Here is a 144,179-nt window from a genome sequence, read left to right as displayed (position 1 = left end):
CATCTGTGCAAACATACAATTACAAATATGTAAATCTGCAAGCAACAGTCACTGCAGTTCGTTTTGCAAAACGGACCCTAGTGTCTCCCTGAAGCTCCCTGCTTACTGCATTAGGTGACTCACAATTAAACATAATCATTCACAGAGTGTGCAAACACAGCCCATGCCATGCAAAATATCTGAAGTATTTACTTTCTCACTTATTGCTGACAGTACTAGTGAGGCAGGGCACACAAACCAATATTCCTAGTGTGACTTAGTGACACTTGCTGAGCCTGTGGCAGTGGGTTTGCTCCTGTACTGTAAATGCTAAAAATTTAGTAAATGGCTTTGATGCTGCACGTGACACGACATAACTCAAGTCCTTCTTTCACAGTAATGTTATCTCTAAACAATAACAGAAGAAAAAGGCAGTAAAAGGTTATTTTTTTCCACTATGCCTTTGATAAACACAAGCTAAAGCTCTGTTGAATAAAATGGAGCTAATGTTTTTGCGTTTCAAAGTGGAATCACAATTGAAAAGGTTTCTAAGGAAATGAAGGAAAGAGGCCAGAAGAAAATTGTGTTTTCTTTTTTCCTTCAAATGGACAAGTTTTGAAGTGGTTATATAATATTTAAGTTACTGAATACTGAATGTTACTCTGTTCAAAAATAAATGATTCACATATGCAGAATGATTCAGCCAAATTTACATTCTGTGAATAAATGTTTATTTATGAAATTACACATGCAGCACAACCAAAATGAAGCAGGGACAGGCTATGACAGCTCTCCTAGGATATGTATGATACCACATCTTTCATGGAGCTACTAAGCTGGCATATACATATTCAACCCGTAGCTAAATTCACAAGAAGCAGACTGACAGACCAGAAAGAAGTTTCTCACTGCAGTGTTCCTGCTTTGTCTTTTGCAGGACATGGACAAACTAGGTAGACCTGCAGAGAAGGTATACTAAAAAAATTTTTTGAGACTCTTCAGAGACAGCAGAAGGAAAATAAAGAAACAGGATAAATGTTCAAGAGAGTCACCTTCTAGCTCAGCAGTTAGTAATCTGTAACATCTGAGAGGGCAGTGTTCTGATTCAGACCAGAAGGAAAAACAATGATTAACAACTTAAATAATGTCAATACAAGTGGAATCTACATTAAAACTTTCAAGAGCGTGGCTTTCTAAGCGTGGCTGGAAAGGTTAAATAAGTTTTTCAGTGCGAAAGCTCAAAAAAAAAATTATCCAAATTTGGCTTGCATGTGTATTTCTTTAAAACTTGAGGACAGAGCCACATATGAAAAATCCATGCACTGTACTGAAACTTACTGCACTTGAACTTTGTGTTATATAATGCATTAACTTACAATTTACCACAGTGTCTTCCTTAAGCATCTTTGTATAGTCAACGAAGGGCTAATAAGCAAAGGAAGAATTTTATATTAAACAACTGAGTGCTGTTACCTTTCAATCACTTATTTTTTTCTTTCCATTTTCAGGTAAGAAAGCAGAGACTGATGAAGTAATTTGCCTGGAGGTAAAGAAACGCCCAACATAGGGGGGTTAAAGCTTTGTTTATGGTGGAGCCACATCCTGTTACAGATACCAATTCCTTTCCTACCCATACCCCTGTGAACCATGTATCCTTTCCTGAACTTCAGTTCTCCCACCTGTGAAATGCTTTCAACAACCAGCCCCAAAGGATGCCTATTTATTTGTGTTACGGAAATATTTGTATGGCCAGGTGGTAACCAAGCAGGAAACAGAACCTGGGAGCCTTCACCCTAACCCTTGTTCTTCTAATTGAGTACATACAGCAGCAGCACCAAAACTCATAGCTTTCCTAAAGTGCTTGTGAAAACATGTCAGAGTTTTAAAGAACGTGTAACCTTTAAATTGCACAAAAGCATTTCTCTGCACTCTGAAGATCTGAGCTAAATATTACAGAAGAAAGGCCAACATTAAAACAAATGAGAGATGCAGAATGTATCTTAGAAGAACTGTATTTGTTCCTCCCTTTTTGCAATTGCCAACCATGCCTAGGTAAAAGAATTACAGACACACAGCTAAAGCACAGTATTTCCTGTGTCCTTGACACTACTTACAAATTACAGGATACTGAAAAATCTAGGCAAGTGGTCATAAGTTTAAAACTAATTTGTCAAAGTTTTGGGACTCAGTGACAGCCACAGAAAAAGGCAAGCTATAGTACATGCAGCTAAATTACTGTTACAATAGGCATGTGCGTGTTTATGTTTTGGTAGGAGCAGTGCAAATGTTCTTCATTGCGGCTGCAGCTTCTAATACTTGGCACCAGTGTGACTTAAAAAGGGTGAATACATTCTGTTGAAGTTTCCTGATAGATATTTCACTTGTCTATAAGCAATAAAGTGACACCTCTGCCAAAAGCTGTGAAAGTTACCCGTACCTGAAAGAAGAACCTTCCCAAGCTACAAAAATAATTATATATTTAACTGTAAATCATCATCCCCATACTTGTTCTAACGAAAATCCTGTGGAAACAGAAGTCTATTTAATCTACCACTATAGAAATTACTCTTAGCCAAATAATTTGATCATGATCACATCTGCTCTTACGTGGTATTTCAATTAGAGGATGTTCATAGCACGTAAGCTGAATGCTTCAATGGTAAAAATCAGCGTGTGTAGATAATCTTCCTTTCTGAAGTAGTGAGAGAAAAGAAATCATTTTTATAAATGTCATACAGTAATAATTTTGTGCATGATAAACTCTTTTTATGTAGGAATACAGAAATTTCAGTGTTGTTGGTGGAAAAAAAATAAGAATTTTCCAAAGTGCTTTTGGAATCTTGCACATATTTAGTGAGCTTGGCCCATCTGACACTTTACAAGCTTGGATAGCCTTTGTATAGATTTCTGCACATGTGAAATACTTCAGTTCTATTCCAAAAGGCTTCAGAGAAAGGGAATCAGTCACCACAAAAGGGTGGGGTTTTCGTTTGGTTTCATCTATTCCTAAAGGTTTGAATTTACAGTCCCATTTTTCACCTACAAATCTTGATCACTCTCATCGATAAATATCATGATTCCTACTTTACAGCTGAGCCCAGTATAAGGCACAGAGAAGAAACGTCCTCACAGTCCTACAGGGAGTCATTGTGATGGGTGCCTAGAAATTTGTTCAAGCCTCTAGTCTTGGAAGAAATGAACAAGAACATGTATCAATAGTGCAAACTGCTAACAAATCTCCTGCCTATGAATGGTTACAGGAAAGATAGCCCCAGGGCATTTTGCAAAAACACACCAGAGGAATCAAATTAACTAGAGAGAGTCTATATTAGACATCACATTACACATTTGCATCTGTGTTTATCATAAAATTCAAAATCATCAAATGTCTGCAAAACTGAGTTGTTTTGCCACTGTAATACCTCAGACATTTCTGGGAAGTTCAGATTTTTCTCAGAAATACAACAGAGTGCTTATCAGTCACTGTAAAATCAGTGCAAACTGAGACAAGAGCCTGCAGCATTCAGCAATGCTTGGATCTCTCAGTGCCTTAGACCCAAACAGCAAAGTGAAACTTACATGCTTTCTACATATATTACAATATTTGTTAAAAATTATGAAAGACATATCCTATCTGCATGTAAGCAACTGTCAAGCAAGCAAGCTTTATTTACTTTAGCTTTTATGATAACCAGCAACTAATAAAACAGATATAGAACATACATAAATATAACAGCCTGATAAGAAAACACAGCCCTCTCACTGTGATTAGGGAAAAATGTAATCAACTGCCATGAGAACTGACAGAAGAACAATGATTCCATTTCATGGCAGCCCTCTAGATGACCAAAATAAAATTTGCTTCAGATATAATTAAAGCCACCTGATGTTTCATAAAAACAGAAGCCATCAAAATGTCCCACTGAAACTTTAAGAGGGTTTGAAATGTTACTGTATTTTTTTTATTTAATTTGGCATTTAGTTTTCTGTTTCTGCCCTAATCCTGAGCAGAGACTTAATTCAGGCAGAATGAGGATCTGAACCTGGTCCCCCATCCTTACGTCCTTATATAAAATCACTCTTCCTGTCTTCAAAGCTTTCCCAGGAAAAAGCTTTGTAGAAATATTCACATTATCTGCGGTGCATCTCATCCTGAACGACAGGGCCGCATTTTGTTGAGCTGAACATTTTCTTTCTCCAGCTCTAGTCAGCAGCTCTTATGACACAGCCGGAGCGGGGCACATGCAGCCCCGTCCGTCTGTCGCTCCGCAAGCCCCTCCGACGGTCCCGCAGGACTTTAAATGCGTCAGGGTGCGTGGAGCTCAGACGTCACCATGGTGAACGGCTACTTCAGCAATATTCTCCGTCTCCCCCTGTATTATGAATCTGTCTAGACACGGAACAATTTTCCCCGGGGCAGATAATCCTCCTCGGCCGTTCCTCCCACAGGCCTGGGCTCACCGGCCGGGGGAAGGCGACGCGGGAGGCAGAGCCCGCGGCTCCCCCGCCACCCGCCTCTACCCCAGGGCATGCCCGGGCACACCGCGGGCGCTCTTGGAAGGGCTTGTGCCAGCGTCCCAGCACACGAACCCGCTTCGAACCCCCAGTGCGCTGGCTCCAGCAGAGTGACGGAGGCCGGGGGGGCCGAGACCCCCCCACTCTGCCCCCTCCCTCGGCTTCCCCCGCCGCGCCGCCGCTTGCGGGAAGGGGAGGGCGCCACCTGGCGGGGCGGCGCTACCACCTGAGCGCGGAGCGGGGGGGGTGGTTCGCCGCGGGAGGCCGGCACGTGCTACGCGGCGGCTGCACGTGCGCGGGGCCGGCGGCATCACGCGCCGCCTCCGGCACGTCCCCGACCGTGTTCACCCCACCCCCCCACCCCCGCCCGCCTCGAGCGGTGGAGCTTTCGGAATGTCACCCGTGTTCCCTGGCCCCATTTCCCCGCCTTGTGCATGAGAAGGGACTTCCAGCCTCCGCCTTCGGGCCGCTTGCTCCGCACCGGCCTCTTGCAGCAGCAGGCGGAGCTGTTTACGTAAACGCCTCCCACGTGTACCGGAGGCAGCTTCTCCCGCGTGACCTGATATTCGTATAAGAATAAGGAACAAATTAAACCCGCCTCATTTACATATACCCACGCTATCTCCACTCTACCCCGTGTCTGTGCAGGGCTAATGGACAGGCACGAACCTGCGTGGAAACTCTCTCTTGTCTCTTGTGCTGGACCACGCCAGTGATGTCTAGACCAGCCAGGCCTTGCTCTGCGCCCAAGTGGTGCTTCGGTGCAGCATAACAAATGATGTACCACTGCATCTACAGACGTGAAAGGTTTCCATTCAAAGGCAACAGCTGACAGCACTGCGCCTCGGCGCTCCACAGCCTCCTTTTTACAGCCCTCCGAGGCCAAGTGCTGTTAATAAGCTGCCAAGGCTGCCTGCAGTTGGTGTTCAGTGAAAATGAAGTCATTGTGCTTTGATTGCCTTAAAAGCAGAAAAATACTTCACGGAGAGGGTTGTCAGGCATTGGAACGGGCTGCCCAGGGAAGTGGTTTGAGTCAACATTCCTGGAGGTGTTTGAAAGATGTGTAGATGTGGTGTTTAAGGACATGGTTTAGTGGTGGCCTTGGCAATGTTAAGTTAACGGTTGGAATTGATCATCTTAATGGTCTTTTCCAACCTAAGCAGCAATTCTATGACTGCTATGCTCCACTGAAACCAGAACATTTTGAGGTTACTAAAACATCAGCGGGGCTGTTTAATGCACTTGGTTGCGGAGAAATGTGGATTTGCTCTGCCTGCGTTCCCTGATGCTGGGAAGTGCACGCTGCTCTAGAAGCTGCTCAGAGGTGGCACTGGTGCCCAAGATATCAGACCACAGCCATGCATCAGAATGGCTTCCAGTCTGAGCTGTCACCAGCCCTTGAAGCTTGGAGTTTGGGTGGAACTACCATCACTATGCAGGTACGCCTCAAAAACATTTTAACTCCATTGTGGTTTTTAAACCTATTGGGCAGAAAGGACACATCTGGGTTAAAAACCAGAACATTTTTATTTTGGTCACTGAAACTGCTACTAACACTTGGGTGGAAGGAGGATGAGGAACAGCACTTGACCAAGTAACTACACTAGTTTACACCACGAGAACTCTACAGACTTCATTTGATCTATTCAGTTTGCACTTGTAACAAAAGGACCAGTTCTGATTTTACAGAAACTTTCAGGTATGTTTGCATGGATTACTGCTTTATCTCCTCTCTGTTTCCCCATGTTCAGCTTTGTTTAGAATGAGTAACGTTTTAATCTTTTCAACATCACTTTCGTCTGTCATGAAGCAAAAATTGTGGTTTACCATGCAACACAGTCGTATTAAGAACACCTAAACTGTCAGGAGAGGTAAACTTCAATATTGAATTCATTTATTGGGATCAATTAAGGAAAGCCTTTCAGCTTACTTCAATGGGTCTGAGAATCAGGCCAAAAACCTTTAATCCCACCAGAAATAAGTAATTTTTAAGGTTAATTCTTGTCTTGGTCAGGCCTTTGAGGTGTGGGTAAGGAAAGGTTAGACATGGTCAGTACAAAATAGACCCCTTCAACACCTCCTTTAAGTTGTGGTTTGTTTGGTTTTTTTTCCCCCTTTTGAAAAGCTCTCAGAGAGCACAGTTCTAAAGGAGAGGAAGACTAGAAAAGGACTCAACTTTGCTTATGCAATCCTGATGTCGGCATAAGTCCATGTGTGAAGGATAAGGGTAGAGGTTTTCTTTTCTCAAGGTTCAGCCTTTGCTGCTCTTTCCAAGGACAATGCATTCTCTTGTTTTACATGAGAGCTTCTACATTTGCAGGCTAAAGGAGCTGTATGTGCCAGAAGACAGCATTCTTTGGGAAATATGGTGCACAGGACAGCATGGGAACCAGGCTTTGCTTTCTCTGAGGATTCAGGACAATTCCAGCTTTGTTGCTGATGGAAGAATGAAATAATTTATCTCTTTTTAATGCATACAGGGTAACCTACGCTTCATCCCAAATGGCATCTGTAAACTGTAATTAGACAATAATCTGTTTGTCTAAGTGGGGCCATCACTTTAAAATAAAACCAATTAAAGTAGTTTTAAAATGTACAGTAGCCGTTAGGTCTACAAAACCTAAGGCCATCTGGACCATAAGATTTCACAGAATACATTTTTAAAAGCACATCTTAAAAAACATAAGATATAAGAATTAAGAGGAAGAGAAATTAATTAAGAAGCACAGGATATTCACTATTTGCTTGCAGTTGTACATTTGCTTCAAGGTTATGGCTTCAGTCAATTCACTACCTAGTAAGTATCAAATTTTCCCACTGTAGTGTCAGCTTTGGAGAAAGGAGCTTTCTGCCTGCCTGCCTTGCCATTCCCAGTGACACAGCAGCTTATAACATTCCAGGAACTTCTCACTTGCCCTCTATGCTTGTATTTTTTTTTTTTTGGTCTCCCAGTCTGAATGTGCTCACCAGATGCAGTGACAGTTAAACAAAACATGACCAAAAAAAAAAAAAGACCAAAGAAAGGTCTAGTTAGATGCAGTATTTCCCTGTGGCTTATTTTCTAGTGGGTTATCCTTGCTGAAATGCGTATGTAACAAACTCTGCTAGCCAGTGGAAATTCCAGAGATAAATTCATACCAGAGATACTCAGCTCCATGTAGTTCTGGGCAACTGTTGTGCAACAGTGGATCTAAACATTCGTTTGAATAAAGAACTATTAAATTTACTTAGTGGCTTTTTTGTGTGGGCCTCATTTTGCTTGTAATTCATGAAAGTTCATAGGAACAAGTGCGTGTGCAAGAGATGGTTTGTGATGGCAAAGTTTTCTAGATGTTTCTGAGAAGGTCTCTCTGCAATGAAAACATTTGCCTACTCACACTGAAAATTCTTTTCAAGCTTGAGACTTATCCAGTCAAGACCAAGAACCCATACTGTCTGGCAATGAACCTTATGGCAGACTCAAGAAACAAACTTTCACAGCTCTCTGAGGAAATGCTTTAGAAGCAACTCATAGGCTGGAAGGTGTGTACCCATCTGAACCATTCACATCAAACCCTTCAGGATAACCAATTCATTCTAAACTGTATTTCTGTATTGCAAAGTTTGGGTGATGCTGGGATTGAGTTGTAAAGGGTATCTGCCTGGAGGACTGCTAGCAGCAGATCATGTATGTGAAGGGAGGATGCAGCTGAAGGATGCCCCTGACCTCCCCATTCACTGAAAAATCTGAGTAGGGGCACTGTCACCAGCCACGCCACTCTAAAGGAAACCCCTGAAGGTGTGGGCAGGTCCCTTACATGACTGCAGAAACAAACTGGAGATCACAACAGAAAGAAAAGCTGGACTGCAAAAGTGGAACAGGTAAGAACTGTCAAGTAACTACTTTTCTGTGAGGTCTTTCACTCATTCAAGGCTCAGAAGAATCTCTGTCACACTCCTGTGTGATGTATTTAACACCAGCTCTGCAGAATTGCCAAATCGTATGATGAAACTACGGAAAACACGAGCTAAGGGAATAAATCTCACATCACTCCAAGCTGCATTTCAGGCTGCTTCCCTGCTCCCCTCCCCTTCTAGCATGGTTCTTTTTGAACAATTGTTTCACACTCTAAACCACAAGGAGCTTGATGTGCTGGGCAGGAACTGATATGCTGTGCATCAATAAGACACGTGCCTTGTAGCCCCTTATTCAAAGGGTGGTGTTTCATTAGCAACGGCTTAAAAACTGATTTAAACATTATGTTCATTGCACACAAACACTTCTCACAAAGCCTTCTGTTCCCATTGAGGCTAAAAAATTCCATTGTATGCGTAATCTTTTATGAGTGCATTCTTTGAATACTTTATTTCTTAGAACTGTAACAGTTCTGTTTATAAAAAGGAATGATACTGATAGCAATGTTAGGAACTTTCAGAAGGGACCACTTAGGTCTTTAAATTTCCATATTAGTCCCGTTTCAAGAAAAATACAAAACAAAACAAAGAGCCTCAATTACATAGTTTAAATTCTTTAAGAAACAGCTTCACATGCCAAGCTAAGAGGACAGAAAAACCAATCTTTACCCCCTTCATCTGATCTTGCAGCCTTCTGAGGAAAGCTTCACATTGGAGCTTTTAATTTGGCACAGCTGCAACCTGGTTTATAACCACCAAATTAGATGCCCCAGGTTATCATGTTGGACTGGGATATTTAGAGAGCAAGCTGAGGGGTGAGAGGCCTGAGAAAGCACAGGGCTGAGTGCATTTTGAGTTGCACAGGGACTGGGGGAAAAACCCCAGGGATCTTCTGTACGGCAGCCAGGATCTGTGTCCAAGGAGACACAGATGAATGGTGTGCATGCTGTCCTCCTCTTAATATGCCAACACCTTTTAACATGAGTTGCTGCTACTGAAACAGCTGCAGTGCAGTACTTCAGGACAGGACTTTTCAAACTATTATGACCCCCTGAGTGCTGTTCGAAAACTCTTCCCACTGAGACCCTGCACTTCCAGCACAGCAGCTGTAGGAGTCCAGCAGGTGAGCAGTTGGTCTGACTTACAATTTGTTTCAATTTAGAAGAAACATTGTTCTTTTTAATGAACATCCCATATCTCAGTGTAATAAAGAACAATGCTAAATGCATATTGGTTCAACAGTTACAGTTACCAATTAATGAATCTCACCTAAATATACCCTTGGGGAACTTTCCACACTGCCACAACATCAGATGTTGGAAACAGGGCAGCCAGCACTGCGGGGGGTGACCCATTTTAGTGGGTCCCGCTGTACTCCTGGTAATGGCTTTAGTCTCCTACAAATCTGCTGAGAAATGAGGACACACGGGAACACAGGGATGATGTTCTGCTCTGCTCTTTCTGCAGAGGTAATTATCCAGTGACTGAAAAGTATCATATCACTGGACACGTAGACAACTAATTTCTGAACTCAGTAACTCAATAGCCAGGGTGAAGAAACAGATGTGTCTGACACCCTTCTTCACAAAAATCTCCTTAATGCCTCAGTACAACTTGTCAGAATTAAGTGCAGATTTAAGAGTTCACTTCCCAAAGAGGCATTGCCCTAGATTAGAAGTAAGGACATTAAAAGTTTTCAGTGCTCAAAGCGTAAGTTGTTACAGATCAGCACTTCATGGCCATATTAAGAGATTTCTCTGCTCTTCCTGAGCTCCTTCTATAGCTTTTATTTTTTAATACATTCTTCATATTTGCTGAGACAGTGTTTTGAAGGAAAGCAGCAAAATATGCTGCCACAGTAAACCCTTGGAAAGAGCGTGCTGGACAAAAGTACCCACAGTGACCCTGCAGCATAACACTTAAAGAGTTTGCTAAAGTTGCAGCAGAGATAATGCAGGTGGTCCTTTTCAGCTAAAATGGTAACCTATAAGTCATGGGAAAGTGAAATATACCTTCCATAACAGAAAAGAAAAATAAGTTATTTTGACCACTTAGTTCCCTTCAGCTCCCTCTTTTAATTCTCACTCCACTTGCTGCTTCTTTCCACATCAAGCCAGCCAAAAGAGGTTAATAATCATCACACAGTTAAATGGTGATATTTCAGAGAGATTGCCTCCAGTTAGCCTGATCTCAATATGAGCAGTCACAGTACAGTCACTTTCTAGATACAGATGGGGACTGCACGACTCTACTACCTCCTAATCCAAGTTAGAAACACCCTGTCTGAATTAACAGTTGTGATGCATATCACTCTCATGTTAGAGGAAACAACTGAATTGTAGCTCTAACAGCAAGGCACAACCTTTTTAATCTGAAGCTATTCGATCTTTCTATTGCCTGTAGCTGAAAGAATCTCACTTCTACTTTTTCTGCTTTTTCTTTTGTAATTTTCCTGGTTCCCCTTTTACATTGCTTCTGTAGAAAGAAATAATTTCTTATTCCCAGCCTCTGTTAAGCCCATTAGCAGCCCAGGTGTAGCCCATTTCTCCACTTTCACTTTAAGTCTTAGCCTGAATTTGAATGAACAAATTTAGTTTATTTGCAAAAGCACTCACTCTTTCCTCACACTAAAACTAGTGCAAATAGAAACCATACCAGAATACATAAAGCTCTTGGAATACATGAAGTAGCCCTTCAGCCACTAGGTGAGGTACAGGTAAAGCCTCAAGTCAAGTGCATGAATGAGATATGAACTTGCTGGAAACAGTCTGTAAGAGAGCAACAAGAACAAGTGGAGGTCTACACAGCAAGACCTATGAGCAAAAACTCGGTAAACTGAAAATGTTTTCTCCAGTGAAGAGAAAACCAAAGGGAGAAGGAACAACAATATTTCAATATGTAAAGAACTGTTGCAGAGTGGAGAGGATTCCATTGATTTTTCCATTCATTTGAAATAGCACAGGTAGAGGGACAGGCTGTTTGTTGAGAGAACAGAACAGAAAGGAACCATCTGGTTTAGCTGTTTTTCCATGATACCGCGAGAACTCCATTCACTCTTGGCGTGTTCTGTCCTTTTCACTACAGACTCTCTCTCGCTAGATTTAGTGCAGGTTATTCCATTCCATTCCATTCCATTCCATTCCATTCCATTCCATTCCATTCCATTCCATTCCATTCCATTCCATTCCATTCCATTCCATTCTTCTATTCATCATCACTATTTTGAAACAGCCATCTTGCTATACTGAGAACAGTGAGCCACTTGGCCTCATTTTACTGGGTTAACTTCAACGCTAACTGCACTTAACTTTTTTTTTCACTTTCAGGCCTCTTCTCCACTTGCACATTCCTTCCCAATACACTGGCTAGGAGTACTCTTCTGCAAGTCAGAAACCCAACTAAAAGGTTCAGTCAGGGTGACTATTTCAAATCTCTCACAACCCTCACGCAGGAACCTTTGTATTTAATGACTACACTGTATATTCTGTCTGACTGCAAGCCTGCTGTGTCAGCACTCCTAGAGGTAGCCAGGCCACTCTGTGCCATGAGTGACTATATTGGGACAGTGCTACATCTTGAAAAATGAGGCATACTAACTCAGATTCATCTCTGTGGCACTGCAACCACCTAACTCTGAACTGGCTTGAAGAACTGGAAGAATATGCTCATTACTGCCCACAACATATCCCAGAGAGGTTATGAGAGTTTCAGCATCTTTGCTCCCATTCTTAAGCTACTTTCCTGAATGATTGCTTTAAGAACTTGCAAGCATAGGAATAAAAAGTAATGTTTCACACTTGCAGTGGCATGGCACCTGTTACCCGATGGTTCCAACTGTAAGACAGGCCTTATAGCATGTCTATAGCATGTCCAGGTAGAGTGCAAATGGTGACACACAGGAGATTCCACTTAGGCCGCATATCAATTCTTTAGCAGAGCATACAGCTCCCACCTCTACAGAACAGCTGAGAGAAGTTACAATTTTACTTTTATTTAGCCTCTCTGGTTTGTTTGTTTGGTTGGTTTTGTTTTGTGGTTTCCCCTTCCCCTTCTCCCCCCACCAGCCATATGAAATTCAGGCAGCTATTAGCAATATCTGAAACATATTTTAGAAAACAGAGATAATGTGGTATCAAGCAAACAGCTTTTTGCCCTTACAGGGTAAAAAACCCAACCAAAACAAAACAAAACAGCACAAAAACAGACATCCTGCTACCCTTTTAGAGGTAAAGTGGTAAAAGCTGACCATATGGTGACCAGGGTGAACAGATCTTTCAAGAATGTATTCTTTAACTCAGAGGTAATGAGAGGCATGAAGGGTCAGTGAACTGACAAATACCAGCAGGTCAGGGAACACAGTAGAGAAAAAATAAAAAGCTTTTTTTTCACCCACGAATTGTATGTTCAAAAGTAAATTTGATTTAGAAAGTGAAAAGAAATGGGGAGGGGAGGAGGGGACAAAGTTGTATTTCATATAAAATTTATTGAGTTATTTGGAGAATACTCTCAGAGCAAAATTTCTGCAGTTTCCCAGAGCACTGTGGAAACTACAAATCTTTGTATAAGAGAAACAGCTAACACTAGCAACCCAGATTGGTGATGAGAACAGAGCTGACTGTAACTACTGTATTTTTACCCTTGTAAATCTTGTGCCATCCTTGCACAAGGCATCCCTACTCAGTGCATTTAATCAGCTGAGCTGTGATTATTCTGTTACAGCTATTTCTGCATAACTCCCTCCTGTGGACACTCTATTCTGCAACAATTAGTGAGAGTAATTATTTCAAAATGAAGTCAGTTTTATTCCAGAGCACAACGTCCACATGGGGGAGTTACACTGAAGTAAAGCTAATCTGCTGTAGCAATGCTGGTCCATTTCCCCAAGTAAACAAGCCCTATGACTCTGATATTAAATTACTTTCATACAGATGTCTCTTGAGATTAAAGTTCTGGAGTCCGAGAGAATCAATCTTCCAAACATAAGTGTATGGCTTCAAAAACCTGACCCTAGAAGGACCCAGAAACACATTAAATCACCGGCTTATGTGTCATAACTCAAATTCTAAGTTGCATGAAATGTAATAGAAATAACTCTGATATTAAGCAGCCATCCCCCACACTTTAGACTGTCTTTGCTATCCCAAGTTACTAGAAAGCTCAGAGGACCATCACTATAGAAGTTCATCTAGAAGATTTAATGTCACTCTCAATGGATGACAGGAGGCAAGGCCAACAGAGGATAGGTAAATGCTACATGAAGATGTATTAAAGGTTCAATAGCTGGTATGCTGTGCTGTAGAGGTGCAGAGGCAAAAATCTAATGCCATAACATGTTGTAGTCACTCATGATTGTCATAAAATCCTAAGGATCTTGAAAGGAAGTATTAATCCTTGTTTCTATATTTCTGCTACTTCTGTAGGATGAGGATGGGGAGGAAGTAAGACAACCTGTCTTTCCTGAGGCCCAGCCAAGTGTAAAGGCATTTTTCTCTCCAAATTCAGGAGAGTACAACAACAGTTTCCTAATTCTCTTCATGGAAGCTTGCCCTACTATAAAAAGGGCAGTGAACAGGCTCTTGGACTGTGTGCAAATCTCATGTGCAACAATGGGGTGAAGGAGAGTTTCTGTGGAGCTCGCTCTCTCTCTGTCAGGCTCCCCTTAAAGGAATTATGAATCCAGAAAGAGAACAGCCTGTTTTTCCCTCAAAGGCACATGTTAGCTTTGCACTGTTCACAGACCTGAATCATGCCAAAGTGACAGCATTTAACTTATGAGGAAAATAACCTATTCAGAACATTCTTCTTTAACCGCCATGCCACCTAACCACCCCTCCTGCCCCCCGAAAAAGAAAAAATCCATAGCTATTTTTTTCTAAGCACATTCAAATGCACAAAGCCCTTTCTGGCAACTTTCCCACCAGTATTCAACATACTACCCACACCCAACTCGGCAGTACAGCTGTTCAAAAAGACTGCAAACTTTTTATTTAATAAGGGAAAAATTATTTTCTTTCATTCTCAGAAATGATTTGGTTACTTGAGCTGAACCTTATCAAATGGATTCATAGCTAAACAGAGGAAAGAAATTGTTTTCCTTCTCCACCTAGCCACAAACAACAGAATTTTGGGAAAAACTGAGGCCCTATGAGACAATACTATAGCAGAGATGCTTTATCCAAGGTACATACAGCTGTCTGTGGTTTCGATCTACAAAAGAATTTTAAATGACAGCTGCAACAAACTCACACATGCAAGAAAATGGCATTCAGTTTAAAATCACATACAGTAAACCATCTGATGTAATGATATATCATATGGAGATTTCCTTTGTATGGATTCACTTCTAATTCACATCTAATTACTTCAGTTTTTCTCCGGCTTGAAGAAAAGCTGCACCCTTTTCCTTTGTATGATAACAAACAGTGTGATGGTATACTTCATTTGTATTTGTATACTTCATTTGAACTTGATGGATACTTCATTTGTAGAAGCTGCAATAGTGCTGCTGATGTTACTGCTGTTCTCTAATACTGAAGGGCTACATTACATCTACAGACACTGAGTGAAGCTTTCATTAGAGCCAAATGGCTTCATAAGAGATCATTGTAAACAGGTTGTGAAATAGGACAGATTTATATGAAAACATTTGAAAAGTGTTCAAGGTCTGTATATACGAAGTCAATCCTGATTTATTCAACAAAGCCGTCAAAATTATTTATGCAGTGGAAGATGCGTACAAGAACATTTGCCAAGACTTTCATCCTTACATAACACAAACATATACACGCTTAAAACCACCATGCAGAATATGTCTGCCCCAGTGCGTGCAGACTGACCCAGTGTCATTTTGCTTGTGCTCTGAACAGGCTGTACAGAAGCCAGTCCCAGTCTGAAATCCAATCACCTTTCTAAAATGGTGCTGTGTCTACCATAATTTGTCTTTTTGCCTGTAAGAGACTAGTCACAAGGACACGTCACAAAGATATGTCTCAAAGCTTGCTGTAAAAAGACAAATGTTGCAGAAAGACTAACAGCGAGGGTATGTAATGTCTCATCCAAGCTTGCCTAACCCTGCTAAATGGAACGAAGGCAGAACCTTGCAACTGTACCAAGATCTTGTACCACTGTGAGCTGTGGCCTGCAGGATGTGAGTTGCTCCAGACTCAGCAAAGCCCACCCACCAGTGCTGCTAAACATTGCCTGTCAGCAGAGGCAGAAAAAGAAAAGAGGAACTCAGAACCGAACTTGGGACTGGTTATGTTATCCAGCTGTGTCTGCAAAAACACGCCTGGTACGTGACAACCAGCTCTCCTGAACTGCTATAAAAGAAGGAGCAGCCCTGTGGACGGTGTGGCTTCACCACCAGCAACATCTGGACACCTAGAAGACCATGCTCCAGCTGATGGGATGCTGTTGTACCTGCTGTGATCATCATGGTGGTGACAATACCTTGCCTATTCTTCCAAACGCTTGCTTAAACTTTCCTACTAATACTTCCCACTTGCACTTGACCTCTATCCAAGTCAATAAAAGGCAGTCTGATTGATGGCATCTAACCTCATCTGTGTCTTAATCTCACTCTTGGGATCAAAATGATCACCTATCCCAAATCTGGCATCAGATTGGGACCCCACATTGCCTCTCAAGATAAAAACAGAAAATAGTACAAAGCAAGTAATTATAAATAAAAAAATAAATAGTAAATACATAAATAAACAAATATATATATATATGAAAAATATTTCTTTTTTTTCCTCCCATCAATTCCTACATAAGCCTGTCACTCCAAACCCACAATTCTTGCATATGAATGCTTTTATCAGTAATTCTTATAAATCTCCGAACACCTCTGTGACTTCTTCTGGCACTACTATTTGACAGACCATTTCCTACCTTGTCTCCCAGTAGGGATGGCATAATGGATCAAAGCAAAATAGATCAACAGATGAAAGTCTATTTTTACATGGGATCCTTGGTTTCTTTTTATTTAAGTACAGAATTCTGGTTTTGGTCAGCATCATTATTTGTTTTGACATATCTAACATGAAGAATATTGCCAGTATGATTTTGGATCATACAGAGAAAGCGCATCATTCTATGATCACATAACACATTTCAGGCATGCTTTGAACACATGCCATCAGCCTCAGACACAAAATGTGTACCCATGAAGGCCTTTGCTGGCAGAGATTCTATTTGATTTCATGTGGGGAAAGGAATTAAGGCAATCACAATATAAGGAATGACAATTTCCTGATTTGCTATCTTAATTCTAACCATAATTACAGTGAACCCTGACAGAAGTCATTTCATGTCTTTCCTTTTCCAAAAATGTATTCATTCATTTTGGTGGTCCCTCTTTAAGACATCTTAGTCTGTCTGTTCAGTACCATCAAAAGGAGCAAGGATCCTCAAAGGGCAGATACTCAGCTCTTTGGATTACAAGGCAATGTAAAATGGCTTGCCTTGAGACCCAAACATAGGGATAGCCAGAATGTAAGTAATTCTGAAATTTGGGATGGATAAGCACAAGGTGTTCAACACTGTTAGTACTAACTTTAACTGGAGATGTTACTCCTCAGTGCTTCCGAATATTGGTCTGAAAAGTTTGGAATTGAACAGATTGAACAGGTAGTGGTACAGTCTCTTTAGTGTGGTTTTCCATACTAGTGAAATATGGGTACCTAATGAGCTTACCAGTTTAAATTGGAATTAAAATTTTGTGACATTCTTAGAAGATTATGCCTCCTGTTCAAATCATAGGAAATAATTTTAAATTCCTCAGCCTTTATTTTGTACTGTTCATAAAATCAAAGTATGTTCATTGGCAAAGAAATTCAGTCTCAGCTCAAAAAAAAGCCAGTAGCAGTTGAAGATCTTCAGGAATTATTAATATGTTTGCAAGCTGCTTGAATAACTCACAGATTAAATTAATATGCCTTTTCCCCAAAAGGGAATAATAAAGGCAGAGAACATCCCTGATTGTCTCTTTTTACCTTCAACTTGAGGCTCAAGATGGTTCGACATGGATATTCAGTCTTTTTAACTCTATAGCATAAGAATGTAAGGATGCTGAGTAAAGTTAACTTCTTGCTTACTGAGGACTTTAGAATCAAACTTACTAACCTCATATTTTTCAAATCAAAATCAAAATACCTCAGAATCACCCAGTTCCATGAAATAATAAAGCTTTGTAACCTCTGTGTGAAGCAAACTCTAAGGCCAAATGAAGTAAATTCAAAGGGTCTTCCAAGACAACAAATTTGATTTCTTTGACAAATGGTTATGCTTTATATGTTTCCATTATGGCTTTGCGTGCATTTCCTTATATAGGCAGATTTGAATTCCTCTGAAACTTCATTTCAATGAATATATCCTGCAAGTCAAGGGGAAGAGGAAAAAAGGCAGCGAATTTTGGAATCCAGGACTTGCACAGACACAAAACACTTGCTGCCTTAAACGTGAAGAAACAAAGCAGAAAATTGTTCAGTGAAGCTCAAAATGACTTGCATTAGCAAAGGGACCAAGGCACAGCTAGTATATATCTATAAAGACAAAATGAAAGAAAACCAAATTGCCCAAAATATCCACTAAAATATCCTCCAGACTGTATGACAGTATTTAATGCATATCCTGTATTTTCCATTTCCCCATGCTATTAAAAAAGATTAACTACTTAAACCTCCCCACAGTCCCATGAAGAAATGGCAGTACAGACTATAGAGTGTTTTTAAATGGCAAATAAGAGCATAAACAACATAAAGCAAGGACGCTGTCCTGACACATCTTACAAGTAGACAGTCTTGCCTTTGCCAGTGTTCTGTGCATAAACAAAGGTGATCTGATATTTATGAGTTCAGTTCTTCTACTTAATAGAAAATGAACACAGTTTGCATTTCTTAAACATCCAACTGCCTAAATTTACATCACTCCCAATTGCTACTGCTCAAAATGTAGTGAGAAATTGCAGGTTGTCACCTATACAAACAACATTGAGAGTAAGGCTAAGTAGAAGAGCAGCATGCCAGGTGCTGCATGATAATGAAAGACACTTCATCTTCCACTTTATGGCCAAAATGCAGCAGGAGTTCCAGGCTCTGCCACTTTGGATAAAATTTCTCACTTTCTTTTCCCTTCACAGGCTACAAGGTTCTGCGTAGAGAGGTGTTTGCAGTGGTTTGCAAACCTGTGGCCACAGAACCCTCTCAGCCTGTGCTTGATGAGAGCTGCAGCTTTTTTCTTGCAAGCTTGTTCTTGGTTTAGGTGTGTTGCAGATTAGTGGTTGTGCCTTAGACCCCCAGAGACAAGCCCTGCAGTGCAGAGTGGAATGGTGGTATAATGGATTTTTCATTGGTTTAATAATCAGGATTGAATTTAACAACCTTTTAACAATGGCACAAACTATGTGAAAGGCAGAGGTTTTCTTCAATAATTAGTTGCTTTAAATGAAATAAAATTCTTATCGTATTGATTAGAGTGTCAAGAAAAACAAACAAACAAACAAACAAACAAACAAACCACTATTTTCAGTACAAAGTCAAACACTGCTGCAGGAAAATGCCAGAACTAGATGATCTTTTGACGTCCCTTCCAATTCCTAACATTCTGTGATTCTGTGATTCCTCTCAGGATGGAGAGGGAAGAAGATTTCAGTCAACTTTATTCAGCATTTGATACTGACCTGTGTTCCTTTCAGGCCCTGAAACTGTGCTTCCCTCTTGCAGCGGGTACCTAGCAGTTGGATCTGGCATGGCTAGTGGTATGAGCAAATGGTCTTGGAATTGCTTCAGAAGTTTTGGAGGTCATGGCTTTCATAAAGCAAACCAGTAAACAGTAAGAACTGCTGGGTTTATTGTCACTGGTGAACTTCCCTGGGAAAACATCATGTTAAAGGATCACTGAACAACTGAAAGCAATAATTCAAGTTGTCAGGCTTTGTTACCGGCCATCGCAAATAGCCGGTATCATTCCATTCCCGTCTGTCATCATAGCAAGCAAGAACTTCCAACATAATCTTTAATTTTTAGGAAAGATCTTTATCATAATAATTTACAAGTAAGACTTTCTATCAGAGGCTCCAGAGATCCCCTGCAAATCTGTTCAGTCCTCAGCACACTGCACTAATTTATAGGTGAAGAAATAGAGGCAGAAATGGCCAGATTACCCTGTATGAAGACATAACGAGGTGGATAGATGATGGCAAAGCAGTGGATGTGGTCTACCTTGACTTCGGTAAAGCATTTGACACAGTCTCCCACAGCATCCTTGCTGCTAAACTGAGGAAGTGTGGTCTGGACGATCAGGTAGTGAGGTGGACTCTGAACTGGCTGAAGGAAAGAAGCCAGACAGTTGTGGTCAATGAGGCAGAGTCTAGTTGGAGGCCTGTATCTAGTGGAGTGCCTCAGGGGTCAGTACTGGGGCCTGTACTAATCAATATATTCATCAATGACTTGCATGAGGGAACAGAGTGCCCTGTCAGCAAGTTGGCTGATGACACCAAGCTAGGAGGAGTGGCTGACATGCCAGAAGGCTGTGCTGCCATCCAGCGGGACCTGAACAGGCTGGAGAGTTGGGCAGGGAAAAATTTAATGAAATATAACAAGGGAAAGTGTAGAGTCTTGCATCTGGGTAGGAACAACCCCAGGTTCCAGTATAGGTTGGGCAATGACCTATTAGAGAGCAGCATAGGGAAAGGGACCTGGGGTTCCTGGTGGACAGCAGGATGATCATGAGCCAGAACTGTGCCCTTGTGGCCAGGAAGGCCAATGGCATCCTGGAGTGTATTAGAAGGCGGGTGGTTAGTAGGTCCAGAGAGGTTCTCCTTCCCGGCTACTCTGCCCTGGTGAGATCACATCTGGAATATTGTGTCCAGTTCTGGGCCCCTCAGTTCAAGGACAGGGAACTGCTGGAGAGAGTCCAGCGCAGGGCAACAAAGATGATTAAGGGAGTGGAGCATCTCCCTTATGAGGAAAGGCTGAGGGAGCTGGGTCTCTTTAGCTTGGAGAAGAGGAGACTGAGGGGTGACCTTATTAATGTTTACAAATATATAAAGGGTGAGTGTCATGAGGATGGAGCCAGGCTCTTCTCGGTGACAACCAACGGTAGGACAATGGGTAATGGGTGTAAATTGGAACACAAGAGGTTCCACTTAAATTTGAGAGGAAGCTTCTTCACAGTAAGGTTGACAGAGCACTGGAACAGGCTGCCCAGGGGGATTGTGGAATCTCCTTCTCTGGAGACATTCAAAAACCCACCTGGATGTCTTCCTGTGTAACCTCATCTAGGTGTTCCTGCTCCGGCAGGGGGATTGGACTAGATGACCTTTCGAGGTCCCTTCCAATCCCCAACATTCTGTGATTCCGTGTGATTCTGTGATTCTGTAAAGGAAAGACTTTGGTATTTTGAATGATCACAAGTGGTAAGATAAGAATCCAGTCTCAAAAATTACTGCATTATGAAGCACTATGAAGGGCATGAAAAATCCATGTCATTTTCTATGATGCTACCAGATCAAGAATTTTTTTTTCAGAGGGTCCCACTACATTTGCTTTCCCACAGATATTGGAAGCTTGAGCTACCTTAACATTTACCCGCTGATCCTATGAGAAGTATGTGTTTAAAGTTTCATGGCATAAGACCTGAGCTGTGGTGATGAAAGATATAATGTTGGTTCAAGGAACAGGAAAACCACTGAATGTTCCACTTGCACCAGTTTCATTGACAAGGGCACTGAGGCTTTGGCAACAGGTATTCTGCACGTAAAAGTATTTCCAGCCATATAGATTTTAATTATAAATGTATGATTTATTAGCATTTAAATCATTCTTCAAGGAGAAAAGTTGTCTTCACAAGGAAAATGAAACAATGAAGAGAAGGCAGTTTCAAGAATTGAAACAAAAGCTGCATGCAAAACCAAGAAGAAAAACAGAAGCCAGATATAGAATTTTCTTCTGGGATCATGAACCCTCCATGGAATTTGATCCAAGAATCTATATCACCTACATGTCAGTAGGGATCTGCAGATTTGCAGGGATTTCAGTGGGAAGTTACATAAATAAAAGGATCCTCTTGCAGGAACAGGCTAGAGGCTAGAAGAGCTCCCATGATACTCATATGTCTAATTAAGAACAGCAGATTGGAAAGGACTCTTGGGTCATTGAGTTCAGTCCCTTGTTTTTGCAGGCAACCATGCCATATAATCTTTTTCATATGCCACTCAGGGTCTGCTTATAATCAATTAGAGTTTTTTGTTTGGGGGCTGGGTTTTTTTGGTGTTTTTTGCTCCTGGTACTCTTAGTGGAAAGTTGTCATAGATTCTCATTTCTTTTAGAGTTAGAAACATTCTTAAATCTGGAATAACTGTACACAGATTATACCCATCTGTTCTTGTGTGAACATTTCCTTTAGCTATATATTTGTAGACTACAATCATGTCCATCTTTTTGTTTTGCCCAACCTTGCTGGTTAAGGTTTCTTACTCTCCCTTATAGGACCCTTCCAATCCCAGAAAATCTGAGCAATTTTTTTACACCTGCTTCTTATGATGCATCTAAGCCCATTTCTGTCAGAAACACTAAATGGAAATTTCAGGAGGAGTCCCACTTAGTTCAGTGCGTGAACCCTATGTGTTTTCCGTCTTCCAGTAACAAGATGTCGGTTTCCAGTAAAAAAAACATCATTTTCCCAAAAATGTATAATAACAAAAGCTAGAAATATGTATTTGCAAATAATTATGAAATGAAAAGCTGTAGTACTTTAGTACTTGTAACCAGTATTGGTAAGAGAGTTTTCTGAGAATGCATGTTAAGTAGTTGAATTAAAAAGCAGCAACAGTATTTTCAATTTATTTGAGGAATAAATTATTTGACCAGCTTTGATAACAATATATGCAGAAAATTTATCACAGATAAGAATTAAAAAAAAACACTGTAGCTCACATGAAAGAATTCAGATTTATCTCACTGCTGGATGCTATATTTGGCCCAAATTCCAAATTTGCAACAGGGTGGAGAATTTGATCAAAAGATCCAGAAAATTTATGTGGGTAGCCAAAGCCAATCTGTTTGGCAAAACATACAGATGATGTTTCTCTCACATCACTTCGGTATTTTGGAAAACTTGCAATATCAAAGAAAAAGTTTCAAAAGAGACAGCTGATACTTCTTACCAACTTGATACACCCCAAAGTGATATGATACCTTTCTGATTCCTCTGAAAACTTTGCTCTTTGAAGCAGTAGTAACACCACAAAAAACTGGTAAGCATGCTTAATAGCCTAATATAGAAGCAAATACCTTCATATATTAATCAAACATAATTTCCTAGTCAAGAACAACGAAAGCATAATTCAGCTGCAGAATGCTGGTAACTACAAATTCTCATTTATTAGTATTTTGTAATGCCACCAATCATACTATAAATCAGAACTGGTCCTTATTTACTCGGTCCTGTATTTAGCTTGCAATAAGCTTTGAATACTTTTTCAAGACAGATTCTTAAGCTGGAAGTCTCTCCACATTTCCTTCTTTGACAGTCACCTTATCTAATCAATAGGCAGGATTAAAAGCTTTATTCTTAAATCAAACTGGTATTTGCTATTAGTGCAATTATCCATGCTAAACAACATCTCTGTCAACTGGGGGAAGTCTCCATTTAACTGGAGTGACACTTTCTTGATCCTGGAAAAGTGGCTGTCAAGTTAAAACAGACATACTTTCAACAAAGAGGGATTCACAGTTTCTGAACTTATAATATGCTTTCACTGCAATTACTGATATTGTGAGATAACCATTTTGTATTTTGTTTTCCAACATGAAGAAGGAAGATTATGTAGACATATGACCACTGTCAAATATCAGACAATTAAGAAATAATACCAAGAAACCCATTTAAATGCAATTACTGAAGGTCATATGAAATTCCCAACATCATCTGCAACTAAGTCTTCTCCTTCTGTGAAGCATGGCTGAACTGGGGGGCTGGGAAAGAGGCAGCCTACTGCCTTTGTCCTGGCTGTCAGCATATCTCAGCACAGCTTTGATTAAAAGCAAACCAGCTCTAACCCCAGCCTTCAGGCACTGGGCAGTAAAAGCAGAACAGTTTCAGCTATGGCTTGTCCAGGAACTCAAGATGAATGAGTTATGCTGTCAGTGAAAACTGTACAAGCCAAACATATTTAATTTGTCATCTGTATTTGAATGCAGACATGCACAAACTTGGCACGCACAAGGCACAGGAAGTGTATGTTTTTTCACTAATTTATCATCAGTAGTAGCAGCAAGATACCCCTAAATGTAATTTGTGGATACATTGAATACACTCCAGCAGTTGGTCAGAATTGGAATGGAAGATAAGATGGTAGCCTAAGCTTTCTCTCCCTCCTTGACATCCAGTTTTAGTGGGATCAGGGTTAAGCCAGTGCATGGCATAGCGGAAATCAGTCCTAAGATTCAGATCTGTCTGGTCTACTGCTGCATTAGTCATGGATCTCTCTGGCTCCTTTCTTTCCTCCTCTTTTACGTCCATCCTATCAGAGCTTGTGTTACTGTTCCAAAGGTGCTTCTGCTTTTAAAAATGTCCTCTGAGGTTTGCTTTCCACAGGCATGGTTCTTACTATAATCAAATCCCCCGAATCCAGTAGAACAGAACTGAATCTCTGGGAAGCCAAAGAGCACTCCTGAATTTCCACGGTACTCCGAAGCAAGCACCAGAGCCCGGCAAAGAAACAGTTCTCTTCCCAAAAGAACAGGCCAAGGAAGGGAGACCCAAGTGCCACAACATGGGAGAAGAATCAAGAACCTGTAGCAATTGTACTGTGGGAAGGAAGAAAGAGGGAAAGAGAAACAAACTACTGCCTAGCGTGACAGGATCATGAGAGGTATATGCGGGGCGGGGGGGGGCGGGGCTTATCCTTCACTTATCCTTGGATAAGTGAAAGAGCTCTGATTTAAAAACTTGGATGTACAGTCAGAGTAAGTCTCTGAGTGGGTTCATCTGTTTGTATATAAATCTCTGCATTAAAGTAGCATCACTTAAGCATAGCTACCCAGTGGAAACTGTTGCACTGCAATAATAAACAGACAAAGCCACTTAGCATTATAGTTAACTTGGGCCAACTGTGCCATTTCCTACTCAGAAATAAATAGGCTGATTTTGCATGGGGGGTGTGCGTGGATTTTGCATATTAACAGGTCCTATCTCACACTTCATGTGGTTATAAAATAATGTTATTAATTTCTTCCCTTTAGGGTGCTATGTTATTTGATTAAAGAAAAAATATCATTCCCATTCTCTTTATATAATTTTTGTTTACTGGTATAATAGCATTAAATAAAGAAGTAAATTATTTTCAGACCAAAAATAAGGAAATAGGCTTCCTTTTTGATGAAAATGATCTCTTGGTGCCAAATGCTTCACAACTGAAATAATGGCTTAAATCTTGGCTGCACTTACAAGGTAAGTCTTTTCTCATAACCTCTTCACAAAGTACTTTCAATCAAACCATTTACCCTATTAAAGTTCACACGTAATTGTGAGCCCAGATATTTGATGTTGGGTTATGGGCAATCTGAAGCATAACCAGAGCCACAAAATTCAAGGTTTGGTTCTGAACTCTCTTAAAACCCATTGTGTGGGTGCATTTGAATTCAAGGTTTTGGTTTGGCACCCCTTTCCAACTCTTCCATTTTTTGTTTTTAAATCAGCTGTCTTGCCTGTTTTATTTTAAAGTCACTTTGTTCCTTTTATTTGTGTAGGCACAGGGTAAAGGAAAAAAGGAAATTAAATACTGTCAGAAATAATGAAGGATGCAATCAAACACTGTCATGAGAAAAAAATTAATAAATGGTATTTCAACATAACAAAGCCAGGCTTTCTCTTTCCTTTCATATTTAAACTGAAAATATTTGTTGGTTGGATAATTTTATTGATGTCAGTTACCAGAAACAGCTGAGTACTGCATGCAATAAAATAATTAATGTAGGGTAAAGCTGACTTCCATGCATAACAACCAGCAAAACCCATATTCCACTTAAGCTCTTAAAGCAGAACAACTGTAAAATTCAAAGGGTACATGGGTTTGTGGGAATCTTTCAATACTTGATTAAAAAAACAATAATAATAATCAAAATCCTATTTTATTTCCTTCCCCATTTATAATCTAGCCACCATATTAGCTTAAACTTCAGAGAGAGACATGAACAGCCAAGCTAGAGTCAGCAAGTGTAGGCACCATCATTGCAAGTAATGAAAACATAGCCTATCGTCCAGGGATTAACCTGAAAGAGGGATCATTGTATCCGTGAACTCTCATACTGATATAAGAACCACTGATGAAGGCTGTAGAGATGCCTTTTGCAATTGCTGACAACTGCAAATGTTACGGCATGACAATCTAAAACAACTTATGTCTTCAGTTTTTAGCAAATCAAAACAAATGATGTATTTAATTTTATTTTTGATTTGGTCTAATGCAAGTGGATTTTTGAATGACAATGGTTTTGAAAACAAATGTCCAAATATTTAGTTGAGGTTTTTCTATCTGAAATGCTTTGTTTCAAAGTGTTTCATTTACAAAACTTTGGAAACAAGAGGCTACCATTTTCAGGTCATTTTTTCCTAGGGATTTACTTTGGCCTGTAAACTTTACCCATGCTAGCGTATATCTATGAAAAGTTTTCTTTCACAGTTTTTGTGAGCAAAGTTCTGACCAAGACATTTGTTCGTTTCTGTTTTCATTTTACTTACTCCTTTCTGTAGATGCGCAGTATCAAAGTGCCAACATTTAGATCCAAAAGCTATTCAAGAGTGCTCAGATGAAAGGGCTCCACTCTATAAGTTGGCAAGTCACTTGCCTCTCCCAGCTTCTGTTTAATGGGGCAAATATTTGCTCTCTTGCATCACACCCAGGGTATGAATAGGCACTTCGGGTCTGCAGCACCAGACTGAGAAGTGGGAAGCTGTCAGAGAAGTTAGATGCCTTTGGCAGATTTTAAAGACTGTACTACCAGAGAAAGCATACATGGTGATGGCATACACTGAAGGAGAGAAAGACAGCAAGAATTAGGTTCTTATTTGTCATTTATGTGTTTAAATAAACTACTCCTTTCGCATCATGCCCTGATGCATTTCTAATACTGGGATTAAACAGTTAATTGCATGGTATATTGTAACTGTAACCATCTCACAGCAAAAATGAAATGTAGTTATACTCATTGTTACCACATGCCTTTTACTTTCTTGGACAAAACTGTTTTGTCTAACAAAAGAGACCCATGTGTATTACTTTTTGTTGTTGTTGTTTCAATTAGCTGCTGCTTCTCTCCATGGCTACCAGCATTTAGCTGAATACACACCACCGCTTTATCTTCAGCTTCATTCATTCAACAGACACTGAAGTGAAAAAAAAAACCTATTACTTTTGCTAGATCTTTAAAAACATTTCATCCTCTCCCTGCATTGAAGAGACAATTTATGTGCAGGCTCTGTAAATGTTACCCAGTAAAACTGAGATGATAATTTGTTTTCATTATGTAGGATTTTTTAAAAGAAATTAACTGGGTTTAGAGCACAAACCCCATTGACTTTCACTGGGATTTAGAAAAAAAACCTCATTTGGGGACAATTCTACCTAGAAAGATCTTTCTGCTATGTTATAGAGTAACTATGAATCTTGGGGGGTGGGGTGGGGTGGGGGGTGAGAAAGGGCAGGGGGATGGGGAAATACAGGCACTTAAAAAAACAAATGAACAAAAGTCACAGAAGATTTTTAAAGTTTCTTTTGGAATAGCTGTTCTGAACAGTTAGTTAGTTATTTGAAAGTTTTTGAAAACATGTTCAAAATATATCACTTAACTGTGTCTCCTTTCGGTTCTAAGAGAACAAATACCTGTACCACAAGACCTACCAAAATTACCCACCAGAGATGGCAGGAGTTGCACGAGCTGCAGACATTTTTCCTTCCTGGAAAACCTGTTGCACAATGGGAGGAATGTGTACAGAAGACATTTCTTCCAATGTCTTTTGCCTCTCTGCTGGCAGAAAACCCCCAATACCCTGAAAGCTGCTGCTTTCAGCTGAGGCTGGTTCTCCTGTAGTGCAATGCCATAGGGATGCCTCACAACTGCTGAAAGCTCCCCAGGGAAGATACTCACAAGAAAAATCCCCATTACCACCAAACTTAGAAATTACTCCCACTAGCATTACTTGGCATGCATGTTATGTGAGGTTTTGGTGTATCTTCCAAGTGACCAACATTGTATGGTTGGCCTAGGCAGAGAAAAAAAAAAAAATCCTACCTCTCTCTTCTTTAACAGTTCAATTTCTTTATTAAAAAGGAAAAAGATATTTATGCCCAAATTAGGACATTGCTGAATCTAAAGAAAACATCTCTGGGAAATTTAAGTGGGAAGTAGCATGTGTCTATCAGAAAATGAGTGATTTGTAATAAATTTCATTGGCGGGAGCTCAGACAGACACACACGTTATACATTTGAATAGAACACATTTAAAGATGGAATAAATTACTGTAAACCACAATGTATATACACCCCTTTTAGATAATGGAGCCTCCTTTACAATCAGCAGGTTTCAGTCCACTCTTCCTCATTCACACTATCATTTTCATTATTTGAGTCTACTGATTGCTTACATATGCGAGAAAACGATTGTAAGTATGAGGGCCACATTACTCATTTCCATGTTTTACACTTCACACATGCAACAGTCTGACACTGAAATGTTGCTGCTGAATATTTACTTGTGCAGTTTCTCAAAATAGCATGCTCTGACAGACAGCAATGCTTGTCTATCTTTCCCTCCACAAGTGGGAAAGGGCTACGGATGCCATTCCTGCAAAGCTACAGGTCATAGGAAATCTAACCCTAAAAGGCAAAAAGAATCCAAGCAAAGAAAGTTTGCGTCCACTGCTCACCCTTGGATCTTTCAAAAACAAAACTTCCACATGAGATTCAGTTACTGACCCAAAGGATAGTTTTGTCCTTATTTTTAAGGGTAACATGGCTAGTATGCGGGGACCACATATAGTCCACCAACATGCAACTTCATCACCATCCAGCATTTTGTAATGATAAATCTTTAAATGATGGCACTCTTCTTATTTGAATCAGCAGCTAGCAATGAGTTCCTCTTTCTGTCTCTCTAACAAGATCCTTCCCTTCACCTTTCCCCAACTGCAAGAAAATAGTGGCTATGAGGTAGGCTTTTTATTTCATTCTGTGGCAAATCTCTGAAGGACAAGGGTGTAATTGCTGTGCTCTTAGATATTTAGACTACTAAATCTGTGAAGATTTTGAACTTCCCAGGGGATGGCTTGTTTCACATTAGGTTGTTTTGGGTTTTTTTGTACAAGGCAAAGAACAAAGATGACTTGATCTACCTTAAAGGATCTAGACACTATTGTAAAAACAAACAAACCAAAAAAACCCCAACCAACCAAAAACCCATGTAAATCTCACCTTTGCTACTGGAACATGTCCATTCGGAGGATGCAGCTATTGTGGAAACTTCTGGAATAAGCAACTGCTGCAACCTATGCCCACTGCAGGCTTTGAATTGGATGTTTTTGACAGACAGCTAAGGCAGTGATCAAAACTTTGGAATGAAAGGGTTACACCAGCCTGTGCTGTTTACTGGACCAGTTGCTGTTCTCATGTGAGCAGCAGCAATGAGGGCAGCAGGCCCTGGACAGTGCTGCTTCCTTCCACCAGAGACCTTGGGAAGGAGCTCTGCAAATGGTGAGGGGACAGAGCACTGCCAGAATTTGGTTGGGAAGAAATCCGAGGTATCACTGAGGTCTTCCTCTCTGATGTTCCCTAAGTACTGTCTAAGGACAACCAGACTGAAGAAATTCTACAGCAAAATCTACAAAAATCAGAATTTAGTTTTAACACATAATTACTGGCCCTGAGTGCTAAATGAACATTGTTATATGTCATTCCATTTTTATCATTATAAGACTGAAAACCTTTTCTCTCTTGCAACAGATACCCCTTCAGTCTTTTTTTTTTAAAAGAAATATTTTTTGCCTGAAGTTCTCGTGTTTGGTCTATAGCCAGAAGAAATTATTTTAGGAAAGTGTGAGGCCACTTGGACAAGACATCCCTGGGAAACTGGACTGAAAAAAAGGAGGTGTTGTCACTTGTCACTTCAGAAAAAAGATTGCTTTCCCTCCCCCTTTTCTTGCGCACAGGCAAATCTTCAAAATCTGGGATGGAAGACAAACTCTAATAATTACCTTTTTTATTATATAAAAATGCACAGGATTTTCTCTCATAAGGAACATCTTTTGGAGATAATCACTAAATAATCCAGACTACAATTCACCCATCTTGGAGAGCTTAGCACCTAACATGTCACTCCTGTATACATAAATTGCTATTAGCTTCACAGATATTTTCACTCACAGAGGAATTACTATGCATGGGAACAGACTGCATTAATATCCAGCTATCAAGACAACAGAAACTACCCAAAGACCCCTTCCACATTAATCAATATATTGCAATTCTATCACACAAGAGAAAGAAGTTCCACAATCTGTACAACCCATTTAAAAAAAAAAAAAAAAAAAAAGAGGAGGGCCAGAGGAACCACATATCCCTGAAAAGTATTTGTAATTCCCCAAAGTGAAGACACAGGCCTTATATCACATCTTTGCCTCTAGCACATGCAGCATAGAGTTTCAGCTACAATCACATACAGTGTAATTCAAATTTACCTTGACTGTGCAAGATATCAGCTTTCAAGAGCTGCCTAAAGATTTAAGTGCCACTCAATCCTCTCCAGGGTTTTATAAACACTGTGCCTGGAAAATCTTCCTTTGTGGGCTATTTTAGACCAACAAGGAAAAAAAAGTACAGAATATTTATATTTCTTAACTAAAAGACACAGTGGCTAGTAAGTCTTTCTGCAAGACGGATCATCTTGACACCTTCTGTTGGTGGCACCTCTGGCATTCAAGCACATAGAAAAGGTCATCTTTTCCCTCTAGCCATTTACAGTAATTTGTTGTACTGCGACTAGGAAATTGCAGCTCAGTGTAGATGAGGGAATCAGGCTGGCAGAGATTTAGACAAGAAGAACACATCCAACCTCATAATCTCTGACATGAAAGGGATTTACAGTGCAGGCAAGGAAAGCTGAGGGTGCAAGATAGACATTGGCATACGAGCATCTTAATCTTTCTACCCTTTCTCCTACATGTGTCAAAAGGATAAAACCTACACGTGGCAAAAGGATAAAACAAAGACTATGTCCAAATCCCCTGAGGTGGTTCCCTAGTTACAGGCCTACATCCTCCCACAGTGAAAGGGGCTCACAGGTGCCAAACTGAAGGAGCCAAAACAGCTGGGACAGGAGCAAGGAAGGGCTGTCTTGTTGTCCCCAGTCCCCCAGCAACCAGGACACATGGTTCTGTCCAGAGCAAGGCTCAGTGAGAAGCCAGGGTGCACTCAGAGAAGTGTAAAGCACTGTTTATTTTGTAGCTGTGCCACAATATGACATCATCCTCCTTACTAACAATATTATTTTGTCCCTAAATATCATTTCCTTACATGCTCAATTTTAGACTCAACAGTAAGTATCCTTATCTAGGTGTAACTGCACTACAGCTGTGATAGAAGCTCTGCAAATGTCCAAAATGGAGAGAAGTCCATGTAATTTTCTCTCTCGTAAATACTCATTGGTTTGACTAAATTTTCAGTGACATTTTCATTACTGTAATGATTCAATAAACACATTTTTAAGATTCTTGCCAGGGCTTTTCTTACATTAAGTGCTTGCATGTGTGTATTTTTGTATATGTTCATTTTTACAATAAACTTTCCAATGTACTATTCTTTCTGACTGCATGATGGTCAGGAATGACTGTCTAGCCTAGACTCTAGACTCTGTTGGCCTTTTCAGTAACATACAAAATTATATCTGGATGAATTACCTGACTCACAGAATCACAGAATGGTTGGGGTTGGAAGGTGCATCTGCTGATCATCTAGTCCAAACCACCTGCTAAAGCAGGTTCACCCAAAGCAGATCACACAGGAATGTGTCCAGGCAGGTTTTGAATGTCTCCAGAGAAGGAGACTCCACAATCTCTCTGGGCAGCCTGTTCCAGTGCTCTGGCACCCTCAAAGTAAAGAAGTTTCTTCTCAGATTCAGAAGGAACCTCCCATGCTTCAGTCTGTGCCCATTACCCCTCATCCTATTGTTGAGCACCACTGAAAAGAGTCTGGTCCCATACTCTTGATGCCCACCCTTGAGATATTTGTAAGCATTGATGAGATCCCCTCTCAACCTTCTCTTCACCAGGCTGAACAGACCCGGCTCTCTTGGTCTCTCCTCATAAGAAAGATGCTCCAGGCCCCTACTCATCTTCATAGCCTGCTGTTGCACTCCCTCCAGTAATTCCTTGTCCTTCTTAAACTGGAGACTCCAGAGCTGGATGCAGTACTCCAGATGTAGCCTCACCAGGGCAAAGTAGAGAGGGAGGAAAACCTACCTCTACCTGCTGGTCACAGTCTTCCTAATGCACCCTAGGATACCGTTGGCCTTCTTGGCAACAAGCGCACATTGTTGACTCATGGTCAACCTGTTGTTGTCCAGAACTCCCAGTTCCTTCTCCACAATGCTGCTTTGCAGCAGGTCCACCCCTACCTGTACTGGTGGCTGTGGTTTTTCCTCCCCAGGTGAAGGACCCTACACTTGCCCTTAATGAATTTCATCTGTTGTAGGAAAAGAAGGAATTAGGATTTTAGGCCTTGTATCAGTACCATAAGCTATGCTGCTAAGGCTGAAGTCTCAGCTTGTTCCCTGTATAGCCCTTACCCAGAACCACGAGCGTGGTTACCTTATGCTTGCTTTGTACCTTTAGTTAAGACATTGATAAATGCTATTCTTAGGACTGCTGATTTCCGTGCTAGACTGATGAACTATGGATAATAAATGAGACAGGTAGAACTTCAGACAAAGCTAGCCCTGTGACCCGATGACCTCTCATTCGGTACTTGCCGTAATGGAACATGAAGGAAGAAATGGAACCCGCAGACCACTGAGACGGAAGGAACCTGAGAACATCGTGAATATTTAGAAAATTTCCACTAGACAGTGATAAATTTTGCTTAGTTGCACAATACTTGTTAGAACCCTATATAATGACTAGCTGTATTGCTGTATGATTGTCATTCTCTGAGGAGGTGACCCAACGCTGCTGTTCCTGCAAATCTTCTACAATAAATACTGCTCAGAGTGACCCACGAGAGTTCGAGTCTCTCTCCAGCGCCTCCACCTACTACCCTTTTTCATCATCAGGTTCTTCAGTGCTCAGTCCTCCAGCCTCTCCAGGTCTTACTGAAAGGCAGCATAGTCTTCTAGTGTGTCAGCCCTTCCTCTCAGTGTGGTATCAGCAGCAAACATGCTGAGGGTGCTCTGGGTCTCTTCATCCAGGTCATCGATGAACAGGTTCAACAGGACTGGACCTAATACTGACCCCTGGGGAACCTCACTAACTACAGGCCTCCAACCAGACTCCGCACCATTGATCACAGCCCTCTGAGCTCTGCCATCCAGCTGGTTCATGATCCATCTCACTATGCATTCATCCAGCCCACACTCAGTGGTTGTCTGGTCAGCTAGTGTGCTACCTTAAGTCAGGCTTCTACACACATCACTGCATACAAACGCAAACTTCAGGTTGAAGTCAGAATACATGGCACAGGCCATTTCGCAATACCACAATTGCGGATGAATCAGGTACTCTGCATATTGTTTCATAGACCAGGATATTTCACCCAGACAGCAAGTGGTATTGAGTGAAGCCAACAGATTTTGGCTAGAAAAAAAAAACAGCTGAGAGAGGGTACAGTAGCAGTCCATAAACTCATAACTGATACAGGGAAATTATGACTTCTATTCATTGTCTCTTCCACACAATAACTACAGGGCATAGTTGTTAAAATTCAAATTATTTGTGTGGCTCTGACAGTAATCAAGAAAAGTTAAAAGCATTCAGGGAAATGAAAATCTGTTTCAGGAATACATGCATGATGTGCTAGAAGCTCTCCAGAGAAAACCGATAAAGTTCTGCCAGTCATAACAGTATAAATGCTTTCTTACAGCTTTTTCTTTTACTTATGGGGGATAGGTAGGACTTCAAGCAACAGGTGACATTAGAGAATTAGATTTAAGTCTCTAACAGGCACAAATAGAACTTGACTTTTGAGAAAGAGTTTAAAAATGCCTAATCAGGTAGGAAGGCATGAAAGGTATGAAAATGTTATGAGAGCAAGATGCAGGAACATAGCCATATTGCAACAGCCATATTTGTGATCAGTTAAAAACAAGAATGGCAAAAAAAAAAAATCTTATTGTCTAATTTACATCTTGAAAACGGTAGGACAAAAATCATCAGATTCTGATGAGCAAGCACTGAGTCCACAAAAAAAAGCTAATAAGGCCGCTGATCCCAGATGTTCTGCTCCTAGACTGACTGAGCAGGTAGTCCAGTGAGATATTTGGGAGGTCACCACAGCAATTAGAGCCTTCTGGTACACCTGGGCATGTACAAGCAGATCCAGCCCACATCTCCACAGTGCTTTTTAAAGGGATTTCCTCCCTCCCCACCCCCCAAAACTTCTTATCTAGAAGTCTAGTAGTTTTCTCCCATAACATCTATTCTATTAATTTACTCAGGATACTAATCAGATTTTAGGGGGAGTGGGGTTGAAATTGTTTCAGGAAGAGGAAGGATACTGAATGATAGGGGAGAAAGTAGTTTTAAAATTGCAACAGTATTTTATTTGCTTCCCAGTTTTCTGGGATTTAGCTGTTTTCTGTCACAAAAAGATAATTTTATGTGGGCTAATATTTCTGAAATACCTAAAGATATAATCTGGAAAAGATATTTAGCATATATTTTCATTGTCCAAGGAACATGTAACTCTTTATTAACAGCTCTACAAATAAGGAGTGAGAAATATAAAGGCATGGGAGATGAAACATCAGCTGAAAATAACCATGAATTTCTAAATGAAATTAATGCAAGCTAGTACTAGTAGGGGAAATAATCTGAAATATAAGGATTAAATACAGGGGAAAACCTGGAAATAGTAATCCTGAATGATTCAGAAGTGAAAATACATACTGACATGCAGCTGAACAGTTCATGAGAATAACTTAGTCCCTTTTAGTTCAGAATCAATCACTGAACAGACTTTCAGCTTTGAAAATTAAGTAACTTTTTATATGAACATATTCCACTTTATGGACTGCACACTAATTTTTCGTAGTCACAATGGCATCAAGTACTTGCTATTCAAAGCACGCGGTCAGTCATTTGAAGTGTTTGATACTGATTCTCACACTGTCTGGATAACTCCCAATGCAACACAGAAGTCTTTAAAGTTGGCTGTAAAAATGTTCCAATGCAAACAAACAGACTAGTTGAGATCCTTCTGCAAATAAAAAATTTATATGATTGCAAACTCTGCTCTTTGTTGATCCAAATTTTGACTTTTTGTTCACCTCTTTCTCTTTGCAATGCACTTTTACATACTTCTGAAGGCTGCTAAAGTTCTCCCCAAATATTCTTTTTCAACTAAACAACCCAAGCTCTCCTACATTTCCTTGCAGGTAAGAACGTACAGATCTACAATCATTCTTCTTGCCATGTCCTTAGTGCCCATCTTTTTAGAAGCAGGTGCTTGAAGAGGGCCCTTGTCAGCACTGTACGGAATATGAATATTTGCATATGTAGGAGGACACCTTTTTGCAGAAATTGTCATGCTCTAAAAGTACTACATGTTATGTGGACAAACAGAGGTGAACAGAGAGAAGGTGGTACCCCAAATATTCTGATTGTGAATTGGTATTTTTTCCTCTGTTCAAAGAAAATAATGTTCTGTTATCTGAATATGCATAGTATATGCTTCTGTTTTATTCAGCCTGTACTTTTAAGAACAAATTGAATGGCAATTAATGAAAGATTGATCAAAAGGAATGCACTGAACCCATTTAACTACTGTACAGATATCAGTCAGTACCAGTTTCACTAGAAGTTGTTGAGCAAAAACTCAAATATACGAGCTAAAGAATAGCAGGATGTTTAATACTTGGGGAAGTAAATTATGAGCTATGAGCCACCGCTCTAATGAGTCACTATTAAGCTATTCTGCATCAAACCAATATAGGACAGCTACATATGTATATGCATACATAAAAATACACACAGCCCCCAATGTTAAATCCAATAATCACAAGGAAACAAGACTCAAACCCTCTTGTTGGCTCTTATAAAAAAGTAGCAGATTCTTTCCTCAGACATATTATAATTATAGACATATTATAATTTATTCTCAATTATCCTTAGGAATGTGGAAAATCTTATGCCATGATATGTTATTCAGGAGCATTGAGAGAGTTAAATGTTATTGTTCAGTAAACAACCGTGATCCTCTCTTCTGTACCGAATGAGCACAGTGCATATATTTTGAAATGACAGGTTTAAATATAACTGCATTCCAATTTTATTTACTAGCCAATCTACAGATCATGACTGGTTCCCAACTCTTGTTTTTAAGTAAATAAATTAATATGTATGCTGGAAGTACCTCCATCAGTTAGTCACACTTGGGATACACTGTTTCCTTTCCTAAAGATCCAAAGTTTAGTCAAACAGGGGAAAAAAAATAAAAATTATTTTAAAAAAATCATCAATCTCTTGGGGACCCTCGTATTTCCTGCTTCTCACAAATCTGTGAAAAAATATGCTGAAGTAACATAAGCTTAGATTTGCACATAAGGACTGCTGTTATGACTGACAAGAAACCTTATATAGATATATTGATGTTAGGGTTCTTTGACAGAATAATATAGCAATTCTGACTGGATCGGTTTTACTGGCAGAGAATATATTGGTACTGCATGCTGTCTATCCAAGCTTTGCCCTTTCACTAGGTTGTTTTTTAATGCTTTGTTTGAGTTTTTTTCTTGTTTCTTTGTTTGTTGAATGTGAGAGGGCCATAAATTTCTTAGCAAAGTGCAAAAAAAAAAAAAAGCACAAGGTGCTCTAAAAAAAAATAAAATATCATCCACCTCTGAAGTACAGCCATATTTGAATCCTCAAGTTTTCATCTTGGAAAGCTGTGACCTTTTAAGAAAAGTTATGAAAAAATAATAGGATCAGCAATTTCTGTTGTGCAATCTGACGTTGGCTCTGTCTCGTCTCTCTCTGTAGATTATTACATAGTCAGAAGCTTTGATCAAGTCCACTTCTTCTCTAGTTCTCATGAACTTCACCCTGAAATTTGCTGTTCCAGAATCATAAAGTGGGCCTATAGAGACATGGTTGGAAAGGCCTGATGGAAACTGGTCCTCAGTACAATGAGGCCTTGAACTGAACACCATGAAAAAAACAAAATGAAATCACTTTTCGCTGTTAACATGGTGTGACTGCTGTTACTGTACTACTTCACCACCTACAGTATAGAGAGATGAAAAATTAAAACTTTTTTTTTGGCTGGGCAGAGGAAATGAGCTTGTCAGCAAGAACTGGAATAGAATTGGAATAGAATTGGAATAGAATTGGAATAGAATTGGAATAGAAAATGTAAGACAAAAAACTCTGTAATAAATTTTAAAACAACTTTAAGCAAATTGTGCAAAACCTAAATTGTCTCTAAAAAAAAAAAAAAACAAAAAACAAAACCAAAACCAACAACAACAACAGCAAAAGGCAAAAAAACCCAACAGTCCATCACCAAACCTTCAAGTTGCCTGCAACTTCATTTCATTTCTTTTGTTCACCATAATTACAGAAACACTAAAAAAATTCATTTGCTTCAGGCAACCTGACTATAATCTCAAAATACATCCTAATTCTCCAGCATGGAAAGAGTATGACAATGCCTGTATAGTCTTCCAGCAGCACAGCTTATCTTCTGAGGTGCAAATAAAAGAACATCTCGGCACATGACTACTCTGTTGCGATGTTCTTGCTTCCATAAGACTAAGTGAGAAACTTAGATTAATATGAAAATGCTCTTAAAGAAAAATTGTGGAGAAAACCAGCTGATGGTTCCAAATCATTAACAAAGTACATGTGACAATGTCTTCCTCACCCAAAACCACACATCATAAAAGCCTGAGAAAGGCTGCAGTCATGGTATTTCCTCCATCACCAGAAAAGTACAGAGAATCCTGGGAAAAAGCTATTCCCATTGTTCCTGAATCAGATGGTATAAATAAGTATCTCTGACTTCAGCTGACTATCCAAACCAAAAAATGAACAAGGACTTACCCCCAGAATTTCTCTGGAATGGTTAGACAAGGTTTATCAGGCAAAACTGTGATAAACAATGGCAAGAACATACCAATGCAGGATAGTAGTTTATCAACATTTTGCAACAAATTTATCTTCCCTGAATGGTTCTCTGTGCAGAGTTACATCACCTTTGCTGCATGGTAAGAATATACGGATAGGAGTTGCCAAACAACAGCTGACTTGCTGAACAGTCTATTTCTTCCATGGTCAACTGTGTGCATGTAACAGTTCATTTCTAGAGATCTCTGGGAAGAGTTACTCTAGAATTGTTGCCTAGAAGCCCAATGGAGCTACAGAAAGTTGATTGCAATCCATTTAGAAAACAAACAAATCAAAAACGAAAAACCAACCAACAAAAAAAAAAAACAAAACAAACACAAAAAAAACCCCAAACAACATACACACACAAAAGCTTCTTAAATTGATATAAACTTCATCTGAGGTCTGTGGGACGAAATTATTTTGGCTTAGTGCTTATTCAAATGTTAACAGTAAAATGCAAACATTGAACTGTTTGAGAAAAAGTAACACTTGGACACTCCACCTAATCCAACATAAATAGAAATAAATGCTTTAAGAGATGAATTGCCTTTGCATTTGGATGGAACAGAAAGACTTTCATATAACATGCAATGTTGAGAGTCGAAGCTTCAGTAGTTCAGCCTGCTTTTTCTTGTTGCAGCTGCATGAATGACAGATCCTAGCTAGAAGAGTTCCTGTACTTTTGTAAAATAAACAACTCTGAACCAAGCACTCACAGAAACAGAACAATGTCAAGTTTTCTATAATTTTAAAAATTCATAACACTGAGCTCTGACATGGAAATGAGACTATAAGCAGTTTGATAAACTGTCTAAAAGTAGTCTAGTGCAAGAAAGTTAGATTAGTGGCTTGCAGCAGAAGTCTATACATCTCCTATGGGAGAATGTAGGTTCTGTAGGAGATAGAATCATAGAATTGTTTCGGTTGGAAGAGACCCTCAGGATCATCAAGTCCAACCATAACCCAACTCTAGCACTAAACCATGTCCCTAAGAACCTCATCTAAACGCCTTTTAAACACCTCCAGGGATGGTGACTCCACCACTGCCCTGGACACGCTGCTCTCCTCCCTCTCCGGCAGTGGAAGCTCATGGCTGTTACAAGGATAAGACAGCTCTGGGTGCTTCTTCCCCTCGACACTAATATAACTGGTCTGTACCAGGAGAAGGACTCTCTGATAAATCACATGAAATGTTGTTTTCTTTTACAAAATTTCCTCTCAATATCTAGGGCAATGGGAGAACAGAGAGGAGGAAAACAGGAAAATCCTTTCTGCAGGTTGATTGGTGGGTTGCCTCCCAAGTCTCTTCAAGAGACAAACACAAGTGAAAAACAAGATCACTATTATCATCTTAATTGCAAAAGGTCTTGGTTAAGTAAGCAGCAAACTTACACTCTTGTCATTGGTTTAACTAGTATTACTGAATACATTATAGTGCATTAATGAAGCCTACCTAAAGCTTTGGATAGATTTAAAATAATAATAAAAAAAATAGTTGACATTGATCTAATTCCTCTGGTTTTAACATGAGTAGGGGGACACCCCAAGAACGTATCCATTGTGCAAAATGAGACAAGTTAATAAAACCAAAGAAATTATAATAAACTTCAAAGAGTTGTCTTATCTGAATTTCTACAGTTCGCAAAAGCCCCTCGTCCAGAATAGAATACATAGAAATTATCATTTTGTACTCATTCTTTCAAGCTAGTGCTTTGAATGTTCAAAGGAAAAGAGCTTTTTCCAGATGAAACACCAGGGAAAAAAAATCAAAGTATCTATTTGGGAATACAAGCAGAAAGCTTCTGTGTTGTAAAGCGCTTATTTTGTATTCCTTTTTCTTTTCCGGGTGATCGTGGTGGCAAGCAACGTTCTTACTCCATAATAACCCAAAACTTTGAAAAAGCTTAACACTGCTGAAATTCACTTGAGTGCTATGTCTGTTCACGAGCAATGGCAGGAAAACTTTTCCTCCATTCCAGGACTTCTTTTGGTCTAGCTGCTGCCTAGTAGCAATGATTTCATTGGTTTTCTGTGAAAGATCAGACACACAAGCTGGACAGAGCATTCAAATGTCTTCCCAATCATTATGATAATACAAATTCAGAGGACTTGTTTCCAGAGTTTTTTAGAAGATCATTAAAGTACTTTACAGAAAAGAAAACCAAAGAAAACCAAATAAGTCTATGAAAAAAACGTGGTAGTTCTTAACTTGCTTTAACTTAGCCTATGGTTCTTGGGAACAAGTCAGCATAGTTTAGTGTCTACACTAGAAGAAAGTAACAGAAACATTGAACTGTGAACCAAAATCAGTAAGACTGATTACCACTTAATATATAATGAAGATAATGCAATGAGCCAAACACTTGCAAGCAGCATTGAGCTGATTTTCTTTGCTTAACACTCCACAGGCCATGCTCTGAGCTATTATAGCAAAGTAAGAAGACTGAAAAAGATGGAAGGATTGAAATGCAACTCCACTGAAATCTGTGTGCTAACACTCCTATTTTGCCATGGTACAAGTGAGAGCAGAAGCTGGCCTGCCTCCTTTACACCGTATTCTCAGAAGTTAGGATAAATAACATTGTGTCTCCTTCAACACTAACATTTAATGCAATTTGAAGAAAGTGTGGGTTGTTACTACAAGATGTGTTTTAGACGTTCTCTGCAAAGTTTCCACCTGTCTATTTCCAGAATACTGTATACCCATTTTGAATTAAAAAAAAAAAAAACTGTTATTAGGATTTAAAAATAATTTTGCCAATGACCAAATATGCAGAAGAACTACTTTTTCCCCAGTCCTCGAGATGTTACGATGTTTGGTACCAATTTTCTATAATTTAGTGATTTTCTTATAATACTAGGTAGCTTGAACATTAATGAAGATAAACAATTTAATGCTGTCTCTACACAGCTTTTTTTTGTGCAGAAGGGGAAAGGATTTTTTAATGATGTAAGGCATCATAAGAGTATGTTATTTAAAAACTGATTAACTGTGTAGTTACAAAGTGAGCAATATCTTGGAAATAAGGCATAAGACCTGCATGGTAGAGATGAATTAGAAAACATTAACATCTTTATTCAAATTCTGTTTCACTCCCTTTTTAACTTCTGTGTCACTGGGCCAAATATTTCCTTTGATCAGAAGTATATTTTCCCAAGGATGCTATATTTCATTTGAAACAGAGCAAAAATTATCTTTATAAAATAAAGCAAAATTTAAAATAACACAATATAATCTTTTGGCAGAGAGATTTAAAAGAATATATATTACAGCCAAAGTGTGTGCCACTTGGCTTCATTGAACAAACTTTCAGGAAACTTATTTAAAAGAAAAATACTCAAAACACACACACAGAGAATGCATAATACTGCCACCAAGCACATTCTGGTGGAACTGAAGACCAGTCTTATTTAATCCTCCATCATATGTTAAAAGTTAAGACTTCCGTGTGTTATCTTGGCTATTTTTCAGAAATGTACAAATAGAGATTTAAATACAGGGACACTTCACCAACTTTGATCATCCCCTGGGCCAATGCCCCAATCTTTCAAATGCAGATGAACTGAAACCCAGCTAATCCAAACTCTTGTACAAAAACACCTGAGTAAAAACTTACTCAATATTTTTCTACAATAAACATAGGACCACAGGATAATAACGGACCTCAGAAGATCCCTAATTGAATCAATTCCCTGCTTGAGGGAGAGTCAGCCCGGAGGTCAGACCAGGCTGCTCAGGGCTTTATCCACTTGGTTCTTGAAAGCCTCCAAGGATGGAGCCTGCACAGCCTCAGCAGACAACCAGCCTCACTGCTTGACTTTTCCTTGCAGGGAAAATGTTTTTCCCTATATCCAGACACAACTTCCGTTCTTTCAACTTGGGTCTGCTTGTCCTCCCATCACTGTGAAGAGCCCAGTACCACTTTCTTAATAACCTTCCCATCGGTACTGAAGGCTGCTGTTTGTTAGGTCCCCCAAAACCAACTGGTGTCCAGGCTGAACAAGCCCTGTTGCTTCAGCCTCCCCTCAAAGAGCAAGTGCTACAGCCCCAATGATGATCTCAGTGGCCCTCCACTGAACTCACTCCAGTTCACTGATATCTTTCTTGCACTGGAATGCTCAACAGTGGAGACAGTCTTCTTGATATGGCCCACTAAGTGCCGAGTAGAGGGGGATAATCACTTTTCTCGAGCTACTGGCTGTGCTCCTATTATTACAGGCCAAGATACTGGTGTCCTTCTTCACTGCCACAGCCTCCTACTGACTCACATTCAGTTTGCTGTCTATCAAGATGCTCCCATTGTTTTTAGCAGAACTGCTTCCTCAGCCAGTGAGTTCCCAGCCTTTATATGTTCACTTTGGCTTACAGTATATCATATACCTTCCAGAAAAACAGATAGTAGTTACAAGTTAACACTGCCAAGAGTTGCTCTATTAAAAAAAAAAAAAAAAAAAAAAAGTATCTTTTTTTCTGTTTTGATATTGTAAGCATCAACATCAATGAGTGAATCCCACTTGAAGTTCCAGAGCTGACATATATAGGAATTCAGTAAACATAGGAGATAAATGATGCAATCGTAGGCTGGATTGATTGATCTAATACTAGCAGCTTTGGACTGCATTCCGTTTTCTTTGGTGGACACAACAGCAAACAGAATCAGCACAGCCAAGATGTATGCAAAATGGCATTAGCTATGACTATAATATGTTCTATAGTGATTATTTTCATGTTTGTGTTTGGTTTTTGTTGGGGTTTTTTGTGGTTTTTGTTTGGTTGGTTGGTTTTGGGGTGGTGGGGGTGGGGGGTGTGTGTGGTTTTGTGTTTTGTTTTTTTTGTTGTTTGTTTTTGGCTGGTTTGAGTGTTTGGTTTTGGTTGGGTTTTTTTGTTGGTTGTTGTTGTTGTTTGGTTTTTTGTTTGTTTGTTTGTTTATTTTTTTGTTGGTGGTGTTGTGTTTGTTTGTTTTGGTTTTCCCCAATTCTGCCTCTATAAGGTTATGTGCTAAAGAGTAAACCTTGTCATACAGGAGGAAACATTGTTTGAAGTAGGCATATATCTCTTAAACAGGCTCCCTCCACAAGCACATTCAGGCCTTGGTGTATGCTTATCTAGAATGCAAGATCTGCATTTTCAAAATTTACCCTGATTTCATATTCTACATTGGACTGGCATACGGTGGTTTTGTAGTCAGACCATCTGACTGGCCCTAATCTGTGGATGCAAATCTGAAAGGCAATATCAGACAGATTCTTGCTATCATGCAGAAAAAAAAAAAAAATTAAATTGAGCTGGAATATTGAAAACCACTACATTGTCACATTTAATTCTTTAAAAGCCAAATTTGCTGAAAAGACTTTGGATAAAACTTAAAATGATGGGAAGCATGACAGAAGACAATGTTACCTGAAACCATAGGTTAATAAATATACTACTGATCAAATGGAGAAATGATTCATGTCTGATCCTACTGTCAAATGAGATGAAAAAGAGAATATATTTACATGAGGGTTGTATAGGTTAACAGAAATTTACCTGTAAGCTGTCCAGAATAATTTTCTATCAACAAACATCACAACAAAACTCTGAAATGTCTTACTCTTTCTTTAATCATGGCATTTTTAAAATTATAGCTGAAATTTGGTAGAGTTAACTTTTACCTCATGAGGTTACTACTACTACCTCTATTATCCCAGTTTACATTAGGAGGTCTCCAACTAATTCTGCCCGGCTTGTATTTTTAAAAAATGTTGACGCCTTGATCTTGATAGCTAATCTTCTGCCATCACCATGCTATCTAACTGTTTGGGAATCCTTCTCCTTTGGTAATACTGCTGAACAGCAAGTAGCCACCTGCCTGAGCTGTTGCTGAGATGCTACGTAAATCATCATTTATTTGCAAAGGTTCAACCTCCCCATCTATTCAAGGTGATTCTTTCTGCATTCACCACCAACACATTCAGCAATGCTGTATTAGCTCAGTTACATTCAGGGCAAACTAGGAGTAATCACTTAATTCCTTTATGGAAGAAATTCAGGAATTTTGGCTTATCTCCTTTAAAAAGACCTAAAATGAAAAGCCCATCATTTGTGCAGCTACAGTTTTAACCTGTGTTTTAAGGATGATGCTGCCTCTGTTAGTAGTTATCCTTTACAATACACTTTGCATGCTGGAACAAAGGTAATTTAATGTAAAACTCACTAAAGAGCAAATGGGCATGGTTTCCAAAAATGTGGTAAAATGATCTACCCAAGTCTAAGGTACTTTCATGAGGCTGATTCCCTTACTAACAGTTCTATTCTGAACTACAGGTGTAGCCCTACCATCGAGTAAAGCAAATACCTGATATGGGTTTTGGAAAGCATGGGCTGAAAGCACAGGCTGCCTCAAAAATTCTTGGAAGCTCACGGCAAACAAATATGGACATTTGGGGACAAGAATGGAGCAGGAAGTCTAGATCACTGTAGTGCCTCTTGAAAGAATGACTTTCTTTATAAAAGGCAGATGGAAGCTGAAAGATTGGACATCGCTCCTTGTCATAGGAACATGATGACCCATCGTGCTACGTGTTCACATTGAATTTACTGTCCAGCCTGTGTGCCCTGAAATCCAGTCAAACATGTGATGACCTAAATCAAATTTCCCATGGATATTTTGGTAAAGTTTTCATCTACTAAAAATCTCATTAGGGAAGATAAGTGATGCAGTACACGAAAACCACAGGTCTGTGCCTAGTGTTTTAGTCTTATCAGGTAATCTTACATATAATTGCACCATCAGTGCTTTAATAATCATTAATATAGATCTAATGTTTTTTATCTATTTTATGTGTTGGTAGATCTAACACTTGTAGAGTGACTTAAGTTTCCCTGAAGTAAAGAACGGAGTCAAAACTTCTTTAATTCTTCTCTTCTAGAGGTGCAAAAAGGTAAGGCTGCCCCTGAGTCTGCAGTACAGCAGGACACATGATCAGTGTGCACAACCCATGGAGTATGGAACAGTTACACTGAGCTGGCCTGAGTATTGACTCACTTCTGAGACATGAAGTGGCACTTAGCACCTGAAGTTTAGGGTCAAGAGTCTACAAAAAAACCCTCACCTAACATGCAGCTGGTCCTCTACACTTAAACTTCTGTTCCCAAGAGAAAAAGAGCTTGATCTTTAGAAGGTACTGAGTTTTTAGGAGTATCCACTGATTTTAAAATGGACCTACGGAAAGCTCAACAATTTTGAGACAGTAAAAACAGTTTAATCATCAGATAAGGACATAAGTACCTATTTGCTCTCTAATTTTTGAAAATCTTGACCCAGATTTCTCTAAGTACAAAACCATCTGATTGTTTAGATGTTAGCTGAGTAGAATTCCAGTTTACGTACATCATTGAATCAACTGAACCTTTACAAGGTGCCAAACCTGAACTAATTACATAAACTTGTTGCAGTAACTTGTACCCTTGCTTTCCCTATTCCCATGTCACCATTACTTTGTGTAGCCTTCCTAAAATCACACTGTAATCCTTTCAGAGCAGAAACTCAGTTCTTTATGAGAACTGTAAAAACACATTGAGTGCTGCAGAAATCACATAACATGACATTTTCCTCAATTACTTGCAATAATGTAGAAATTGCCCTGTCCAACAGCAACCTGATACATGTAAGAAATATTAGCAATTTAACCAGTCCTTTTCAGCTTGGCAGTTCTAAACCTCACATAGGCTACATCACCAAGGTTATGCAGCTACTTCTGCCACATAACATTGACATCCAAGTTGATGTGTGCTTGATTTGTAAGCCTTTTTCTAAGAAGACAAAACCAATTAAAGTTGCATGCAACTAAATATGTTCTGATCAACTCAATACTACTTTTTTTTTTTTTTAATGCTCATTATAATCAAGAGAAAAGGAAAAGATAAAGAAGTGAATGTTATTCTGAGTCCATCCTAAGACTTCATATGCATTCCCAACATCTTAGAAGCTGAGACCCATTGGCACCTATCATAGCATACATATTCAGAACTCAAAAGACAGACACAAGAGTCTAACACTGAGAGCTCATTCAGGATATTGATGGAAGTTCCCAAGTTCTATAAGCATCACAGACTTCCTTATCCAGTGACCAGTTTGCCTCTTTAGTGCAAGAAGCAGGATGTATCATATCTCCATCACTTTCACTGCAAATTTGCTTATCTCAATTCTGTAAACTCAGGTTCTCGATCATTTTTTTGCATGGCCCTCCCTAGATTTTAAATTGGGATGCACCCTTGGCCTTTCCCTTGATTTCACATCACTGTCTTCCCATTCTTTTTCTGTCTTTCCAGCTTTCTCCACTCACTGATGCTCCAATACAACACACGCTTTACTTGTGTATTGTGGTAAATATTATAATACAGGCCCAGATGCCTCATGCAAGGGCATGTGCAAATGCAGAATTAGCATGTTCCAGATGGGCACAGTTGCCTGTTTCACGTGCAAGAGCCAGGGTCTGGGCATTGTGTCATCCACTCATCTGTGCCATGAAAGCAATGAATGAGTTAAAACAAACAATGAACAATTTTACAAAGAAACCACCAGGAATGCGTATTCCTACTGGTTTGTCTTTTTGGCTACATTTGCCTTTTGAGAATACCAGTTGGGAAAATTGTTTAGAACTCAGACACAGGGACAATAAAACTTCCCTAAACTGCTAGAAAGTCAGTGTGTAGATGGAACATAATACAGTCGCATCAAGGAGAAGCTGGGTAGCTCAGCACAACAGAAACATAGGAGGATTCTGGAGCTGAGATCCAGTAGACATTTAGAATATAAAGGAAGTTCAATCCCTGACTAAACAGACAGCTTCAAGGATCAAGGGGCTGCTTCTTCATATCTGTTCCTTCTTAGAAGGGGAAATATCAGCCTGTCTGATAACTACTTTGCATTATCTCACTGCTGTAAAAATCCTTCCAAAAGACAAAATGAGCCTTAGTAGCATTGTAACTGTAACTGGAATAATTCAGAGACTCAGAGAAACAAATACAGTAGAAAATCTTTAGTAACTAAATATTTAAAGGAAAACCAACAACAAATAGATCCAACCCTATTTCTCCTGTAAATGCCATCCAGCTTGCTTTTTCTCCCTCTCTCTGTCCCCAAAGAGCAAAAACCTCCTCGACAATGCCTTCTGAAGGCTGTGTCTGCCTGCTATCCTCCCTGCCCACCTACCGTGGGGAGCAGCTCCTCCCACCTGCACATAAAAGCCAAGTGCATGCTACCAGCAGCAGATCAGAGCACTTTCTCAGTCCTCCACTGTTTTGAGCCACTGATCTTCTCTTCCTTGGATCTTGTATACTCAAGGTAAGATTACTGCTACTTCAGGTTTCTGTTCTAACCAGCTATCGTCAGGAAGTCTTAACATGAACTCTAGCACTGCCTTGCTGGGTGGTGCTGGCTTCCCCCCCCCTCCCTTTTTTTTTTTAGATGTAGTGTCATCTGACATTTAAGTTAGTAACAGTCTGTTGTTTTAGCAATGAAATAAAAATGGATCTTGCTGGGAAACACTGTGTGGCTGTGAAGAGGTCTTCTCTCCCTTTCTGATTGATTTTGAAGAGATAAGTATACCCAGACCAATTCTAGCCATTTATTATCTCTCTTAGTAGTCTCTCTCAGTCCAATCAAAACTATAAAAAACCCCTACACTCTAAGGCTTCCTTAAATTGTTTGAGGAAAAGAAAATGCTCAGTGCTAATTTAAGGAAGGAACTGAAGAACTGTTTTCTAATTACTAGTATTATTTACTAGACAGATTGAACCAATATTGGGACTGAAGTGTTTCACTGCTTTAAAAAAAAAAAAAAAAAAGTGTCATGAATCTTAAGCTCTCGCAGAAGCACAGTAGTAAGGCTGATGGAATTCACTATCTGGTATCAAATATGCTCCAATTACACATTTCACAAACAAAGTTCTGCTTCTTGGAACAACAAACCTTGTGTGTCTATGAAATTTCTAGATCAGCTTGAATTGTATTTTATCTACACTTTGCCTACATGGGCATTTCTAATGCTAAAGAAAGGAATAGTTAAGTGCCTCAGAGACAGCTACTGAACAGTTGAAACATTAAAAAGTGTTTCAAAACCATGTTCACACTTCCCTCTATTCGTCTATCCATCCTCACAGAGATGAATCTATTAGTGACTAGTACCAGTTTCTCATGTTGTGACTCAGTGCACTTTTAACTCGCAGTCACCTGTTTAAAGAAATTCCATCACAGAAATCCTAATCCTAGAATGCCTCTCTCCAGTGCTCAGAGAGGAGGAAAAGCATGAACTACCAAAAGCAAGCAGTGAATGCTGTCTGTGAATATTTTTTTGGAGTCTATGTAATACATTCTGCAGATAAAAATTGATATTATCTTCCTGATAGCCTAATTATTTTCTTCTTAAATTGATACTTTTTTTTTGTTCTTTCTCCAACTAAAAAGCCTCTTCTAAAAAAGAATTATGTCCACATATAGCTGTACTCATATTAGCTGCAATGTTTTAAGACATAGCACTGTATAACAGCTGACTGTGCTCGAAGTACCCTTTTCTATGTATTGTGTATAAGATTTTTTCTGTATTTTACATGTTATCTATTGTAACTACTGGGGAAAAGAAAACACTGCCTTCAGCTATTTGCCTGGAAGATTACATAAGTATCTTGAGAAGAGAAAAAAAAAAACAAACAACAACCCACAAAAAGCACTCCAAACAAATGTAACTATCTAAAAACAAAGTACAGTGCTTTCTATAGCAGGCTTACAGTAAAACTAGTTTGCATCCAGGTAATCCATATAAATTGCCCATAGAAGACAGGAATATAGCCCAATAATTTTTCTCATAACTGGCATTCAATCTACAAAGCTACAAAATTGTATTTCTTAGTTAACATCTGATTTTTATAGCAAACCTCCCTTCTCTCTCCAAAACCACTCCTTTTGTAAAACACAGATATGTGATTTTAAGTGTAATGCATACAGAATTTAGGTCTACAGTCTGGCAGTAAAGCCTCATTGTTCACACAAACTTTTACTGTATCAGATAAATCAAAATTTCCAACAGAGCAATCCTCAAGGAAAAAAAAAAGCATTTGCCACAGGAAATGTGTATGAGGCAAAATACCTTTTATTAAAGCCTGCTGTGAAAGGTAATGTTTTGGCATTTGAAAAACAGATTGAAGGACATATTAAGAAAACTCTGTTCAAAGGAATGCATTTAATTTAGATCAGAATCTCCTCTGAGCAATTTCTCTCTTAGGCTGAGTAGATAATTCAGCTTAGCATCACTTTGCAGCAGGGGATGAAGGGAAACTTCACCCAGAAGTTCTCTAGGAGAACTGTAGTGTCTAGAAATGCATTTATTGACTTGCTAGGCTGACCTGAAACTCCTTTTTATATGATCAAAGCATACTGATATTGAGATAAAAAACCTGTCATTTTAAATTAATGCTACGACCACAGTTTAAAAAAGTGAATCAGTGAGAGAAGAAGGAATTCAGATTTTTTGAGTAACAGCCATAGCATTTTAAAATAACAAAATAAAGGTTAAGAGACTATATTAATTTTTCAGCCATACACCAGTTAAGTGTTAAGCAGGCACGCTCAGGCATTTCTTCTCATGGTTGTGTTTAGGTTTTTTAGGTCTTCATTTAGGGCACTAGCGCCCACTTAAGCCACTAGTGTAACTCCCAGTGCTCTCAGCAGTGCTAGACTAGATGCCTTGAAACACAGGATAGGCTTATATCTGTCTGCTTGTCTATACATAGGCCTGCCACTACCACTGATTCTGAGACATTATGAACTTCATTAATGTCTTTTCACCCACCCCTCTGTGAGGCAGAGAAATGTTTTCCTCTGGCCATGCTGATACTAAATACATGCACTGTTTCAGCTGTTGTCACAGCGAAATTTCATGGTAAAGAGTCAGCCGTATTCAGTCTTAGAGTCCATCCCTTTGCAGCTGATCTGTCTTTGTGTGACTCTTCAGGGCCGAACAGCAGGGAGAATTCCAGTGACAAATCTTGAGAGATAATTTGCTTCTAACACTTTTGAACTTCTTGTGAAACCCTTTACAAACCCCTTAACAGGATTTGTGAATCATTCTTGGAGGGGGTAAATAAGTAAATAAATAAATAATCAATTGACCACCTCTTTTTTACTCTCTGTGGTTGAAGGAGATCAACCCACTCATGGCAGGATGAGCCAGCAGAGATCCACTGCCATGGACTAGAAATGGTGGGCAACATCCGACTGTAAGAATTCAGCCTTGGTAACTCAGTAGCAATAAAGAGCTCAAAGAGAAGCACACAGTGCTTAAGCAAAATTATTCACATGGAACTCATGTGGCACATAGAATGCATTCTCCCTTTTCCACATTTGCTGTCATGTGCCACCTGTATAAATGTATAGGATGTGATTTCATACCCACTAAAAGAAAACAGCACCAAAAACCCCAGCAGCTTTGCCCTATGCCTTTAGTTTTTAATCCTAGAGCTAATTTAAGAGGGTACAAACTCCTAATTGCTCCCGTGGCCTTGCAAATACTGCATTCACAAAACAAACAAACAAACAACAACAACAAACCCACAACAACAACACCCAACAAACAAACAAAACCCCCACCAAACACATTCCAGTGCTTGATTTCTAGAGTACTTGCCATAGCAATCGAGGCCTTGTCTCTTATTCTTTTAAACTGAAAATGACCACAGATAAAATAGTGAATGTGTGAGAGGTAACTGGAGGACTAGCAGGAGTGATAAGGACTAGAAAAAGAACCATTCATGGTCGTGCCTCTACCTGCCATAGAAGACAGGACAATTTTGATAAGTCCATGAGCACATCTACAAGGCAGAATTTTCTGCCCAATTATGCTATGTTTTGCTATATATATCTCAGGGGAGGAAAGATTAAGTTTTATCCCTGAGGCTTAAATATATCCCTATATTTTCCCTTAGTTTTTTGGCCTTCCAATTATTCTAAACTGTAGTTTTTTTCCTTCTACAGGGAGATAATTTTAAATTTGCACTAGTGTCATATTTCTAAAAGACCAATGGTTCAATGAAGTTATTGTAGTGAGGAACAAGAAAAGACAAAAACATTAGAGGCGGCTTGTTCTGTCTGCTTGAAAACAACAAATAGCTGTATTTAGCTGTACAAAAGTTTCTTACTTTTGCCCCTTACACTTTCTAGATTTTTGTGTTAGTGATGTCGCCTTTTTGTGGCTTTCCCTCAGAAAGCGAAATCTGTTCTTTGTGCTAACAGAATTATCCTTCAGCAAAAGTTGTGGAGCTCTGTGTGTTTATAAAGATAATGATGAGTCCTGGTTTTGAAGCCTTTTGTGGATCTTGTGCAATAACTGGCTATTTTCCGTACACATCAGTAAACAATTGTGCTTGGTCTCCCTGTACTCCTGAAACGTTGGATGTGTTTCTGTAATTGTCTTGATGTGTAATGAATTTAACGTCTCATAATTGCACTGCAGGGGATTAATACCACTATGCAGTCTAGGGACATCTTTTGATGATTAAAACTCCTTCATGCAAGTCCATGTTTTGTAGCAAAAGCAAGATGAATGTAAGTCTGTTGCTTCTTGAATGGCAGGTGAAACTGTTGAGGGGTGACATGTAATGGGCCTTTTCCATCAAAAGGGAGTGAGAATCGGTGCCCTCTCTTGGTTAGAAAAAAAATATATAAAGCAGCCCTATGAGAGTGTTTGTCAGTTCCCTCTGCTGGCTACAAAGCCCACAGCCAGATGAGCAGCTGTGTTTGCGGAGGCGAAGGTCTTAAGTTCTATTCCCAGTGCTGTGTGCATGCGGTAAACCGATGACTGTGGTGTCTGTGCACGTATGTGGACATCATTCTTTAGAGGGTCTCATCAACAACTACACTGAGTTCAACATGAGGGCACTCAAAAATAATATAGAGTTCTTGGGAGGTAAGAAATTTCCAATTTAGGATTTGAGAAGCAAGCTAGCAGCCACACCATTCGTAATTTTATGCAGCTAGAGCATCTTTCTGTTACACATCATATGTACAACTTGCTTTTTCCACCTCTTCAAGAAAAGTGTGTGTATGTGATTATTGCACTCAGTTTATAGACATCTGGCCAGTTATCACAAATATTTTTGGCAATCCCAAATTGTAACACTTCAGAATGTCAGCCTCTGAGAACTCCACATTTGCAAAAAATGAATAAATTGTATCAACAAGAACACTCAAACCTAAAAGAAATACAAAAAAAACCTCAAAACACAAATCAAAACAAAAGAGAAAAAATAAAAACTAACCTAGCTAGTTATTTTCCATTCTTGTAAGGAAAGGCGTATATAATCTGGTTATGCAACTGGAGAAAAAGGTCATACAATTTATGCAGTCATTCCGAAATAAAGTTGAGATGAAAAAAATATACTGCAAACTTAAGAAAGAGCTTCTATTTTAAATAAATATCCATAGCACTAAAAATCATGAACTCCTGGGTCAGGTACACCAGTTCACTTGAGTTCCTTGGAATCTATCACAGAAACATATAGAATATACATAACCCATGCTATTAAAGGGAGAAAACTAACAGCTTGATGTACTAGATATCAAAGGTATATTAAAAAACAGATTTTTTAAACATCTGCAGCATATGTTTCCTGCTAACTAAAAAAGCAACCACTCTTTCCAGACCAACATAGTGCTGCACTATTTTCTCTGAAGTGCAAGAAAGAAGTGGACAGTAACACACTATAGACTTGAATAGGGAACTTCAAGCAAAGCATTTGACTATTTTTGCAACTGAAAATTCTGGAGAACGAAACAAGTTTCTAACAAAACCCAGTGTTATGAGGTGAAGCAACACCGTGTATATATAATACACTACAGTCCCTAAAATGGAGATGCTTACATTGCCTCTCATTTACTCGAAATCATTTACAAAGACACACAACAGAAGATGGCACAGTCCCAGCGACACTCAAACCAAACACAACCAATTTACCACTGAAGAAATCTATTATAGCATTCAAGTCTGCTGCTGCCAGCACACAACTTACCTCTGTTCTGCCCTTCCATTCTTCCCACCATGTGTGGAGCTCCAGTGAATGCACAGTATCACAACAAGTCTTTTATGTGGCTCAGAGACCAGAATTTTTCTTTCAGCTTGCCTTAAAAAGAAGTGTTCAGATATTTCCCAGTATTTCTTTGTAAATGAATTAGGTGTTCTTAGTCCAACTCTCAGTTGATGGACATTAATATAAAACACACAACTGGGACCCCTTGTTGGCAGTTCTCAGCAAAATGTCAAGAGGTAGTTACTTTAGGTCAAAGTTGAGCAATAAAAGCAGGCTTGTGAGAAAAGTTTAAGTTGCCAGCATTGATGTATCTGTCACCTGCACTATACAAAAAAAGCAAATAAGCAAAGAGTAGTTTAACAAGTACATTCCACAAGCACTAGCATTCACACGAAACATATTTTAGAAAATGAAGAAAAAAAGACAACACTCAGTACTTATTTCCTTTCAGTCAGTGGCTTAAATTGAATTTACCATAGTAGCACATCACATTGTTCGCTGCAGAAAAATGCAAAACTTAGGCCTTTAGGAGTAAGTCTCTTGTGCTTTACTGGTTCCAAAAATGTCAGTGCTTGTCAAAGTGTTTTTGAAATAAAACCAAAACCATGTTAATAAAATGAACTTTCCAAGACAATGCTGGCCAAAACCGATTCTTAGATTTCTTTTCAGCAATAAACTGCCTCCGTGGTTGCTGAGCTGATAGGGAGGAGGACTTAAAGGTCCAAAGCCAAGTTCTGGTTAACTCAAAGAGAGTAAAAAACAGTTCTCAAACAGAGCACAAGCCCTCCAATGAATGGAAAGATTTTTGCTGAGGGTGGGCAGAGCTTAGCAAAATCCAGCTGTGCTTTCAAAAACGGCTGCAATCATTATTAGGCTCTGCTTCAATGTATTCAGGGACTGGAATACTTGTTGTGGTTACAATTTGTGATGTGCTGCTGTAGATCACTAGACAAGACGTAGTACTTGTGTAACGCAGCATTCACGGGCTAAATGCCAGTTCACAAGATCTACCCCGCGTATTTATTAAGTAGCAATTTTCTACATGAATTAATGCAACAACTGGAAGGGTCCTGTCCCATTCTATCCAAGCCTTCCAGATGAATGGCTCCAAAAATATGCTCTAGTGAAGAATTAAGGTGTGCATGACAAACTGAGCTCCTACTGTACACACAAGTTGCATGCAAGTCTGGGCAGTGAGATCTCGGAACTAATTTGCTGTATGGGCATATAGGTGCAGACGCAGCAGCAGTTTCTGTCTTCGCAAAGGAAAGTGGTGCAGTAGTTGGACGCTCTGTGCCTGTTACAGGAATTCCCACCCTCCTCCAGTTCCAACCATCATAGCTCAGTATAGGAGGTCCATGCAGTACAGTCCAAACTGCCATTGCAAGGTTGTTTTCTTAGTTCATATGCTCAGGAACTCCTACAGACTATTATTATCTTTTGGAGTTCTGGGCATAACTTATTACGTCAGGAAACATGCACAACATTTTAGGATTCCCTAAACTTGCATTGCTAGCCTCAGCTAAAAACAAAGAAAAACTGCATGTTTAACATCCAAGGCTCGATTAAAGATTCATTCAAATCAGTAATTTCTGTATTGCTATAAAATGACAAAAAGGCTTTCAAGTTGTAGCTTAAAGAAAATCAACTCTTCTCAGCAATCTTTTGTAATGTCACCTTCACTGCATTTCAGTTTTAGATTGCTCTTAAGCAAGTAGTTGCAAATGCTCAGTAACTAAAATCCAAGCTACTGATGCTGATACTACAAAACTGAGAGGAGTGACTGATACACCAGAAGGCTGTCCTGCTATTCAGCAAGACATGGACAGGCCAGAGACTTGGGCGTAGAGGAACATCATGAAGTTCAACAAAAGCAAGTGTAGGGTCTTGCACCTGGGGAAGGATAACCCCAGGCACCAGTACAGGTCAGTGGTTGGCCCATTGGAAAGCAGTATTGCAGAGAAATACCAGAGAGTCCTGGCAGACAACAGGTTGACCATGAGTCAGCAACATGCCCTTGTGGCCAAGAAGGTCAACAGTATCCTGGGGTGTATTAGGAAGAGTGTGACCTGCAGGTCGAGGGAGGTTTTCCTCCTCCTCTACTTTGCCCTGGTGAGGCCACATCTGGAGCATTGTGTCCAGTTCTGGGCTCCCCAGTTTAAGAAGGACAAGGAACTACTCGAGAGAGTAGAGCAGAGGGCTACAAAGATGATTAAAGGTCTGGAGCACCTTTCTTATGAGGAAAGAGTGAGAGAGCTGCATCTGTTCAGCCTGGAGAAGACTGAGGGGGGATCTCATCAATGCTTATAAATATCTTAAGGGTCAGTGTCAAGAGTTTGTGGCCAGAATCTTCAGTGGTGCCCAATAACAAGATAAAAGGTAACAGACACAAACTCAAACCCAGGAAATTCCATCAGAATATTAGGAGAAACTTCTTTATTTTGAGCATACCAGAGCATTGAAACAGGTTGCTCAGAGAGTTTGTGAAGTCTCCTACTCCGGGGATATTAAAAATCCACCTCAATGCGTTCTTGTGCAACCTGCTCTGGGTGAACCTGCAGGTAGGTTGGACTAGATGATCTTCAGAGGTCCCTTCCAAGCACCACCATTCTGTTATTCTGTGATTAATTTTGGGATGTGATTCCTATGGTCTATCTCTGTTCCACAGTCAGGGCAAGACAGCTCATAGATTCAAATTTCAAACACAAAAATTGCCTTTCACTGAGTTCAGAATTCACTTGCAATGAATATTTTGTATTATTCTTTTGAAACACCCTATTTTCAACATCACATCTGTCACTTGTATGCTGAATGCTCTCTAGAACTCAGTACAAAAGGTCTATGAAACACAAGCAAAACAAATTCAATTTGTGACTGCTCAGAGCCATTTCTTTGCTACCCATGCTTTCAACTTTCTACTAACTGTTCATCTCATGAAAACAAATACTTCACAAATAAGAGAACAGAAACCTATTGTATTTTCAACGCTCCATTCATCAAGCATATTTTGAGAGGTAGAATTTTAGCTTGATAGACACTCACAACATACAGCCTTATCCTTCAAAATAATGACCCTAACCATGAGACAGAACCGCGCACATAACTCCCACCATAGCTGAAGCCAACTGAAGAAGTAACTTGGCACTCAGCACCAGAGACCTCAGCTCAGGGTGCAACAACCCTTCACATCTTCTCCCCTTCTGCCACCAAAAGTGGCTTGTTCAACTACTTACACATCTTTGAAACTTCAGGAAAGCCTAATTTTTTACAATGAGAGTGGTAAAACACCAGAACAGATTGCCCAGAGAGGTGGTAGATGCCCCATCCCTGGAGACATTTAAGGCCAGGCTGGACGGGGCTCTGAGCAACCTGATCTAGGTGAAGATGCTCATTGCAGGGGGGTTGGACTAGATGACCTTCAAAAGTCCCTTCCAACCCAAACTATTCTATGATTCTAAGAAACCATGAAATATACTTGACACCCAGAAGCATTCAAGATAGCAGGGGTTTGTGTCAGCAGATCCAGTCTGGTGACACTGAGTTGTGACAGCTCAACCTTGCTGGGCTGTGGGCAGGGTTGGGGCCAGCCTGGGCATGGAGCAGCCATGGGCCCTTGTCAGTGAGGCCAGGCCCTTCACCTTGGTTTAACCACCTCCTGCCTCGTGTTGTGGCTCTGTGGTTCCGGCCTGCCCTAACGTTAGTGCCATTTCTGCACATAAGCAGTCAGAGAATTGATTTAAAGCCTGCGCCTCCCATTCCCAAAGGAGAGGCAAGGGTTGAGGGGAGCAGAAACTCCCCGCAGCTCAGTCAGCTGAGGAGCATTTATGGAAACACAATGTGTTTGAGGTTTCTTGGGTTTCACAGATAGAGCCTGGGGGCTTCGCTTCTGCGTGCCAGGCCTCAGTGCCCCTTTGAGAAGGATCTGGGTAGCATTAGCTCACACAGATGCGGACAGTGCTGGAAGGCCAAAAATGAGGGGGGCAGAGCGGGGGCTCCACTCTCAGCTGGAAATAAAATGTCACATCCTGTGAGGGGAGGCTGCTCTGAAAAAGAAGGAAGGCTGCTCCAGCACGCACCACAGGAGGCTCAGGACCTTTCAGATTTCCCCATCTGGAGGCAAAATTGAGGCCACTGTAAGTTGAAAATAAAAAAATATATCCATTTTAAAAATAAGATTCTTCGGTCTTAAAACAAAAAATACACCTGCAAAAAAAATATACTGCTGTATATGGGCATCTAGTATAAGGAGAGTAACTGGTCTTGTAAATTTGAAATTCTAAAAACTCGAATCCCAAAAAAAAATACCAAATGCTTTGGTGGGATATGAAGACAGAAATATCATGTGAGAAAAGAAAATGATTAAACTACTGTACTCATCAGGCAGGGAGTTCAGAAGGTGAACAACTAAACAGAACAGCTTTGTCATTTTCTTCCAATGTATTCTCCCTATCCCACTTTCTTTAGCATAAAGGTTTTTCAGGGCGAGTCTTTTTGATCTATTTCTTACACCCCCTAGTATGCTGGAGTCCTGACTTATGATCAAGGATTTGAAACAAAGAACAGCAGCTCCTGAACCTGTCATAGAGCAAAGCTGATTCCTGGGCTCCTGTTCCAATTCCTTTAACACACTCCTATTTACACAGATCATTGGTATGTCTGGAAAGATATTGTACTACAAATGTTTCATCTCCCTTTCCTGGCTGCAGAAGTATCCAAGAACATCACATACAGTAGATTAATGAATTTATCCTTACAAGCACCCTGGCGACATCACTCTAATTTCAGAGGAAATTGAGGCACAGACAAAGTTGGTGGTGTAGCATTTCGAGAGAGTACTCCTGGCCAGATTCTCTAGTGTCTTCTCATGACGATGGGGGCTAGTTGGAGAGCTTGGTTCCCATCCGGGCACCTCAATGAGAACCAGATTTTCATGAGCACTCAGCACCCAGTAGCTCTAGCAGTGACACTCGCAGCCAAAGTTTCTGAAAAGTTCCTTTGATCATCTGGCTGCCGCCTCAGTGGAAGCAGAGAGCTTTTGAAAAATCTGATCCTGTTTGTGGGTGCTGAGCACTTGTCAAAATTCTTGCTTAAGTGACCTGGCCAAGGATGCAGACTAAAATCTGAGCAGAACACACTTTGCCTAATCCCTAGGCCAGTGTTTTAACCACAAGCGTATCCTTCCATCTTCAGCAAAGAAAGGATAGACACTAGTTGGGGCAGGAATCAAAATGCCAAATAACTTCCAGTACCTATGCCTGCCAAGAAAAATGCCCAGATACTTGTGGGCAAACCAGACAGCCACATTTTGGTACTTTACTGAGAAAGGATTATTTGTAGTAGCAGTGCCAGAGTCTGGCAACCTGGATTATGCTCTTTCCAGATGTACCTATTTTTTTTCTGGGCTAAACCTCTTGTGAACATGCCCTCACACAGGCACACCCTCCCCAGTCTTCAGAAAGAAACAGCAGCTATCCAAACACTGTACTGTCTCCATTATCCTTAGAGAGCCAGGCACGCTTGGGCAAGACAACGCTATTTTGTGTAATGATTAAGAAGCAGTGGTCGCGTCAGTGAAAATTCTTGTTTTCATTGAATATTTCATTCATTTCTGAACATAAGCAACCACTTAGCTGCAGTTGTGCTAGATGCAGAGGAGGAAACACATGCTATTCTTGGCTGGACTTTACCTCTGTGGGAAGCAGCAGCCTCCTTACAGCAGCCTCTGTAAGCTGCGTGATTTAGCTACATTAGAGAATGTCCTGAACCTCAAAGAAAGGACCTGTCTCCAGATTTTGAGTACCCCTAGGTGCAAATGCATCTGAAACCCAGCCTGGATCCTGTGTTTTATGCCCTCTTTGTGTGAGGTCCATTTGGCAACAGCAGTTTCCAAAGCCATGAGCTTAGAAATTCCTCTCCAAGCTGACCATATCCACTCAGCTGCCACTTGAGATGCTACTCACTGTGTCACTCATCATCAACTCATTGGACTGTCTATCACAAGACTTGAACTCAGATTCCAGCTTTCATTAAATGCCCTGTCTCACCTCTGTCCCCAGCTTTCAGACCACCTCCCAAGGCACTATCTGACCAGTCTGGTAATAGGAAGATAAGGCACCAACTCACTAGTGTGTTTTAAAGGAGCATCAATATCACATAATAACTATTGAATGAAAACGTTTACAGAAAAATGGTTTTGTAAAACAGCTTAGACTAAGCTGTTGCTGAGGGTTGAGCTCAAGCTATTATATAAAAGCCAAAAAATGCAGCTGTATTTTTTCTAGCTACAGCTAAGTGTACTGGAAAAGCCTTTCGGGGGGGGCAGGAGGAAAATACTCTTCTAACAGAAGATTACACCTAGAAGCAAGTGTGAACATTTGTTTTCTGCTTTGTCAGGTCTATACCTGTAATAATACAAGGAAGGCGGTGGTTGCGGTTTGTGCTTTTACTGTTGAATGACAGCACTTTCACTGACATCTGCTGCAGTAATTAATGTAATAACAACTCCATTCAGAAGCTGGACTTCAGAGCAATACCCCAGTCAAAGAATACAGGCTCAGCTTTACAAACAGAAAAACTGAGACAGAAAGGGATGAGCTCATGCAGCTTGTTTGTGCAGTTAATTGTATGTGTTTTAATATAACTTGTGACCTAAAAGGTTATAAGGAATAGCACTGGAGAAACTTGGGTTATGATTAGTAATTTTGTGGGCCTTCATGTTTTTATCAGCAAATTTGCCACTACAGCTTGTCACTTTTTCCATTTTGCAGATTTTCATTTATTTATTTTTTCTCTTGTCCTATCCTTGGAAGGAGCCAAGGCATTTCTGTGGAAAAGCTGCGGTCTATTAAGAGCCCAGGTCAAGAAGCCTCTCTTAGGTGTCCTCTCCCTGGAACTAACTTTTCAATCTGAGCTTCAGTGTAGTTTGGGATTTGTGCCTATGCAATTAACAAGGTAGCACTGAGACTTCAAGGTGGGATACTCAGCTCCCAGGTAACCGATCTCATTATAAGATACTCTGGGAAGGTTACATTTCTTTCTAGTTTTGTTTGAAAATGCACTCCAGGAAACGAGACAAGTTTCCTTTAATAACCAAAGAGCTGTAGTTTTGAATTGACATATTCTGAAAAAAAAGTTCTGATCAGAAATTCCTGCTTATTTATTTGGGAAATGATTGGAATCACTAAGTATACCCACTTAAAAGTGGAAAAAAAAAAATCCACTTTCAAGAGAGGACAGTCAGCATTTCCCAAATTATTATTCTCTTTGTGCCCATGAAAATGGCCACTTGAAATCAGTGCCTACTGTCTTATAAGAACTTGGGTCTCATCCTTAAACCAGATAAGCAAACCAGAAAACCGTACTTCTGGAAACTGCACAATTCAGCATCCCTAAACAGAGCAGCTTTCCAGCCTTTACAGATTCACCCATGACAAAGCAAAATACCCGCCAAGCCTGACTGAATTTACACGGCTAAATAAATCACTTTTTAAGTGTTTAAATGTCATTGTGAGAGTGAAAAGATGAAATGTGCTGTATATCATCTCTACAAAACCAGAAGTAGTTATATTATAAATAAACAGAGTTTGCTTGGTATTAGGGACATAGGAAATTCCATTCAAGAACAGACAAATGGCACATCTTGTCTGGTATCCTGCATCTGGCACAGGCCTATAACAGATGCTTAAAATACTTGGCTCTCTTGGCCCCACTGTCTCCCCTGTTCCACCTACCACCAATGTTATAAATCACAGTTTTCCTAACCTCTGGTGAGAGTCTCCTTCCTGCTCTCTTGTATAATGTAGGAGGTGGAAGCAGTGGCCAAGGCAATAAATATTTGCCATCCATGACACGTATTACAGTGGCTGGTACTGCATTTGGCTGAACTGTGGTTCTGACTACTTCAGAACCTATATGGTATTACTGCCTTTATTGCTTATGCAGCCAAAGAAAGCAGCACGTAGGTGAGGACTATGCTTGGCTCCAGGGAAAGGGGGAAGCAAACCCCTTCTCACCCTTGTTAACACATAGCAGCAAGTGTGCCTGCCACTAGCCCATTTTAATCAGCTGCCCTCTTTCTATAAAGGCTCTGCCACCTAGTTGCTCCCCACCACTCAACCACATACATATCTTGGTGTAGCTTTTGTAGTAACTTTTATAGTTCAATGCATGATAACTGAAAATGAAATGAGTTTGTTTACCAAGCAGAATTCACCGTTGTCTGTACTCCAGAGGTTACTGAAACATGGCTCATCTGCCCAGGAGTTCACATAAAGCAGGTTCACCTCTTTAGTCGTCTGGTGCTTCTAGCCATTGTCACTAGTATTATACGCCTGCACTCACTAAACATGACTGTGGCACTCTCCCTTAACTAGAAACGTACTTCCCACAGACCACATCCATTTATTTTCTACAATCTCATTCATAGCCAGCATTAACTTCAATGGCACTATCAGTTAAGGGCCTTTAAAACAGAAAAAAAGAAAAATGCAAACCTTTCCTTTTGAAAACCTGAAGTTTCAAAAAGCCTTTATATTAAATAGATTACATCCTCTTTGTGTTCCTTTGTGAAATAAAACGGGATTTTAAATAAGGCTAAAGAGAATTTATTACTATAGTAACTACCATGCAAGGTCTTTTCACATGCCATCTTACAGAAACAACAAAAAGAAAGAGGCCGTGGCAGAAATTATGACACCTCATGTCTAAGCTATACTGTTAAAAACTGAATTTGAAGGAAAAAAGTGTCCCTCAGTTTGAGCATATCATCTCTACAGTTACTGCTCTAAAGGAATGACCTAACAAATATTTACGTATTTATAAAGGAAAACTAAATCCTTATGGTGCGCCTAAGTTGTCAGATACAGTTAGAAATGTGAGCTTTCACTGTGCTCCAGGATTTTCTGGTTTTGGTTCCAGCCTACCAAATATAAAGTTTAGTGTCAAAGTCCCAAATCTAGGGCAGACCTTTGATCTAGCTGCCCCAGTTTGTACCGACAGTATCAATCTGCTTGAAAGAATGTACACACGAAAGCTACTACAGTACCTAGAAGAAGCCTGCATACTTCAACATATTCCAAATAGACCATACATTCAGGGATGGCCAGGCTTAATATCAGCAGGGGCTCTGTGACTTTCTGCACTTCTTTCCTGTTGTACAAGAGGAATGACTTTCAGAATATCCATTTTATTTCAGTCAGGAACAGAAGCAGAGGTTTTCCAAGGCAGACAAATGAGTCAGCCACTTGTTCCAAATAAATGGAAAGGGTGTTCCAAGTTTCCTAGACAGCTTTAAAAACTACATAGTGCAATTCAGCTGCTTAATGTATTGTGTTCTACATCTCACATTTAAGAGGACACAAAGTCACACACTTTTTTTATTCCAGATATAAGTTGTTTTACCAGCAGCAGTCCAACACAATCTCATTTTGTCTCTGTCCTCAACATACATGGCACTCATTTTACTTGTGCCATCTCCCAGAACAAAAGTAGTATCCACCAGAGTAAAGAGCAGCAGCTGAGGTTCCCAGACTGCCATAGGTATCTTAAATAATACTGAACTAAGTGTCTTAATGTCATGATTGCATTTGTCGATTTGTATAATGAGGATATTAATATTTTGCTTTCTAAGGAGGAATGTTGTAAAGCTTCATTAATAAATCAGTGACCAAAAAAAGGCATGAGTTACAAATTTAACTGTACAGTAAATCAGAACATCTACATGGATAATCATAAGCTGATATATAAAACTATAAAAATAATGTCTTTACTGCAAACCTTGCCTTAACAAGAAATGTAACTCCTTCCTCTCTCAAGAACGCTGAATACACTGACTCATGTCTTTGTTTAAGTGTCATGGTAAATTTGTTCTTTTATAACATGTAGTAGTTTAGCTTTGAACTTTTGATTTTTGGAAAAGGCAGAGCGGAAAAATGTTTTCATGGGAGAGGAGTGCACATTCCAGAGCTGTCGACTGTTACTCGTTTATGAGCGGGGGGGGGAAAACAACAAAAAAAACCCCAAAACAACCTACTTAGGTTTTAGGCTTTGGTTGCTGCAATTTGTTCTCTGATATTTTGTGATAAACCAAAAAGTTTACACTGTACAGTGAAATATTCCCACTTTCTCTCTTATTTTTCCAGCTTTTGCTTGTTGAAAACTGAACAAGCTTGAAACTGACTGCCATTGAGGATAAAAAAAATTAGCTTTGTAGGAGCAGAAACAGTAATCCTGTGTAATATACAAAGTAGTCCAAAGAGAAAATAACTCAAGATTACTGTGAATTATAGAGCTACACACAAGCATAATGTGGGAATGCAGACAATATTACTCATAAAAATAAAATAAAATGTGAGCCCCTCATGGTGACTTTGTAACCTGAGCAACAGTTTTAAACATAATTTTCCTGTACTGTTTCATGTTTATTTAATGTATTAACATTTGATTACATCCAAAAAATATTAAAATAGGAATATAAAATAAACTTTATGTACCTTATTTATTTAAGGAAAATGAAAAAAAAATATTTTTCTGCTGTTCTGCATATTTTGAAGAGTATTAACATACATGCTTTCTTCCCTTCTGTTTCCAGAAAGAGAAGAAAATGCAGCTTGTCAGAATCCTTCAAATTTGATTCTCAGCACTGTTATGATCTCTTCATTACTGGATGTTGAGTCTGGATATCAGAATCGGTACAGTGAAGTACTCTCCTATTAAGCTGAGGTAATTTTCTTCCTAACAGTTTAATTGTTTAAAGCAGGAGCGTCAACCTCATTTTCACCAGGGGCCACAACAGCTTCTCAGTTGCCTTCAAAGGGCTGAATGTAATTTATTCCTTATACAGGAATAGTTACATTTATACAGTCCTAAAATGCTTTAAAGCATTACAAAAGATGCCCTTCCACCCCTCCCTATTCCCTGCCAGTAAAAACATTGCTGAGCAGAACATTATATTATACAATATAGAAGCAGTTGATGTGAAAGACATGAGAACAGATGCTTTTGCTAACAGGCAGGGAGATTCAGGCCCCATTTATTGACATAAATTTAGCAAGAACGCATTATTTAAGATGACCACACTGAACTGGGTTTGGAAAACAGCAAGCGTCAAGTCCTTTTTCTTCATCAAGGGACCAGTGACATGATAGATGGAATATCCTGGATTCATGGCCTGTTAAAAGACTAACGTACAACCATTATGGATATGTCAGAGACTTCTTTCTTTGCTGCATTGCATTAAGAGCTAAAGTCATTGAGGACAGAGAGCATAACTACTGGAAGAGTCTAATGTTGAAACAATGCAGTTAACAAGTCTTTCAAAGTTTCATTTCCTGGGGAAAATTATGGCCATTGAAAAGGATATATCTTGTCAAAAAACCTTAACAGACAAAGGCTAGAAACTACAAGAAAATATCAGCCCCAAGACAAGAGATGAGGACAGAACTTCTACATTCACAACGCCAGAAGATGTCGGTGTATTATGCCAATAGAGGCAGGCTCTGCTGAGGACATCAACTGCTTTTCAGACACACATTGAGATAAGTTTCTCCTTAGCGGGATGGGCATCCATACAGTAGGTTCCTTCATAAATATTATTCACTCACCGTGAAAAACTGCATTTATGAAAGCCTATCAGTCACTGGTTAATAGTGCTGTGTTTTCCCTCAAGAAGAGAACTGCACACAGTACAGGCCTGATGTAGTCACAGTATGTTATAGGAATGTGTAACTTAGGATGCAGACAGGGAGGCAGTCAGTTGCAGAACTGTATTTTAAAAACAACAACAACAAACAAACATAAAAAACAGGTGGGTCAAGGCTGGCCACTGGCCCATAAGGCTGCAGAGATGCAACTTCTGAACTAAGGTACAAAGACAACATTTTCAGAAAGTTTTCTGCCCTCACATGGCTTTAATGTATCACATCCTTTCCTGGTATATCAGTAATCAAGATACTGTCAGTTTTCTGTCTACTACCCTAACAGAATTGCACATCCTTCACAGTATATTAACATGAATCTTAAAGAAGCTACAGGTTTACTTTGTAGCTTCCTTTTCTCTCCCATTAAAAAAAAATCTTCTAGAAATGCACACCGATACAGCTGAATGAGAAAAAAACAGCTAGTGTAAATAATTAATTGCTTTAGATAGGATTTATAAGTGGGTTATTATATAATCACCAATGAAGACAAGGGGCTAAGAAAAAAATAGAGAGATAGGTGCACAGGAAGATCAGCTTGAAGATAGATACATTCTTATTGGTAAATGTAACAAAGCTGCCTCAGGCTCCACATTTGCTTTCAAAGTAATTGAATTCTGTTACAAGACAGCAACCAACGTGGCACATAATTCTTTGATGTTATTTAAAGCCTGCCTGTTAAACAAACATTACTCTGATTTTTTTTTTCTTTTTAAGGATTCATCATATTTCCTGTATACTTTCAGCATTTTCTGTCCTGTCTCCTAAACTATCATTTTGAAACACTGAGAAATATTTGCGTAAAACCAGAACTCCATTTTCAAAACCTTTCTGTTATTAATATTCCTTAAGTTACATTTCAGCTTCCAATCAAGGTTTGCTGCAACAATTTCTCTTTTGATGCAAGTCCACTGTATTGTACCTTGGCTCTCAGCTAGAATGCACAGTGTGTCATGTGAACAGCAAAAACCAGTGTAGTTCAACTTTCCCAAAGTAGGTTGAATCAGGAGTTTTAAGGATAATCAAAACCATATTTTTATTCGCAAGCATAGCCAATAAGTCATTGAAGCTATATAAATCTATTCATACCCACATTGCAGTTCATTATAAAAAGAATCTCACACCCAGGAACACAAAAATTCTTACTATGGAATACTGAGTAATTGTGGAACAAATAAATGGAAGAATATACAGATCTTTGCCTGAGAAGGGCACTGTAAAAGGGCTTCAAGTAAAACAAGCTGAATCTTCAGACTTCTATGAACTTATTATATTCTTAGTAGACATTAGAAAGCCTGAAGGACTTTTTACAGAGCAATATTATCTACAAGAGAAGTATTTGTTGCTTATATTCTTTAAGGGAAACTTGTGTATGATTTCATATACAAATACATGGCAAGCATGCAAGTGCAGAAATGCTTTTAACAGTCTGTCACTAAATATTTTAGACCAACTTACAGTTTTCTCTAGTGCCAATAGAAAGTTCCCAGTCAGTTTGGTATTTTATGTCAGCAAGTTATTCGACATGTGAGAATACTTCTGTGTAAATGCAACAGTATATTTCTTATAGATGTTATTCATGTGCATGTGCCTTTACAGAACTTGTATCTAGACCAAATCTGGATTTAGAGTCCTGTCACACATAAACCTTTGTATATTTCCTCTCTTTGAATTTTTTTTTTTAATATTGTCTTTCTTACTGCTTACTACAAAGGTGGATCTATTAAGTGGAAGTTATCTAAACAGCAACTAACACAAAACACAGGGTCAATAGCAATGATTCATGGCTTTTTTTTATGGTTTGTTGTGTTTTTTTAATGCTCAATAGACAAGAAACTATTTCCCCGTACTCTGAGATAGAAACATTGCTCACCCCACCATAGAATATAAAGCTGAGAAATGAAATTGAAGTAATCTAGTCAAAACTAAACTCCTTCCTCATTTCAGAAAGGTAGCACTACACAGTTTGGCTAAATTGTGGCTACCTGAAAAAGGGAAGAATTTGATCACCTATGCCTAGAATCACACATTTTTTAATTTGTTCCAAGTGCAGAGTAAACACAACTAAACTGGATGATTTCACCATGTTCCGTTATTTCCCACGTTCCTTTGTTACTCCATCAACGTAAAAAAATGCAGGAACTGGGAAGTCATATGATCTGTAGGAAAGAGAATATTGTGGTTTCTAAGAAAAATATTTATTACCAAGCAAGCTATTTTGATTTATTAAATGATAGCTTCCCATCACGGTGTTTTTTGATACGGTGCTTGAAACCACAATGGTTGTATAAAGCCAGGACCTTATTTGTTTAAAGGCATCCACTGCTGTTTTTCTTAATAGAAATATCATTTCTTGACAATGCCAGGTTCATAGAAGCTCATCCAGGAATAAACTCTTGAAAAATTATTTTTTTCCTAGAGCGTCCATTAAGCCAGTTCAGGCACCGTGTCTCACTGCTAGTCTCCTAACATTAGATTTATGGGATGTTATAATTAAGAACAGGTGATGGGCAGCACTACATGCACAGCAAGCAGAGTGAAAAGACTGGCAGCTCAAGAGCCACTTGTGAATCATCAAAACTTTTCCCTGGATAAACTCGGTAGTAACCCTGATAGGTTTTCTGGCTTTTTTTTTTTTTTTTTTTTTTTTAATTCCAACACCACCACCCCCTTCCTCCTTTTTCATGTCAAAGATTAGAGACCATCTGTCTGTTTTTCTGTTTTTACAGTTATGTAGCTTTTCCACTTTTATGCTTACCTATCTATAAAATGAGACAAATTACACTTACCTACTCACAGAGGACTTCTGGGAGGATTACAGACAAGTCCATACACAAAATTTAAAAATGAAGCAGATTTTTAAGAGACATTTCTACCTCTGTTATTCCAGCTCTGTCAAACTCACATTCCATACAAATAAGACAGAGGAAAAGAAAAGGTTCAAAACACATACAGCCTCCACATCATTTTTAAGAAAAGCAGTTTTTCAGCTTAGGACTGAAAAGGAGACAGGGAAACACTGAAAAACATGAATCAAGAGAAGAAAAATATGTCCTAAATGAGTTTTCATTGGCATAGTTAAACAAATACCATTCTTTGTTGTGTAGATTTGTTTGGTTTGGTTTTTGTTTTGGGATTTTGGTTTATTTTTTTCCCCCCTTCTGTTGTGAGAATGTGAGGCAAGGTACGCTGGGAAAGGTGATGGTGTGATGGTTTTGTTTAACAAAGTGAAGGACTTGTATCCCAAATCTGACAACAGATCTAACTTTTATGAATCATTTCCAACTTACTAACCTGATGTGTTTGTGATATTAATGAGTTAATTACATGTAACATAATGATTATAAACAAAGGAGTACTTTTTTTTTTTTTAAATAAAAACCACTAATTTTTTAATAATTGGCTACAACAGGGCCCCTCACTACAGGAAAGGCATTGAGGTGCCAGAGAGAGTTCAGAGAAGGGTGATGAAGCAGGTGAGGGGCCTGGAGCACAAGTCTGATGAGGAGCGGCTGAGGGAACTGGGGCTGTTTAGCCTGGAGAAAAGGAGGCTGAGGGGAGACCTTATTGCTGCCTACAACTACCTGACCGGAGGTTGTAGCATGGAGGGTGTTGGTCTCTTCTCCCAAGTAGCAAGTGATAGGACAAGAAATGGCCTCAAAGTTGCACCAAGGGAGGTTCAGATTGGATATTAGAAAAAATTTCTTAATGATAAAGGGTTGGAAGCACTGGAACAGGCTGCCCAGGGAAGTGGTTGAGTCACTATCCCTGGAGGTGCTTAACAGGCATATAGATGAGATTCTTAGGGACATGGTTTAGTGCTAGAGTTAGGTTATGATTGGACTTGATGATCTTCAGAGTGTCTTCCAACCAACCATGATATCCGCATTGATAGTAGTAAATACTTCAAATATATTAACTGGAAAATGTAAATAGGAATGTTTAAAAAACAAAACAAAACAAAAAAAAAAAAAAAAAAAAAAAAAAATCAGTATTTGTACCATAGAAAGGATTGGAGATTTTTTTTTATGGCTACACTCCATACTTTAGTTCCCTGAGTTTCTCTACAGATAATTCTGATACATGGAATTAATTTCTACTAAGGCCATTTTAGGGTGTTTCCGACTTCCTTTTATCCTTCCCACCCCAAAATACTTTTGAAACAGCAATCTTGAAGTTCTAAGCATTTATATAGTAGAGAGCAATGACTTTTATTCTAGCTTTATGTGATCAGGCTGCCAGCAGGAACACATGGTGCTAAAAGTTCTTTACAATGCAGTGAGCTAACAGTAATAACTCTTTTCACATTGACAATGGAAAAATACGTTCATTTTTTCCTGAGCTGATGGGATCACTGTAGGCACAGACTGGATGTGAGTACCTGAGATAACCCAGCTGTGACCACACTATACAGGTTTACACATAGTAACACATACAAGTGCAGTACCATAATGGAAATAAATCAGTTTTAATGCCTTCCCTTTGTCTGTGATTCCACATTTGGACTACTTGTCCAAATACTGGGCAGAGAAGAACCTGATGAAGTTCAACAAGGGCAAGTGTAGGGTCCTGCACCGGGGGAGGAATAACCCCAGGCATCAGTACAAGTTAGGGCTGGGCCTGCTCAAAGGCAGTACTGCAGAGAAAGATCTGGGAGTTCTGGTCAACAACAGGTTGACCATGAGTCAACAATATGCCCTTGGAGCCAAGAAGGTCAACACTATCGTGGGGTGTATTAGGAAGACTGTGACCAGCAGGTTGAGGTAGGATTTCCTCCTCCTCTACTCCGCCCTGGTGAGGCCACATCTGGAGTACTGCATCCAGTTCTGGGCTCCTCAGTTTAAGAAGGACAAGTAATTACTGGAAGGAGCCCAGCAGTGGGCTGTGAAGATCATTAGGGGCCTAGAGCACCTTTCATATGTGGAGAGACTGAAAGAGCTGCGTCTGTTCAGCCTGGAGAAGAGAAGGCTGAGAGGGATCTCATCAATGTTCATAAATATCTCAAGGGTGGATGTCAAGAGGATGGGACCAGACTCTTTTCAGTGCTGCCCAATGATAGGATGAGGGGCAACTGTCACAGGCTGAAGCACAAGAGGTTCCGTCTAAACATGAGGAGAAACTCCTTTGCTTTGAGGGTGCCAGAGCACTGCAACAGGCTGCCCAGAGAGGTTATGGAGTATCCTTCTCTGGAGACATTTAAGACCCACCTGGACACATTCCTTGCTCCAGGTGAACCTGCTTCAGCAGAGGTCCCTTCCAACCACAACCATTCTGTGATTCTGTCTCAAATCCACCAGTGAACATTAAAATGTATGTTTACTCAGCACAACCCTAAGCAGTACTAACGCTTTAGATAATGCTGTGTTAACTTCATTGTGAATTTGAGTGTCAAAAGATTTTGTTAAACTGCTTTATTGTATAGTGGTGACTACAAAGTAGAGATGGTTGCAATGGTAAATTTATCATGCTTGCTGCAGAGTTTGCACATCATTAAAATTCGCATAGCAGCGCTTATCTATAGCTGAGACACAAAGTTGCCCAGGGGAACACTTGTTACTCTGGGTAATTAATCAGAGGTGATGGGAAATTTTCCTTAGTGTTCTTGATGATCTCTAGGGCATCATTCAACTGTGAAATTTTGGCTTCACTGAATTGGAAAGCAAGTTTCATCAGTAACTAGAATAGGCCAAGACATTTCTCACAAAGCACTTAACGACCTGGTGTCATCTGGCAGAGTTTCTCTGTGCAGTCTTTTTGCAGAGCTGGAGAAACAGATCATTTTTGTTAAATATTTCATATGTGTACATAAAAAGCCCCTTGTTTTGGTAATCATAGGCACATTTTAAGGAAGGTTCTACACATTCTTTAGGGTAAATAAATTTTAAAAGGTCTTGAATCTATATTCAAATAAGGTCTCACAGCTCAATAACCTTGAAATCACATCCTTAATAGGAAATAGGTGGTTTTGCACATGCAGTGAGAAAATACAAAAGACTGTCAGAATGCCTGGAGATTGATGTACATAGCTTGAAACAGCCTGAAGACTTCCACTTTGTCAAGTGAGGCTAGCTTCAAAGGTAATTTCTTATTTAAAACCAAAAAATAAACAAAAGAAAACAACAACAACAGCAAAAAACCCGAACATTCGCTCTGTCAGATGCCCAAATTTAGAGATGTGTTACTCAATATTCACTTCAAAAAAACCAACCTTCATCCAATAACATGTTATTTTCATGGTGGTGAGGCATGGATTTTAAATTTTCTATAAGTAGATACTAAATGGAGGTGTCATTTTCTTATTGAAGTGCTTCAGGAGAGTTCAACTTTTGCTACACAAAAGCAGTAGGAATTTTAAAGACACTGAAAATACTTCCAATTCAAAAGAAGAATCTTCCCCAATGCAAAGAACTATTCAAATATCCAAGCACAAAATAGAGCATGGTGTCTTAGACATTTAGACAAATGTTAAACCAAGTTGAAATGAACTCAGCAACTTTATTTCCTTTATTTAGCTCTTTCAGGTGTGACTTATTTAACACTGGAGTCTAAAAGATGAATTGTTACGTATTCCATATTTTTATCAACTATTCATTAGTTTAGCCATCCTTGTCCTAGAAACAATATTTTTCCCAGCTACATCTATTTAACAACATTATTTTAAGAGATATAAAATATACAAAGTAACTGAACAATGAAAAGTTATGGTATATGGGACAGGAGTTTACAGGCTAAATTAAGATGTGACTGATTTTTCATTTCAGTTTGCCAAAACACACAAAATCTTTTCAAAACAATAACTGCTGAACACAGATATTGATGGACAGGTTTACCCAAGCTCACAAAAAGAACTGCAAGCTTCCTATTCCTTTTTTTGATTGATTCCTTGCTCACAGAAGGTTGACCTGATTAGCAACACACCGTTATTGTTGAATGCTCCTGGTTTGAGTGCATCATACTAGTTTCACTGTAGCAGGAGCTACCTGTATGACTGTTTTCTCAAATTAATTAGTAGTATTGTGAATGTTAGCATGGGCTTTTCAAAAGGTTTATTTCTCATTGTGATGACTAACTGAAGTTGTCCATAATAGATTTGCAAAGGGATCAGCAATTTTATTAATTTAGTGAAAGTAACAGGCACCGAGCATTAATTGCAGACTTTAAAGTCTATGATAAACAAGTCATTGTAATATCTCAGAGTTGAAAGAGAACCCTTCTTTACAGGTAGGTGAACAGCACAATGCAAAACCAATAAACCTGACAATTCAGCAAAAATATCCGCCATGTTTCTGTTCCCTTATTAAATGAATGGATACTACCACATCTGCTAAAGATGTATAGATGGTGTATGCTTGCCTTTAACAAACTCTGCTCACACTAACATCTGTAGAGATATTTTATGTCATTATATAAGGAGAAATCTGTGGTGGCAAGGGACTGAAGGAATTTACAACATCAAGCCTTTTCAAAGATGGTTATCCAAACTTTACAGGTTTACTTGCAGAGAATTACTAATCCCAGACCACCAGAGACTTATGTATGACTGTCCCCAAAAGTCTGCAGACATACACTGTATAAATCAGCTGTAACTATTCATGTTGGCCTGAGATTAGCTCTACACCTAGCAAGTTACAGTTCTGGAAAGTAGATTAAGTTACAGTAAAGATCAGAATTTGTTGAGCTTTAGGAGTGATGGATTAAAAGCAATAATTATTAATATTATTTCTTTTAAAATAAATCATTCCCAATTTACAGTATTTTGGAAATCAGTAAGAAAAAGGAAGAAAAAAGCAGCTAGAGAGATCTGGATTATTCATAGACTTAAACAAGATAAAGATGGAAAATAATTAGATCATCCAGCCCATTTTCCTGCCAGTGCAGCATTGTTCCCTGTGGTACATTTTCTAGTGCTTAGTTTTTGAAATCCCTTGAGGAGGGAGATACCAGCGCTTCCTTCGGACACATCCTGGCACACTCTGTCAGGGAAGTTTTTCCTCCCTCTGTTCAGCCAAGTATTTCCTGTCTCTTCTTATTTCCTCTTCCACTGAAGAATTCTTCCTCCTCCTTGGTGCAAGGGCCCTTCAGGATTGCAGGTGGGACACTGTCAACAGGAACAAATATTCCCAGAATAGAATATGCCATGGTATAGAAATCTATAGCAGACAATTTTAAGATAATTTTCTTGTAGCCTTCTTTCATTTACTGCTCTTTGTGTGCTAGATTGGAAGAATGCATCTGGAAGGTGCTTGGCCACCTTTGAACACTTTTAATATGATAATTCTTCAGTATGAACTTTGTGGATAGTATCTGTTGAAACCAAAGCTTGGCTGCCTCAGCTGAGCTTAGAAGAACTGCTGCAAGAGCATCCTGCAATGAACAATAAATTCATCATATACCATGTCACTAGTGGTTTGTCCCTTTACATAAGAGGCCTGAAGAAAGAGCTGAAAAAGACAGATATGTTCTTGACCCAGTGGTGACTGAATACAGAACTAACATTCTGTGCTGTATGGATGTACTCAGAACAGTATCACATAGAGGTACAGTATTCACATGCAGCAATTACAGTCATGCTGTAGACACAGCCCACACCAACTCATTCCAAGCAGTTCTGTTATTGACAGAGCTGTTGGGGGAAAAGATTTATTACCGTTCAGCAGGCTGTGTGCAGACTCAGCATCATTAAATCCTTGTGTGTTTGTGAAGAGATCCCTCTGCAGCTCCCACAGAAGCTGTGGTTCAGAAGGAACCACAGGCCAAATACAGTCCGAGTGTTTTTAGACATCTGAAGAGTCAGGTCAAGACAGGAATTTAAGTGTGGTTTGCTTAGTGGAAGTGTTGGCCTTGTCACATTGAGTTATATAGCCTTCTAACATAAGTGGTCCAAGTCTGCTACCTTGATGAAAACACTATAGTATAGATCATGATGAATACCATTATTGAACTAGAAGTTTAGCTTTGCCTTGAAGGGGCCTAGGCCAGAGCACTTAGGAATATGTCCTTAGAAGAAAAACAAATGGGAAATATCTTTTTTGTTCTTCAGATTTGAGCAGGTGGACTTCTTAGTCGTTGGTCTTGCAAAACACTTTGCAGCAGGGATGAATTAAGTTTCCATTACCTAATTCAAAAGACTGGCCAAATATAAAACAAAAATGATTAAAGAATTTGGTTGTAATTTTGTCTGTCTCTTTGAAGGGATAGAAATATTCTTGGATGTGTCCCTTGTTTTGACAACATTTATACCGATTACAAATCTAAGGGCAAAGTTGGAGTACTATTTCTTCCAAACTGCCTCGGTCCCAATTTGTTCTAGTGCTGTCCATGACAGAATCTCTTTGACAGCAAAGTAACTTTCTCTTTTAATATAAATGTTCTTGAAGGTGTTTAAAGCATCCAGAAATGAAAAGGAAATAGTTCTACAACTAATTTGTGTAAATCTGGAAAATATAACTTGTAACTTATACAAGGCAGTGTAATTTTAATAAATCTTTGCTTCTCCGGTAGAGGAAAAAAAAAAAAAAAAAAAAAAGTGCAGCAAGAAAAGGTGCATCAGTACCTTATTTCAATTAAATTTCAGAGAGCTAGATCAGCTTCTTCCTTTGTATAGTACTGTAACTGTCTTGGGTGCTGCTTACTTCAACAGCACTAATTTGAGGAGTGAAAGCCAATAAGTGATAAAACAAGCAAACCTGGAGTGAAAAACCATGCTAAAGATTAAAGTGTATAAAGATCAAAAGAATTGTAAGAACGTTCAAAAAAGGAGAAAAGCAGAATAAAGGTCCTGTGAAATGCAAGGTGTATCCTGAACTACAGAAACTGGATGATCATCAACTGACAGTCGATTTATATTTTTGAAAACATGTGAGCCTTCAAAAAAAAAAAAAAAAAAGGGGGGGAGGGTGCTTTTTAAATTGTGATTTGAAGAGAAAAGAAAAAATATACTTGTTGCTTTTAAGAGAGAAAAAACATTCAGAATATTTGCAGTGCTGAACATGGAGCATTCACAAATTATCAATGCAGTAGTCATTGGTCACATAAGCACGCAACATTTCCTGCTTTCAGTGATGTTCTCACTGGGAAGGGGCAGGAAAGGCCCATCGGGAACATCTGTGCTGCTCCACTTGGCAGGAAATTTAGGCTTTCCATGAATTCTTTCCCACTAAACTGTGGGAAGTCAGTGACTGGGAAGGCACTGGAAAACTTCCACCATTTGAGTGGGGCAAGCTTCATCCATGCCACAGTGTGCTTCTGACTCTGACAAGTGATAAGGTATCCTAAACTAAGGTTTAATCTGCCCCCTGACAGGCAGTCAAGTGAAGAAAAACCATCCACTTCTGTTGAAGGTTATGTTTATGGATATGATTGCAGTTTGGGCAAGCCTCTTGTTAGATCTTAAAGTAGCTTCACCATGAGGACAGCACAATGAAACTGCAAGGTCTTTAAGATCTAGTCAATATCAAATCAGATTTGAGGGCTTTTACTCCTCTATAAGCACCAAAACACTCAGATATTTATCTGAGAGATGCATAAAATAGGACAGGAGATGATGTTTTTCAGGCACTTATACCACTTCTACTCCCATCCAGAAAAATCAAAATATTTTTTTCCTAGTTGTAGTCCCTTCTGCATACAGAAATCAAATAATTCCTGTATCTGCTCATCTAAGAATTCATCATCAGAAAAAAAGAAAAAAACAAAAGGCAAAAAACCCAGACACCACACACCCCCCAAACACACCATGGTCAGAGTTTGGCAGGTATAAAACAGACACTGGTGAGCAATGTAAAACTGCTTAAAGCTAGCTGATTTGGACCCTAACACATCCAAAATAGATTATGCCTGTTTAATGAGCCAACCCATCACTTCTTAGAACACAGAAGGAAAATTTTCTTGAAGTATGTTTCCTGTTTTCCTCTCATTATCCTTTAAACTGGAGAGGGATGGCACTTCCTCCTCTAGTTGGGACAGATAATTCCGCATATTAAGCTACTGCTTTGACAAAAGCAGAGGAAAAACAGCTTCCTAAACCCAAATTCCCATGAATAAGTACATCAGACATCTTAACATGTATTTTGTAACAGTTTCCAAGCTCATTGATGGCATTGCCTTAAAACAGTCTAGTGAAGAAGATGAAATCAAATAAATACAATAAACTGTAATTTGTTTATATTTTTGTTCACAGCTGAAATAACTTCTTTATAATGCAATTATGTTGCTCCTGGAAAGATTCACTGCAGAGACAGAGTGCAAGCTGGTTCATTCCTTTTTCAGCCAGGAAAGAATCTCCATTCACCAGACAGAACACTTGCAAAGCAAGTGCCCTCTAATTCAGTTGTGAGCAACTTCAGGAACTTCACAATTCTGTATTTACATGTGTGAAAACCACCTTTTTTAATAAGCCTTGGGGATTTTACTTTGAACAGAGCAATTGAAAACCTCTGTGGCTCAGTAGTTGTTGGTACGTCTCTGTCAACAGAAGCTAGCTTGATATAAACCATTCCACTTAAGCTTTGGGTGATATTCCATGCCATTTCTTTCTTAGTTGCTGCCTCATCCAAGTTCCTTTAGCTGCTCTACATCACGGAAACCAACTTACTAGAAGTGCAATTTGTGGCAGGCAGGAGAGGCTGTTAAAGCTGATGAGAACCTCACTGTTGCTTGTGCTGCCCATTGCAACACCAGCTCAACTCAACCTGCTTCCTCAGGTATTTTATAGCAATATTACTAAGGCCACTTCTCTCCCACCTCTATATACAGCAACACAAACCACCATTACTCTTTCAGTGTAAAATGACTGATGACAGTAACCTGACTGTGAGGAGCAGAGGGCAAGTTTTGATTGTGGAGGTCATAGCCAAGTCTTCTAACAAAAAAATTCCAGTGAGTTTCTAACTCCTGCTCAAAGCAAACATAGTATTACTTGCTAATAACACCTGGTCTCCCTTCTCTGTCAGATCTGACACTTAAGCTCTGCCAGCCACATAACAGTTGCTAAAATAAATATGCAGTCCAACTAGCGAGTACTGTTTCCACTTCTGCTCCATCCCCCAATCATGCTGTCAAGACAGAGTTTCTCCCAAAAGAAGAAGAAAAGAAATCCTGTAGCTTTTTTGACAGAAAAAGACCACCTAATTTTTCTATCTGCTTTCATTATTTTACCAAAGCTTACACAGCATATAGTAATATTGTCCAATGATTTTGTCATGAGTGACAGTATTTAATTTAACACAAGCAGTCTCTGCAGAATAATTTCCCCAGATACCAATGTGTGTGATTGCATGATGTTCTGGCTCCCTGTGTCATCTGTTTGACACAAACGTCCCTCTTGAATGTTTGTCACAAAGATATGTTTATCAGATACACTGCTTTCTCTTCTTTAAGAATATTTTGAGATGTGAATTCTCTAAAGGGCATAAAGAAATAAAAGCATGCAGACCTGCACTCCAAACATGTTCTTACACAGCTGAGTTGCCGTCTTTCTTTCCTTTTTAAACTATCTTGGATTTATCCTATCATTTCATGTTAAAGTTTTATAGTTGTCATGTATTTTGGACATAGGATACATGGTTTCCTAAAGCAGGTTTCCACCTGCACATTAAGGTCTATTGAACATTCAAAATGAAGTGTTTCTCTTAAACTACGTGTAAATTTGTATGTGATAGTCCACATTTGTTTTACTGGCTTGGCAGGGGAACTCAGATTCTGCTTTTCTTATGAGCATCTGCTGGAAACATTCCAGCACAGAAACACAGCTAAAGGAGCAACGAGAAGGCTTTACTATTTTGTAATTTATTTCCTGCAGCTAATTCCTTAGCTGATTGATCTGATTTCTGGCTGATTTCACAGACCACTGGACTTGTTAACACATTTTTGCTTAGAGTCAAGGGAACAAGCTTGTCTTTTGGTCTTCCTACCTCCACTGCTGACTGCAAAACACAAGACAGGAAATAACTACAACGGGCAACAAAAGGAGCACATGTACTTTTTGTGCATATGCACACATGTATTATATTCCATAGAGGAGATAATGCATGAAATTCTAGGAAATAATTCAAAACCAGTAATACTTGACTCTTCAGTCATGGATCAATACTTCTTTATGGCACTTTAAATATATAATAAGAAAGCAGTCTGAACTAAAGGGCTTCATATTCTAAACTAGGCTTTCTAGTCCTCCATCAGATGCCAATGTGATTCACAAACCTGTCAATGTTACAGCCCACTCATGAAAGTGAGGACAAGCCTTTTTGCATTTAAAACAAAATACTCTGTTACCAGATACTCAGTTAATTTCCTATTACAAATGTAGCCAAAAACAGGACAGCACAGCTCCCACTTGGACAAGTGCTCCCTGAGAGAGGGTAAATGTCTTCTTCATAGGTACAGATTAGGCAATGGTTTTCATGTCATTTGTTGGGACACCGGTTTTCTATGGATATGAAACATTGAAAATGTTAGCATTTTTTTCTTTATACCCAGACTTCATTTTGCATTGCTAATGAAACAGACTGGTTTATTGGCATCTGTTAAGATCTTAGATTTATTAAAGGATAAACCTATGGCGAGTTTAAATGCTACCTCAATTAGGGTGTTTACATGGAGTCTTTGCACAATGTTTGAGATGAAGTTTGAAGTAAAACTCAGACATGTTGTTTTCTGTTTTGTACCACAAAGATTGCAGCGCAGCTATGAAACACACTTCAGTGAGTAACATCTTGGAAAATAAAAAGATAAATGGCTAAAAATGCAACAGCAGTAGGGTATCAGGGAATAAACACTAACTCAGCTAGTAGAGTAGTTTGTAGTCCTGCTCACAATAAATTCTATTCCATGCTCAGGATGTTTCTTCAGCTACCCATACCAAAAAAAAGACAATCACTTCTCTTTATGACATTGCATCCATAACAAAGACAAAAAGCAATAGAATTACTTTGTGTTGCTGTCCTGCATTCAGCTGAGAAATGCTACAGAGGTTGACTCCAAAAATACAGCAATTTGCCATTTCAGTCTTTAGCTGATCAACAGCGCTTAACATTTACTTTATTTCAGATGTCAGAGTTCCTTGCAAACATAACAAACACCTACCACTGCATCAGTCTTGCAAGATAGGTAGCATTATAGCAGCTTCCCCTGGTATGAAACTGAAACTGGAAGGGTCTCATTCCCTACAGTGTACTCATTATTATGTACTTACAGTGGCAGAAGTGGAGAGGATAAGCACCAACAATTCTACTGGTATCATCTACAGTGGTTTTATTTGCCCAGAGTTAATCGTTACACATGTATAAACACCAAAGGAAAAAGCAGAAAAGATTGCAATAAGTCATGAAATGCAATTCATTTGTCAAAATTTAGGCCCTTGATGAGTTCAAAATCTTGCGATTCTAATTCTTCATTTCATACCTGCTTTTTGGCCAGGGTAAAATAGTGTAGGAAGTCATAGTCCAGTGCCTCTCTAAAGCAGAGGAGTGTGCTAGGTCCTACAAGCAACATACTGACAGTGTTTGGTTCTGAATGTCTCTTGTACCCCTAAATACGTTCCCACAGTTGAAAGATTTTGAGTTAGGACAGAAGCTTCTTCTCAGTAAAGGTAACAGAGCACTGGAACAGGCTGCCCAGGGGGGTTGTGGAGTCTCCTCCTCTGGAGACATTCAAAACCTGCCTGGACACCTTCCTGTGTAACCTCATCTGGGTGTTCCTGCTCCGGCAGGGGGATTGGACTAGATGATCTTTTGAGGTCCCTTCCAATCCCTAACATTCTGTAATTCTGTCATTCATCTCTTATCACAAAAACCACCATCTTTACTCATCTCCTCTTCCTCAAGGCAGAGGTTTCCTGCCTTGTAGAGGTTGAATCAGAAACAGGACCAAAATAATCCTTACCTCAAGCAACCTTTTCAAAAGTTTATTAATAGAACAGCTGTTTGCTCCATCCACTGCATTTGCGAGCATATACTGTCAACTTTTTGAAGTCACTAGGAATTTATTTTGAAGCAGAAGCAAAAGGAAAGATTTCCAACAAACCTGATTTATTGCAGTGACCCGCTTATATATACAGCGTTAAAGTGATATGGTTGGCTGCAGAAATGCTAAGTATTTCAATTCAGTGGAAAGGTTTAAAGGAATAAGTGATACACATATGCTTTTGTAATTATTACATCAATACATTAAAAAAAACCCAGTTCCTTAAAAAGTGCTAAATCACTGCATAGTAAATGCAAGCTAAACCAAGGTCTTACTTTAGAGAGAAAAGTGAAGAGATATATCCTCCAGGCTAGATAGCAAAGCTTTTCATCTCTGAAGATCTGGAATGCTTCTACATGTAAGTGTGAGTCAAAACAGTATACACGCATTTCCAACAGCAAGATCTGTAATTCCTCACCATCCTACCAAAAATGCTAAAGGAGGCTGATAGTTCATACACTACCTTGGCTACTACCTTGTGTTCACGGGTGCCAGATACCATTCCTAGTGTTTTCAACCTTCTACACAGATTGCAGGACTTTGTATCCAAGAAGTCCCGCAATATTTATCCCAGTATGATATTTCATTGTCTATCCATCAATTCCACCACCACCCCCTGCCCCTCAATAATTCCTGAGCTTGCTGGCAATTTGAAACTCATCTTGGGAAAAGTTTAGAAATTAACAGAAAATTATATGCTTGCACAAGTTCCTGAAAATCAGTGGGCAAGCAGTGGGTACAGACACAATTTGGCATCCCCACAGACGGAAAGGCAGACAAGATTCATCTGTTAACCATTCCGTTTGGCCTCAGGAAAGTAAAGAACACAAATCCAGGAGAAATCAAAATTAATTGGTTTTGCTACTCACATAGCAACTTGGACAATCCATTTGGGTGATACAGCAAAGGAACCATTTTGATCAAATTCTGCTCCCCCAGTATTGAGATAGGAAGAGAACCTCAGTGGACATACAATGAGAGAGTACAGTTTAGGAACTTGCTCTTATACTCTTGTCTGACACCACACCTACCAAATACGTTTTGTTTGTTGGGGTTTGGGTGGCTTGTTGTGTGGGTTTTTCTTGTTTGGTTGGTTTTTGTTTGTTTGTTTTGTGGGTTTTTTTGTTGTTTTGTTTTGTTGTTGTTGTTGTGGTTGGTTGGGATGGGTTTAAGTGTTACAGGACAGTTACATGTTCCAGAATAAGGGATTGTTCTTTAGGAAATATCTTCTTCATGAGGCCATCCCTCAAGGACCCATTTTAGACTAATGACACTGAATAGAAATGGTAAACACATGATTCAGGTTTAGCAACCATTCCAGTCCAGGGCACAGAAAACAACATACAGAGAGAATTAACTACATCATTTTTCATTGCCCTAACTCATCACGTAAAATGACGCCAGAATTCTCTTGTTGGCTAACTCAGACTACAGCTGTTGGGGTGACATCTAAAGGTAACTTCCATTAACAAAGCAGGCATTTTTCTGGTGAGACCACAGATGGAGAGCAAAGGAGAGGTGGGAAAGGACATTAGGGATAGGCTGGTCTTAAGGGAAAAAACTCTAGGAACAGCCTAAATTGAAAAAGCAGACAGCGGTAGAGGTTCATATTCCATTTTGAAACTAACTTTTGCTAACATCATCGGCTCACAAAGCAGATTAAGTTTTTAGCCACATGGAAGTTACATCGGTTTTGAACATGACAGAAGAATTCACCGGCTTCAGTCTATTAATTAACCTGGTTTTGACTTCAGTTTCATCTTCCCTTGAATAAAAGGATACAATGACTGACAGAACTGTCATCCTCTGGGGAAAGGAGCAGTGTTCAAAGCTGCTTAAGTGATCAGAATGTTTATTTTCAATTTTTTTTCCATGTGTCTATTATGCTTTGTGTAAACACTATGACAAAATACAAATCCTGATCTTAAAATATCCTGCTAGAAAAAGGTGAAAGATAGGTTTTGGTTTTTTGTTTTTTGTTTTTTTTTCCCTTCATACATTCTACATTGTTATCTCCTTCTGTTTACAAAGAGTTTGTAATGAGAATTTAAGTAGGGTTCGGTCTTCAGCATGTTCACTGTTGGTTACTTCTGATATATGGCATTCAAACTAGGAGCTGTTCTCATGGCACACGCTTATTTCAAAGATATTTTTAACTCAGTAAGGGAATGCTTAGCCTCTTATTTGAAGTGCCAGAAGCTGCCACTACAGGTTTAAAAGGCCGCTTTCATCTGGATTCAGCTGGAACCAGCTGATATAAAGAAGACATCCACCAAACACATTCATTGTTTAGAACTTGAGCAAAGAAGCCTAAAGACAGTCAAAGAATTCAGATAAATTTCTGGATTTTTTTTTCTCCCTAGTATATCACTATTCTGTCAACTAGTCTAAGTTAGATACAAGGGGAGGGGGCAAAACAAATCAACCTCTTCAGAGAAACAGACTGAACAGGGTAGATTAAAAAACAAACAAACAGGTTGCCATGTTAAGAATACCACTGAACATGGCATATCCAACATATACACCACACTGTTGCTATTATGCTGAAATAGCCACATTGCTGTCTAGGTTCCTTTCCTTTGCACTGTCTGCATCCAGCATCCTGCCTTGGTGGCACATGTGCCCCACTGAATTGGTTATGAGGAATGGTAATGATTCAGATCATCTTAATTATTATGGGCTCTTCAGTTCAAGAAGGACAGGGAACTGCTGGAGAGAGTCCAGCACAGGGCAACAAAGATGATTAAGGGAGTGGAGCATCTCCCTTATGAGGAAAGCCTGAGGGAGCTGGGTCTCTTTAGCTCGGAGAAGACTGAGGGGTGACCTTATTAATGTTTATAAATATGTAAAGGGTGAGTGTCATGAGGATGGAGCCAGGCTCTTCTTGGTGACAACCAATGATAGGACAAGGGGTAATGGGTTCAAACTGGAACACAAGAGGTTCCATTTGAATATGAGAAGAAACTTCTTCTCAGTGAGGGTGACAGAACACTGGAAGAGGTTGTGGAGTCTCCTCCTCTGGAGGCATTCAAGACCCACCTGGACACCTTCCTGTGTAACCTCATCTAAGTGTCCCTGCTCTGGTGAGGGGATTGGACTAGATGACCTTTTGAGGTCCCTTCCAATCCCTAACGTTCTGTGATTCGTTCTTCTGCAGAGCACACAGTTGCATCTGGTCCTTCCAGTGCTCACTCATCTTCAGCAATGAAGTTCAGCTAGTTTTCCCATACAGAAAGTCCTTTGAATATTGTTCAAATCCTTACCAAAGCACATCAGGGACACATGTGGCCCAGGTGCAAGCCTGACATTAAGACAAACACAGAATTTGTGGAAGGAGAACAGCCTGATATTTTGCCTTTTTAAAAGCACAATGAGTCCTTTCTGCTACTCATTTGGTTTTCCTCCTGCATAACCTTCAGTTTAATAACACTTTCTAACCTGCAAGACAACTTAAAACACTTTGGATTTGGAATGAACCAGATAACAGAGAAACTGAGCAACCATCATTCAGGGCTATGCATATTCCACTGAAAGGAAAATAGATGCCAGTATCATGCCATTGTTCAGCAAGACAACTACGTACTGAATTTGAAAGAATATGCGAAGGAATCATCACTCTGTTGCCAAAGAAAAACTTGCCAGAAAAGTGCTGTACAGGTAGTAGAAACCTCAAAGTTTATCATAACAATCTACTATACTTATTGCTATTGAAATACCAGTTTCTGTGATTTTTTTTTTTATTCAGTTCTGCTTATATATGTTAGGGATTAAGCAAAACAAGTTATAAATGTCTCATAAGATAGTAAAACATTCTTTAAAATGTTAAACTCCACAAAATTGGAAATAAATAAATAATTTCCAGAGAGTTTAGCCAGATTACAGGAAAAAGATGAAGTGGCCTTCAGCCTCTTACAGCAATATGCACCTTTTCTTTTAAAACAATGTCAGAGTCCCTTCTGTCTTGCCTTTGTGGCTTAGAACCAGAACTACATCCACTGCAGGTGTATCTCAGGCCTCGTAATTTTCAAACACTTGTATTAAGTCCTTACACTTTCATTAAAATATGAAAACCATCCACATCAGTCCCAGTTTACTACTTTGCCCTCAGATAACACTCCTACTTACTTAAAAAATAAAGCTTTGCTTAAGATGAATAGAGCCAGGTACAGACACCTTTGACAGTATCCACAAGTACTTTCCCATCTGAGGTTATTTTCAAGAACATTATCTCAGCCCACATGGCAATATTAAGAGGAAGAAAAACAGAAATGGCAAACTTTTACAACTAACTCTTTAAAAACAGAGGCATCATAATTATGAACACTTTATTCCTCATAGTATATGTTGTTATTAAACCCAAACGAGAAAAGGAAGGAGACAGGCAGCATCAAGTCAGGGCATTTCAAGAATCTTTGGTGTAAAGTGATGCTTCGTGTTTTGTAAATCCATCTCTATAGCCCAGAAAAACACGGGGAATATCAGGTATATTGCTTTGCCCATAGGTTGGGCAAACAAGACTCCTTGGAGTCGGAACACAAGCTACTTTTTTTCCCGGCCCTGGGAAGAGACAGACATAGCAAGGAAGCACAATAAGTTTACCTCCCTGTGCTCCATCTTCTACAGTCACCTGCTGAGGTGGCACTGGTAATGTTTGTGAAGTTGATATGCCATCAAAGTTTATAAAGCTGTTGATCATTTTTCAAGGCTATTGTTTTAACTTCTTCAAAAACTTTACCTTTAGCCCATTTTTTCAGGGTTATTTCAAGCCTTCCTGAAATATGAGGGTCATAAGCAGAATTACTAAATTAAAAGTAAAATTTGAATGTAATCGCCTAATTCCAGGAGATGGGGAGCTATGCAATACCTTTGTAACATCTCTGCCTTCATTTTATTAACAGATGTAGGGTGGAGAAAAATTGTATGAACACACATGTGCATGGAACAGACAACAGGAAAGTTGTCAAGTGATTTCAGAAATGGTTAAATGGTCTCCCTGCCCCCCTGTTGCCACCAAAAAACAACCAACAAAAAACACAACAACAAAAAAATTCCAGGCCTAAAGCGACAGAAAAAGCAGGGGGTTTTAACTATCAACACTTAAAAAGGCAGAAAATAATTTCATATAACTTTGAAGGCTTTTTAAACTAAAGCAATAAATTTGATTTTTCATTCAATTTTACTCAGGCACATCTAAGTCCCTAGTAACTAAAGAAGTCCATTTTGTAGGCATAAAGATACAGTATATATCTCCAAGTATTAAAATAAAATATTTTATTGGTTACTGTGCTTTTCCAAACTCTGGTATGGCAGAAAAACAATATCAGCATAAATCTTTAAAATCATTTATATATATATATATACATGCTTTCTATTACTTTCCCCCTAGAAGAGTTATGCTTAAACAACAAATGCAAACCCACTTCAAAAGCCTTAACATGCCTTCTGGTTCAGAAACCCATATTTCCAGTCTCACGGTCTCCTTGAGAGTGACAAAGAAAAATAAAAAAAAAGGTATAAAAAAAAAATAACAGGAATCAAGAACACTTACCACTTGGAAGAAGGAGCTGTAGCAAGCTGCAGCCAGATCCAAAATGGCCTCTGTAGGGATGCAGCTGCTTAGGTCTACCAGTAGTGAAGAAAAAGCCACACAAAAAAAATCTTGTCACACTCTTGCCAATATTCAGATACATTATTTTTCACTAAGGGCTAGATGTCCTCAAGAAACTATATGAATTTTACATTTAGAAACAGAAAAAGAACTAAAAATGAAAAGAAATATCCAAATCTTTTAAATTAAAAGATATTCACACAGAAGAGCAAAGTATTAAACAATCCAACTGCATCAGGCTTCTGAATCACTTTAATGGCAGGGAGGTGGCAATAACTCACCACATAAAATCAGCTGTGGGAAGGGTTGAGTGGGACCAGGTGTGCCTCATTATCAAGGCTTACATTTGCACTGAAGGAGTTAGCAAGTGTTTTCTATCACCACAGTACTCTAAGTTTCTTCCTGCATCTCCAGTTTTCATGGGTGGTTTTCGTTATTACATTTGGCATTAAGAACCATTTTCAGTGGTTTTCAACTGCTGTACAAGTTCCAAGTCATTAAATAATTTTAAAGCTAGTCAATAACTAAACAAGCTTCTATAAATTCCTGGAAAATATCTGAAAATTATCTCTTAAGACAAAACTAAGTGAAGTTAGGCTTAATTTCATGCAGGAGTCAGGGCACTTGCACATATAGAAATGACTGGCAAGGTCAGCTAGAAAATGATCTTCCAGTGTTTTGTCATGTTTGTGGTATCTGCCCATACACGAACACTGAGGTAAACATAAGATGCCTTATTTCCCAACAAAAAACAAGGAATAATTACCTTTGGTTTTATTCTTGAAAGACAGGAGTGTATAAATGCATTTGCATGGGCACTGTGAATAAAAGTCTCAGGTTATCTTACAAAAAGTTGTCCATTTGTCTGTCAGAGAATAAAATGAGGCTTGGCTGGAACATGCACACTTGTGACTGAAACTACAATCCTGAAAACCACCACTGAGCTGCTGCCTAGGCATGGGAGGACCTAAACTTCACAAATGTCTTACTTATAGAACTTCTTCCTGTGATTGGGCCACTTGACTGGTAGAACATAAAAGACAAACAATTTTATTAAGAGACTAGTGATGCTTGAATTTTGATGTTAAATGAAAATTAGTGCCTATATCTCAGGAAAGGCTGTTCCATGGTGCTTATTCCTACTTTATGACTTTGAGAGCATGTTCCTTTTAGGTAACACAAGTAAAACAATTTTGAAGGAAAATATCAAAAAAGAAATCAAAACCTGTCCAAGAAGAGAGGCAAGCTTTGAAATCTGAATGAAATAACATTTTGTAATGAACATTTTCCCATCTTTATACTCCTATGCTGAGAATGTGCTTGAATCCTGGAACTTAGTCATACTTATGTGAACCCTACTTTATATGTCTCACATTCAAAAATCCTGACCTCTGATGGCTTCAGACATGAAATCTGAAGTCAAGCCCCCCCTTCCATTTTGCATCACTTCTTCCATAATGAGTCAAGAGCAAATTTTGTTGCTTAATGCTGTTCCATAAAGCAGCTAATCCAGAACTGACCATATAAAAACTGACCCCTGTACATCCTCTTTCTGGCACACTTTGATTGGGGAAGAGCTGATCTCATGCACATATGTGTATGAATAATTTGCTTTGGGTTTCCATGGAATCACTGCAGACAGGGGTTTGTGTTTGCCCTTTTTTTTCCTTAGTCAGTTAAGGAAGACTAAGGTGAAAAAATCAAACCGCTCTCATGCTGACCCCTGCACCAACCTCATTTATACAACAGCTGTGGTCCTAAAACAAGAACTCTTCTGTGGCAGCAGGCCTAGGGCAGGGGCACTGCCAATTACTCCTTCTGCCACCACAATGGACAGGCTGGAGAGTTGGGTGGGGAATAACCTGATGAAATTTAACAAGGGAAAGTGTAGAGTCCTGCATCTGGGCAGGAACAACCCCAGGTTCCAGTATAGGTTGGGAAATTACATATTAGGGAGCAGTGTAGGGGAAAGGGACCTGGGGGTCCTGGTGGACAACAGGATGACCATGAGCCAGCACTGTGCCCTTGTGGCCAGGAAGGCCAATGGCATCCTGGGGTGTATTAGAAGGGGGGTGGTTAGTAGATCGAGAGAGGTTCTCCTTCCCCTCTACTCCGCCCTGGTGAGACCCCATCTGGAATATTGTGTCCAGTTCTGGGCCCCTTAGTTCAAGAAGGACAGGGAACTGCTGGAGAGGGTCCAGCGTAGGGCAATGAAGATGATTAAGGGAGTGGAGCATCTCCCTTATGAAGAAAGGCTGAGGGACCTGGGTCTCTTTAGTTTGGAGAAGAGGAGACTGAGGGGTGACCTTATTAATGTTTACAAATATATAAAGGGTGAGTGCCACGAGGATGGAGCCAGGCTCTTCTCGGTGGCAAACAATGATAGGACAAGGGGTAATGGGATCAAGCTGGAACACAAGAGGTTCCACTTAAATTTGAGAAAAAACTTCTCAGCGAGAGTGACAGAGCACTGGAACAGGCTGCCCAGGGAGGTTGTGGAGTCTCCTTCTCTGGAGACATTCAAAACCCGCCTGGACATGTTCCTGTGCGACCTCACCTAGGCGTTCCTGCTCCAGCAGGGGGATTGGACTAGATGATCTTTTGAGGTCCCTTCCAATCCCAAACATACTGTGATACTGTGATACTGTGAAATGAACTCATGCATGGTTCTTATGCATGAACTCATTCCACTCCATGGGTCAAATATCCAAAGTCCTTTATAACATATCTCGGGGCTCACTTAATGCATTTCCCAACATGACAGGCAGCACTGTGAATAATGGAAGAATTTTTGGAAGAATTTTTAGAAGAATTGTTAGAAAAGCAAAAGACCCAGACACTCCAACTCTACCCTATTTACTTGAGATTTGACCCTTTTCTTTCTTTTTTTGCAGCAAATGATTCTCCCCTTCTAGAATTCTTTTGGCTTTCTTCTAGCAAAAGCAGAGATATCCCTTTACCCATCATGGCTTTCACTAGTTTTTTAAGTTGAAACAGTGTTTTTCTGTTGGCTAATCTCCGTAATTCATGAGCATTTGGCACAATCTTGGTAACAGTGATAATAAAACTGATTTCAGTTGTTAAATACAGAATTGTGCTTACAAAGTTCTTTGACAATCTTTTCTTTAGGTTGGTTTCACATCTCAAATTGTAACTTATTTTTATTTGAACAATCAGTGATAATTCATAAAACTGATTTCCATTTTTGTTCTTGCAATCAGTCATTCACAGTTTGAGGGTACATATTAACCTGCTTCAAATTCCACGCATAACAGATGACTGGAATACACATTAAAAGGAGAGAGTAATTTTGGATATTTGTGCCCAGCTGGAGTCAGTGCAGCAAGGCCAACCTTCTCCAAGTGCTGACCACTCATTTCTGAGAACAAGATTGCCTTAAAATGTCTCAAACTGAGGATTAGATGCTTTTCAAAACTTAGGCATGTTGTCATCATTTTTATCGGGTATAATGCTAGAGTTAGTGATAAAACAACAACAACAACAAAAACAGTAAGGAAGGTGAGACATAACAGTTCATTGCTTTTAGAAACCAGGTTGCAATTTTCTTTTTGTGACAGTATCATTGATTTCTCTGGAAGTTACAGCACTCTATAGCCACTAATAGAAGACTGAAATCTTGATCAGACAAAATCCTTTTCTTTCCTGCTGACTTAAGCTGGAGAAATAAGAATAGAAGAAATCTATAACATATGAGCAAAATTATCTCTAAATGGAGTGTGTAAAAATGTTTCCATCAGGCATCAGCAGATGGGTCTTTAAATGAAAGCCAAGTATTAAAATGGCATCTATTTTAAGTCTTGCATTCCAAGAGAGAAAATATAAGCCAGATCAGTTAGTCTGTGTTGACATGTAAAGTACATCACTCCCATTAGAAGGACTGATGTGGATCTAAATGACCCAAAAGATGCTCTGTGGCTCAACCGAATACCAGAGAACGGAAGCATAAATGAACTTGAACATTGGTAATTCAATCGTAGTCATTGTGCCTCTGAATCAGCCTGTATGTAAACTTCCACTAGACAGAGAACACCTGGAAAAGCTCTGCTAAGCGGGCTTTATTCTTTGACAGCTTTGGATGACAGCCTACATAAACGGAGAGAAAAGAGAGACATTGTTTTGATGATCACTTCCAAAAGCCCAAATTGACAATTAGAGCGCCCTTTCTACAAGCACAGCATATAATTACATGCTTGGTGTTTTCAATGGATGCTTGATATTTTCATCACTCTTCACTCCAACTCATGCTGGTTTTCTGTTAGTGTTTATACCTCTTTCTCCCCTGAAAGCTCTGAAATTAAATTTTTTTCACACACAAAAACTTTACTTCTCAGCTATTAACCTCGTGTATGATATCACTTCCTTTTGTTGTTTATAAGCAAGAATATTGTTCAGAAATGTCCTGGATTTGTGTAATCTAAGTGAATTTTTTAAAAATTAATCTTTATTTAGACAAAATAATTAGAAAATCAACATGATGTCAAACTGAGATTGATTTCAGTAGTAATTACAGTAACTGATTAACTTCAGTCTGCTTAACAATGCTGTTTACATTCTTCCTGCCTCTCCGTAAAGTCGATTATTTCAAAACCCAAGGGATTTATCTTATGCACATCTGCAAATTCAATGTCAGTTCCAGATTCACATTTTGGTGGTGAATCAAGCTGGCCTCAGTTCACCCAGTGAGAGGCCAGTTTTTACCAGACAAACAAATCGAGGTGACTTAATACTTGTGGGCTTTAATTGACATATTTGCTTGCTTCCACCATCCTTTTTTCACTTCTAATGAATCAAACATATTACTACACACTGTTGACAAATTGAAGATGATAGGAGAGAGCAGATGAGATAGACATTAACAAATTGAATCCAAGGACGCCCACCTTAACTCTCTAATACCTGACACCACCAGCTCTTCAAATGGAGGCTTTCATTTTTTGGAAAGTGTTGGAAAAGAGACCTAAGGTTTAAGGATTTTCTTTTAATTTAAACTAAAGTAATGGGAAACCAGGTATGATATAAATACTCCAGATCACTGTATCTTCAAAATTATGTCTCAGTACCATACATATCATAACTTAATGATGCATGTATTCTCTTTAAATAAACGTTGGTAATTAAAGACTGATCAGCATATAAACAACTAAAGAATTTCCTCAAATTCTTGGAAAATGAAAAAGCTGAGACCTTTTTGCATGTATATTAATCTGATACATATATGCAGTTTTTTACCCACACCTTATATTAAACACAAAGTTTTAGTCGGCTTTTTAGTACAGAATTGAATGATACAAAAAAAAATAATTTATTACTTAGTGTCTAGTTGTGACCTAAGCCAAGTTAGAAATTAAATACAAATTGACATGAACTGGATTTTTTCCACTGAGTGGGAATGAGGTCGGGCTGCTAACACCTCTGTGCAAAGAAATACTTGCCTCTACACATTGCTGAGCAACAAGTCATGAGACTTAAAGCTTGGCACTGCCAGTGACTTGCTGGGAACCTTCAGGCAAACGATTCTTTCCATTTTCCTTTGTTTTCGTAACTCTAAAATGGAAGTAACAACATTTATTTATCCTTAGCCTAGAAAGTATTGTGGCTTTAAGCTAATGGTTCTTCAGCTCTAAACAGCATTAGTACAAAGCTGGCTGTGATTGGCACTTCATTTTCTTGAGAACAGAACTATTTCATTTTCTCCAGCTGTAGTACCTCAGGATGCTCCCAACTGAACTGGTACCCACCTCCAACTGTTTTTAAATCCTGACTGGAAACCAGCAGTCTTACCTGCTAATGCTCCTTTCAGTGGGCTGATTCCACCTTGACATAACATTTGTTACATTATCGGTTCACAGGCTTTTCCACCAACTGAGTGGGAGTGAGATTGGACTGCTAGTATCTCTGAGCAAAGAGAGACTTATTTCCATGCAGAGCTGAGCAATAACAATTCATGAGACCTAAAGTCTAATCTTGTGCCTCTTGCTCACACTGGGTTGTACTGATCAATCCTGTAGTTGTTTCATGAGAGGCACTGAGAATAATTAATGATCAAGTAATTACTCAGGCTGAGAGAAGCGGCAGCATCCATGTGTAGGGTACAGAAATGCAATGCACTAAGCAGATCATTTAGGCCAAATAGGGATACTCTCGCCTTGTCACTTTCTAATAGTTCTTTTCAGAAACAACTCTTTTTACATTCAGGCATGATGCTTCCAATATTTTCCTTGAGAGATTCCAAATTTTGTCTCCTTGACTCATCACTCTGTCCCTTTCTTTTCTTTTTCTCTTGGGCTGGTGCGGATGTTTTTTTGCAGCATTCTCCTCTACATTGCTTCTTAGCCAACTGTGTCTTTTAGCTTCTATGATAATCTTTTTTCTTGGTAAGTGTCCTTCTTATTCATCTTTGCCTGTGGGCCTACTTCCGCTGTATAGGCCACAGATTCCTGCGTTTGTTCTTATCTTTACTACCTTTACAAAGACCATATTGCCTTTTTGCTTGGTGATCTGACAACATATCTTTCATGCTGTGAAATATACCATGCACATCCTTCGAGTATCCTGACCAAACATCTCGAAGATGTATTTTTGTAAAATTGCATTGTCACTGGTACCAAAAGTGAATGCCACAGCATAACAGTTCAAAGAAATATCTCTTAAGATTAGTAGTAGATGCTGGGAGCTCTAATCCCAAGAATTATCATAGCATGGGAAAATAAATAGATTTTTTTCAATAGCTTCCTAAAGAGATGGTTGGGATGAGGTGGCTAGTTTGTCCCTTCTAAAAACCCTGGGTACCAAAGTTTTTCAACTTAGTAGGCTGCAGTTCAGTGTAAGTCCCAATATCTGCCATAAAAATATAGTGCTTTCTGCTGTAAAGAGAGACTTACTTAAAATACTGTAGAATGCTTTCTTGGTCATGTAGAGTATGGAATTTTTTGCTGATATTGTTTTATGTAGTGAAAAAAAGACAGAGGACTAGTTCAAACAGAATCACAATCATTTCTGCTGAGAAAGCAACAACTGTCTCAGAGCCATTGAATAACGAGGTCTGCTTTGAAGAGCTAATGCAAGTTTATTTGCTTGGCAACAGGGCAAACCTTCAGTTCTGAGTTTTTTGAAACATTCTTTCAATAGTTTAGCCTGGGTTTTGCACAACCTTTGCAGAATTAAGCACCCTACCAGACTGCTGCCAACAAAAGTTGCTTAATTCCTCAGTAAAGGGGTAGTCTTGTTATTTAAATAAAGTAGCTACTGTAGTAGATTTGCAGATATGTTAAGAGTATTACAGGATCTAGAGGTAGATTTAGGCAGAAAATACTATAAAGCAGGAAAAAATTAAACAGTGTACTTATTGAAACTTAAAAGATATTATGACATGTGATGTGATTGCATCAGATAAAAGCAGGTGGGACTGTGTTACCTGTACATGCAATGTAATGCATATTGCAAAATGACACTTGATTACAGTTATACTTTCCTTTGAAAGCTGACTGTCCACCACCACCAGTTACATCAGGGGAAGAAAACTGAAGCCACAGGGTTCTTCTGTCTCTTTTTATGGACTGCAAAACACACTCTGTTTTGCTAAGCAGCAGTAGAAACCCACAACCTGTTCTCTGAAACTGGACTGGTGAATTAATCTGTCACACGCTCACTGTGACCGGACAGCAGCTGCTGCGTTTCCTGAGGAATCACAGCAACACAGATTATCTAGTCTAGGGTCTCCGTTGTGGTGATGGGATCACTTTACAACAGTCATTCTGGAAGAAATTTTCAGAGTCAACTTAGTTTCCATTCCTCATGTGAACACAAGCTTTCATTCTGCTTTAGTCACCAAAATGGAAGTGCCTTTTAAGTGCTATCGTATTGCCTTGTCACTGCAAGTTCCTCTAAAACTTGGATTGTAGCAGAAGTAGACCAGGTAAATGTAGTTTCTGTAGAATCTCTCCATCTTCAACCAGAAAGAAAGAGAGAATCTAAAGGTCATAGTCATGCACAGAAGGTATCGACAGCTTTAGTCCTGAAGCACCAGGAGAGAGAATCCTTGCTGCTGATGCACAGGAAAGGAGTGCCGTGACTCTTCCACCTGAACCTTTCAGGCTTGTATTATCAAGGGCAATTATATTTGGCCAGGATGTAAGTTACACCACACCAAAGCAACCAGACACTCTTCTGCAAGGAGCATAAGTAGAAACAGCTCAATAGTGCTTTCTCAATGGTTTTCTTGTCTGTGGTCCACAATATATAATCATAGAATCGTCATAGAATCATAAGATAGTTTGAGTTGGAAGGGACCTTCAAAGGCCATCTAGTCCAACCCCCTGCAATGAGCAGGGACATCTTCAACTAGATCAGTTGTCAGAGTTCCATTCAGCCTGGCCTGGAATGTCTCCAGGGATGGGGCATCTACCACCTCTCTGGGCAACCTGGGCCAGTGTTTTACCACCCCCATTACAAAAAATCTCTGCCTCATGTCTACGTTATAATAGACTGGCTGGCTGTTGCCACAGCTTAATGGCTGACTGTGCATGGCTTGAAACGAGGTGTTAGGCTCTTGTCCAGGCTTTGCATAAAAGCCTCACATGTCTCTGTGTGTTGAGCTAGTGATATATGCACTGGAAGCACATAACCAGTCTAAACCTTTTCAGCCTGTGAAAGTTCATCTGTTAGATCAGCATCTTGAACAAGTGCTCTGAGATTTTACTGGAAAAAATTACTTTGACAGAAACATTCTCTCAGCATAGTCAAAAACCTGCATGCAAATTTGCTCCCTTTGGACAATAAACAGGGATGTTTTAACAGACTCATCTGCAGAGATTTTATTGTCAGCTTATTAAAAGCTTCAAATTTTTGGATAAAATTTCAACTAAAAATGTAGATGTTTACATGAGACTGATAATACTGAAATATAGAGGAATAAAAGAGACAATGGGCAAAATACACAAGCAAAGACCAGAGCTGGTTCTCCTCAGAGCTTGCTTTGGTGAAATTATTCTTGATCTCCATCAAAGCCCATGGATTTACATACATTTAAAGAGGAGTCAGACAATTTATTTACTGCATAAAGTCAATGCACAAGAATTTTTTCTACCCCTCAGATTTTTGGACAGTGACCTGTCACTGGAAGTTACAAACCATCCAAGCATTGAAAAGTGCTTTTCACCAACCACCAATGCCACTGAATGGTCTGTTTTATGACTTCCATGTGGGATGATATCAAATTCCAGAATCAATCAATTTTTAACACAAGGTGTGGACTACCTATTTTTTTCTACTAGGTAGTTATTATGCTAATTATATTCCTTTGATATCTCAGCAACCCTGTTATTTGTAATTATGGATATCTGCTGGTGTATAAAAGTTTCATAAACTACCTCTAACTTTGTAGATACAAACATAAATCATTAATAATTGTAACAGAAATTCTGGTGTGTTTGAAGTTGATGGCAAAACTTCCCTTGACTTCAACAAGGATCAGATTTCACCTCTCTCCCTGCAATGTGTCTAACAGGTGCCATTGACTTTAATGCCAGCTGTCAGCAGGTGCCTTTGCTAGTAGTTCCAAACAACAGAATTTATCTTAATATCGAGCTTATTAAAAATGTATTTTCTGCCAGCTCATACTGAGCTTTCAGTCCAAGGTGGAGGTTGTGACATCTGCCCAAATGAGATTGTGTGCTGCTGGAATGACTTCCCAGCTCCGTTCCAAACTCTAGCTCCCTGTTCCTTAGTGGCTTTGGAGCTAATAGAATCATAAATCGAGGCTGATTTGTATTCTGTATGGCCAAAGAGTTACAATAAAGCCTTAAGATGAGTGGATCTTCCAAAGCACCCTGCCAGTTAGAACTATTGTTTATGCTGCTGAGCTTCTCATTTGGTGAAGTGTCCAATACTGCATTGTATCCAGTAGGCTTCTATGCTGGCCTGTGGCAAACGTGAGCAAATCATCAGTGTATAGAAATAATAACATTAACAAATATTTTGGACATCTAGTGCAGCTTTCAACCTAAGAGCTTTAAACAAGTACACGTTAATTAAGCTCTTTCAGCTTCCACTATGAGGTAGGTAAATGTTAATATAATCGTTTTGCAGATGAAGAGACATCAGCACTTGCCTGCTGGTTGATATGACTTCTGTGGAAGATGGATCCTTTATCTAACAAGGCTTTTTCATATGCTTTTAAGCTGCTGAAGATAAACTGACTACATATCTCTACATGTTCTGCCCAGTTTACCCCTATCTTTTTTTTCAGTCTCAGAATAGGATCTACCATGTAGGTGACACATGTGTTCTTAAAACCATTGCATTTGACATCCTCTGCTAGAGACATTTATGCTCACTGAACTGATGACCCCTGCAAGAATTCATACATCTAATTAATGAAGATTTCATCTTTGTGAAAAAGCAACCAACAGGGATATCTTCCTATATTTCTTCAAATAAGTGCTCATTTTAAAAGAATGAGAGATTCATTTTCTCTTGTCATTTTTGGATGTCAAAGCATATCTAATATTCTCCATGATCTGTCAGAGTCATCCCATTGTACTCAGAAATGTTATGCTTCTTTCCCCAATAAAAATTCACCTGGAAACAGTAATATAAAAACAGGATGCTTATAGCTGCAGAATTCTGTTGCTGGTTTTGATCTCTAACAGTTATATCTATCAGATAGATTTGCAATTTGACCCATCTTCCTTCATCAGACCTCGTCCTATTCAAGTCCAATTTCATATTAAAATAACCATATATTTTGTTTTACTGTTATCATAACCAAATACGGTATCTACTAAACCTGGCGGCTATGCTGCTAAGATCTGAAATATCTTTTTAATGTTTGCCAGACATAAAACTTATCCCAGTCAACCTTGTACTGTTATTGCCTAAGAAATTAAATGCATTAACCAGCTGCTGTGGAAGATAAGTAGTTTTATATTTTCATTTGCATTCATCAATTTTTGAGGGAAGGGCTGGTATTTTTCCAGTTTCCAAAAGCCAAAGATTCTGTTTAACTCTGTGCTCCCACATAGGTTTAGACTATTGCTTTCAAACGTGGTATCTGAGGTCATCCCACATGAAACCAATAATAATATTTAAATCTATAGGAATTCCCCAAATCCCTATGAATTGAACACCAGTGAAGGTATTTAAGTCTGTTAAATTCTCAATAGCTTAAGCCAGGGAAACAGAGGACAGATTCATTTTCTGCCACAAGTAACATCTAAAGTATATACAGACAATGGTAGATCCACCTCGGAAGTTACAACTGCATGGATAACTTTGACTGTGATGTCACTTTGATGTCATCTGGAAGAAAGGTGGAACCTACCTAGAAAATGGTTTTATAACTGGTGTAGAATATGATTTTGAATGAATTCAGATCAAAATAGCAGACAAAAGAAAGAGAAAGAGGGGTTAACTCCTGGAGTTGTTCTTCCGTATACAAGCAAATTTGATTTTAGTACTAATTGCAATGTGAACTCCAGAAGAGACAAGTTCCATTGCCACGTTCAGATAGCTACAGTATGGACAACAGTTTGGGTGTAGCTAATCCACCCCACTCTATCAAAATCGTTTTTCCCACCTCCAGAAAAGGCTGACATTAGACTCAGTTCTACATTTATGAAAATGTAAAATGAAATCAATGAGCTAACATCATTATGAACTTGTTCTAATTTAATGTAAAGTGATACAACTTATTTATGCTTGAGAATATTACTTCCAATCTGCTGACCAGAATGTTGCCAGTGTCTTGCAATCCATCTTCAGGATCTGTACTTTCTACATACCTTCATAATTTTCACAAGTTTTAGGATTATGATTAGAAACATTCATATCACCAAAATCTTTCTGTCCAACTCAGAAGAGGTATCTTTCCTTAGAATCTGAGTTAGTGCATCTTTACAGAATGGTCTCAGGAATTCATCAAAGCCTGGAATCCTGTGGCTTTTTATAGCTGAATTATTTCCAGGATCTGTGCTTAGTTATATTTCCATCCAAATGTTCTTTCTGTTTCTAGACTGTTTGTAGGACTTCAACTAAGTCAAAGTACTTACTGTATTTTGCAGTCCCTGTGCTGTCTATTATTGTACATTTTAGAAAATCTTTATCTTTTTCTTTTGAAGTCATTAGTTAATGCTCTCGTTTTTAGCAGCCCATTTTATTAATTAAAATATTCAATGGCATTTGTACTATTTATTTCATTACTCATACGTGACATCTGAGCAACATTTCTGACTTGTCACACACCTCACCTTATAACTGCTGTCTCTTTAAAGCCTTTAATTTGCATAGCAGTACAGCTGGGAGTCTAGTACCGTCGCACCTACAAATACCACATCAATTGTGATTTTGGAATAGAAATCACAAGCATGGTTGAAACACAGCGTGTACTCTAAGTTTTAATTAGCTAATGGCATTCCTAAGATAAAAATAAGTCAGTGCTTGGGAAAGTGCAGGCTATGCTTTGTGGGGTTAGGGAGGCAAGGGACAGGGGAACACAAGATCTGGGTGAGACCACAGGACAAGTGAAACACAACTCGAGAGGTGGGATGTGTGACAATTTCTTTGAACGCACAAGCAGCGTTTGTGCTGCTGGTCCTGGATAAGGCTTCATATTCCTGCAGAAAGGATGGCTGAGCCACTGGCTGAGGCACTGCCCTGGGGCAGGGAACACCTGGTTCCTATGACCCACATCTCTCACACACCTCCTGACCAACCTTGGGGGAGGGTTTAGCCTCATCCCAGCCACAAAATGGGGGCAGTACCGCCTCCCCACCTCACAGGTACTGTGAGGATAAATATGTGAGTATTTAGGTACTACTATAGCGATGACCAAATAAGCCACTAGAATAAGCTTATCGGGTACTATATTAGCATGGAGAGGAATTCTCCTGCTTGCCTGTAATGGGAAACTCCTAAAATCTTGCCTTAAAAGGAACGGACAACAAACAGCATGAATTCCCAAGGGGGATGGAGGGGAGGTCATACTTTACAGTCCACAGAGGCATTTTACTTCCAAGGGTGGCATTTTGAACATATTCTCAGTGCTTTTGCCCTATAAACCTGAAAGCGTTTTATTTTACAGTGAAATATACCAATATAACATTTCTACTTTTTGATTAGTAATAGTAGACCATGTTCCTTTTCATTTCCTCATCACAACCTAAGTAAAAAACACACATCTGTTTGAGTATGTTTTATTGCTTTTTTTTTACTTCATAGAAAAAATATGTAAAAAAACCAAACAGACAAACAAGTGCTTTTCTGTAACTGATATTTTGTTCTCTGCTAAGTATATGGGCATTTCCACCAGTTTAATTTAAGGGCCTGATTCAGCAAAGAAACCAACAATGTACAGGTATAAACACCTAATTACTCTCAAAAATAAATGAGATTCATGTTTAAATACTTTATCAACTCAGTGCGATAGAGACTTGGATACAAAAGTTTTGCCTTTCCTATGTGGTGTGAGATTCTATAACACCAACATAGAAACTGTTTGGCAATTTCATCTCCTTTACACTTTTTCCACTTGTCAAAGGTCACAGATGTAGAATGTCCAATATTCTGTTATCTGGGTATCAGTAATGTAGGACAGAATTTACTCTTGTCTGCTTGTTTGTTTCTGCCTATGACGAGTACACAGATGAGAGTCAAGGTCATTCTCTGCTCTGATATTTCATCATTATTATATTTATGGTGTTTTGATCAATTCTTTTGAATATATTATCCAAAAGTTAGCATAGCTTTTACAGCTATCACGTAGCTTTTTAAGGCAAACTACATAAAAGGATGTGGTGCAGTTCAGGGAGTGTAGCCAAACAAATAAACAAAATAGCAAGAACTGGCTTGTGCCAATCGGGGTAAAGAACACTACCTATACCTGTGGTAAACAGAGCACATTGGTCATTGCACACTATAATAGCGAGCTATGTGTTCTGACTTTTGATTAGATTATATAAAAAATGTGCATTTCACTTCGTTTTTCCTTATAATATGAGACTAAGCTGAGAAAAATTCCAAGATGGATAAAGAATTGATTTGTTGAGGCTGGCAGCAGAAAGGAACTGGAAAGTTTACTTTTCTGTTTTTTTCTTTGTTTATTAAGAGTCACGCATAAATGACCTGACTAAAATTACACTACACCCTTTATACCTACTGTTTCCTTTTACAGGTACCTCTCCTAGAAATAGCTAGTCTTAGCTGGCACTAGCAAATCTTTGTATGTATTAGTTAGAATCAGGAGAAATTTCAAGACAGAAATTCAGTACTCTTCACAGAGCTTAGATTTCATCATTAATTTGAAATTCTGTCCAAGTTCATGGTGTAGAAACATATGAGAGAGAAACACACAGTGATACATAATTCTGTCCTGAAGGCCTGGCAAAATTTCTGTCTGGACCAATAATACCTCCCTATAATCTTCTTGGCACTCAGAGGCCTACTCTTTAATTGCAGTTCAGCGTGCTCCTACTAAGGTTTCTGGAGAGGTGGTTTTGTAGGAATTGCTTTGGCTGAAAAGCCTGAGAAGCTTATCACAGTTATAAGCCACCATTAACAAGAAACACATCTTGTGATAGTTCTAGTGTCACTAAAGAAATGGTCTGCCATTACCCAGCATCTATGTTTACCTCAAAAGCAAGCATCTCACACATTTCCAGGCAAAGAAAAACTAAATCACTGAATTTTCATGGACTAAGAAAAGTACAACAACTGTATCTATTTGCAAGCAAGTTGTAATCACACTCTAATAGCCTCTCATAGCCTGATCATAAAGAATCAAGTTACTGACATTGGATAGATGATAGGAAATGTGTTTTATACATATAGAACAGTTCCAAAGTATTGAATAAATTAAGAAGGTAGAGCTTGTGTAAGATGCTTAACCATCTTGCTGACTTGAGTTCTCTGTTGGATACTAGGTCAAGAAGAGGGAATGAAAAAAGAGAATACTCAGGTCTTCAGAAACAGAATACCTAGTTCACACAGCAGTGACCCAAATTACAGACAATATTGCCTGATCATATCAGATGGAGTGATTAATGTCTCTTCTCAAGTCCAATAGTGAGTGGTGACCTACTGAAAACACACCCAATGTGACCTATCCTAATTTGCTGTCCCCTAAATAGGAAGCAAGATAATGCTTCATATCCAGACTAATTTCGCCACAGCACTAAAATAGTAAATTACCTGTAAAAGGCAATCAGAATGATCCTTTTTCAAACACAGAATATACAATATCTTTTTCAGCAGCACAGAAATTGGATAAAGCTAATGGGAGTACTATTTGATTCTGAATTTACTATGCTGGAAAAAAGAAAAAAGGCAAGAGGATGTCATGACATCCCTCCCTTCTGTTTTTATTATCAGCCACTGGTAGAAACTTGGCACACCATTTCTGAAGCAACTGTGACAAACTCAGTGTTTGTGTGTGTGAAAGAATATAAAAATGCTTTTACCTCAGTGTTGCTTAAAGTTTTGGTTATGACTCAAGCATCTCAAAATATTAAGAATAATTGCAACATTGTGTGCTGCCAGCATTTGCAGTACAAAACTCTTTGTGTTTTTCTCACACTTTATTTGAAAAAAGAACATTTTGCACCTCAATAGATAGTTGTGGTTTTGGATCAGAAAGCACTGAGGGTTTTGATCTGTTCTGATTCCTACCCCTTGTGTCTCATTTTTCTCATGACTTAGAACAAAATACTAATGTGACTCATCTGTCATAAGCAATTTTCATATCCTCTGCCCTCTATTTTGGTGTCTGACTAGAGGAAAGCTGTAGTTATGTAAAAGTATTTGTATATTTTGTACAAGGGAGGATGGAAATGATAGCTACTTTAAGAAAAAAAATGTCAGGAGAAAAGAGTGAATTATAAATTAAAGCAACTTATATATATTGTAATTAATTGTAATAAATACTTTAAAACATGCTATTTCAATTTACTATTTCTTAGCTTTTAAATATCACAGCTGTCATCCTTGGAACATTGGAAAAGGAAATGACAAATGGCAAAAACAAATAATGTAGAGTTTATGGACTGGCTTGTCCAAAATGAGTCCCAAATTTGACACAGAAATATTTACAAGAACACTAATTTTGCTTGGAAAGTTGGTATTTCAAATTGCAAATGTCAGTTCCAGGATGTCAATGTTTTCTGGTACAGTTTAGGAAATCCTGTGTAGCACGCTACTTTCAAAAGATGTAATTATGTGTTCACATTCCTGTGACTTTTCTTTAGACCAGCTTTCTATCCCACAGTAGTTCTCTCTCACAAAAAATTTAAAAATTCACTAGAAAATAGCACAAACAATGAGTGCTGCAGTGACTTTGCTGCAAAGGCATTTGCAGCAATTGACCAGATTCCTCTTTGCTCCCTCAAACACTAGATTGAAATGCTTTACTAAGTAGATCCAGTTCAATGCAAACCTCATTCCACAAAAGTCATTTGCATTTGGGCAGAACATTGAATCAGCAGAACTTAGGTACATGATTAAAATAGAGGTTGTATTTATGTGACTACTTAAATTAACCAGGGGTCATGCTATTGCTGTTAGAGATTATTGTGATTTTCTGCCTTCCTGCTTTTGCCTTTCTGCACTTGAATTGCAAACACAAAATGTTGTTTTCCACACTACACCTACAGGCAGCAGAGTGGGACAGAGAGGACAGTGGGTGCCACCTTACTGTACTTGAAAATCTAGTACACAGAAAACAAATTCTCCCCTCTCCTTTCAGCTATAGATTTGCCCTAAGTAATTCTTAAAAGCAATGAGATGAAACTCCATTGATCGGGAAACCAAATATTTTGTCTTAGTAATGATTTCTCTCACTCTTGCTCTTTCATATTGCTTCCCTCCCTTGTTTCTCCATGAAGCCTTCTTGGGACTTACTTTCTCCATAACAAGAAAGATTGTTACTTTTTGCTTCATATTGAAGCTACTGTGTTGCTTCATGTTCCTTACAGCTTTAGACTTGGAACTTCTCCAAATAGTCCTAATATACCTATCGGAATCTCTACGTGATTCAGTAACAGAGGGGAGACAGGGACCATATCAGTAGGAAATCGATCATGAAATATTTCTTTTCAGGTTAAAATATTTATATTTATATTTATATTTATATTTATATTTATATTTATATTTATATTTATATTTATACTTATACTTATATTTATACTTATATTTATATATATATTTATATATATATATATATATATACATATATATATAGCACCATTATAGGTTTTCAGTTCTGAGTTTTAAAGAGGACAACACCCCAAAGTGACCAGGAGTGTCTCTCAGAAAAAAAATCAGTGGGCAACTGTTGAGTGGTTTACTAGAGCAAGAATTTGTTTTTTCATTGGTTACACTGTGTAGCAAAACCAAACACTCAGCACCAGCCCAGGGCATCCTTGGAGCGGACAAAGCAGGCAGGGGTAGCAGTGGTGGTGTGGGATGGGGAAAGGCACGTGAGGGAGAAAGATGGGAACTGCGTTGGTGATGTTGCGAAGGCTTTTCAAGGACTGAGGAGCCTGTGTGTAAGGAGGTTGTGAGGGAACAGGGCACTTTTTCTTCTCCTACAGGTGCCTTTTCTCCTTGGGACCACTTATTTTCCTTCCTTCCTTCCTTCCTTCCTTCCTTCCTTCCTTCCTTCCTTCCTTCCTTCCTTCCTTCCTTCCTTCCTTCCTTCCTTCCTTCCTTCCTTCCTTCCTTCCTTCCTTCCTTCCTTCCCTCCTTCCCTCCCTCCTTCCTTCCTTCCTTCCTTCCTTCCTTCCTTCCTTCCTTCCTTCCTTCCTTCCTTCCTTCCTTCCTTCCTTCCTTCCTTCCTTCCTTCCTTCCTTCCTTCCTTCCTTCCTTCCTTCCTTCCTTCCTTCCTTCCTTCCTTCCTTCCTTCCTTCCTTCCTTCCTTCCTTCCTTCCTTCCTTCCTTCCTTCCTTCCTTCCTTCCTTCCTTCCTTCCCCCTCCTCCCCAGAGGCAGGACACTCAGAGACCTTCACTTCATTTCCACTATCTCCACCATCACCATCTACACATTTTTCTGTACATTCTTGATTGTCAAGGAGGGGTCCTGGAGGGACAGGAACCTGGGCAGCAAGCCAAAGAAATCCTGCTGCCACTGGAAGGAGAAAGGGCAGGTGTGACTGCTGCTGCTGGTGCTGCTGTGCTGGGGCCCTCTGGTACACGCTAGCACCCCTTTACCCTCTCTCTAATCCCACAAAGGCAGCAACAGCAGCACGGATGGTACAAACAGGAGGCAGGAATGAGCTGTTTGGCTGAAATGCCTAATCCCTCTCTCCTTAGGCACAGGCAAAGTCGCTTGCCAACCCCTTCAATCTGGCAGCTCTCTCATCTTGCTAACTATTCAAAGCTACTTGTTTCTTTGTGACTTCCCTTCAGCCACACAAGAAGTCAAGCCAAACCTAAACACCTGCAAGCTGCAGTGAATTCTGTAGCTGGAGCTGAACTGTAGAGCCCAGAGCCGTCTCTAGAAGCGATGAATGGGTGTAGATGTGTTCTGAATTATTGACTCATTGTTTGAAGGAGAAGGCCTGTTTGGCAGGATAAACAATAAAAAGCTACTCTTCATGAAACTAGGAAGCAAATGGCAATGAGGTTGTGCATAATGCGTTGGCAATTTCTGCTCTCCAGGCTTTAGAGTCCTCTCAGAAAAAGTGCCAAATGCACATTTCTTTGTACAGCTCAGATGAATTAGATGAAACTAATTGCAAATAATCCACAGTACGCGGGCATTATCTCCTATGGGTTCCCCAGCTGGCAGTGCATCTGCTAAACTGCACCACAAACTGAACAGGGTTCCACTTGCCAGAGACAGAGGAAGTCAAGAGAGAATCACCATGGGTTATCCACCAAAAAAAGGGTGGATCAAGGTCCAGTGACAGATCTGATATTGACAGAGAACTGAGTTGGTAATCGTTACAGAGATTTTTTTTTAAATTAATTTGACACCAGAAGTCAGAAGGCTTTACCATGACTAAACTAATCCCTAATAGAAACCAAAGAGCCTGGAAAGCAGCCAGTTACTTTCTGAGGGGCCTCTGGGCTTTGTGAGGAAGGCACCCACCCACCTGGCTGCCATAATGTGGCAACTCTCAGAGCCCATGCTGGGGCTGAGATGGCCAGCTGGAGCCACCTGAAATGGAGAAACAGACACCAGGCAGTGACCAGAATCTCAAGGGCTGGTTGACAAAATTGTGCTCTGGAGGTACCTGGGCTGATGTTTTGAGATCTCCTTTCTGGCAGAAAACACTCCTCTGTCTACAAGATTCAAGCTTCTTTTGTGAAAATTTACTGGTTTTGACCAAAATTGAATTGATTCTTTTGTCAAATTTGAAAGAGAGACCTTACAAGAGCCCAGGTGTGGCATTCAGATGAAACAGGGGGTAGTGGACACCTTTCAGATGAGCCGCAATAAATCTTGGGTAAAACAGTCAAGCTACCTGCACGTTTCCCTTGTGAAATCAGTACTCCTTTTTGGTTCTCCTCCATCTCCAAATGCTTTCTCCCTTTAAGGTTAGCATAGTCTGGTGGTGCCCGGGCCACCGAGGGCACAGCTCCCTAGGGCCCACTGGGTCCTGGGGTACATGGCACTGCTGAAGTTCAGCTGTGCAGAGGTTAGAAGCCACTATCTGAGTTTTCATTTTGCCCTAGCTGATAAAATGTTTAAAGTAAGTGGAGAGATACCTTCGGGTGTGTTTGGCTCTCTGGAGTTACTCTGACTGCTGGAAAACCAGCTCTGGAGATTAAAAACACAGGCAAGGAAGATCTTAGGCCAAATATCTCAATTTTCACCACAAAGCTAATCAGCAGGTAAAAAGCATCACCCTGCTTATCAAAGAGCTGTTTTTCTAGTTGCCCGTGGGTTCATCCAGGATGGAGACTGAGCAGCAAAAGGAACATCTTGTCAGCAGCTGAGCGCAGGGGCTCTGCAGAGAGGTGCTGGGACCTCCCTGGCTCTGATCCAGCAAAGCACTCAAGTATCTGCTCACACTCCAGCTGGAGCACAGGTCTCCAGAATTCACCATCCAGGACTTTATCACACTGAACCCTAAATATCTCTGTGGCAGCTGAGCCCACCAAATCACAGAGACTCTTCCCAGTCACATCAGTGGGATTTGGGTCAGGTGAAGCACATATGACTTGGGAGCAGCTGCATGAGAGTGATTAGCCTATAAAATAGCTAAGCGTATTTTATATTTATAGAGAACATTAGCACTGCCTGTGGCTCCCCTTGCTAGCATCCCCACATTACAAGTGCAATCATGCCTGGGACCTTGCATGGCAGTTCCAAGTACATTGTATCAATCCAAGCTTCTTAGGAGTTCATGGCTTCATGTTGCACATAGCATGAAAGGGCTTGCATGTACATTTTCATACAGGCAACGTATGTGGGGAAAGATGAGATTAAGTAAAAGTTTTTCAGCTGTCCTTCAAACTGACAGTTTTATACCTAGTAATCTGAAAAAGCTATGCAGTGTCTCTACACTAGGGTGGGAACAAAGTGCTCAAGGCACTTTTCTTGAAATCCAAACCAGTATTTTCATTCACAGCATAATTATTACAGGATTGTCAACAAAAATAACGAGCATTAGGATTCTTAGTCCATATTCAAACTGCCACATCGGTTTTCACAGGACTGAGCAACTAAAAAGGCTACTCAAGGTGAACATGTTGCCAGGTTTTCATACTTCCGAGCAGTGGACTTTGAATAAGAAGCCTGAATATGGAGTTTAAAGAATATGTTAAGCCACTATATCTGAATATCTTGCCCAATATTCCTTCATATTTCTGCAAAAATGGATAGTGTGCTCATACATGTCTTATAAGCTTTCTTTTCCTCCTAGGGACCAACTTAAAATCGACAAAGTAACAACGGGCCTCACACAATCAGGAATTCTAGGTCTCTTAAACTGAAAAGCAAACGACCTGTCCTCCTTCTGCCCTTTCCTGAAATCTAAATGTAAGTATAACCAGCTCTGAAATCCTAAATGCATTATACATAGTGTCAAAAACAAAGCACATAGGCTTAAAACAGAAGTTGTCTTAAAGCTATCACCTACACAGGCTCTGATAAGTTATTGAAGTGTTCGCTATACACCAAAGCTTTTGAATTTTGATTAGAAAAATATATGGTACACAAATTTTGGTGATCAGCCTCAGCAGCATTTTTTTCCCTAGATAATTAAAGAAGTCCGCTCTTTCAGTCATTCTCTATTGTTTAGTAAAAGAGAACATGTAGTTTTGGCATTTCATTTGTTTAAGGAATCTTGTTTTAAATTAAATAATCTTGTTTTAATTCTATTTCTACAGTCAGGAAAGAGTAAGGACAGATTTCATTAAAAAAGGAATGTCAAAAACCAGTATACCCAGGAAATAGAGTGAACCATTTTATTGATGTGCTTTTGATATCCAAAATGCATATGTACACGTGTCTGCTTCCATACGTATGCACATGTAAAAATAAACAGCAGTGACATTCATTGGGAAATCCATGTTTGATACAATGTTTAGTTTAGCTCAATAACGGGAAGAATATGTTAAACATCATTCTGAGCCTTAATGGAAAAGCGTCTGACAACTAGACATTAGCTCATAGTATCCACAGTCATCTTATGCCTATGACTATTGTTTGTTATCAAGTGTGACTTTTGGAAGAAAAAATGCATTATTGCTTAACAAGCTGCATTGCAGTAGCGTCCTACACTCTGTTTGGGTTTCTAGATAGCTAATTAAAAGAATCCACATGTTAAGAATGAATCACATAAATTCCTCAGACTTTTGGAACATCTTTTAAGGAGGATGAGCACCACATTCGGTCATGTTTCTTTCTTGCAGAGAAACCCCCCTCAATTTGTCCGATAAGAAACCAGTAGAGTCACATAAAACTGACTCTACAAACAGGCGTCTCTAGAGCATCAGCCCTGGCAGAGACCCCACTCACTCTGTGAACCCACTGAACTTCTCCAGGCACTGGGGTGGACTGGTGCCCTGTCAGGCTATTTGGGTCTCTGGTGGTGTCCACCACCAGAGCTGTCCCTGGTAACCCATTCACCTGGCCCCAGCTGCTGTGACCTGCCCTATGTTGGGTGCTAGAAAAGTATAACAAGAAAAAAATTTCATATATATATATATATATATATAAAATAGAAATTGTACAGCCCAAGGCTCCAGCATATAAAATATTACTAGAGAATAAAACACTTTCCAGCTAGTATTTACATTCTCCCAGAGCATCCATAAGGAAGTTTTAGAGCCCAATCCACCTAGCAGTAAAACAGCCATCCAAGAATGGCACGGGACTTCGATAACTCCGCTTCTATAGCAGCTGATAAGAAATGTATAAGAGCACTGCTTTTTTATTAGTCATTTCTTCAAACCTTTCAATGAAGATCTTCTGGTGTTACATAATAACACAGATCACTTTTTAAAAAGTATCCCATGTTAAGTATTTTGTAGTCCTTTATGTACAGCAGGCGAAACAGTAATATGAGCTAGTAAATATACTTACTAGACAGAAAAAAACCCAACAGTTAAGCTAAGTGTTACAAGTTAGCACCAGCTACTTTTCACGGGTGGCAAAATTGCTTTGAGAAAAACAAACGTTGTCTTCACCAATTCACAGATAACAAGGAACAGAGGAATAAGGGGGAAAAAGCCTTAAAAATAGAAAAGGTTGAAAGTTCCGGAAGATGTAACTATTTCCTCCTCCTCTTTTTTTTTTTTTTTTTTTTTTTTTTTCAATCTATTCCAGTGAATAGAGAAGAATTTCAGCAAAACATTCAGATTTGGATAGAAATATCCCTCAAATTAAAAGGAAACAAAGCCCTTTATCTGTAGCAAGAACAGAGAAAATTTTCAGACTTGAGCATCAACTGGCAGAGAGACTTGAAACGCATTTGGGTCCAATAGAAGTCCTGAGTTGCTACCAAAATCAACAGTCTAATTGTCTCAGCTGAAACTGGGGCTGAGCTTTTGGGTTTCCTGTAACTAAATCTTGCCACAAACAGCTCTGCTAAGTTTTTTCCTCTAATACAATAAAACAGAGCAAAATTAAGATAAATACAAGAGACAATGGAGATGAGTATGTAGTTCCCAGCATCAGGCAGGGAGCAGATGTTGGGGAAAACTTGTGAAGGCATCAAAAGGGTACCTGTCAGTTCTAAGTGGTTGATATGACAGTTCTTTAAAAATAAACAATCAAACATCTGAAAGTAATTGCTAGACTAAGGGATTTAAGTTTATTTTATTTAAGCAATAAGGTATTTTAAAAATGTACTCAGAATGTCTAGCTTGCTTCAAATTGCTTTGGTTTTCTGCACAGTGTCATGGTAGTCACTACCCACCCAAATGTGGTATTTTAATAATACAATTGAAATGAAGAAAGCAAAACTATCCAGAAAGGTTACCAGAATGCACAGTTCAACTTCAGACACTTTCTAATCTGATCATGAAGCAGAATGAAAACAATGTATTGTGCTGGATTCAGAGGCACTGAGTCAGGTGATGAAGTTATACAAGTTTATGTGGGTTTACTGAGGTCACATCTCAAAATCAAAAGAAAGCCTAAGCAACTGAAAGTAATGTTCTGGTTTATATAGTCCAATATTCTTTCTGTCTATCCTTTTTCCTGTCAAACTGCCTTTTATGCCTCTCAGTGTATAAACTTCTTGAACATCTCCTCTGTACTCAGTTTCCTCCTCATTTTCTCGTGCTTTATGTTCCTCCACTCAATCCCTGCTTATCTGATAATAAGGATTAGCTTACCAGTCTGCCTTTTCCCTGTCTGACTTGGGGAACTGGAAGTACTGGATGATTTTTAGTGAAACTTAAACCTCAAATTGCTCATGTGTTTATGGAAACGTTACCATACATTTCCAGGACCACTGATTTTAAACAGGAGTCAGTTGCTGGACTCCTTTAGTCACTCATGAAAACTTAGCTTCGGATTCCTTTCAGTAGCTCTGATGGGAGGAAATTAAAGGAGAATTACAAAAGAAAAATGCTTTCCAAACATAGCAGTGTTATTCAATAGCTTAGAAATTTACTTCTCTTTTCCTGTTGGTGAATGTGGTTTCTTTAACTAATCCAAGCATTATTTTGAATAAACCCAATGGTTGCTTTTGTCTGTTTTTTGACGAAGAGGGGCTTGTTAGGGCTTTAGCAGTGATAACTGACACAAGTAAAGCTCCAGTATAGAAGAACACAGAAAAAGAATGAGACAAACTTGCCTCCACAAGTCATTAGAATTGGGGATATTCCATGGATACCTCCTGCGTGCTGTTAGCAACCATGATGACAAGTTTACAGTCCCAGGCTGGGCAAAGCAGAGACCTGAAGGACCTTCTGCTTGTTAAATTCTGTGCTTCTCTAGTCCCCTGCTCCCCAGACAACCTCATGTGTGCACACATGTACACACCTACTTCTGGTCTTTGGCAACAAGTTCATTTGCAGCACTTTGGTGCTACGCAGCAACTGCCCCTTTGCAAAGTGAGGAGGAGCAGCTAAATCCACGTTGCTTGGGCTGAAAAGGGGCTTCAAGCCAGTAGGCAGCACAATTTTATATTGGTGACAGTTCATGGAAGACAAGAGCAATGTACTTGTCTGATTTGGGAAACAGTTGTACCAAACGGTAAGTCTTTTAATGGGTTTTGCATTAAGCATAAGTGCTCCAGTTTATATGCTGAAGCATACAGTTTGTTAACAGATAGCTCATTAACTGCAATATAGCTGCAGTCATCACTTTGCAAATGTTTTCCACACATTTCCCATGGCTTCCATGTTCAGGGAAAAGTAGCACTAAGTGAGCAGTCGTCTTTCAACAGCCTCATTGACATAGTTTATCGGTGTAATGATTCTTTGTGAATTCACTGAGTTTCTTTAGGAAATACCAATGCATTTTCTATTCAGAGATCTCCCTGGAAATGTCACCTTTTAAGACAGTTTTCTAGTCCCTGGTGAGTTCAGACATAGAACTCTATTAATACCTTTGTCTTGTAAAGTTCAGGGAATGCTACCACAGAATGAAATTAAATTTGAAATACAGTCAGAAGAATTACCCAGCTAATAATGATAGTTCAGCTAAAATATCTGTTACATAATTGAACCTTCTATTTAGTTTCAAAGGAGTTCAGTGTAGTTGTTGAGTTTATTTAAGTAACAGGTTAAGGACATGCTTTTTCAATTGCAAAAGTTAGGCAACTACTGTCAAATATTATAGTTCATAGTAGACTTGCATAGGAACAATTTCACAGAATCACAGAACAGTTGAGGTTGGAAGGCATCTCTGGGGATCGTCTTTTCCAGACGCCCCTGTTCAGGCAGGGACACCCAGACTCCTTGCCCAGGACCATGTCCAAATGGCTTTTGAATTATCTCCAATGAAGGAGACTCCACAGCCTCCCTGGGCAACCCACGCTGGTGCTCAGTCACCCTCACTTTTCTACTCGGTCTACCGACTCTCACAATTTCTACTTTATATACCTGAAATTTCCCCTGTACTTTTTCTTGCAGCAGTCTAGCTCATGATTTAGGAGTGGATGAATGTTGGAGCACGATGATGAAATCAGGGATATTTTAGTTGAGAAGCTGACATGATAGTTTGCTGAATGCATTTTTGGACTGTTTACCCTGTAGTCACCTGTGGATTCCTGGGGAGCTGGTGTAAATGGGGTCAGCTATGCAGCAGCATGGCATTGGCGCACAATGTGGGAATGTGAGCCGTGCCAGCTGATGGCAAAGCTAAAGCTTCCTGTAGAATACTTGCTTTGTGTGCAAACAGCATATTTCATGCTACTTTGCTTGCATTACAGTTATTTTTAAGCAATCTGCAATGTGGAGACTTAGTATTTTGACCATGCAAAAGGTCTGGAATGTGCTCAGGTCCCCCCTCCTGTGCAGTGTTTGTGAAGCCGTCCGTCGATACATGACGAACTGGAAAGACAAAGAAAAGGCAACAGCATGGAGCCTGTGCTGACAGTGTAAATAGAAATTTGAGTTCAGCAGACAAAGTTCACAGTTTGCAGTGAAAGGTCATAAGGATTTCAGGCATTTTTGGTATTTTGTCTCTGCTGTCTGCACAGTATCAAGCAAATAAAAAAAAACCCACCCTGATAGACAGCTTCCAATTCTGTATACTTGGCATCCCTGCTCAGCCTGAAGGAACATGGGAAGCTCTGTGTTTGGCATTCTGCATTTATTTGAGGACACGCCATCCTAACAAAACTTTAACACTTACTCAGCCCCAACTTGCCTGGTATTTTTTCATGTGACATTTGATAAGTTAAAGGGTTACCCAGCTCCAGCTAAGCCAAGTGGCCTGCAGTTTTTTTTCTGAAAATGCAGTATTGAATTTAGCATGATGAGGAAGAGTCCCAAAACATTAACTCTCAACAGGTTCTGTTCCTCTTTTCCCAGCCACTGCAAAGTCACATTAAATTATCAAATGCTTTTATGAGAAATCTCCTACAGCCTGACATTGAACCAAAGGAGACTTGGAGGAGTCTGATTTTTTATTATTATTTTTATTATCATTTTTGCCTGCAGTGAGTTCACTCCCTTCTCTGGATATTATTATAACATCTCCTTTAAGAAAGGTTTAGCTCTGGCCCATGAAGTACTGACAATGATATTTTTATTTCCTGGACTCAACTACATTTAGACCAAGTGGAGATTCTTCCTGGAGGTATATAACCTCAGAAATCCAAAGAAGAGTTTTGTTACCTATGTACCTAAGAAGTGAGTGCAATCACTGCTTCTTGTGAAATCATTACTTCCAATATTCAAGTTGGTACCGCTGAAGCAACAAACGAGGAAAAAACCTTCTGTATTAATCTTGTCTTTGGGTGTGTCTCTCCTGGGCTTGGAATAATCAGAGGTATTTTAGGAGCATGAATGCGATTAAGTAGTAAAACCAGGACGGTACGTGAGTCAGATGTTGGGTAAAATTTTTTGCAAAGTGTATTCTTTTAATTTTCAAAATGAGCTTTTTCTTTGTGTTCCTGGCTTTGCAATCCCTGGTGTATCCCAGTGGGATCATACAACAGGAGTTTGTTGCACACGCTATGAGTGACAAATGCTCAAGCCCATATTGCACCTATAGGTGCTGAGAGGTGCCTGGTGGGGTTTTCTAACTCCCACTGGCATAACTAACAATGTCATGAGGGACTGATTTCCAATCTTAGGTGCCTGGATACTTTGCACACCTTGTACTTCAAGCTAAGGCTGAATACCTTTTCCTGCTGCTGTGCAACATATTCCTTTGTACCCTTCTTGAGACAGATATTTTTATATCTTGGAATACGAAACTTATTTGGTTGCTGGTCTCTTCATTGAATTTTCTTCACTATGCCTGAAACCTGTTGTATGTTCTACCTGGCTTAAACGTATAGTGGTTACCTGTGAACATATTCAGTGGTTGTGAAGAGCTGAAGATAGAGGTCTCTCCAGACAATCCTCCTTTGACTTCCTTTTCCTTTTATTTTCCTCTCCTCACTCACTTTTTACCTACATATTGGCAATTTTGCTCTGAGGTTTAGTAGTGCCACATGGAGCAGAATAGATGCTTGAACATACATGTTACCTCCTTCTACCATGGTCAAGTGTGGAATACAAACACTATTTCACATGTGATTAAACCTAGTCAGGAATTAATATGATCCCTAAATGGGAGGTATAGCTGCAAAAGAACTGCAGACACACTCAGAATTCATTCACTTTCTTCCCTAAATATAGAAAGATTAGGATCAAAGGGCTGGTGCTCACCATTTTCTACCCACCAGCAGAAAAATTTGCAGGTTTTGATGTGCTCAAAGCAAAGCACATTCCAACATGACACACTTCTAGAATATCACAGAATCACAGAATGTTAGGGATTGGAAGGGACCTCAAAAGATCATCTAGTCCAATTCCCCTGCCAGAGCAGGAACACCTAGATGAGGTTACACAGGAATGTGTCCAGGCAGGTCTTGAATGCCTCCGGAGTAGGAGACTCCACAACCTCCCTGGGCAGCCTGTTCCAGTGCTCTGGCACCCTCACTGAAAAGAAGTTTCTTCTCATATTTAAGTGGAACCTCCTGTGTTCCAGTTTGTACCCATTACCCCTTGTCCTATCATTGGTTGTCACCGAGAAGAGCCTGGCTCCATCCTCGTGACACTCACCCTTTATATATCTGTAAACATTAATGAGGTCACCCCTCAGTCTCCTCTTCTCCAAGCTAAAAAGACCCAGGTCCCTCAGCCTTTCCTCATAAGGGAGATGCTCCACTCCCTTAATCATCTTCGTTGCCCTGCACTGGACCCTCTCCAGCAGTTCCCTGTCCTTCTTGAACCGAGGGGCCCAGAACTGGACACAATATTCCAGATGGGGTCTCACCAGGGTAGAGTAGAGGGGAAACAGAGGGAATAGCTAGAGAACAAAGTCCCTTGGCTCTTGACAAACAAGAGACTTTTTGAAAAACTAAACACAGACTAAAAGAGAGGAAGCCAGAAAGGACTAAAAGGAAAGATATTTGTTAATGCTCAGCTTATACCATATTTACCCTGGCCAATACCAGGAATAAGCTCCTTGTACTCAACTGTCTGTAGGTGACTGGAGAAACTGGGAGAAAACAGGACCCTCCTCATTCAAAGACACAGGTGAACACTGTCTCACTGTAAGATCTTACCTTTAGCAGAAAGAAATATCTTTATACTTTATCATGACGTGACAGTTCTGACTTAAACGCAGCGTAACACAACTGTGTCCCAGCCAACACAGGCAGTAGCACCTATATCAAGGACAATTATGTGAGCATGGTTTTGTTATTTTGCCTTTTTAAAAACTTTTTTCTTCCAAAAAATGCAAGCAGAGCATGAGGCTGGAGTGGATGGCTCACGCCACCTATTGGGCAGCCTCAGCAGTGAGACGTGGCTGCTCTCAGGGGCTTCCCACGAAAACCCAGTACAGTTTCCATACTGATCAAAAATTGCTACAACAGACATTTGAATTGGCTGGAGTACCTGGCAGAATTTAAATAGATATACATCAATAAAACACATTTGATCTCCAGATGCACTGCTACAACGTTTGACATTCAGTGTGCTTGATTTTATAAATATATTTGCCAACAAGCTGCTTTTTATCCTGGTTAAAAATAAGGTTACATAAACATCTAATTCTCTTTTGATTATTGCCACAAATTAGTTATGGTGACTGTATCTGGAATTAGAAAAAATATACAAAATGGTTTTTAAATGTCAAGCCCATTTTGTCTACTGAAGACTGCAGTAGGGAATCTAATTGAAAACCCAAACAAATCTTACAAAGCTAGCATTGCTTATAACTATCCCTGAACTGCTTGATGCAGTGTTTGCACTAAGCCTAGATGAATACCAGCACGCGGCTTTGGTGCTGAACAGAAAAATGTCTTAGATTATAGCTGTAGAAATAGTACCTTTTCCTTAGGAATAACCATATTTCCTTTATACAACCATGCAAGTGCCAGCCTTTCTGCTGCTTTCAAAAGTTCATTTCCATCAGCCATTTCAGCTCTTTTTTTTTTCTCATTAACACTACCTAGTCATTCAGACGTAACAGATGGGCTCCAAAAGCAGGGCACAGCCTGAGCAGCTGAGCCTTGAGGTGGGGGCTGCTGATGGCTGCACGAGTCCTTCCCCCAGCGCCCTTGTAGCAAAGGGCTAATCCACAAAGGACAGCCCCTGGGCCAGCTCTGCCACCCTGGGAGAGGGAGGAGGTGGAGGAACCAGCAGCTGAATGGATGAAGGCAGAAGGACGGCAGCATCCCTTCTCTGCCCAGCTGGAGCACTGGGAACAGCCTGTGCCAGGAGGCCAGCGCACAGGAAAGACGTGGCCTTCCCGTGCGTTTTACCCAAATCAGGCCCCGTTTTGTTTTCTTTCTTCCTTCTGCAAACTGAGCTGCTTACAGCATGACAAGGACTTATGTGATTAAAATTGAAGTTATAACAAACAAGTACTCCAGACCTTATGATGCCCTTTCTTCTTTGAATGGGCTAATCTACACCAGACTAGTGCAATTTTCAGTCAGTGCTTCTTTACTCTCTTTACCTCCTTCTCCCGAAGACTTTTACAGTCTGGCTGAATGCCATACTGGAAAGTTGGCAGTAAGGAATCCTCCTCCACTGTTCCTCAGGAGATGGACTAGCTACAAACAAGAAGCAGTTGTTGTTTCTGCTCATCCATGTTATCCCAATTTGACACAGGTATGATGCCATCAGTACAAAGGAAGATTCTTCTAAATCACACTACTCAGAGATGAGTATCACAGCCTTAAACTTCATTCCTCTCTCACAATGTACAGGGTTGTTGTAAAGTTTCCTTCCTCTAAGACTCATCTCTTCTCATAGTTTTTAGTTTGTTTCTGTTTTGTTTTAAGTGAAACACACATTTTTCTAAGACTGAAGCATTTCTGAAAAAGACACTGAAAAAGGACATCCTGGTGGTTTCAAAACTGGAGTGAATAGGTACCTTACAGAAGCAAGGTAATTTCAAGTGGCTCCAAAATGTACAAAATAGTGACCTAATCTAGGATAAATGATAACGTCAAGACAAATAAAAGCGTCCCTTTAAGTGTAAAGTACTATTCCATCTCTTAATGGTATCATAAACTGCAAAGGTAAATGTTCTTGAAAGCTGTTGTAATTAAAAGTGTAGGGATGATACTTGTGTGGGGTTTCAAATAGAGTTAATGAATTGCATTTATCAAAACCAAGCAGTTAATTCAGAAGAAGCAATAGCATGTAGAATTTAAGTAATACAGTGAGGATTTAAGAAAAACTGGGGATAGCACCTCTGGTTTCATATTAACTGAAACTACAGTTCTAACTTACATGGATGAAGTAGAATAACCGATGTAATTGCTTTAGACACTATGACATATACAAAAGAAAGGCTGGATAAAAAGCAGGCAAAGTATGGCACCTAGCATTTAAAAAAAAAAAAAAAAAAAAAAAAGGAAAAAATAAAAAAGAAAAAGAAAAAAAAAGCCTTCAGACCTGGGGTCCCCAGAGACAAATCTATGTGATTTTGCTTAAGCAAACAATGTGGGGGGACATCCTGTTTTAATTTCTTTTTTGGCCTCCACTATGTTGTTTATCTTGAGTCCTCATCTTCTTGACAAATATATTTTCAGAAAACTATTCTTTCGGGTCTCATAGCCCTGAAAAGAGCCTAAATAAATGTGTCTGCTCATCAAGACTGACTTGTGGTCTCTTTGTGGCTTTATTTAAAGTTAGAGGTTCACTGAGGCCTATAAACAGTCAACTGTAGGGACTGGGGACTGTGAGAAACAATGTAGTACGTAAAAGAGCTTACTGCAACCAGAAGTTTCTGCCCTCTGTAAATTAGTGTGTTACACATTCTTGAACATGAGAAAGATAAGAGAAGATTGATGATGTAGTATGGCCCTCATCAAAATTCTCAGTATACTTCTTACAGCATCACTCAGTGCTAAGTAAGGAGTTTCAGATCCATTTTGCAAACGAGGAGCTGAATGAAGGAGATTGGCAAAAACGTGGCAATACCTATACAGCACTCGCAGAAGCATCTGCAATGTTTCGCAGAGGTATCAAAGATTTAACTTTAAACAAGTAGCATGGGTAACACTAGACAGTCAGGCTGCACCATCTTGATGCTCACCACAGGTTGGTTTGCCAAGTTACTTCTATCCATGCATTGTAGACCCCCTCTGGACTCCTGAACTCCAAATGTGCCCTAAATTAGATGTGTGAGCTGAGGGATCTTAAGACACTACAAGAAACTTCACTGCCTGTTGGTTTGCATTTCTTCATCACTCCTTTCCTTCTCTCATACAAACTGGTGGAAGAAATGGGAGCAGGGGCTAGAACATGCCAAAAAGTAGGAGCTGGGAAGTGATAGCAAGCAATATACACCCGTGCAGAGAGGGAGTAGGGGCTGGTAGATCAGGCCTGACTTTTCCATAAGAACGAAAAGAAAAAAAAAAAGGTGCTGTAAGTAACTTGCTCGAGGTCATAGAGGTAGTTGTGAACAACCTCAGTCATGTGCTTAAAAATCTCTAGGTCTTTTAAAACCTGAGCCTGCTGTTTGAGTGATGGTATTTGGATATACCAGATCAGGACCCACAACCAGAATTCTGCCACTCCCTACCATAGCCCCACGATGTGAGTAAGTGGGCAGGATTCAAGTCCAACATGGGAGCTTTTCTCAGAGCCAGGGGCCAACCCATTATTTAACAGCAATACCAGGCAGTTCATAATCTGCCTTTGGTCTTTTTCAGGGATACTAGCATGTCTAAGCCTGTCCTTAGGAATTCATTTGGAAAAAGTATAAGCCAGATATGTGCTTAGTTCTCTAAGGGCAGGATGTCCTCATAGGAGGCAGGAACAGTATTTCACAATTATAATTTTCTGACCCCCTCCCATCCAGCACTGTAGAAAAGAAAGAGTATCTTATGAGAACTGTAAACATTCAGCATGTGCCTGTTTCATCATCCTGATTCAGAGCATCAGCCCCACGTTCAGAGATAGCAACTGTGGGAGTCTGTGTTATATCTGCAGTAAAAAATGTTGCTTTTCTGGATCCGGACACTGCCACCTCAGCTCATTTCTAATGTGCGTGCTTTGGCAGCACACAGCTGAGCAAGGCCATAGATGTGCATTTAAAAATATGGTAACGCTCAAACTGTGTTTTTCTTGAGAACCTTTTATATTATAATTTCAAGGAAAAAGGTGGCACCACTGCATTTCTTTGCAAAACAATTCAAATTAGGATTATTACTTTTAGTCAGTGAGGCATCATCACCAAGAGAAAACAAGACTAAACGATGAGTACATTAATGTGTCTTTGTAAAGAATTTAACACATGTGGGAGCCCTGGGTCCTCCCATGCTTTTGTTTTTTTCACCAATTTTCTGTGGTTGGACAAAGATCAAACATAATAGTGTGTGTAGCCAGCACACAATATATGTGATCACTTTGGTTAAATTATAAAAAAAAGGCTAACATCTAACTTGCCCATGTCATGTTATTTGGCAAAACTAATGATGTAATTAAATGGGTTCAAGTATCAAAACCATATGTATCAGCTTACATTTATACTTTTTTTTTTCCATTTACAAAATAATGCTTTTGTTAGAGAATAAAATTCAATGAGCTTCATATGTAATGGCGGAGTTCTGCAACTCAATTATTTCTTCATCACAATGGCAAGAGAAACTTCAGCACACAAATAATCTAGAAGATTTATAGACCTGATTTATAGCCTGACACTTGGCCAATAGAGCTCCAAAGCAGGCCAAAGACAGGTAGTCCTTTCTGCAGGTATGAAGCGGGTTGGCTGATAGCATCAGCTAAGCCACAGTGAAGGATATGGGCAGAACATTTACAGTCCTGTTTCTCGCTAAACTAAGAAATCCTTGAAGTATGATATGTTGATTTCATAAGTGTTTAAAGCAAACTTCAGCAGGAAATGGGATCCACATGCACACTTTCTTGGGAGTTCCTTGTAAAACAATAGTCAAGTCTGAACATAAGTATGTATTTTTAATTTCATAGAAAGGTTTACTTTACAGGTTCTTCCCTCATGATCCTACTGCCCGTAGGACTGTACATCAACAGAGACATCCAAAGTCTGCTTTCATTTAATTAAATGGGATCTTTGTCGCCAGTTAAAGAAAAAAAAAAGATATCAGATATATGAAATAATGTCTGTTCTCATGACATCTCCAGCCCAGTTTCCAGGAGGAATTTGGGATAGTTTTGAATAGATGAAAAGAATGATAAGAAAAATATTTCCTTAAAAAAAAAAACAAAGGAAAGCAATACTCCCGTTCATCTTCCAACTCTTCCATCTTTAGAAATTTTCCTTTTAGTTCAGAGGGGCTAGGCAAGTAAAGCTGTTCATCTGTGACATCCCATTAAATGTCATCATTAGCAAGATAAAATGCAGTAAAATGGACTCAATAAAAATCCTGCTGTCCACTTCAAGACAGATATATTTAACCACTGTGATAAATTCCACGGCAGAAGAATACCAATATCAATAAACTAAGCACATGAGAAAGATGGGACTCAGGGACATTGGCCATTCTGCTTATAAATGGGAATTACCTCCACTGCAGTCAAAATACTACTATAACTGAGGACAGAATCTGGGCCAGTAGTAGATACCTGTTTACTTAGTGACACAATAATAGGCCAGGGTCTGGGCATTTTTAAGCTAATACAAACCAGAGCGACTCTACTTTTACTGCCCGAAAATGGGAATTTCATAGATCTAAATTGACATTTGTTCCTTGCCAAAATATTTTGCACTGGCATTCACTGTTGGAAAGACCAATTTTTCCTCCTGCCAAGAACTGAATAAAACTCAGACAAATTCTTCAGTTCTTAATTGAGCAAAATTCTCATTGTAGTTTTGCTTGATTAAGAAAAACAGACCATAGTCTACTGCATGGATAACTGGGTATACACAGGTTGATATCCATTTTAAAGTATTTAACAGCTAGCAAACTTCATACAGGTTATCATTGTAATTAAAAAATAATGGGGTTATCTATATATGTCGAATTGCCTGTCTGCAATAAGTGACCAGTTCTCCAACAGGTGAATTTCACAAACTTCTAATGTTGCTAATTTTCACACAGAAGCAATTAATTTAATCACTTGAGAAAAAACTGTTCCAGATCATGTAGCATTTTTCTGTACAATTGTGGAGGCCTGAATTACCGAACTCTGAGAAATATTCATTTTTCTTTTTTACTTTCAAAAATTGATATTTACCAGTGTAATTGATACACAGGAACTGATGGGACACGAGTTTCTCAAAGTTACAGTCACTACTGCATATAGTTCTCCATTTATTCAGATTTCTGCATTTATCTGTGTCACAGATCCTTCCAAGAAAAATTACTAGATCCTCATAGTCAGGAGGATTAATAAAATATTAAATTCAGCAGTCATTTTCAGCCTGAGTCATCTGAGGGAAAACTAGCCAGGAAAATTGTTCAACAATCTTGTGTTAATAATTTTGCATATTTGAAAAATACGTAGGTTTGTCTTCTCTTCCATAACAGTTGTCACTACACTATGAAAGCCACACCACCGTTGTATGGTCACAACACACTGATGATTGCAAGTGAATGAAAACACAAATTTCTCCCCTTCCTCTGCATGATCTGTCATGGCTTAGTCCTTTGAAGACAAGTTCATTTCAGGTGTCACATTTAATCAAGGCGAGGACTTCATTACAAACCAAAGACATAATGGCAAGTAATCATTATTACAATACCAAAAAAAAAAAGTTTCAACTGACCACTGTTAGGAGACTCTTCATCATTTGGGGAATACATATAAGTACGAGAAAGAAATGATAAAACAAGGTATAGCTGTTATTAATAAAGAGAAGAGAGAAAAAATAAGAAGGAATTCAGGAAGAGGGGAGGCATGAGTAGTATTTAACAGCAGTTCTCAAAGGTGATTTATGAGATTTGTACACACATTAGGAGATAATTCAGTCTAGAGCCTAAATAGGCAGCAGAAACAAAACTGCCAAAAATGAAAGATGCTGAGGTGGGGTGTTTTTAGTTTCTTCATTATTCTGAATACAGATGCTGCCTTTTGGGTTGAAAAGAAGAAAAAGAGGGTGATAATTTTTTTCTATATATACTATTTGAAACTAATCCATCCAAATCTGCATTTGAAAGCAATGGCATTGTCATGTGGCAGTAGTTTGTACATTTTGCCCACTGTGTCTTAAAAGAAGAGATGAAAACTCTTCATAAGTTTGCCTTACTTCCCATCTCCGAAACTTTACTTTCAAAAACTTATAATGAAAATAGCATCTAACAAATGAGCAAACATGGATGTCATATAATCCTACAGATTATATTAGCTCTTAGATTTTTGTGCAGTACAGTCACTGACTTACTATTAAAGCTCAAATCAGTGAAGATGGAAGAAACTGGATTACCCTTCAGTTCCAAGCAGACACCTGCTAACTCTCTGGTACCTCAGTTAATTCCCTCACATGTTCCCCTCCATTCACAACCCAGCTTTCCTCCAGGAGCTTCTTCCTTTGCCTCCCGTGAAGCTGCTGTGCCCTGGGGTCCCCCTCAGCCAGCGGCGTGAAACAGTTGTGCCTCCACAAAGCACTCATATAGATGCAGTCACACCAGCAAAGCTGACTTTGGAAGGTTTTGATTTATTTAATTCTTACTGTTTCTTTCATTTGTGTGTGTGTGTAAGGGCAGGGCTTGCCACCCCAGCACGTTGCTCAGAGTTGCTGTTACGGCTGCTTCTCACCTAGAAGGACTTTGCCGACAAGTATTCCTTTAGCAGTAAAGTGCTCCTACTCTAAACACAGCCTAAAATGCACCTTGTGTCCAGTACTGGTACTTGCCAAAGTATCCCTCAAAGGTTTTTGGAGCTTACAAGGCTGCAAACACATCTTTTGGAAACATTAGCCCCTGGATGACTTCAGTAGCACAACTTGTGAGTACAGTCCTTTAGGGAGTTCATTCCTGCAGGATCTAATCAGCCTTGTTATTTAATTTATTGAGAATTTTGCAACAATTTTCAGGGAATACAGCTCAGACCTAAAAAACAACCCTCTAAAACTCTGAGCCTGTGGGCTATAATTATGTACGCTAGATTATCTCTTTCTTTAGCATGGTTAAACAAGCCTTCCAGAAAGCACATTAGAAGCATTTGTATTAAGAATACATGATTTCTGCTAACATCTGAAAATATGTGCAGGTTTCTTGACCTAACACAAAATTATCTTAGAATTAATGTAGGTGTCCTATCTCACAGTGAAACAAAACAAACATACAAAAGAAAATCATTTTAAGGATTGCTGATAGCCCTTCCCATGTCTGGAGAAACAAGACTCCTTTTTCCTTGCTAGAGAAATACCTGCCTAGTAGATTGATGTTTTTATTTGCTCAAGACATGGCCTGTAGATAGCCACGGACCTTTGGTTCTGATGTTCAGCAGTAAGAATCTAGTGGATGAAGTATGTGGGGAAGAATATGGTGTCATTTAAGTGCATTGATCTTTCCGATGCCAGATTTTGTGAAGTTAGTCATTGTCGTCTTAACTGCATCATCCTAGGAACAGCTAGCACATGCCTTAACTACCCCTTTGCACAGATACAAGAAGAACTTTTTCAAATAAGTAGCTGCTTCAAAAATATCCAGATTTTGAAACAAGGACTGGGCAGGGAAAATGGAGGGCATAGTTGATTGACAGTGCAGGACATAGACCCGTTCAGATCCTAATCCATGAGGGGATGTTTGCATCTGGCCCCATAATGGAGACCACATGCCCAAATTAGATGCCTGGACTCCACGCATGTGCATTAGCGGAAGTGAGTGCCTCGGAGGGGGATTCACAAAAGCCACTGTTTGGGGAGCTGGTAAGCCAGCCAAATAGGAAAAGCTGAAGACTGCAGTTTATCCTAAACCCTAGCTCTCTCCTGGGTTTAAGGGCCTTCTGGTGAATGAAAGGCACAGGCACAAGTCCCTCCACTCTCAGCTGATAGCCCACAATCCTCTTTTAAAAGCAGGTGCCAAATTTTTCTTTCAAACCCTGAGCACAAGGGTTTGACTGAGCTCAAGTACAGTCTGACTCGGGCTGTAGAAGATAGGTCTAAGTCCTTCCTTTAGTAAAGAGCACTGAAGTGGGCATCTCCTACCTCCTAGGCATGCCCCAGCCAGCAGGCTATGAGCATCAGCTCTCAGGAGGTGAGTGGGAGCTGGCATGGGTCACAGCAGACCCAGGGAGGCTTGGGGAGGAGGAAAGCCATGAGAAACTTTGTCTGAAAGCTTGGGAGGTATTAGAAAGCAAAGGGAGCCTCAAGTCAACACCCTGCATTAAGAAAGGTTTGTGCACTGGGACCAAGCAGCCCTTCAGGAGGACTTCAGTGGCCTGGCAGCTTGGGCAATGGCTAATCAGTCTGTGGTCAAGGACTTGGATTTTGATTATGGACTGAAGTGCTTTAATTTCCCCCTCCAATCCTATTTCCTCATCTGTTTCCAGCCCCATCTCTGCCTGGTGGTGCTGCTGGCAGTTGAAGGGAGGCTGGTGTCCTGCTTTGGTCCAGTTTAGCAGCTGGGTAGCAACAGGTCTGTCAGCTTATCACCACTGCCAGAGTCCTTCATCCTGGCTGCTGTACTGATGAAACGCAAGTGCCAGCTCCTGCTGCAGATTTTTTAAACCAGTTGGACAGGAGAGCTGAGCACTGACCAGCTTTTTATACCCTGTGTATTTGCTGGTCTCACAGCTATCAGTGATCATGGGTCCAAACGGCTACACTGAACATTTTGTATTGTTTCTCTTGGAGTAGTGCTGAGAGACTTGCGCAAACGGTAGTATTTGCTCTTCAGTACTTGGCTTTGCTTTTCTTTGGACTTGGCTGGGTTATTTCAAGGTGACAGATACGGTGATTTCAAATGCTTTAAACCATAGTACATTGGATTGCATATAAGAAATTAATTCTGCCTCACAGCATCTTTGGAGTTTAAATGACTATGTGTTTTCATGGATCCAGGATAAATGTGTGTGAGTGGTGGGGGCAGGGTCTTTTCTGTGTGTGTTTGTTTCAGAAGCATTTTTTTTCTTCACTGGACTTTTGAGAGATGTAACAAACGTTTACTGTAAATATTCACTGAATCAAACCTACGGGGAGTATTTCACAACTCACGTTGGAAGGTGTTTTGGTGGCTTCATGCTACCCTTATTTTGACACTTGTAGCGTGGGAAGAGAGTGGCATCTGTGTAGGCCTGTCCATGTTACACTTGTTAACAAGTAACAGTGATTTCAATATTTGCCCCTGTGCCCATTGACTAGTCAAGTGGTTATCTGCTGAAGCAGACTTGAATAAGAAGCATTTCTTACCTGCTGTGCAAGAAGAAAAGACAGAAGGTCTGTTTGGTATGACACAAGGATGCGTGTGTGTACAGTTCAGTCATGGTGGCAGTGTAGAGGAGCACACTAGAGTTTTTGGTGGTGATTGCACCCAAGTGCCAGATTATGGACAGGTGTACATTGGTAGATCCACTATCAACCTTCTGGCAACTTCCGACTTCCTGTCTGCTCATAGACGTGACCCAGAGAACAAAGGGTCTTTAATTTTGGACTAGATGACCTTTGAATGGCTCTTCCAACCTGAACTATTCTATGATTCTACACAAATTAAAAGCCCAGTTTTGAAACTATTTTAACAAACTGAGTGTTTAGTTGTGCTTATTGTCATGTTAGTCCATATTGAGAAAAGTAGCATGAAAAATAAAATTTGACCACTTAGGAAACATGATCGTGAGATGATATCTGCTTGATTTTTGTGAATGGAACAGTGTCAGGTCATTACTAAGATCAGCACATCCTAACAAATATTGCCACATCTGCAATATTTTATAATAAAATAGGAAAATTACTGTTTCTGAATAATTTTAAAACATCCTCCTGATTTCTGTTTGGGTGGAGTAGTCTAGTATGTTTTACCTTCCAAAGTAAGATCTTTTCTTCCGCTGTTTGAGCAAAGGTAGAAAAAGTAAGCAAAAGGCAGGAATCTTTTTAAGGGCAAATAACCTTCAAATAAAAATTGTCTGAGAGACAGGAGTATTTTCAAGAAAAAATACTTTATAGACATTTGTCATTGTTTTCATATCTCCCTTGGACTGGGACTTCGAGTTTCCCAGGAGCTGCAAAGTTAGAACACAGCAAATAAAAATAATGGAGAGAAAAGCTGCTATTTCTCTTGATAGGCTCGTCAAAGCACAGTGAATGGAAATACTGTAAGTGGTAACAGTTTGTCTCCAAAACAGAGTCTCCAAAGCCCTTTGCTTGTATTGAAAAAAAAAAAAAAGTCATGAAGCAACATGAGGGCAAGAGCCAAGAAAGCACATTTTGTACACCATCAAAGTAAGAAAAGGAACAGAAATTCTATGCCGTGCCAGGTTCAGGACGGCAATCAAGCAAATTTAGTGGCAAGAAGGCAACACGTAAGGCCACAGGATTGCAACAGGAGTCCCAGAGAACAATAAATTGTTTCAAATTAAGATCAGGCCAAGCACTTCAGAGTCCTGCACAGATTTCTTGCTTTCTAGTTCAAGAACTCCCAGGACTGTTAAAGAAAACACTCTGCATGTTGCAAATGCTAGAGAGTACAATAACTACAAAGGGGCACACGAAATAAAGTTTCTTTATAACCAAAACACTCCAACCAAAGAACTAATGCATCCAGAGTTAGACTCTTTTTTCTTAATGAGATTTCATTATCTTGATGCCTTGTTAGGGGTTAATGGCTCCCATATAGTTCACTCTAAAGCACTTGAATTTAATCAGTACACATGCAGGGCTAAAAAGTGGAGGGAAGAGGAGGGGGGATATAGTTCTAGACCTCAGAGAAGTCCCTGCTTCATCACTGATAATAAAGAGGCTAAAATTACCACTTTCCAAAGAGCCACCTCAGAGGTGCCAGGAGCCCTCACCTCCCAAAATGCCCCCATGCAGAACACTGGTGAGATTGCAGCAGTAACGGAGACAGACACCTGCCTTCACAAAGCCACGGCTGCGCTCTATCCAGCCACAACACAGTGCAGCCTTTTTACCCCCAAAATGAAGAGACAGTGATATTGGTCATGGTGTGGCAGGAGGTCACACTGGGGCAGGAGATCATATTGGGGCAGGGTGTCCGTAGGTGGCCCATGGGCCATGCAAGGCCAATCAGACCTCAAGCAGTGCCAGCAACTGGACCAGCTCTTGCTACAGCCTAGGGATTAAGACAAGCACAAAAGCGGTTTCTGGCCACTTTTCACTCGTCTCCTCATCTGGCATCAAGCGTAGCTTAGCTAGTCTGAAAAGTCAAGCCTACATGGATGTTACATGTGCAGACACCTGTACTGCTTTACATAATATTTGATTCAATAAAAAGACAGATTATCTTCCCTGTGACATCTGTAACAATCAGTCATTGTCATTACCAAAGGCCTTTTTTTAATCAGAATTTTCCTTTCTATTGCCACTTCTGGGGAAGTGTTTAAGAAAAACAGGTACTCTAGCACCTATTTGTGTCTTGCAGATGTTAATGAATGGGATTTTTGCAAATACATATGAGATTTCCTAAAGGCATCAAGATCTACTAATACACACATTGCTCCCCCTCTAAGAAATCTTCCCAGACACATGAAATAAAACCCGAAACCAGGCTGTATTAGAATAAAATATATATAGCCTAGGTTGAACTTTTGTGTCTCTTTAGGACACAATGCACCTCCACAAGGAATATATTTTATTTTTTTCTGCTTTTAGTACAATGCTTTGATTAATCAAATGAGGAACTAAGATTTCTCTGAGCAGTAAAACTGGTATATATCCTTCAGAATAAGACTCTTGCCACTTCTGAGTATTTGGGTGAGATTCAGGATATATTTGATTTTATTAACTGTCACAGAAAGAGACAGTCTTCTTCCCTCACTTCTGTCTACTCTCATAGATCTAATAAGATGGAGCATTTCACTGATTAATAAGCTTAACACTAAACTGTGCAGATTGTTCGCTTGTCATTTAGAGCCAATTGCTAGCGTGTGGCTTGTTCACAAAGCTGTAGCTGGCTGAACCAAGAGGTAGCAAAATGGAAACTTTTTACACTTTTGAGTATAATTCATAGCAGCACTGCTAGAGGCACTGCTTTGGATTAAAATAGTAAAATGCTGTAATACACTTTGCAAACCATTGTACCATAATAACATACAAACAATTTGTACCATGAAAATTTGGGAGGCTTCTACTGCACGCAGCCAGCACAAGCTGTCCCAGGGCAGAGTAAGACCAAAAATGATGAGTGACAGCTGTGAAGGGAGGTTTCCAAAGAAGCCTGTCATTCCCTGTCCACACTGGTTTGCTACCAGTGATCACCATAGCTCACTATCAACACCTTGAGGTTCACCCTACTGGATCAAGCACTTCAGTCTGAAATGCATCTCCAGTTGTTTATCTTTGATTTATTTTGGGGTCAGGGACTGGCAGTAGATGTGAAGAGTTTTTATCAAAACAATCCCCAGACTAACAACACCCGCAGGAGACAGTCGGTTGCCTACAACAGCACTTCCATGAAAACCAGCCTCATTGCCTGTGGGCTGCAAACAGCAAACCCGTTACATCTGATAAGGCAAATTCCCAAATTCCTCAGAGGGCACCAGTGCCCGTGCCCCACAAAGAGACTGTTCTGCAGTGCCCAGCCACACCACTGCTTCAGAGGAGAAGCCCTTTGTTCGGTTCCCATGTTGAACAAACAGTCAATGCTTGGATGCATTGGCTGCCAGTCCCAGGCTCTGCGCCAGGAGGGTGATTTCGTGCCGATAAGCAGGGAGGCAGCTCAACGCTTTGATCGCTTTGTGTGTTCCACGCTATCAGGTCCGGGTTTCCGTGCCTCGTGCAGCCAATCACTGAATGGGCAGCTAGTGGCAGTCACTTAAGTACCTCCATCAAAGCTGCCTACCACCAAGACTGTAGGCAAACTGCCCAGAAGAGAGCATTAGGCAGAGGATTCAAGCACATGCCGTATGGCAGAGAACAGGAAAATGTATTCAAAGGCAGGTATTTGCTAAATCCTACCTATAATTAATTCTAATCCCATAATTAAAGTTGCATGCTTTTCTGCAAACATTCCCCCATGTTGGTCCTTCCTCCCCACGCCGAGGTCAGACAGTGATTTGTGCAAACACGTACACACCACCACGCGAGAGAGCTGCATCCTTGGTGACCGTGGTCACCCAGCTGGTGATGCCTGGCTTGTTGATCCTTGTCACGGCTCCCTGCTGCCTGACAGCAAGTCACTTTCAGGCATTTTCCAGCCAAGAGCTTCTGGGCCAGATCCTCAAAGACAAGCAAGAGACCAGCTCCTCTGGAAATCAATTGTTAGTGCTGAGCATCTGAACACCATCGTAAATCATGAGCTCTGTGTTTCTGTTGGGTCAGCAGAGCTTTGTGCCTGGGAGTCAGGGGTTGTGGAGATGTCAACCTAATCATGCCCAGATTTGCAGGGAGAGATGGAGATGCCTACCCAGGCCCACATAGCTCACAGCAGACTGGGCATTGGGACATTGACTAAAGTCAACATAATTACATCTGCATGCCCTAATTTTTCCTTCTTATCATGGCTGCTTCCAGTCCCAGCATGTATATTTTCACACCTTTGCACAAATAAATACCTGCACACAGACAACTATTTTTGTATATAAGTAGATACAGACATACATGCAAATATACTCTGGAAGTACAAAATAGGGCAAGTCCAAGGGTACCATTTCATACAGAGAGCTGGGTGACCATCCAGACTGAGTATATGCATGAATGTATTTGCAAAAGATTGGAGCAGAGGCAGTTGCTTTGTCTTTGGAAATGTATTTACAAATGGATAAGCAGAGATCTCCCCAGGCATTGCAAGAAAAGATCATATAATTACCACTGAAGCCAAAGATAGCTTATAGATGATTATCAGTTTTTAAGATGAAGCCACTTATTGAGATGCTTTCACACTTCTCTAAGAAAATAACTGTAGACACCATTTTGAATTAAAAAATAGAAATAGGCATCCGCCACATGTTGAATATTCCCCATTAGCAGCAGGTTTATGTATGTGTGCATTTTAAAATGTTTATTATGACAATCCTTGTTATGACTGTCTTAGATTTAGTAAATACCACATGATAATCAGACACAGTTGTTAGACCTTGAGCAAAATATGATTTAATTTATTTTTAACATACTGAACAATAGCTGTTTCTTGGTAATCTAAACTGAACACAGACACTCAACACAACTTTGTTTCCTTGGAGGGGACGGTGAAAAGGAGCGAAGGAAAAAATAATAATAATAAACCTGATCTCTGTGAGAGAGTTTCACAAGAGGCAAGAAGGCAGGATTATATTTACCATAAATCCTACTTTCCTCCATACTGAACACACAGGCCTTAGAGACCCTTTAGCAATGTAAACTCTTCGTCGACTCAGGAAACAGGTATCACCTTTGATGAAGCTGTTGGCACTGTTAAAAGTAAAACGATGCGAGACCCCAAACTTGCTTGGGCTGAAGTCTGGCATGGACCATATATCTCCTCCCAATGACAAGGCTGAACCCTGTCACAGGGACTGCACTCTCACAATGTTCTGCTCTTTACTGCTGAAAATAAGATTAAATCAGTGTAACTAGTCTTAATTTGTGTTAGGAAACTGGTTAGCTTTCAGAGGAAATTCGTGCCAAGTTGCATTTGGTTGCCTTCTCTCCCTAGTTTTATGTGGAGTATGACTGATCTTTCAAAACTAAACCCCCCAAACTGAGGTTAATTAGTTCAATTGCAAATTCAAAAACATCTGTCTAAATGACATAAAACTGTGTTTGGCACAGAAAAGCAGAAGAGTGCTTTATATTCAAGTAGTGATATGTACGTTAAATGGCACCCTAAGATCTGAGCAAATACCAAATTATTTGGCAAGCAAAAGGTGGTTGGTTTCTCCTGCCCCTGAAAATAAAATTCCCAGTAAAAGTCAGTCTCTGTGCAGTACAGGGTATCCTCAGACCCCTTCAGAAAGTACTCACCAACTTACAAGTTAGTCCTCAAAGGAGTTCAGTGATTCAGAGATTAATTTTGGCTAAGATTAAGTTTTGAAATCATGCCTTTGAAAACTGTGGAGGACAATGTGCTCGAAAGATCGCTGCTCAAGTCACCTACGCATCACAGCACTGCTGCTGGGAATGAAAACCAGCATTTACTTGACTTTTCACATATAAAGACATCACCCAGTTGAAGTCACCCCAACTATTAATTGATGCTGGGCCACTACAGAAACTAAGGCCTTGATAATTGCTCTTCTAATTTTCATAGAATCATTTTGGCTGGAAAAGATTTTTAAGATCATTGAGTCCAACCATTAACCTAACACTGCCAAATCCACCTCTAAACCATGGCCCTAAGCACCTCATCTACATGTCTCTTAAACATCTCCAGGAATGGTGGCTCAACCACTTCCCTGGGCAGCCTGTTCCAATGCCTGACAACCCTTTCTGTGAAGAAAGTGCTAACATTTCTTAGAAGACAGGTAGCTGGCTAACAGAAAAGAAAATTATACACCCAGAGATTAATCTAATGCACTTCAGGTGGTGGTGACCTTAACAAAAATATGTATGGGGTGGGCACACACTTGCATGTATAACCCAGCGGTTTAAGGGAACCATATTGTACAAAACAGGAACAGTACAGGTTATTTGTTACCAAAGTAACAATAAAACCAAAAGCAGGTAAAAAAAACGGTTACTGCTTTGCACAGACTTCGTAGCTTTCTGGTACAAGCCCTTCTTTGACTTAGCGTGAGCTGCCATGTAGCTCTGCCCGTGAGCTGGGGGGCAGCCAGGGAGCTCCCCATGGAGGGCAACTGTGCATCCAACCCACCAGCTCCCTGCAGCCCGGTGGTGTTACTCCTTACACTAGGCAGCACCTTATCTGCCATTTCCATGGCATTTTGCCATCCCCACACATCTCTACATGACAAAGAGGGACTTTAGTGAAGTTTATAATGTTCCTGTGGGATTGGACCCCTCCACCCCAAGAGCAGAGCCATCTCTGGCTACACCATTGTAGACACTTGGGAATATGATCCATTATTAAGGTTACTCCAAAAGTTGCCGTGTTCTTGACCACTTTTGATCTCAAGTCAAAAACATGCTGGAGCATTCAGCTTTTTAGCATCAAATAATTTTTGGAAACCCTCTTCTGGGCACAAAATCTCCAGAGTCACTTGAATTTTCATTTCATTAGTTTTGCAGCAGTGATTTTCCATGTAGAAACCTGAGCGCTAGCAAGTCCATCCCCTCAGCACAGTGGGGAAGGGGTCCCTGCAGTTTTGTGCACCCCCATGGAAGGGACTCCAGGGCAGAAGAGTTCAGGTCACTGAAATCTGCTCATGCTTTATGCCTCTTCAGGGAAATACAGCAGTTCAAAAGCAATATGTGCTAAATTAAGCCCACAGGGCTAGTCTTGGGGTCAGCATCTTAGAGGTTCTAAGACATGGGCAAATTTCATTTAACCCCAAAATTGGTTGCAGGGTGATCACTTCCCTGTAAGAGCTGATAAATCAAGGTCTGGCTTCCATGCTTTGCATGATCAACTATGATTTCAAGTCCCACATGGACGGGCATCACTCTTTCCATACATTCTTTATGTAATTAGGCTAAACAAACCATTATTTCTTCACACCAATTTAAGAATTATGACTGCTGGTACATTTTGTTTTGTTTCCAGTTTCTACTGACAAATGCAAGTAGCCAGAAGAAGGTCCTTTCTAGTTTTCTCAGGAGAACAGCTCTACCAAAGAGATTATTGAGAAATTTTCTCTCTTGAGCTTTGCCTGTAAAAGTATGTTTTTTCAAGGACTCTCTCTCACCCACAGAGCCAACCACATGTGTTCACACACAAGCAGCTGAACACTGTGGTTTAGGATAATGTTCAGGCTTGCTCCACCCTAGGTGAAGCAAAATCATAGAATCATAGAATGTCCTGAGTTGGAAGGGACCCACAAGACTCTTGCATCTGCCAGGAACAATCCCAGGCACCAGTATAAGTTGGGGAATGACCTGTTAGAGAGCAGTGTAGGGGAAAGAGATCTGGGGGTCCTGGTGGACAGCAGGATGATCATGACCCAGCACTGTGCCCTTGTGGCCAGGAAGGCCAATGGCATCCTGGGGTGTATTAGAAGGGGGTGGTTAGTAGATCCAGAGAGGCTCTCCTTCCCCTCTACTCTGCCCTGGTGAGACCACATCTGGAATATTGTGTCCAGTTCTGGGCCCCTTAGTTCAAGAAGGACAGGGAACCGCTGGAGAGAGTCCAGCGCAGGGCAACGAAGATGATTAAGGGAGTGGAGCATCACCCTTATGAGGAAAGGCTGAGGGAGCTGGGTCTCTAGCTTGGAGGAGACTGAGGGGTGACCCCAATAATGTTTATAAATATGTAAAGGGTGAGTGTCATGAGGATGGAGCCAGGCTCTTCTCAGTGACAACCAATGATAGGACAAGGGGTAATGGGTGCAAACTGGAACATAGGAGGTCCCACTTAAATATGAGAAGAAACTTCTTCACGGTGAGGGTGCCAGAGCACTGGAACAGGCTGCTCATTGGGGCTGTGGGGTCTCCTTCTCTAGAGACATTCAAAACCCACCTGGACACATTCCTGTGTAACTTCATCCAGGTGTTCCTGCTCCGGCAGGGGAATTGGACTAGATGATCTTTTGAGGTTCCTTCTAATCCCTAACATTCTGTGATTCTGTGAACAAACGAAGTGACTTGACCTGCTCCTCTTATGGCTTCCCCTCTAAAGCCTTCACCAACCTAGTGGCCCTCATCTGGACACTCTCCAGTAGCTTTATATCCTTTTTATATTGTGGTGCCCAAAAAGGTTACTGTGTCTTAATCTGAAAGGCTGGTGCAAAAATGACACATCACACAGTATGAAGGCCCAGTAGCATCTACTCATTCTTCTCTCAGACATTCAAACAATTCAGGTAAAGCTTTGGTCTGCCATAAATCTGTAGACACGTTCCCATTGCTTTCTGACAGAAACCCAGAAAAATCCCATTCCAAAGCCAGCTTACTGCTTCACTGATGGGCACCTTTGAAAGCACATCGGATTCCATTAAATGAATGTGTTTGAAGATAATCCCTAAATTGCTGGGATTTGGACGAAGGGTGTGTGAAGCCTTACACTTTGGCTGTATCTTCAGCACAGATTTACTCTCCTCACTCCAGTAATTTCCTTAAGTCTTGTCACTGCTGTGAACATCTCCTTTTGCTATTCACAAACTCTGGAGGACCTATCTGACATTTAGGATCCATACACCTCTTTTAAAAACCAAGAGCAAGATTTTCAGTAGCTTTTAAGATCCTGGTGGTTTCCTAGTGAGGTCTTCAAACGACTAGAACTGTGCACTCAGGCGTTCAGAAACAAACTGCAGGGCAGAAGAAAAGACCTTAAACTTCTCTCTTCTTAATACATAAGTAACTTTTCATAATAGAATGAGACAGGCAATGAGCTGCAACAATGAAGGACTATCGCAGTCATTCCTCATGTTTTAGGGCAGGCTCGCCTTACAGCAAGAGTATCTGATAGTGATAATCCAGCTGGACCCACTAGAAGCATGCAGGGAGCAGTAGCAGTCACATACACGACTTCACCACATTTCTCATCAAGACTAATTTTGTGTGATCCCTCCTTCCTTTGGGAGCAGGGGAGAGACGAGCCGCACGGCCAGCGCCAAATATGAGCCGCTTCCCAGGTACCTGTGGCAGCTCCCAAGACCCAGACAGCTCACATGAGACCACTGAGGAGGCTCTGACCTCCTCCACAAAGACATCAGCCAAAGTCCTATCCAGCTGAGGTTGTTCAGTAAATAGACAGCCACCTTCCACCTCAGCTGGTCACAGGCACCAGCCCCGGCCAAAATCAATAGACCAGAAGCAATCTGTCATTTCCAGGCTACACTGTTTTGGATATGATGAGTCAAAAAACACTGAGGGAAACACAGATGGAGTGAGATCACCTCGTTTTCTGGAGCCTTCCTATCTCTAGAAGTCTTGCCTGCTCTCCCTCAAAATTTCCATGTGCGGACACAAAAACATCTCGTGTGCTGCGTGGTCACCCCTGTTACACCACGGGTGCCTTGTGTGAGGCTTGTCAGGGCCCAGGGAGCTCAGCTCCAGCAGTGGGAGCCTGAGTTCACCCTCGGCTAAGGGCAGGCTGGTGTCTCCTGATAGGAACTTCTTTTCAATTGTTGCAAATAGCTCCCACCGGCACACAAAGCCCATGTTTTGTAATAAAAACAAGGAGAAAAATCACATCCAAAGGAATTTTACCTATTTCTCTCTCCACTTATTCCACTGAAATTATCTTTTTAACAAAACAACCCCCGCCAAACTGGCCACCAGAACAACAAAGTAGCCAAGAAGCTAGTTTAATAACCTTATTCTTCAAAATCCACCCTGCCCTTCATACTTGTAGATTTCAATGACAGTTCTAACATATATATATTTAAAAAAAAAAGGTTTCACTGCCTTTCTCTCTTCATATAGACAATACTTCATTTGGGAGAGATGCACAAAAAGCTATAAATTTTCCAGAAACTGGGATTTTCCCTCTAACGTGAGGCAGGTGTTACCCTACCTGGCTACAAAGAGCCAAAGCTGCAGACAGTCACGGTACTGAAAGGAACAGAAAGCACAGAGACAAGAATGGGGATACCCTGCCATCCCAGAAAAAGGTCACTCAGGGTCCACGAGCCCAGATGAAGCTGCAGCAGAATAAGAAGTTACCATGTCTCAGCTGACCACGCACAGGCTGTCCTTGCAGTCCAGTGCCACTGAGCTTTAAGCAGAAATACCAGGTTTTAAGGCCACAATCCTCTATCTCACAGCAAAGCTGCCAGCCATGGACTAAGAGCCACGTGAAACTCACTGGAGAAGCATTTGCTGAAATGTTTTGCTGAACAAGGATGACCGACAGTGTTTGGGCTTTAGCTACACTTAAAAACTCCTGTACATCTTGGCTCTGGTTTTCTTTGCCACATGGCAGCTGGTTACATCCAAGACCTTAAATTCCTGGGAGAGAAAGTGACTGTAGAAACTCAGCAGTGCAACATACACTCCATCTAGTGTTTATTCACTAATATTTCGTTTTCTTAAACGGTTTGTTTTGCTGTTAACACATAGCTCCATCTTTTCTGTAGTTTGTTTGGATATTTAAGATCATTATTTAAAATATTAACCTTCTGCTGGTTGTTTTAATTCAACAGTTCTGATTTAGCCTCCACTTACAGCTTCAGTAATGATGATACACTAATATCCATTGACAGATTAAATCTCATGGAACAAAATTATAGGCTCATAGAACAAAATGAAGGAGAAATGTTTGAAAAGAGCAGCAAGTGTTTCTCCAGGTGCTTTGCTAACACAAAGTCAATGGAGAACTTTGAGCAGGAGTAAAACATAAAAACTGACACGCAATGTTACCACCTGGTCAATAACTTTCACCACAGCACAGAGCAGAGAGAGCAGCAGTTTCTCTGGGACGGTCCCTGCCAGCCCACCTGCTGCCCGAGCCAAGCCCACAGCAGCAATCAGGGAAACCATGCACCACGACCACTGGATGCCTGTGGGGCCACCAACCCAGTCCCGGAGTTTGGTGAGCTCCGCAGCCACCCTGCAGCCTCCTCACACCTCCAGCCCGCTGGGCACGAGCCACTCATAGATGTGTTGCAAAGTCCCACCCTCCCACGTTATTTTGAGGCCCATTTTGGAGGCATGGTGCACACTATGCAGGGTTAGAGGAGGCAAGCAGAGCTGCTTGCTGCCCTCTCCTCCATGAATACATTTCCTCCCTCTAACCCTACCCACCTCTCGCACTCCCCATGGTGGTCTCAGCCCACATCAGGTCGTGCTGCCCCAAAAAGCAATTTGGGTCACAGAATGGTTAATGTTGGAAGGGACCTCTGGAGGTCATCTAGTCCAAGCCACCTGCTAAAGCAGGTTCACCTGGAGCAGATCACACAGGAATGTGTCCAGGCAGGTTTTGAATGTCTCCAGAGAAGGAGACTCCACAACCTCTCTGGGCAGCCTGTTCCAGTGCTCTGGCACCCTCAAAGTAAAGAAGTTTCTCCTCAGGGTCCTACCACACACTGCAGAATCACCCTGCACCGGGGAGCCAGGGCTGCAGCCCTGAAAGCAGCTGGACTCCGTCAGGAAACAGCCACAGCAGGGAAAAGAGGAAAAGTTCTCCCTGCAAAAGACCCCTCCCAAGGCACAGGGGGCATGGTGCTGAGTCCCTTTGGCACAGACCAAGGGGCTTCTTTGTCCTCTTTGTTGACCCAGGCTATGAGGGGAGGACAAGAAAATAAGCAGGCAGCACAAAGCCCTCGCTGCCTCCTCAGGCCACCTTCATCACACCTGGGCTCAACGGGGACCAGCAGCTGCTGGGAGTGAGTCCTGATGAGGAGTTTGGCAAAACTCTGCTGGCATGTGTGTGGTGGGGGCTTTTCCAAGTGTTCGGGTTGTAGGTAAGGTGTCTTTGCTTTGTGGAAAAGCAGGGACAAGGGGACAGCCATCAAGCCTGGCAATTACCACGTGCATTTGAAAAGAGCAGGACTTGCCTACTGGGGTCTGTTTTGGGACACACTGCAAAGTACTGGAACACATGGAGAGTCTCCTTGTTACCTCAGACTGCCCCCAGATTTGCATTTGTTTAGGGAGTTCCCAATTTGCTGCTCACCTGCTAGTAATATCCTTACTAATTTCCTTACCTCAGAAAGGAAAGCCAACAGCAGATGTGACAAGTCCCAACCTTATATTCTGATAAGGAAGAAAGAAAAACAAACAAAACACTGTTCTGTTGCATTAGCAGGGGTGGTGAGGTGCTGGGATGGCCTGCCTGGGGAGGGGACAGGGTCTGCAACAGAGGAGACCTTTAGTAAACAGTTGAGCATCTCTGGAGAAAGGGGTAGGTTGGCTGATGCTGCCCAGAGGCAGTGTTGGGCCAGACAGCCCCTAGACCGCTGTCTTCTTCTGGGTGAAGGCTGGGATGCTTGGAGCCCAGCTCAGGAGGCAAGCTGGCAAGGAGCTGCGACAGAAATGGAGAACCCCTGGAATTTGCACATCTGGGGCACCATTCTAGGCACAGATTTCAGCTGCAGAAACTGAGCTTTCATTGCTATGGAAAGCACAGCACAAGGGGCATTGATAATTTAGCCTCCTTTGGCAGAAAGTGTTTAAGAGATGCCCATGTGTCCCTCCCTGCCCTCCCCCTGTGCCGGAGCTCACAGCAGAGCTCCCCAGGCCTTGTGTTGTGCCACTGACAGAGGTGAGAAAGCAGCAAATTCCAGCCTGGGGATGGGAGGGAGCAGGTCCCCACATGGATAAACCACACAGGGCACTGCTCGGGATGTGTGGGGTAGCATAAAAGTAAATGCATATAACGACATTTGCTATAACAGTACTATTGGAATAAGGGCCTCCAACAAACCAGATACAGGCTGGCTGCAGGATGTCCCCAGGGCAACACACAAGCCAGAACCAGTTTGCAGAGGTTTAGGTCCAGTTTGCCACAGAAAATGAGAGCAGGTCAGCCTCAATGGGAGATGCATGACACACACAAAAACCTGAAAACAGTATTTTCTACCAACTGTGGGTTTTTTGTGTTTTTCACAGGTGATGGCCATGCTGTTCTTCCCTGTGCAGCTGCTGGCAGTGACTGTCACCATTTACCTACAGCTGGTGAGGTCTGCTCAAGGTGGCGTCTACTATGGGATCAAGCAGCTGCCACCCCAGGTGCCCCAGTACCAGCCCCTCGGACAACAAGTACCTCACATACCACTGGGCAAGGAAGGCATCCCAATGCAGCACATGGGCAAGGAGGTTCCCCACATGCAGTATGGCAAAGAGTACCCCCATCTGCCTCAATACATGAAGGAGGTCCCACAGATGCCTCTGCTCGGCAAGGACATGGCTCCCAAGAAAGAGAAAGGTAGGCCTGGCACATCCCTCACCACCCCTGCACCATCCTGTCTGGGTGCCTCACAGCACCATCTGCCTGGGGGGAACTGAATCATAGAATTGGTTGGAAGGAACTTTCAATGAGCAGGGATGCTGCAATGAGGAGGGATCTCTGCAACTAGATCAGGTTGCTCAGAGCCCCATCCAGCCTGGCCTGGAATGTCTCCAGGGATGGGGCATCTACCATCTCTCTGGGCAACCTGTGCCACTGTTTCACCACCCTCATTGTAAAGTATTTCTTCCTCAGATCTAGTCTGAATCTCCCCTCCTTTGGATTTAAAACCATTACCCCTTGTCCTGTCACAACAGGCCATGCTAAAAGTCTGTCCCCATCTTTCTTATAGGCCCCTTTAAAGTATTGAAAGGCCACAATAAAGTCTCCTTGGAGCCTTCTTCGGGCTGAACAACCCCAACTCTCTCAGCCTGTCCTCACAGCAGAGCTGTTCCAGCCCTCTGATCATTTTTGTGTCCTCCTCTGGACCCTCTCCAACTTGTCCACGTCTTTTCTGTACTGAGGGCTCCTGAGTTGGACGCAGAGCTCCAGGTGAGGTCTCACCAGAGCAGAGCAAAGGGACAGAAGATGGGGAACAGGCTGCTACAGGCTGGGCAGAGCACCCAGGTGCCACGAGGTCTGGCCAGGTTGGTACCTAGCCACAGGTGGATGAGATGGGCTCACATAAACTATGGGGCAGCTTGAGGTCACCATAGCAAGGCCACAGTAATCCTCCAGGCTGCAGCACAGCCTCTGAGCAGCCCTGCCTGTGACCAGTCCTCCAGCACCCAGGCTGGCCCCACACTTGTTTGGGTGCTCATTCGAGGCTGGGAGAAATCTTGTAACCCACTTGTCTGCAGAAAACCCTCTGATGGGGTTGCAAATGATGGTCCAGGTAAACGGGCCAGGGTCCTGCATGGAGGTGCTCCCACTCTCACTGCAGCAACTGGACATGAAAGAAGAGCTCTGAGATTTGAATTTACAGAAATATCATGGTTTTGTCTGGATTTGTCCAGACCCTGTGATTTGGAAGTTTGAAGATAAAAACATACAATTGTTCTTCTGACTCAGCAGTCCTCTTTCTGTAGGTTATTTGGGGGAGTAACAGAGGCACTGAAGATACCGGGCATTACTGCGTGAGTCTGCACATGCGAGCACTTCCAGTATTCAGTAAAGGAAGTTGGGACACTATTAGGATATTTAAGAAAACAGCAAAACAACAAAAAAATGTCCAAAATACAGAGGGCAACCAGGAACACCCAGTATCATAAAATCCTTATGGGGTCAGTGAGCATCTGTGCAACTTCAGACACGGTGGTTAACTCTGTCTTTTTGAGGGTTCAGCATAACCACACCCTTCACTGGCTTCAGAGGGAAATGGAAGATTTCAGGGCCTATTTTTGGAGTGTCTGAACAAGCATGACTGGCTGTAGTAAAACCAACCCATCCTGTGAGCAACAGCGGTTTTCTACGTGCATGAAACACAACATGTGCAGAGAGGGAGGGTTTCTGCCTCCCAAAGAACAGTTAATTCTCTTTCCTCTCCCTTTCCCCCAAACCCCTTGCTTCTTTATCCATTGTAGAGCTGGAGAGAAGCAGACTTTCCACTTCACACAGAAAGCCTGCAGCGTGAAGGGCAACCAACCCCAGCACAACCGCTCCCGTGCAGCAACTCCCTCACCCTGACCTGCAATGCTAAGTGGTCACATACACAAAAATGTGGGCTTGGACAATAACAACACTTTGCGAAGTGTTTAGAAGAGCTCTAACTAGACATGGCTATGACAAAAACCTGTGGGAGCTTAGCAATGCTGGATGAGGCTGTAGGTTTCCGGTAATATCTTAATGGAAACCAAAATCTTGGTGAAAATGCAATCATGCCTACGTACAAACTTCTTACTGATTCAATCTTTTTTAATTGATCTTGCTCATGTAAGCCTCTCCAACAGAAGCACTTTTATGCCAGAACTCTTCCCACAGCATGAGAACCCTGAGCAACTTCCGTGTCCTGCAAAAACTCTTAAAAGTAGATCAGTCGACAGCAATATGGGACAAAAGTCAGATTTCACTGCTTAAGATTGTAGGGGTAGAAAATACTAGTAAAGTGCAAAGTGCAAAGTTTGGGGTATGGAAAACAGCAGGAATATCCTCTTTGTTCCAAACACCAACCTGTAACTCACTGGCCAGCTCTGCCTCTCCACATACCACAAAACCAAGAGGCATCATAACAAGCAAATTCAATTCAAAACCGCCTTTGTGTTTCTTGAAGGATGCGACTGCAATTACCCTTTGTCTCTCCCCTTCCCCTTTTTTTCTTTTTCTTTTCTTCCCAACTCAGAAATGCCCGTGCGCAGTCTTAGGGGTGAGCAAGGTCCCCCCGGTGAGCCTGGACCAAGAGGGCCACCAGGGCCACCCGGATTACCAGGTCACGGTGTGCCAGGAGCCAAAGGGAAACCCGGCCCGCAAGGATATCCAGGAATAGGGAAGCCAGGTTTGCCAGGAATGCCAGGGAAACCAGGGGTCATGGGGCCCCCGGGGCCAAGAGGCGAGATGGGGCCAAAGGGGGAGATCGGGCCCATGGGGATACCCGGACCACAAGGTCCACCAGGGCCTCACGGGCTTCCTGGCATAGGAAAAGCGGGTGCTCCGGGGCTGCAGGGACAGCCGGGGCCGAAGGGCGAACCCGGGATGAAGGGGCCCCCTGGACCCCCCGGGATCCCAGGGCCAAAAGGGGATAAGGGCGTCGGGATCCCAGGTTTGCCAGGGCTGAAGGGTCCGCCTGGACTGCCCGGTCCCCCTGGCCCCGTGGGGCTGCCAGGGGTTGGCAAGCCGGGCATGGTTGGCTTCCCTGGCCCGCAGGGACCCCTGGGCAAACCTGGGCCCCCAGGAGAGCTGGGACTGCAGGGGCCCCCGGGTCCTCCTGGGATCCAAGGCCCTCCTGGCCCCCCCGGCATTGGCAAACCCGGCCAGGATGGCGTCCCTGGCCAGCCAGGCTTCCCGGGCGGCAAAGGGGAGCAGGGCCTGCCAGGCTTGCCAGGGCCCCCCGGCCTCCCCGGGGTTGGGAAGCCGGGCTTCCCCGGGCCCAAAGGTGAGCGTGGAGTGGGTGGTCCGCCGGGCCCTCTGGGACCGAAGGGGGAGAAGGGGCACGCAGGGCCACCAGGCATGGGGGGGCCGCCGGGGGAGCCAGGTCAGCCGGGACTGCCGGGCATCATGGGCCCCCCGGGGGCTGCTGGCTTCCCGGGACCCAAAGGAGAGGGTGGCGCTGTGGGGCCACCGGGGCCGGTCGGCCCCAAAGGTGAACCTGGCCTGCAAGGGTTTCCAGGGAAGCCAGGCTTTCCTGGGGAAGTGGGGGCCCCCGGGCTGCGGGGGCTGCCAGGCCCCATAGGGCCCAAGGGGGAAGCCGGGCACAAGGGCCTGCCGGGGCTGCCAGGCGTCCCAGGGCTCGTGGGGCCAAAGGGTGAGCCAGGGCTCCCCGGTGCCCAGGGGCTTCAGGGCCCCTCGGGCATCCCAGGCATCGCAGGACCCAGTGGTCCCATCGGCCCCCCGGGCCTGCCGGGGGCGAAGGGGGAGCCCGGCCTGCCAGGACCCCCCGGCTTCCCCGGCGTGGGCAAACCCGGCGTCGCGGGGCTGCAGGGACCCCCGGGGAAGCCTGGGGCACTTGGTCCCCCTGGCCAGCCAGGCCTTCAGGGGCCACCTGGCCCCCCCGGGCCCCCCGGGCCCCCAGTCATCATCCCACCCACTCCGCCTGCCGTGGGACAGTACCTGCCTGAGGTCGCGCCAGGGATCGAGGGCCTCAAGCCCCCGTACGGCTACAAGAAAGGCAAGGCTGGCGCCGCTGTCTACGAGATGCCCGCATTCACAGCAGAGCTCCTCACCCCCTTCCCCCGGGTCGGGGTGCCTGTGAAGTTTGACAAGCTCCTCTACAATGGCCGGCAGAACTACAACCCCCAGACGGGGATCTTCACCTGTGAGATCCCCGGCGTCTACTACTTCGCCTACCACGTCCACTGCAAAGGGGCCAGCGTCTGGGTGGCGTTGTTCAAGAACAACGAGCCGCTGATGTACACCTACGATGAGTACAAGAAGGGCTTCCTGGACCAGGCTTCAGGCAGCGCCGTTGTCCAGCTGATGCACGGAGACAAGGTTTACGTCCAAATGCCATCTGAGCAGGCGGCAGGACTCTATGCCGGGCAGTACGTTCATTCGTCTTTTTCAGGATATTTATTGTATCCCATGTAAAACAAAAACCAGACACACACACACACACATGCACACAAAATCAAAACCTCTGCTTCAAACTTTTATACCGTGAAAGATGCATTTTATGACCATTTCAGACCATCTTGTACCAAAAAAAAAAAAAAAAAAATAATACAAAGTTTAACATTATGCACAGCTAGTTATATTAAAAAAAAAAAAAGATGCAGAGAACATATCTAAAGATGTGCATCAGGTTCATAAACAGCTGTTTTGCACCTGAGGGGACATATTAGCTGTACATTATATATTTCTGTGATGCCATGCTTACTTAATTTCATTCACAATAATTCAGTACTAAAGTTCAAATCAGTGTACATCACTTTCTCCTGTTGCATAGATCAGTTATGAGATGAAAACCAGTGACTTAAACCAGAGTAGGTCAGTCTCAAATTACATGGAAAAATTTGAGTGGCTTTTTATTTGTTTGAGTGGGTTATTTTTTCTTTTTTTTGACAGCAGGTCTGCCTGACAAGCAAAGGTTCTCTTAGCTAGAGGCCTTTATTTCCTTACCCCCCACATAAAATATCCCTGCAGGAGTGTTTTTTCCTGAACAATTTATTTATGAAAGAGCACTGGTGGTCAAACTATTCCCCACGAGCCTTCTACAGCTGTCACTGGACCCAGAACATCACCACTGACTCCAGCAGGCACTGGGTTCACCTCCAAATGCCACAGCACTCGCAAAGTCTCCATCTTCATTTGCATGGTCAAAGTAGATGAGGTAGATCAGAGACAAAAATGAAGGGTTACCCGTTTGCTTTGTGCCACGTGATTGAGACATCTTGGCCAATACGTAGCAATAGAGCACGGTGGTATAAATTCGCTTGGATTTCTGTGCCGGTGCTAAGAATTCGCATCTGTTTGTCTTGTCAGAAGAGACACTTCTGCCACTCAGCAAAAGTTAAATCAGTTTACTAGGTAAAGCAGAAATAGCTCTGTTTGCTAATTAACTAATTTGTTGTTTGAGGTTAACCAATAACTTTACCAGCAATACTGATCTTGCAAATTTATCTGAGAACTTCATTTCATATAAAAGCTGATTTCCAATCGTTATTTATATGTTACCAATTGTCAAGGAGAACCTGCAGGCCTCGATCTTTTCTGTACGTGAGGAAAGCAACTCTCTGCAAGAGCTGCCAGCTCACCAATGGTGCTAATCTCGCCTCAGAAGTATTCGTTTCCAAAGAGCAGTGTACTTCGCTGTGGTTCCCTGTACAGTGCTGCACACCACACACTGTTATGCTAGTTGAAAGAGTTAAATGCTCATCACTTCTTCAGTGTCTTTAGCTAACGCTACTGCTTTTGATTCAAAAATGAACTAGATTTTTCATGCAGAACTAAGATTGGATTTAACTGGCATTACCATTATTTAAATGCAGAGTTTAATGCAGTCTAACATTGACTAAGGACTCCAGTGATATAATGTGGTGCTTTATCTCAGAAATTTTATGGAACGGTGGCAGGAACGGACGGACAGTTTACCAGGCATTGGTGACTTCGGTATGTTCCTAGAATATATGAGATATGTCAAAAGCAAATAATTTTGTATTTAAAATTTTTGTACTGATTTGAAAAAAATATCTTATTAAATATCTTTAAAAAACCCACTGAATTAATGTATTAGACCCCGAGGACTCTAAAACCACTGACAGCCTGATAAGACAAAAAAAAAGACTATGACCTATCCTTTTCTTTAGTTCCCATCTACTGGTAAAACCTGCCACAAGATACTGGGGGAACATGCTGCCCTGGCATCACACGGACTGGGAGAGCTCAGCTGGGGCTGGGGGGAACACACTGAGCGAGGGGCTCCCACGGGATGTGAGGGATGCTCAGCGTAAGCCCATCTAGGGGTGCAGCGCAACAAGGGGGGTTTAGAGGGGTACAAGGATTTGGAGAGGAAGCCATATGAGGAATGGCTAAAGTCACTGGGTTTGTTCAGCCTGGAGAAGAGGAGACTGAGGGAAGAGCCAATGGCAGCTACAGCTTCCTCACAAGGGGAAGAAGAGCGGCAGGCGCTGATCTCTTCTCTCTGGTGACCAATGACAGAACCCGAGGGAATGTCAGGAACATGTGCCAGGAGAGGTTTAGCTTGGACATTAGGAAAAGGTTCTTCCCCCAGAGGGTGGTGGAGCACTGGAACAGGCTCCCCAGGGAGGTGTCACGGCCCCAAGCCTGACAGTGTTCAAGAGACTGGACAACACTCTCAGACACACCGTGT

The 144,179-nt window shown here is 40.5% G+C and overlaps 1 protein-coding gene across 2 annotated transcripts; it reads left to right on the top strand.

Annotated features, from left to right (window-relative positions):
* The first annotated feature begins 46,982 nt into the window (after window positions 1–46,982).
* Window positions 46,983–142,023, top strand: COL8A1 (collagen type VIII alpha 1 chain). 2 transcript variants are annotated; one of them, XM_082049497.1, is made up of 5 exons: window positions 46,983–47,091; window positions 63,415–63,545; window positions 105,968–106,083; window positions 137,362–137,677; window positions 140,037–142,023. In XM_082049497.1, exons 4-5 carry the CDS (start codon window positions 137,365–137,367, stop codon window positions 141,935–141,937), a joined length of 2,214 nt encoding a protein of 737 aa, XP_081905623.1. In that variant the 5' UTR covers window positions 46,983–47,091; window positions 63,415–63,545; window positions 105,968–106,083; window positions 137,362–137,364; the 3' UTR covers window positions 141,938–142,023. The 2 variants fall into 2 exon arrangements, with proteins under 2 accessions (XP_081905623.1, XP_081905624.1); XM_082049498.1 differs by having other exon boundaries at window positions 47,074–47,091; window positions 63,419–63,545.
* Window positions 142,024–144,179: the final 2,156 nt, after the last annotated feature.

Source organism: Streptopelia decaocto (assembly GCF_964273445.1).
Source record: "Streptopelia decaocto genome assembly, chromosome: 1".
Lineage (NCBI taxonomy): Eukaryota > Metazoa > Chordata > Aves > Columbiformes > Columbidae > Streptopelia > Streptopelia decaocto.
This window is presented reverse-complemented; position numbering and strand designations above follow the sequence as displayed.

Excerpts from the sequence above, each read along its gene's own strand:
- COL8A1 (XM_082049497.1), top strand. The coding sequence starts at position 137,365 with ATGGCCATGCTGTTCTTCCCTGTGCAGCTGCTGGCAGTGACTGTCACC. Across the intron at positions 137,678-140,036 it reads GGCTCCCAAGAAAGAGAAAG|AAATGCCCGTGCGCAGTCTT; the intron begins GTAGGCCTGGCA and ends TTCCCAACTCAG.